General features: G+C 44.4%; 1 protein-coding gene across 1 annotated transcript; it reads left to right on the top strand.

The window, feature by feature from the left end:
• Positions 1-24,820: 24,820 nt before the first annotated feature.
• LOC138487300 (NXPE family member 1-like) lies at positions 24,821-104,411 on the top strand. The gene is made up of 5 exons (XM_069613910.1): positions 24,821-24,928; positions 60,611-61,311; positions 92,837-92,898; positions 99,625-99,843; positions 103,545-104,411. Exons 1-5 carry the CDS (start codon positions 24,821-24,823, stop codon positions 104,075-104,077), a joined length of 1,623 nt encoding a protein of 540 aa, XP_069470011.1. The 3' UTR covers positions 104,078-104,411.
• Positions 104,412-144,179: the final 39,768 nt, after the last annotated feature.

Below are 144,179 nucleotides of genomic sequence, written 5' to 3'. Positions count from 1 at the left end.
TGACACCGCCTATTTTGTAGGCAGCTAAATCTGTGGGGGCAGTTACAACAGCTCACAGTTTTTTGTTTGTCAATTGTTGAAGGAACTTGCAGATGATTTTGATTAAGAATGTTTTGCCTGAACCAGCTTCACCACTGACGCATAGCAGTATAGGTTTGTAATTTTGGCAGGTACATTCTTTATTTTCATGTTGTACACCATGTGCAGTTTCTTTTGATACTTCTTCAAAAATGGTGCGCTGGTCTTTGTTAAGTTTTGATTAATAGATTAGTAGTAGATTAGTAGTAGTTTGATTTTGATTAGTAGTACAGTTAAGTGTTCTCTGTATCTTCTTCATAGTGACACATGGTGTTTTATACTTCTGTCTTAGCTAATTCTGCCTCATTTGCTCTTAGTGGCTGTCCCAGTGGTTCTTGGCATCCTGTTACAGAAGGTTGTCTACTGTCGGAAGCGTCCTTATCTAGTTGGGCCTGGAGTTCTTCTTCCTGTTGCTGTTCATTGTGCAACATTGTTTTGTACTGTGTAAAGTTCACATCAGTGATAGTGCTTTCATTTGCTTTGAAAGCGTCTTTATAGCAGTCATAGGTATCTAGTATCTCTTCTTCTGTTCTCCATGTTTAAAAAGTTGTAGCAGGGACACGTAATATAGTTCTTTCTGTTGAGGAGTTTTTAATGACAATTTGACATGATTAATTAAGCTTCGTTTGGTAAGTTTCACTAAGCTGCCTTCACAATCTGTCACTCTATATCTACCTTTGTTTTCATCAGGTTTTATATTATTTTTGTATGCAAAGTTTTGGGCTATGTGGTATAGACACATGGTTTCCAAAGTGGTACTCCTGTTCGGGTAGTATGTGTCTAGTAAATTGTTTTTCAAAATGTCTTGGCTGTTGGGATCATTTTTGGCTATTGTTTCTATGTCCTTATATGATTTGAGAACTCTTTTTCTATATTTAGTAGGACCAAGACTTAGCCATACTATATTTTCAGATTTTCCATACAAAGCAGTACCGGTTAAATGATTTGCAGCTTCATAGGCGCCACATTCTCTATGAGAGAGCATTTTTATGCCTAAGCTGTACAATTTCTGAGATAGTGTTTTGTCTGATTATAGGTTATTCCAGAGGTCTTGAAGCTCTGTTTTTTCTGCTTTTGTTAAGTAGGCTGTAATATATCGTGCAACTGCAGTGGAATTGTCTGCAATGTACTGCACATCTATGTTTGCATTCCATAAGAGGACAATGATTGCATTGTAATCATTGATATATTTTGATTCTTCTGTTCTTTTTATGTAATACGTGCTCTTAGGTGATTTACATTTAACACTATGTCTAACTGAAGACATGAAGTTGTTCACTTCACCTGTTTCTGTAACTGGTCTAGGGAAACCAAAGCGGCATTTGGTGTAGTATTTCCCTTTGTTTTTGTATTTGCGATGCCAATATTTGCCACATTTGTGTCTTTGAAATTGTACAAATTGTGCATGAAGGTCACTATGGGCCTCATCATGAGTTGGGCGGTAATGCCAGCACTATTACGACCGACGCTATTAGCCCTACCGCCAAACACCCCAGCGCTATTAGCGCCGGATCACAGGTTTGGCAGAACGGTTAGTGCCCATTCCCCATTGGGCCCATTCGGGAATTCCTCATTCCCCACTGGGCCCAATGCGGAAAATTTGCGCTATTACAGCCGGCGGATTTCCCGCCGGCGGTAATAGCACAGAAAATTGGCAAATTTGCCACAGATTTCCCCCCAGCTCTCAGCTGGGGGGAAATCCGCCAAGGCCATGATCTGGCGGACCCTTACATTTGGTGGTAATAGCGCTGCTGCCGCATTTAAGGGTTACCGCCAAACTCGTGATGATGCCCTATGTCTCGTTTGTGAAGGGATTTCACAAGTGACATATTTATGGATGAACTGCAAAACAGTGGCATCACTGTCCTGACCAAATGTAGGAGCACCTTTAATACATAAAAGCATGTGGATATGTGGTGGTCCTCTGGCTTTGTATTCTTGTCTCCAAAAGAAGTGTTGCACTTCTCTGAGGGGAGGAACAGTTTTATTACAAATAAAGTGCAGCATAGCAATGAAACAATGGTGGAAATATCTTGAAACATTAACAGGATCTAGAGAGCAAAGTTCTCCAGCTGTTAGTATATCTATGTTGGTTTTGGTTTTGTTTGATATGCGTAGGAAATCATGTACATCTTCCCATGCATATTCTGCACAACTTAATGTAACAAACCAAGTGGGTGGTCCAAGGTTTCTGATCATACAACGTACATCTCCGTGACGTCGGAACCAGTATTCTTTCGTACCACGCATGTTTGCAAACAGATTGGTTATGCTTGATTGTAAAACTTCATCTTTTTCTTGCACTTTTTGTGTTAATTGCATAGCTGACATATTTTGAAAGTGGGTTCCCGATTTCAATATGTGTGCAACTTCGTAACGTAGGGTTGCTAGTTCACTTTCAAAGAGTAGGTGGAATATGTACTCCACATTTTGTCTCAATCTGTGATCTTCAGAATACATTGGTAATAAGCGGTATTCTGATGCTGTTATCTGAGTGGGTCTATCATTGTATCTTCCTCCTTTGCCAGTAGGAAATTTTAGAGGAAAAGCATGTGCTTCTATATTGTTTTCTTATATGCTCATTGGTGAACCTTTGGTTTGTCACATTTGGTAAGTTTCTAGTGCATCATCTATGCTGTCATTAGAGTGCAATGGATGAATTGCATAATGGTCCAACATATTGGATACTGCAGCAGGATCCAGAAGTTCAAATTGACCAGTTTCTGGTGACTCTTGAATTATTTCAGTTGTTTCCCTTAAGCTTTCTTCAATATTTATTTCTTTGTAGTATTCATTATTGTCTTTCAGATATTGCAAGGCTTGTCTAACTTTATGTAAGTCCACGAGTTGTTGCCAAATTGTTTTGTCTTTTGTTGTTACACCATTTACTAAGACAATTAAAGATTGCTCTTTTGGACGTTGCACTCCTAGAGTGTGCACATATTCTGTTAGATCTAATGGTAAATAAACCACTTTGCCACAAAGGCCTTTCACCAATTCAGAGGGAGGTAATTTTGCTGTTTTTGGTTGAAGGCGTATTATTGCATGAAATGGGTGTACTGTTTGAATTATGATGCTCGCATACAAATTGAGCTGTTGCAGGGGTTTTGGTAGTGGGAATAATTCCATGCTATTTGTGATAGCACATGAAGGAGTTTCGTTGTCAAGTTTTGTAGTGCAGTAACTGCAGACTATTAAGGGTTCACTTATTTCTTATTTGTTTTCTGCTAAAAGGTAGAGAGCTAATTCAAACCATTTGGAATCTTCATTGTCTTCTATTTTGTATGTTACTTCTATAGTTTTTGTGTTACTTTTGTAAAAAGTTCTGCGGCAACACACACACACATGGTTTGGTACTTCAGCGGATGTACTTTTAAATGTTAGCATTTCTTTTTTGTATATGTGCAATAGGAGGTTGCCATGTACAGAATTGTTGCTAGTCTGTTCTAAAGCTATTGCATTTTGTAAGTGGCTTTCACTTCCAAAATATTTTCTCTGGATACGGTCGATTTCTTCTTTTAGGTATTTGGGTGTACCATGCTGAAGAGTGTTATTTAAATTGGCTAGTTCTAAAGCAGGGCTTTTAGCATAGTACAGTTTATACACTAGATTTCTTACATTTGAATGATGTGTTGATATCATTTTGATATCATGGAAGGTGCTTTTGCAAATAGGTCCTGAAATGCATGCTAATGAATGTCCTTTTAGTCCTGTGTATTTGCACACTGGACAGGTATCCATATTTTGCAGCACTTTCATTTTGATTTTGTCTTTACCTTTCACATACTGATTGAGGAACTGGCGTAAAGATTTTAAAGATTTGTTGGGAATGTTACACATTGACGTGCATGGCCATTTGTATACTGGACGTTCTGGTTCAGTCGAATGGAGAGGTAATTCTGGGTTTCTGGGGAAATTTTTGTAAGCAGTGTTTCTTGTTCCATGATGGTACTATTAATTTTTTCATACCCTCGCCCACTGCTATGGATGGCAATTGTGTTTGTTTGGTTTTGTTTGTATGCTTCTTCATTAAAATATGGTTCTGTGGTCGTGGTGTGACTCCATTCACCTCCACAGATATTTAAGAAGTTATATTTGTTGACATTTTGTTTATTTTTGTAGTTTAGTACTTAGCACTTAGTTTTGTTAGTGGTTTTCATCCTGTTTAAAACTAAAATAAATAACTTCCTTTTGAGAAGGATTGCACTGTCTACGAGAGCTTCTAGGATTAATTTTCTACGGTAGGTTTTAAGGACTCTGTGGCAGAACATTTTTGCTAAAATACTTTGTTTAGTATGGTTAGTTGCAAGTATATGAGGATTTATAGGAACAGTGTTAGCAGTAGTGCAACCAAATTCTTGTTAAGCATTTTCTGTTTCGTTTCACATTTTGATAGAGGAGGCACATTTTCTGTAGTAGAAGCTCCTTTTGTTTTGCTAAATGACTGTATTAGCTGTTTTGTTTGAACTTTTTGTACAAACTCTGGTAGAAATGGATGCTTATTTTGGACACTTATTTTCATTTGCTCTATTTCTGCGTTGCTTTCTACGAACTTGCTTTTTGGTAGGCATTCTTTGGGGTCTGTTGAAAAAAAAGAAGGTATGGGTTGGTCTGTTTTACAATGTATATGTGCTGTGTGCATGCGTGTATGAGTTCGATGGGGAAGATGTGTGTGGTGGTGTGTGAATGTGCATTGAGCAATTACAATGAGTTGGGAAGGCTATTTTTCTGTTTGTATGTTACTACACTGTGGTTCAGATGAGAGTAGAAAGTGAGCAAGTGGTGAGGAGAAGCATTAATAGTAAACGTTATGGTATAAAATTAAAACAGTTCTTTGCTTTGGAGTACTAAAATTCTAAGGCTTGAGTATGTTATTTGTGTTCCAAAAAACAGGGATTTGTGTGCCATTCTGCTTGCTAATCTCTGTTTAATAAATGGGGATTTGTGGGCAGAATGGTTCAGAAATCGATGTTTTTTTTTGATGCACAAATTAAATGAATGAAGCACACAGTCTCTTTGAGGAACAGTAAGAATATAAAGGTAGTATTGTACTTACTTTTTTTGTGGAATGAGGAGGTTTCTTCGGATATGTTGTTTGTAGTTTAGATGCTGCTGATTTTCGGGAGAGTGGTCTTCACTGCAATTGTAAAAGGAAGAAGTTAGTAATTTTGTGTGTTTATAGCACTGATGTTAAAGTGCACATTAATTTTTATGTTTTCGTGGTAGTATTCTTGTTTGATATCTGAACATAGTGTATGCATGCATTTCATTTGACTATGTGCAGCCTTAATATGTTATTTGCAGTATGTTAGTTCATCCTGCTTCGGGAATGAGTAGAATTTTAAGTTCATGAAATTCACTTGTTTTTTTGAAGCTGTGTTGTAGATAGCAGAGAGGTTTGGAAGTGATAGTTTGTTATAGTAGATGGGAAAAATTTGAATCATTTCATATTATAACTAGACATGCAAACAATCGGGAGCACCTTGGAGGGAGATTTCACCACAGCAATCGGGAAAATTTATTTTTCTCATACGATTGCATTGGGATTAACATTAATTTAGGCTGGAGACAGTAAAAAAATGTGAAATTTTTTAATGAAAAATAGAGTTTCACGCGTAAATCGGGAGGGTTGGCAAGTATGTATAGGTTATGCGGGAGACAGTAAAAAGTAGAGTGATTTTTCAATGAAAAATCGGGAGTCAGGCGCTTAAATCGGGAGCGCTGGCATGTATGTATTGGCTATGCAGATGTAGTGGCATTACTTTGTTTATATGGAATCATAAGAGTTTTACATGTACTCTGAATAAAATATGCATACCTGTACTTTGTAATCATGCATGTGGGTATGTATGGAGCGGTAAGTAGAAATCTTCGAGACTTGCACAGTAGGTTTTGTAGTAGGTGCTTTCCAATGATATGAGACTTGCATTCAGAGTGATCAACAGTACATTTGAAGGGCAGAACTCTGATGATGGAGTTAGATGTAGAGGTCTTGGATGTGATTGTTGGATGGTTGTGTGGCTGCTTAGCTGTGTCCAATGAGGGAATGGAATCGCGAGTGATGTGGAAAAGGTAGAAGGGCTGGCTAAGAGTTACGTGCTGCACGGACACCGTGGGTGTCCGCGGGTAGGGCGTGCCACATACAGGGTTTTCCAGCAAATCCAGCATGGAAAGGGGACTGTCGGGATCAGCCAATCAGATGTTGACGTTGTTGATTTGTGTAGAAAGAGAGTGTGTGTAGTGAAGATGGCAGAGGTGGAGACAGTCAGGGTGTTGGTGCTCGGAGATATGTTTGTCCATAGTTTACAGCAGTATTCTCAATGCAGGCATGTGGCAAACATTTCGATGTTAGAGGAGCGGAGGTGGTGTGGAAAGCTGCAACTGACTGCAATGTAGAGGCAATTCTCCAAGTTTGCAGAGATATGCGTAGGATGAACAGTCCCCATGTGGTAGTTTTGCACTATGGTGCTTTCCATTTGGGGTACGTGAGTTCCCCTACTTTGTTGGGAGATTTGGAACAGTTGGTTCAAGCAGTAATCAACATCATTCCAAATGCAAAAGTAATTTTTTCAGGATTACTTCCTAGAGCAAAATGGGACAACAGTTCTGTTTTTTGTCCTGATCAAAGCATTGCTAGGTGTGCAATTAATCAAGGCATGCGTGCTTTCATGCTAAGAGCTGGTATGTTTTTCTGTAGCAACGAGAACATTGTTTCGAGTAATGCGGCTTATTTTGAAGCAGATGGTGTTTCTTTATCTTTTTTGGGAAATGCCATGTTAGTCTGCGGACAGTGCGTATTACACACAGGCATTCTGGGGTGGAGAGGCATGCAAATGAGGATGAGTGGAGCTAGGGATTGGTCAGTAAAGTTTAGTGGGTGTGTTGTGTAAGGAGAGATTTAGTAAGAGATTTAGTAAGGATGTCTTTTTCTTGAGAGAAGAACAGATAGCTATGGCTGTGTGTTTCCGAAAACAGATTATCTGGATTTTGGGAGACTCATGGATACATTGGTTGGAGGTGCATGTAGAGCGTTGTGGTGTATCTGCAGATCTTGGATTCCCTCATGTGGAAGTGCACTGGCATGGAGTGCGTGTAATGAAGTGGCTGGACTTGTTACCTCTCTGTGCTACTTTACGGACAGAGCATCATCCTGAGATAATTATAATTAATTGTGGAGGGAACAGTTTAGGGCATGAGTCTGGAATTTTGTTGCAATTTGCAATGAGAGAAGGTCATGGACATGTTTCTCATATTGCGGAAAGACAAATGTGGCTGTGTTCTTATTCATTTGGTCAACAAATGTAGAAAGCGAGGCGCAATGTCAATAAGGCTGTTTGTGCCTTTCTAAGAGATGTTGGCATGTCCTCTTTTCACAATGAAAATATTATGTTTCTTAGCACATTCATTTTTCGCAGAGATGGAGTCCATTTTAAAAATGCTGGCAATTAGATTTTCCTTAGAAATGTACAAAATGTATTGCAACCTTTTTTGGAATTATAGTCATCTATTTTGAATTAGAAGTTTGACGAATTCAAGTTTTTCAAACACACAAAACACCACCAAAAGGCTCTTTTCAGAGCCACCACTTACTCCCAGAGAAAAGTGCATTGGTTTTGCTAGGGGAGCACCCCAACATTTTATCTGGCCTAGGCGTGTCCGCAGACTTTTAAAAAATGTGCAGGGCCCTTCACTGCTTATTTGACACTTCTATTTTTAAACTGTGAAAGGCAACTCTGAAAAGAGCCTTTTTTTTGGATTCTTGTTGTTTTATATATTTTTTTCCTTTTTTATAAGCGACACACTAGGAGAGGAGGGTAAAGGGGGGTAAGGAAGTGACACCAAACACGGGGATAAGAAAGGGCAGGTGGAGAGAGGAAGGTGTAGGGTGGGCCTTATTTAGGTAAGTAGCAGGTCTTCTGGTGGTCCGTGACAGTAGTCTCGAAAGCACTTCGAAGACTCTCCCCCCTGCAGAGTACTGCATCACAGTACATACACAATATTGTGACCCTCGAAAGGTAAGAGTCAACAGCATCATGAATGGCATGTGAAGCAGCTGGAGGGGGGCGCTCTCCCACAGGAGTGTCTCTTGTGGTGAGAGGAGCGGAAACAGAGGATGCTGTGGAGGAACTCAACCTACTACGTTTATCACAAGGTACAACCTTGCGAACGTCTGCACTGTGGAACAAAGTTAGGTGTCGCTTCATGGATATCATACCGAAGTTGTATGCACCACATCTCCCATGACTTAGCACTAAATTGCACTGGTTACAGGTGACCTTGTCCGCACGTGCTTTTGGTACGTTACCATGAACGGTAAATAACCGCCACACCCAAGACTCCCGGCGAGTGCTGGTAGTAGGGAGTTCCTCGACCTCATCCTCTTCATCCTCTTCATCCTCATTCTCTACATCGTCACGTGTGTTCCCCTCTGCAGGCCCTTGGGGAGCTGGTGGTGGTGGAGGGTTTGGGGTGGTGCTGAGGCTGATGTAGCAACAGCAGCCATGGATGCCATTCGAGATGATGCAGTAATCTGAGCTAGAGCACTAAAGGCAGCAAAAGTCAATCTGAAATAGCCAGAAGTACAATGAAGATCAGCTCTGGGGAGTGGCCTTTTATAGGTGTGGAGGGGTGCGCCTCGCGAACATATCAAACACACAAAAAGGTTCAGAAAGTTACAAAAAGTATGTGGAAATCCAGGGCCATTGTCTGGGACATGTTAAATGGTGATTTTCTACTGTAAAATAATTTGAATTGTCTAAATAAGTTCTTTTAAAATGTTGGGCATCTGGACAGAGTCCGCAAATTACAACACACGCTCAGCGTGGGTGCGGTCACATGATGATGTCGGGAACACGTCAGCGAAGGGAACGGATGTCCGCAGAACAGCAAATGCGCAGCAGCGGTCGTGCGCATGCGCACGGTTGTTCTACGAACAGTGTTCTGGTCCTGAAACTAATTAAAAGTGTGACACAAGTGAGACGGACAGTTACGGACAGGAGGGATGTTTGCAGGAATTATGGGTATGGTGCGCATGTGAGTAGATGTTCTACAGACTGTACGGCCAGGTATAGTGTCCTTAGGACACCTCCATTTTGTTTGACTACGGACATCCCGGACACCGCGCCTGTTCTATGGACAGTTCCATCTTGGTTGCGAACGGTATGGATAGGTATAGTGTCCTTAGGACACTTCCATTTTGTTCATTTACGGACAACCCGGACACCTGGTGTGTTCTAAGAACAGTTTGATCTTGGTTGCGAACGGTGCAGAGAAGTATAGTGTCCTTAGGACACCCCCATTTTGTTCATTTATGGAGATCCCGGACAGCTGGTGTGTTCTAAGAACAGTTCCATCTTGGTTGCGAATGGTACGGACAGGTGTAATGTCCTTAGGACATCCACATTTTGGATGGTTACGGACAGGCCGGACAGGGGCGCTGTCCGCTGACATTGCACCTGCTTTTTAAAAAAAAAAAATACAAAGAATTTCCTTACAAGAAACATTACATTTTTTTATTTATATATATACACCAATTATGAAAGAGAGGGGGAAGCAGAAACTAATACAAAAATAGTGGAATTAGGGTTTTGGAGAGGATGGATGGGAGGGGTTAAAGGGATGAAGGGATGGAAATTGCATCAAAATGTTTATTTTGTTGTTCACGGTTTGGGGATAGTTCACTGGGACATGGAGAGGGGGCACAGTTACAGGTGGGCCAATGGTACTTCATTTTTTCTTTGATGTGGTCCTCCACTAACTGTTTCAAACTATCGAAATTTTTCTTAAGAATGTCTACTTTTTGTTCAATGCGTTCGAGAGTCTTTTCCATTGTGTCTTTTGGGGTCACATTTTCAATCTTTCTGTGGTCTGTAAGAAATAAACATATATATGTTAAATAAACAGGTAATGATTATTAATTTCCTTGTATAGACAAGTGTCTACCATTATTATCATTATTATCACTCTCATCAAACATTTCCTCATGTGGAAAATTTTCTTCGAGCCACTCGAAAGTACTGCACATTTCTGTGTGAAAAACATAAATATATATATATATTATGGCAGTTACTAGTAAATCACAATGTTTTTTGACACATAACTAGATTTTTGCCAACAGTTGACATGAAAACAAAAAGGGATTGCAAATGGGAATTGCCATATGTCTGCTCCAGACCCCTAAACCAATCCTTAGAGAGAGACTGGACTTGAAGGATAGAGAGAAGGGTAACTGCCCAATCCTGGTTGTGAGAATTCTTGCAGGGAATTGTCCAACATTGGAATCTTGATGGTGTCATCACTGGTACATAAAGTGGATGCGCTATGAGGAAGGGACAGAGCTGCTGAAATTTACCATGTGATAGCCGCAAGGAAACACCACAAGGAGATGTTGCTGAAATTGCGTCTGGTTGGGGTGATCTATTGATGGGAAAGCCTAAAAGGTGACTGGGTCGTACAGTGAAGGGCTGGGGACCATCCTTGAGAATGGAGTGACCAGACCCCTGCTCTGTCCTCCAAGAGGGTCCTGAAATGCAGCTGGCTTTCCTGAACTTTAAACAGAGGTTTCAAATGTAAGTAGAATTGCGCCATTTGAAACCAAAGGGTGGGGAAGTCTGCTTGCCTTTAATCCTTTCCCTTTATAGGGGGACGGGGCAAAACGGTGTAGATCCTTAGCCTATTTAACTAAAACTATCAATTTAATTAATTCCCCATTTGGCAGAACACCACAGGATGATTTTTGTCAAAATTCGAAAATTACCATTGCTCATTCCCAGTGTGCACTGAAACTACAGCCTGTCATTTAATTGGGCAATGTTTCTGTTCAACTTCCCCTAACACAGGCCTTTAAGTGTAGGGAGGGTTTGAAATCCAAAATTCTCCAATTATAGAATTTTTTCTGTCCAGCTTCCGTTAAGTGGAGGGGAGTCTGAAAACAAACCGGTAACTCACCCTGTTTTTATTTCAAACCAAAAGTGTGGGTGAAATCATAATGCCATATGAATTTGCACGAATCTATAACCCAAACTGCTAGACTTTTAAGTGTGCAGGGAAATCTAAATGGCACAGCACTATAGATGTAAATGGCTTGTTTTCACTTACCAGTGTGATTATTTCTTGAAGTGAAATCTGTATAAAGTAAAGTATTGTGATTTGTGTTTTCCCCCAACCAACTTGTGTGATTTATTTGTGTAACAAGAACTTTGATTGTGAACCACAAAGAAGGTGGTGTGTGTCGTTTTGGTCTGATCTCTTTTACCTATCTTCCAAATAAATACAAATGTATTTCCTTTATCATGGCCTGGTTCTTGTCTCGCTATGAGCACAGGGGGGGTGGGGATTTGTGTGAGTCTTTAGTAAGGACATTGCTAAAAGAACTTCTCCTTGATTGGGGTGGGAAGGAACTCTCCAGGTAAAGGGTGTTCTCAATATAATGCGACAATGGGGGCTTGTTCGGGATCTGGTCTGTTATTGTTGACTCATGACAAGTGCATTGGTGACATGATATTAATTTTGGTGTAACTGCCTTGAGGTTGTTGTGCATTGCCAGCTGGGCACTACAACGCTTGACCCCTGAGTTATAGGGAGGTGTATAGGTGTAGAAAAATAAGGCTGTGTAGAGTGCTAAGGCAAAAAGAATATTGACTAAGAATTGTTTTTTGATTTGGCATTTTGTGTAGAAATCAAGCAGGAGCAGCATGATTTTTGCCCCTGTGGAAAGAAAGTCTCCAAAAGTTGCAAAAAGCCTTTTTAAGATGACTACCATAGAAGTGCGTGTACTGCCTGGCTGAGCTATTCATTCAAGGAGAATGGGATGAGAGCAAAGGCGGGAGATGGCAAACTAGAATGGTGCAACAGATCACCTCAGTGGGCACTGACATTTGGTGTGAAGGTGGAAAATTGCACACAGCATTAGAGGCATTTTATATGACCCAAAACGCTTGTGAAGAACTGAGTCAAATGGCTCAGCTCACATCTTATTTATGCTTCCTCTTGCAGTTAGTGGAAGAGTGAGTGCAAAAGAGTGAGGCTGATATGATGCAGCAGACGAAGGCCTGGAAACAGGCTCAGAAAGAACTCACACAGTGTGGAGATAGAGTGCAACAAAGCAAAAGTTTTGAGTTACAACAAAAAGGCTCATTGAACAACTACAGGATGAGCTGAAACCCCAACAGCAAGCCAGTGCATAGAGAGACATAGAATTTGCTGCATTCCCAATTGAATGACCAGACTGGTCATAACAAAGGGTTGTCAGGTGATATTTTGGCCCTCAAACAACGAATTTGGGATTTGGAAAGGGAAAGTAGTCAATTCATCATCAAAGAGATGAACTCACAAAAGGAGTTTGATGAAATGGAGCAGAATGTAATATTCTGAAACAACATAATTTACAACTGGTCAAAGACCAAGATGTATCCAGGTTGAAACTGGATGCAGAGAAGGAACCGTCAGGTCCTCAGGAACTGACCAGAATTAGAGAAGAAATGAATGAGCTAGGAGAGCATGTCAGACAAATAGAATAACTATTAGAGGTAGTGAATTGTAGGGATGAGCAAGGAAAAGAGATCATTCTACTGCAGGAAAAGCGCCTTGAATATGCATGCATCATTCATTGCTCACAGAGGGAGAATGAATCACTTCAGTATGAGGTGCATTAATCAAAAGATCGGTTGATAGCTTAGGTGGGGGCGCTTGACACTAATCAGGCCTTGGTGTCAGAACTTAAAATAAAAACAAAGTGTGTACCACTTGAGACACTCCCGCCCCATGCATACCAATCTAACTGAATATACAGTCAAAAGTTTATCAAAGTCATGAACCCCTTCTTCAGGAGTGGACAAATTAGAAAAAAACATGTATAAAGGATCCAATTAAGATCCACAGTCTTATGTACATTGAAGGAATATTCCACATTATATTCTCATGCATAACAGAGATACCATCACCCTATTAGTAGATCAGGTCCCAGTCAAGTCCTTTCAACAGAGCTGCTATCAAATGTAAGTAATATTCACCATCATGTTGTTCTATACCCATGGGATTGGCAATCCATACCCATGTGTTGGATATTGTGAATATCAGATGTATTAGTGAGTAAACACTGATGTCAGAATACTTAAGATTACTGCCACCTCTGACTCAGTTGTAGATGTGTCATCAAAAGTGACATACCTTAGAATCGTGTGCATACAGAGCTCCACACCTACATGTGTACACAGGCAGACTTGAGAATGCTGTAGAAGCACTGCTGTGCCAATCCGTGTGTCAAGGAAAACCCACAATTTCGTCCCTAGAATGGTTCTCCAGCAAATATCCACCCAATCCAAACTCCAGGTGTCCTACAGATAAGGCCAATATTTAGTCTCGTGGCATAAAAAAAACACCTCTACAGTTGCACTCGGACACCTAACGGCTATCTCAAGTGATCAACTATATCGATATGCTCTTAGACACATGTAACGCCTGTGCTCACAGATGCTCCCATACAGTATTTACCTTTTTCGGAGTACCCCAAAGTATGACGTATGGTGCAATATTCCTGATGCAACCTCTCTCTGTGTACAACCCGGAACTCTCACGGTCTAGCAGTGTGTCAAATGAACCATCACGTGACTGCATTAAAAAGGAAGTCATATCTCTGATCAATGTTGGAGCACTAGTGCAGTACCGTTGAGACGGGACCGTGCGTAAAAGTCAAATGTGTCTGTATATCAGTCTAAATGTTGTGAACTAGCTCACCAACGCACACTCCCACCATAATTCACAAAGGTGCTGTGACTACAAGGTAGTCCATGAGGGAGAAGCAGGAAATACATGTAACTCCCCCATGTATTACTAGAGTAAAATGCTTTATTCAATTGTGCCCACCATGTTGACTATTGGCCATATACAATATTCGTCAGTTTACTGGGGCAATAATCCATCTCGATAGAACTTTCTCATTCCTCAAAAGTTGCAGTACAGTGTCCTAGATCTATTAATAGTACGACTGGTCAACATTCTATAGTTATACATTCACCAATGGAGGCATGATGGTTACTCATCCGTCCACTATTCCTCCCTGTACTGTGTCAGATTTGTAGGAGAAATTTGGAGGAGAAAAAACATAGATTTTAACCACCGGTCAGGGTGCAGGGTCAGTGTGAATTATTAGCTCTGGTGGATACTGGACCCAAGTAACCCTCCTGTTCAAAAAGACCAACCAAACTCAGGACGTGGAAGGGTCACCAAATTCCCCTAACACCACTTCCTGGACAACTCCAAAATGTCGATAGGAATGACATTCCTGTTGAAGAGACTGCAGATCTGGAAATCAAAATTGGGCATCACGATTAAAACATCTGGTGATAGTCAGGACTCCAGAGGGCACACCTGGTTTACTGGGAACAATCTCCTTAGGATGTTATCACCTCTGATCGACTGTGTAAACAAGGTGCTCTGGACCCAGACTAACCACCCTATCAAATTCAAAATGAGTTCCAATTCTGTAAGTTAAATGGTACCTGTCATTTAATTGAACGACTTTCTGAGAAAGTAGAATTCCATTTCAAGAATAACCAAGTCCCAGACATCACTGTCATCTCTGTTGGAGAACAAACTGGTGATGAGAACCCTTATACATTCTTGAAAATCAACCTTCCTCCCAGTTTTAAGTGGCAATCAACACTGGAAGGGAACACCCTAAAATGTTACACCAGTCCAAAATCAGAAGAAACTTTGAGTCCCGTGAAACCTGACAAGGAAGAACCCGCTCAAAGTCTGACAGACATTCCGAAAAAAGGGTGAGCAGCTGTTTTTCCCCTTTCAGTTAAATGAGGGGGAGGAGCCGGTGCTCACCAGAGTATGTCTGAATAATGGAAGGAGTTTCATCAGGACACTGCAAAAGATCAGACCATTCTCACATTTAAATTGATTGACAAATGGGAAGTAGGTCTGTAAACTACACACTCCAAACATCTCCTGCCTAGCAGGTGTATACTAAAAATGTCCATTGGCAACAAAAGTATAGAGTATAATTGGTTTACAGCAACCCTCAAACTATCACTTTGGGCACAGACACCTTTATTGGAATGGCGGTTGATGCCAAACATTATTCTATTTATATAGGTAATGAAATCATGGGACCAATCCCAAATGACTGTTTTGACATCAGCAACGGTATTCCTCCATAAAATATTTTTTACTAGGCATGGGGGGAATTTCAGGGTGTACTCTTCCTGTCGTTATGGGGTGGAAGAGGTGACCTGTGACATCAGGAGGGGGGGGGTGGTGTTCAGAGTCAAGGACCACCTTCTTGAATCTCTGGAAACTACTGGCCAGGTCAACACCATCAAAAGAGATCTCTCCACCCAACAGCAGGATACTGCTGAAAGTGCCAAGGCTAAGGTCATTCCAAGTTTCTGGCAGATAGTCGAGGAAATGATCAATCTTGCTGAAGCCTGTGAGACAGAGGAGCAATGAAAAAAGCTGAACCAGGTATTGCTGGAATTCTAAGATATCTTTTCAGTGGACTGATACGACTTTGGACACACATCCATTTATTCAACCACCATACCCACAGACCCTGAGATGGCTCCTGTATTTTTGAAACAATACTGTTTACCTCTCCAGTCCATGGAATAACTCACAGAGATTATTAAGAATTTAACATTCCAGGGCATAATTTGTCCGATCCACAGAACCTTCAATTTACAGAATTGACCACTTTTTTTACCACAAAATGCAGGGGGAGATCCTCTGTACCCACTCATATACCCCCCTTCTATGTACCTTACCCCAATTTACCATCTGCATTTTGCAGAATTAAAGTGGTAAAGGATTTGTCAAAAAGCAATTGGTAAAAGTGTAGGCCGGCCAAAGTGGGTAATACCAAATGCAGATGTGAAATTAACTATTTTACTCGGCCTGATGACATTTCAGATAGTGCAAGAGCTAAGACATAGATAAGGAAGGGAGGGGAGAGTGGGAAGGAAATGGAAACAGACAGGCAACTACCGTGCTAGGCCTGATGACATTTCTGGTGGAGCCGGAGAAAACAAAAGCTGAGGGAGGGGGGTGCCGAAAGGGAGGGAAGGAACAAAACAAGCGACTATCGTACTAGGCCTGACGACATTTCAGATAGTGCTGGAGGGGTGGGGAGACAAGTAAGGGGCGGCGGGAGGAGACAGACGAGGTTGCTAAGATACTAGGTCCAGGGACACATCTGATAGAGTAAGTGCATAGAAGAAAGTAATGGGAGGAGGAGGAGGGGAGGAGATAGGAAAAGGAGAGAACAGTGAGTAAGCAGTCAAAAAGAGTGGAAAAGCAAGAGGGGAGAGAAAATACAATTGCAGAAGTCAGTAGAAACACATAATTTTGCAGGCCTGGATACAAAATGAAGATGGGAACAGCATGATGTAGGGCCACCATGCGAAAGGGTGATGCACTGTGAATCAATGAAGTCCATAAAAATCAAATCCAGCATTTACCACAAGACTGTGATGGTGAAACCCAAATGTATCAGGACAGACTCCTGCAGAAGTAGGCTGGAAAGGGGCAGAGCAGAGTAAAAGAATCAAGCAAAACAGGCAACACCTGTGTGCGAGAAGGGCAGGGCTCAAGAAAACATCACAGGGGGACCAGACAGGTGGGGATGACCTGTGGGGACAGAGGGAGTAAACACATGTTGGTGCATGCTTACCTGCTGTCTGAGCAGGGGTTCGGGCTCTGGATGCTCCTGGTCCAAACAGGTCTAAACAGGAATTTCCCTTTTCTTTGTCTGCACTTCACTTCATACGCCCGGGTGGGAGACGCCCTTGATCTAAGAATTAAGAGCACGAAAGGAAGAGGCAGGGCTAAGAAGGTGGGTGGTGCATAGGCCAGGTGACCAAGGTCCATCTAGTAGAATTATTGGTAAAGATAATAGGGGATTGGTAGAGATAAGGATGCAAGCAGAAAGAGGTAGAGATGGAGGTGAGGGGAAGAGAAATGCAGGAATGGTGGTATAGGGAGAGGAGAGAAAGTGGCGGAAGTGAGAGAATAATAGATGATTATTAGACAATCAGAGTAGAGGTGGAAAGGAAACTGGAAAAGATGATGGTGAGAGTCAGAGGAGGTAAAGCTTGAGGTTAGAGAATGGAAAATGTAGAGACAGAGGTCAGTTGAAAGTAGACCTGACCTGACAGCTTGTGAAATGGTGCATCACAAATGCACAATGAAACTGTGCTGTGGTGTCACTTTTGCATGGTGCAGCTTTTCATGTCCACTAGGCTTAGTCTGCCTCCTGGTCCCAACATTTCACATTACATGAACACAGCTTTATAAGTACCTATTTCCAGCCCCTCTAAATTCAGAGGCATGCACTACTCCTGTTGATGGTAGGACCACAACCTATAAGCTTATACATGGCATAAGGTTGGCACTACCTAGTCATTTGATGCTGCTGTCAACGCACTGGTATGGAGGAGGGTATGTCTGACATACAATGGACGCACCTGGGCATATGAGTCTTCACAAAGCACATGATGGAAGTACTTGTGCAGATGAGGCTGCAGTAGGCATATGTTGGCTTTTCATTAACATTGGTGGATGTGCCTGGGCACACAGGAATGTCCCTTGAAAAGTAGGTTTGACCTTGGGTGTTTCATGATCTCTTTGGGTCTGGGAGACTAGGGCAACATAGGCCCTCATTACGAGCATGGTGGCAGCCATGGAGCAATTAGCTCCATGGCTGCCTCCCATACCGTGACCGTGTCCGGTTTGGTGGAATGGGGACTTACCGGTCTAGTCCGACCCTGGCGGGACCGGTAAGTCCCCATTGCACCAACCATTCCCCATTCCCATTTGAGCCCCCATTGGGCTCAGTGGGAATGGGGAGGGCGCAAATAACGGGCTCACGAATGGCAAGCCCGTTATTTGCGCCCTGATTACCAGCACCGGTCTCCTTACCGGTGCCCGGTATCCCCTACCACCAGACTCGGAATGAGGGCCATAGAAAGCTAACTCTTTTCTCCCAATACGCCTCGAACAACAATCTGAGTGTGAATGGACAGAAATCGAAGGTAAGGATCTTCACTACTAGTAGAAGTCCAAAAACATATAACTGGACGGTTGGTGCTCAGCCCCTAAAAAGAGTTAATTCTATGAGGTATCCGGGCTACAATTTGATGAACTCAAACTCACTTGTAGTAAGGAAAACCTTTTTGAAGGGGAAATGTACCCCTTTACTTACTAAGATGCAAAGAGTCTATTCACAGCTGTGCAGATAATCCCTCCTGCCTTTGGTGAAATGTTACTTACTCAAGGTTACACCTATCGTTCCACATGGGTTGGATATCACGCTTGCTGATTTGGGCCCCTACTTGAGCTCCTTGCAGGCTATGCTTTGGAAGAAAACTTTGCGTTGTCAAACTATGTTCCAAATGCCGTAATCGGGCATGAGTTTGGGTTAATTGAAATGGCAAGAAGGGCTGTGTGGAGGAAGTTGTCTGAGTTTGCAACAGGTGTATCTCCTCCAGACAACTCCCTCTACCAGGCGCTTTGCAAAAACACAATTCTGGCTGCGGCCGTATCCGTGAATGAATGCAGGGTGTACATGTGTAGAAACCTTCAGTTGTTTGGTGCCTCTTGCGAAGAATTGAGAAATTACACCTAATGCTGTGAAAAAGCAAATGTTCATTAATGACTGGGCGGAAACAGTAGATGTGTTGGCAACATACGGACTGTACGGCGAATATGCCAAATTCCTGATGAAGAGAACTGAACTACTAAAGTATGTGCTTATTTTTCCTTGTCCTGAAGTACATGGTTCCGCTTAAATCAGTTTCTAACTCTGGAACGAAAAAGTAAATGGGGCTAAGCATGTCAAGATTCGTACTGTAGGTTTTGTGATGGGAACCATTGAAGCATCTGCTCTTGGAGTGTTCTGGTCTAAGGACTGTAGAGCTCGGAATTTGGGTTCGGAACTGTTGAGTGATGTACTGTGGGTTAAATTGACGTGGGGAAGCAACATGTTTAATTTTAGCATTACATGCATTTTTAAAAATTGTATTATTTAATTTGGGAACTAGTTGAACTCTTTTAGTAAATGAAATGTTGAATTATAGTGCAAGATGAAATGTGATGGAACTTGTTTTTTTTAACTTTGTGAAAGGTTAATAAACTTTTTATAAGCTGAAACACAATAAAAAAAAAGCATAGGAGACTTGTCTTGGCACATAATTGGTCTACCAGCACGCACAAGGTTCTAGCCAGCAGACAAGACATAGGAGACTGCACATGGGCAAAAGTAACTCCAGTGGGACGAGAGACCATACCCAGCCACAGGAGGGCTCCACTGTGCACTTCACTAGTAATTGGGCACACAAGGCTGTGCTATTGAACGCATCACTTGCCACTTAATAGACATTTGATAACTTTGAAAGCCTTTCACCTGCCAAAGTGTTTTCTCAATGAGTTCATTGTATTTAAGTTCTTGGCACTTTTTTCCTTTACTTCAGCAAAGTCACTCCCTGTGCTGTGATCAGGGTCAAAGGTCAAGTGACATCACATGCTCTGGTGTTAGCTGGGGGTCAAAGGCCGGTGATTTCTCTTTCGCTACCCTCTGGCATTTTGCTCAATTGACAGAATTTCATGAACTCTATGGCAAAGGAAATGCCTTTCTATTTCACTATGCAAACGTTGTGCTGTCATGAGGTATATCTCTGACAATAATTTGTTATTTATGTAGCACCCTCAAAAAAGCACTGTACATTCAAGAGTTTTATAAACAGCAATTTTTACAAAGTCAAAGTTGATGCTTCTTTAACAAGCTTGAAAGACTGAGATTACCTTGCTGGGATTTGAACCTGCGACCTGCACATTACACACACATCTTACCCGCGGAGATATCCTATCAACAATTCCAACACGGACTCCCAAGTGCACCTTTTTGACAAGCTCTCCAGACAATCGCATGGACTGCACCACAGAAGAAAATAAGCCGATGCAAACTGGGGGGAGGGCAAGAGAACCAATAGCCATTTTCAGGGCAGAGGAATCCGTGTGCAACATGTAGATCACAATTCGAACAAAGGTCAACTCAAGCTCTGATTTTTGTAAGATTCACTAAATGAATACCTTTAGGTCAAACAACAGTAACAGCTTTTACTCCAGAGTTTCATCGCTTTTTACAAACTCACAATTGTGTTACTACATCTTACTCAGGATAACCTTCCTTCTAATTAACTCAAATTTCCAGACACGTGCATCAGGATATTTAACCTGCTTCCTTCCTGAACTCTCAGATGCAGAAAAAAAGTCTCCTAATGTTAAATATTGCAAATGAGGGCTTTTTGCGGTTAATATAACCTTATAGATTGAGGGAGGGAGTATTATTGTGGGATAATGACCTGCCACCAAGTCTTGGCCCAAGGTGAAGGCAAGGGAAATAGGTTGGGGAAGGGTCATTATCCCGAGCAATAATGACCCCTCCCCAAGTCTAAAAGGCTATTAGCCGTGGTGGTGGTGGCAAATCCTGTTTTGCTGGTAAAGTAAAACACGTTAGTTTTGTAATTAGAACGTGAATCGACAAATCAACAACAAGTTTGTCTTCATAAGTTAAGCATTTCAATGGTAAACTTGGTTAAACTGGAGAGGGTTTGACATGAGCTTGCATTAGGGGCTGTGCAAAAGTAAACAGTTTCCCCATAAAAAAAGTGAAAGCATTTCCCCAAGTTTTAGCTTTTTCTGCTGTGTGTTAAATACGATGTTGCAGTGAAAAGAAAAACAGGCCCTCCACTCTTGTTGAAAGACATTTTGCCTGGAAATTACACTATTGTTTCTCTGTCTCCTTTTGAAGACAGGGGGCCTGATTTACAAAAGCATTTGACAATGGCAAAATCCCATTGAAAAAGGCTTTCTAAATCAGGCCCAGAATGTTCAGCATGCAGTCAATACAAGAAGTTATGGACTGCACTCTGAACATTGTGATTGGCTGAGAGGAAGTCCATAATAATAAAGAGTATCCGTTTCGAATTCCCAACTTTAATGCAACGGGAAGAATGAATATTTCAAGGCTAAAAGATGAAGGAAAATTCATGTCAATCTGCCTGTTAAGGGCCTGAAAATCAGGACTGGGATTTCTAGAGGATGCCTTCGTGGCAATGTGCACAAATCCTTTACATGGAGCGCTCTGGGCACTTTCCTGACACTGCTTGCTGCTATAATGAAAAGCATTGGTAAATCAATGGATTGTGAGTTGCCATGGCATAGTCATTGACCATGCACTGACATAATAATACTATTGGCCCATAAAATATGGTGTTAGTACCTGGTCATTTTTATGGCAGTACTTAGCTAATGCATATACAAGAACCAAAACGGTTGGCTTTGCCAGATCTTTTTTAACAGACTACGGTGAGATTTTTTAAGGCATGCAAAGCTGATTTAAGCTACAGTGAACCATTAACTTTCAGAAGATTACTAAGAAATAAAAAACACCCCCCTTAACAGCACAGGGCAAACTAAAAGAGGTCCCAGAGGTGGTGGGGCAGTTGGACTGTTAGGATCAGGAGGTGAGTGGGAAAGGTCATGGGGCTGTCACGGCCATAGGTGTCAATGGGCCCAGTTCATGGAATATTTGCCTGGTTCAAAGGGACTTTGCCTGCCAACACAAACCCCGATTCATGGAACTCATTTTTGCAGTACAAAATGAACTTTGCACTGACTTCGCCCTGCAAAAATACACTTTCCACAGTTCCATGAATCAGGGTTTGTGTCTGCAGTGCAACGTTACTCTTTAGCAGTGCAAATTCACTTCGAACCGTGCAAAAAAATCCATGAATCGGGCCCAATGTGTAGGCAAAGAGTGAAATAACACATCTCAGGCTGTGAGTCCGTACTGACATATCATCTGTCTCCGGTCTTCACGTCCCGTGACACTAGTGTGGTTTATAAACATCGATTGCACCAGTTAATAGCCCAGTCTGGCAATCAACGCAAGCCCCCCCCCCCCTTAACTAGAAACCTAAACATAAACCCCTACACCAGAAATTGATCCAGACAACTATTGGCCTGCCTCCTCTCCATAACCGCGCTGGCACGCTCCACTTAAGCATAAACAGCTAATCACATTTATATCACTGCATATGGCCCACTAACCAGCAAGCTACAAACAGAAACACAGGAAGACTGGAAGAAAGGAGCTTCACCGAGATGTCTACGCAGCAGCCTTCAAAGGAATAATCTGTAAGGTATTAACGAGTCCTCCCTTGCCAATATATGTAACAACTGCCTTGTTATCCTAGTGCCACGCTTAGAGGTTAGACTCCGGCACGAAGCTCGAAATAGGAACATAATTTAATTGAATGTTCTCATTTTAATAGATGAATAATACATAATTTGGCATTTATACAGCGCTAGGAACCCTCAGGCATCTGAGCACTGCTTATTATTACCCAAGGTGTGTGGTGCTCATTTATTGACCTCGCAGGAACCTGCATCAGCAGGCTCTGCACGAATGTCAAAGCGAGCGCTCTACTCGCTGTGCTATCGGACCACCATTCATTAACTCCATCACTAATACGGTGAATAACTCCCTTATTAATGCATCTATGCCCTGCCTTATTATTACATATGATGACCCTCTTTGTGTTTCTCTGCCCTGTTGGAAATAGATTTCAAATGATGGATGAGGTGAGAGCAAAATAAGCACTTCAAAGGTAAAAGGGTGCAGCTTCCACTCCCTCACTCCCTCCGAGAGGATAGCTCAGGAAGCAAAACAATGGAGAGCAACACAGGTTTCAGCCCAGGTCCTGCGCTTAGAGACCGGCCTCCAGAGTTAAGGATGTTGGCGTGTTAGAAACGATTACTTAATTATTCATGGCCCACTCTGCATTCTCTGCACTCTGCATTCTCTCTGCAGGGCACCTCCACTCAGAGATGTACGTGCTTCTTTGTCGTGATTGGCTAAATGATGTATTCCCATAAAAGGCTTAGTGAAGGTGCAAGCAGCTCTTGTGGATGCTGATTGATCACCAATTGGGAATAACATTTGTGATGTTACCTTATACTAAATGTCCTTTGTAAAGCACTCATAGGCAAGGGAACAGCCTTGCCGCTCTGTGGGGAACCTGGTTAGGCAGTGGGCACGGTTCTGGGCTTCCAGAATACTGTAGACCGTGAACGAAAGAGGGTGGTAGTCTAGTCTATTCTGCACAGAGGTGGCAACCCCCTCATCTGCCCATTCCCCTCAATTCCATTCCTTTCACCCAGCACTGAGCCGATGAAAGGAAGGAGGCAGACACTGAAAGAATTCTCTGCAGCAGGAAATTCACCGACCACACTATCCTTTGCTCATTTCTCCGCTTGCATATAGGGCCATGTGTTCCATGTCTGTGTTTTATACCAGTGGTATTTTCCCTTAACCCATGAAATTTCCCCCGGGCGCTTCCACACTTAAGAGGTGGCGCTAACTGAGTGAGTTGTTGATCTACGCCGCTATGTCAAAACTCTATGTCGATGATTCGCAGAGAAGCTGCTATAAGTAGCTCCGTCTTATTCCTGCCCACCGTACGACTGATGGTGTTTAGTTACTCACAGTGACTCTATGTGCCTCCTTTTACTTTGGTTGTGCGTTTGTATGGTTCATCTTTTCGTGGTTTGCTGGATATACTAATTTGTAGCCTTTTTTGTTGCATTCTTTTCTTATTGCGTTACTTTCTTAGACCTTGATGTATCTTTTGTTCTTGTTTTTTTGTACCTTTCTGCCTTCCACTGGCCTAGTTCATGTTTGGATGCTGTATCTTTCTTTATTTGTTTCTTGTTGTGTGTTTTATGTCTTGTTGTTTGTGCTATGTCTGCACTACTATGATGCAGGCCTGTGATTATGCACTGTATAAATAAATATAAATAAAATGTGTTATAGTGCCTGTTTGCCTCCGGGCCCAATCGCTTTACAAGTATTTAAACTAAACTAATAGCCCTCTTGGGCTATTATTATTATTATTATTATTATTATTAATAGAGTATTTATTGAGAGCGGACCTACCTTCGGAAAGCAACAGAGCACTTCACGATCATAGAGGGAAGAATAAGGTTAGTGAGCATATTTATTTATTTATTCTTTATACAGCACAAAATAGCAAGCCCGGAGGAATCAGGGCATTCACAAAGAAACAAGGGAGAGGGAATCTAGCTAAAGGGGACAGAGGATCAGCTATGGATCTACAAGTCACCAGGCAAGGAAACAGTGGGCATCAGATCACCCAGTCTAAGGAAAGGTGGGGAGTGGGCATTTTATGGGCCTAGGTGTTAGAGAGGAACGATTCCTTGAAGGCAGGGTCTTGAGATACTTCTTGAACTGTAGTAGCGAGGGGGCGAGTTGGATGTTGATGGGGAGGAGGTTCCAGAGTCTTGAGGTGTGGACAGAGAAAGTCTGTCTTCTGGTTCTGGATTTAAGTCAAGGGTGAGTCATAGTAACTTCTTTGCCAATCGCCCTCTATTGTGGTTGTTGAAATTACATACACAGTGCTAATGTTAGTGATTCAGTAGTACACATCTAACTTTGTTTTACTGCCAGACTTTAATTATACATTTTCGTTGTCGAGAGGTTTGGTATTTCCCCAAGAGTGTCACAAGAAGATTTTAAAAAGTTAATAAGACAATGTAGAACAATTAGTGCAATAATTACCTTCTGCTTTGTCCCTGCAGCATGAGAAACTGGTGTGGCAGAATGAAGTGAGAGCCAGGCCACTGTTTGCTGGTGAGATCATCAATATATTGCAACAATATGCTTCTGGTAGCCGTAAAGGGGAAGAAGCCAATAGTGGCTCTGGTCATCATCACCTGCATCCTTCTAACGTATTACAGTCTACAAACATATCCCTTCTTTTCAAAGGTATTTATGTGTTCATCTTGTTTCATTTGATCTGAGCGTATATGGATTCAATGCATATCTGCACAATGTATTAGTTATATCTAACCTCTCACAGTCATCTTTACTATTGTTGTAAATGCTCCAAGCAGTGCTGGAAATGGGATAACAATTCTCTCTGATCCATTGATTGTGATGGTGGGTGTGAAGTCTGGTAGAAGGTGTAAAAACACAGGAGTAAAATAAGAGAGATGACTTCAAATGTACAGAAATCACAGAATAAACCAACCTGACAATACAATTGAGCAAGAAGATTATGATTCCTGCTCTATATAGCACATCCTGAATGAAACCTTTCAATTACCAGCATGCAGATTAATGTAAACCTAAACAAACTGCCTCAAATAGCCTCTTGACCACGAATTAATATCAACAAAATCCCCTGGTTATAAATGTATCTCTGAGTCATCTACCACTACGACAGAAGAAACCTATTGTGCGGGTGTGAGCTGAGGCCATCTGTCGTCGTGTGAATTTATCTTTAAGTTATGTGACAATCTGAACTCTGAAGGTCTGTCTCTTGTTTTACCATCTTTGCAGTTGTCAGAACTTTTCATCTCTTCAGAAATCTCGTGTTTCTGAAATCTAAATGCCCACCACTGGGAAGAGACTACAGGCCTAGAGGCAAACTAGAGGGCAGGAGATTTGAGTAAGGTCAGTCATACACCCTGATGCTCTCCAGCCTTGCCAGCCTTAGAGAGGCACCAGACTGTCGTTATATTTCACAATATCCCCACATGTCAGCACTCAAACGATTAGACCCGGGAGCTCCTAAATGCCTCCATCTTGCCCTGGCCTTCCATATGCCCCCATCCAGTCCTGACCTCCAGGTTGATAAAGTCACCCGCATTCTCATCCAAGCTTAGATGTACTTTCAGGCCATACCTGTTTTCCATCTGTTAGTGCAAATTAAATAATTAAATATGGCATGAAGGCATCTATTTAGGGGCAGCCTCACCTGCAGGATGGAAAGTGCTGTTGTCTCTGCGGTGCAGCAGAGCAGGAAGGAACAATGGCCTGCCACGGCAAGCTCTTTAAATCTGCTGGGCTTCTTGAGTATCAAGCGGCCAATCAGGGGAGGCAGAAATAGGGCAGCAAGGGGAAGGAGGAAGAAGGGCACACAGATAGGGGCAGGGACAGAGGAACATTTTATTTAATATGACAGATAATGGTAGCATGAATGCCCCTCTGATGAGCCAAATGTATGTAGACTCAGTAAGTACCGCTATAGTGCTTCAATGGATTAAAAATAATGGTTGTGACCTATATGAGAAAACACATACAATGGTGGAACTAAAACGCTACCTATATGGATTGACAGGGTGGTACTAAAGCACCATATATGCAACAAAGACTTCTTCTGCCTTCACAATGGTTATTATTGCCTCGCTCTGTGCTCCTAAAGTGCCACAGATGAGTCAAAACTACCAAATTAATAACAGATAAAAGCCATGTCTTAAAAGTCTTAACAGACTTGACCATGACTTTTATTTGTTCTTAATTTGCTAGTTATGACTCATCGGTGGCACTTTTGCATCACCAAGGGAAACAATAATAGCCATGAAAATCTCTGCCACTCCTTACCGTATTGTGCAAGGGGCCCCAACATTTGGTGTTACGCCATTCATTCGACTGATTTGAATTTACACAATTGCGTTGAATGGAACTCATATCTGCAGAAAGCACACACCCGTGGGAATAGTTGTAGTGAAGGCTAAGCAGCCTCCTTTGCATAACAATAACACATATTGCTCGCATTTCTCCTGGTGCTGCAGCGAAGCAGCGATTCTTTTCCCCTTACATTTAATTCTAGGAAATGTTTCTGGTTAGAGAAGAGAACATGCACCCCACATACGCTGGCTTTGCAGTATATAACACAGGCTTTTTCTGAAAAGGAATGAGAAACAAAAAGGACCCAGTGGGAGTTAAGTAGCTTGACATGTTGCTTTTATTTATTTTCCCAAACTCGTAATGAGGCCCCTTGTCGTTTACTTACCATAATGGAAATGACCAGAGCCACATTGTTCACCGGCCACACTGGGCAGAAGCCGGAGAATATGGCCAGAATTAGGTAATCCATGGGTCTACCTTGCTCCTGGGCATTGCTGGTGGCTGTGGAGGATGCCCTGGTCAGAATGACCATGGAGGGCGAGAGCAAAGCTGACTCGAGCTGCCCGACAGACACTGACTTGTAGGCATGCCGTGGCCGTTCTGGTCCATGTCCATAGACATCTTGCTGGACGTGGTAACCGAGAAGGATTTCTTCAGACCATTCTCATCTGGTTAGCAGTTTCTCTGTCTATCTGTTTGGCCACCAAACCAGTGTAGTAGAAACTCGGCCTGAGCTACATCATAATATAATTCGAAATCAGGCAGTGCCAAGCCACCCTCATCTATGGGTGCTACAGGTTTATCTCAAGAGATCCTGGCTTGTTCCCCAGCCCATATTAGCTGTAGTACCACGCCCTTACCTCCCGGAAGTACTCCTAGTCAGACTTTGAAAAACACATAAAAGAACCGAGGTAATAACACCATTTTGATCAATGAAATTCTCCCTTAAAAATTAAGGTAACAATCTTTCCACCTGTCTACCTCCTTCCCAGAGCTCTCTGTTAGTTGTGAATATATAAATCTTGCAGGGTTCTAGCAATGTGTAATACCAAATAGCGAGTGTAATCCTCCTGCCATAAGAACCCCCATCCATCTGGATATCGGGCAACACAGCTCGTCAGTGGGAAGAGGACCAATTTGGTTGGATTGATGCGAAGACCAGAGAAATCTCCAAATGCCATCACCTCCCCATGATCAGGTCTAAATTATTTTTGGGGTCAGCAACAAAGAGTACCATGTTGTCTGCATAATGGGGGAGGGGCACCACCCTGTGTGTGAACATCTGCACTCCCTGATCATCTCAGCCATTGGTTCTATTGCTAGTGCAAGCAGCAGCTTTGACAATGGTCCCTGTCGTGTGCCCCTTTCTAGTCCTATTTTGGATGTAAATTGACCCTTCATGTGAACCTTGGCACACGACTGAGTGTACAGTAGTGTGTCCATCGCAATGAACTGCTCCCGCCACCCTTTCCTGCGCAACACGGTCATCAGGAAGGGCCACTCCACTTAGTCAAATGCCTTCGTAGCATCCAGGAGCGCAGCCACTACATGGCGATCCTGTTGTATTGCAGCAATCAGCCCAAACATCCTTCAGAGGCCAAAAGAGGTGGAATGTCCTGGTATAAACCTAGACTGGTCTGCCATCACCAATTTATGCATTAGGGGTGCCAATCTGGAAGCCAATATTTTTGCCAAATTGTTGTTGTCTAAATTAATGAGGTACATTGGCCGATAATAGCGCAGTCATCTGCCTGTTTCCCTGACTTAAGCAGCACCACCATCACAGCCTCCCTTAGAGAATCCAGTAGGTGGCCCTCCCTCAGGCTATGATGATACATTTGCAATAGGTAAGTTGCTAGTTTCTGGGCATACGATTTATAGAACTCGACAGTGTAACCACCCGGCCCAGGGGCTTTCCAAGTTGGGAGCAATGTTATTGCCGAGAGCAATTCCCCCAATGACACTGCGTGACCCAACCAATCCCTTTTCTCTTCCGAGCACAAATATAAGGCCACTTGGTTTAAGTAGTTATTTATTTCTTGTGGGGAGACCGGACAGTCGAGAAGAGTAAAGCTGGTTGTAGATCTACAGAATTCCTGGACTATGAGTCTGCACATTTTTCCTCCCCCTATGTATCTCTTATCGACATTACTCAATTTTTAGAATAATCTGGTTTGGCGATCTGTGCCAATAGACTGCCCGAGCATTGTCCCTCCCCGTACTGCCTTACTGCCCCTTTTCTCTGGATACATTTTACCTCCCCGTGTGCCAGCTCATTAAAGGTATGCAGTTGTTTTTTATCTCGGCAAGATCTGCATGTGTGGGGTCCCCAGTCCCCGACTGTAATGTACGTATGCAAGACTCTGTGTCTGAGAGGTCATTACAAATCTGTTTCAGCACCGCTGCTTCTCTTGAAATGCACTCCCCTCTTGGCACACATTTGAAACACTCCCACAGTGTTGCAGCAGACTCTTCCGACCCTTCGTTGATCCGGAAGAAAGCATCTATGGCTTTTGGCAAAGCATCCCGGAACACCCCATCTGATAACCTTTCAATCTTGAATACCCACAAGGCCCTTCTCCTGCTCCGTCCTGGCAGTACTGTAGTCAACAATACCAGAGTATGATCTAAAATGTATGCGCCAGGATTGAGACCTCCGTGAGTCCTCCCCACCAGTGTGCAGAAAACCAAAAAGAAATCCAGCCTTGATGCTGAATTATGAACTGAGGAGTAAAACGTGTAACCTCTGTACCCTGAATTCCTAATCCACCAGATGTCACTGACTTCCCAGGCCCAGCACATGTCCCGTAGTTTACTTGTGATCTTCGAAATGGGGTGGCGAATTCCCCTTGTACAATCCATGTTGGGATCCATGACTGCGTTGAAATCCCCAGCCCAATAATTTCCCCGGGTGGTAACCCTGCCCATTGTTGCCCAATCCACTCTAATGTCTCAGTAGATTCCACATTCAGGCCATAGTAGTTGACTAGGGTGTACCACTGACCCTGGATGGTACCTTGCACCACTAGACCCCTTCCCTGCTGATCCTTAACCATTTTGCACATTCAAAACCCTACCGAGTTATGCAAGAGAATGCACACTCTCCTGGAGTATGACGAGTAAGAGGAAAAATAGCAGTAGAACCCCCCAACTCCACCCAAACCTTTATTCCCCACCCAATGTCAGATGTGTTTCTTGCAGGAATGCCACTCCCACCTGGTGCCTTTGCATATACATTAATTCTTTCTGACACTTAAGCGGGCAGTTCAGGCCCCTCACAATCCAGGGGATACACCTAAGCAACCCCATCATCCAACCTCCATTTGGTGGTTTATCTCAGGAGAAAGGGTTTTGAGTGTTGTCTGCATACCATAAATCCATGCCACGCCTTGGGAACAGTGCAACCACCAATGCTTTTGTGCTGACATGCCACTTCCTGCTAGTTCAGCACCACACCCACCCCCCTCTGTAACCCCAACTTGTCCATCCCAGTGTCCACCCTTTTTGGCCTCAACTTGGAAACATCCACCCCATCACCCCCACCCGCAACCCCAATTCGCTAGTTTTCTTCTATGCCCCAATTCCAAACATAACTCTACAGCTCTTGCTTGGGGGCACCCCAGGGCCCAATCTCCAGGCAATACTTCAACAAAGATTGTGACCTGAACGCCATGGGTCCGTTCATTCGACTCGCTGTAGATCGGTTCCACTACTGAGTGCAGCACATCGATGTATTATTAGTCATTGCTGTTCCCATGCCATCGTGCTCTGGGCAAAGACTCTAGAAACGTGTTTGCTTCTTTGGGGTGTTGAAGAACAAGGTCCGCCCGTCGTGTTCCATTCTGAGCCTGGTGGGGAAAAGCATGACATACCTCATGTCTCGCACTTCAAGCCTCCTCTTTACATCGATGAATGTCTTCCTTGAGGATTGTACCTTGTCTGAGAAGTCCGGGAATAGTCGAATGTGTGCACCTTTGTACACCAGAGAGCCTTTCTCTCTAGCTATTCACAGGGCCAGGTCCCTGTTTCAGTAATTAAATAAGCGGGCGATCAGTGGGTGCGCTGGTGCTCCCAGGACAGGTTTCCTTCCACTCGGTATCCTGTGAGCTCTTTCCACTATAAACACTGCCGAAAAGGCATCACCACCCAGGACGTCCCTAAGGAGTTCCTCCACCATTGTCTCCATATTCTGCTGATCTGCTCCCTCGGGCACACCCACTATCCATAGGTTATTGCGTCTAGAGCACGACTCCAGGTCATATTGTTTGTCCATCAGCTCTTTTAATGCCCGCTTGATTGTCGCTAGGTCTCTGTTGGCAGTATTAGATCCATCTTCCAGAGCAGATGTTCGACCCTCGACCTCGTCCAATTGTTACGCATGTCTGTCCAAACGCACCTGCATATGGTAGACTTTACACGTCAAGGTGACCATCTTGCTGTCAAGTGACTGGATGCTTGCCTGAACCTACCCCAATATGGACTTGATATCACCCAGAGCTCCGTTGGGATCCAGCAGCAAGGGTTGCTGGGACTCCACCATTGAACGTGTCTCTGTTGTTGCAGTCCTGACTGGGATCTCAAAGTGCAACTTTGCTTACTGCTGTTTCCCAGATTTTTGTGATTTGGACATCTCGGCAGGAAGTTTTGACCACCCCGTCAGGGAGTCCCTGGCGTGTATCAAGCTCACACCCTCTGGGAGAAATGTTTGTAGGGAGTGTGGACCCCCTGATAGTGTCCTTACTTGTATGTCCCGAGTGAACACAGTGAAAGCATCGCCACTGTCGCCTATTGCAGTTATTGTCTTTGCCAAGTTTCTGTGCCTTGACCGGGGTGCACTCCAGGTAGACCCAGGCCTTTTTCATTCAGTGTTTCCAGCAGGTCCCTCCCAAAGCAAGGCACGATGCACTTGATGTAAGACATCCAAAGGAAAGGGCCCCTGCAGTATTTGTATGCCTGCCAGGGTGATTACAACCTGTCAATGTATATTAGTTCAGCCCCCAGTCCTGCAGAGCAGTAGATAGACCTGTAAGCCTCCAGGGTCCCTTCAGTTCGCTCCCACCGCAAACCGCGGCCCTGGGAGTAATTCTCTGGTTCACACCCTCGTCAGCACTAGCATGTGTCCGGATGATATGCGCCAGTGGGGAGGCTTCCCGCTGCCCGCCTCTGCAGTCTTCTCACCTGGTTCCAGGCTTGCCGGCTACTCCCAAGTGGATCGGGTCACCGGAGCCTTCCTCCGCGGCCCCCACATTGACCAAGACAGGCATCCACGTTGTCCCTCTGGGAGTTGTGTAGGAGGGACATCTCCTGGCTGGCTGGTGCTATGCACCTCTCTGGTCCACTGATGCCAGTGGTTTCCACCCTGCAGATGGCTCCTCCTGCTTAAGCCGACATCGGCTCATTTAGGAGCACTCGGCTCAGGCCTCTGTTCTGTTGCCTGCTGTTTTGCCACACCGCAGCAAATCTGCGTCCTCATTCAATCCAGCCACAGGGCATTCCCACACTCGTTTTTTGGACCGGGGTGGTCCAGACAGTGTCACCCGCAGTATTTCTCGCAGTAGAGCGAGGTGGCAGGTCAGGATGAAAGATAACATTCCGGATCTCTATAGGTTTGCCTGGAAGCTCACGGTCTCGCAGCCATTCTGATCAGGTTCTCTAGCACCCCCCTCCTCAATACATTGTTGTTGATGGACACGCCGCTTTCAAAGCCACAACAAACAGATCTTTGTGAGGGAAAACCACAGGACAAACAGCATGGTGAGGGGAATAGTAATGCATGGAGGAGAAAGGACTGTCAACAAGTAAAGCAATGCGGTGAGTCTGGAGAGAAAGCCGAAAGACGGAGAGGCGCATACGGGGTAGCCGAGTGCAAGAAACCTCAGGGGTAAGTGGAACGAGATTCACCACTAGGGCAAGCAGCACGATAATCTGGGAGCGGAAAAGACAAAAATGGTGAAACAGGTCAGTGAGTTTGGGGTACTTGACTCTAGAGGCAAACCGAGCAGACAGGACCACCCTGTAAAATGTGTGTCACCGGAAAGTATTTTGGGCAAGTATGGATTTGACTGTCAATGTGGATGCAGAACAGAGAAAAAATAGACAAGCCAACTCAACAGGAAATATTTGGTGAGTGCAGTGATAAATTGACTTTAATACAGAGATTCGACCTAGGTGGGAGGGACCTAATATATATAGTTTCCCACTAGCTCCCCACATCTGGCCACTAAATGTATTCCCAGACTGCGCTCCTTCAGTTTATGATGGAGCTCCCAGCAGTGTCTCGTGTTTTGGATCATGGTTCCGGTCAGCCTTCTTCGATCTGGGCCTTTGCTATTGGTAGTCTGAAAGGATGACCAAGCATCATTTATTTTCTCTCAGCACGTACTGTGAAGGAGAAACTCTGCACCGATGCAGAACTATTTTGTATGGTCTTTGCACCACTGCAAATGTTTTTTATTTCTTTATTTTATTGTTAATTTATAACGCGCGGGATTGGGATTCGAACCTGTGCTGCAGCGCTTGCCCCTGCGCTATCCTTCCACATTTTCTCTGGGGTCATTTTTGCCCTGGTCCAAATGCGGTGTAAGATTGCAGTTGCACTGTTTCTGCAAAGATCTCCGGATCTCTAAATCACCATGTATCCCCTCCTGATTTTCTGAACCCCAGAGTGGAAGCACCGGCCCTTATGATCCATGCAACTTCAACCCTCGCGGGCACTTATTGCTGCAAGCCAGGTTCTGGAGCCTACCCACTGTAATGTAACCGCAAAATAAACGTCTGAAAATTCAAACGGACTGCATGGAAAAGTTCCCGAATGCATAGATCTGTTACTATCTGTCATTTGAAAGGGTTTGTTGCTATGGCTCACCTCGTCATTAGACATTTATCGATATTTACTGCTGTGTAATACCTACTCCCCATAGGGTCGATGCGCAGTGAGAGTAACCTTTTAAAATTGCAAAAGTGGAGACAGTACATTAAGTTCAATGCCAATATTTAAGAAAATGTACTGATATCAGAAAAGGCTAAAAAGAAATCAGCAATGAAATACTATTTCATATTAACTTGGTAAACATACAATGAAATTCATACTTGCAGCAAAAATTCACATTCATAGCCAAAAGTTCCGTAAACCCACTTCAAATGGTCTATAAATTCGCTCCAAAGTGCCCGATAAGTTGCTTTCAACTGAGTGCATTTATGATTTTCTCAGAAAGTTCTTTAAAAAAAATCTGATGATTCAAGATTCTTGCTCTTTGTCCACCTACAAGTGAGAGACGAAGGGGGAATAATCTTTACTCTGAATATAAATGGTAAAATGTGTGCATTGTCCCCTTCTGCATCTTGAAAACTGCCGTAGGTTATGGTATATAAAGTTCTAATTTATATATTTGGAATGAGTGAAATGCTGTCTAATGAAGCTGTCTAACATTGTCCCAGCTCTGGTCAGATGAAGACCATATATACCAACTCAAATCAGAACACATGTCCCCACTCCTTGTCCAGCAGCGCAGTTGCTCAGGGTACCATGGACTAAACCTCTGCATCAGAGAGATAAGTTATAATACTGAAGTCGATGCTCTATTGCGATTGCTGTTCTTGCAGACAACTTCAAGTTGTCTCTCATATTTAACTCAACGTCAACCTCAGGGAAGAACAGGGTCTAGTTTATGATCAATGATTCTACAGAAAAAGCCATAATGTAAAGAAATCAACCCTCTACCAATAATGCTCTTCAAATCATGAAAATACTCCAGTGGCTTCAAGCAAAATGTGTCCACGAATAAAATCCCCCAATACGAGTATTGATCCACGCCCTACAAATTGTTATTTTTTTAAGGAATTCAAGAGAATGCCTTTCTCAGCTTTCTAAAAGATTTAATCTAACTTTTTGCATTATTGACTAAGAGGCAATTTTCTTTATTAAGTGTATTCTCTGCCACCAGCAAATAATGAAGCCTGATGGGTGTTAGATAAAGCAAATGCTGCTGTCAGCATTGATAAGGAAATCCCCCAGGCAGGTGGAGGCACTACAGCAATGAAGAGTCAGGACACAGCTGAGAGGTAAACCAAGTTATTATTAGAGAAAGACATACAGCAGAATACAGTAATAAAGTAATACAGAATGAAAAGTGACAGGGGGCATCAGTTGTCAGACAGAGAGCTCACTCTGCTGGTGTTAGGTCAGAGCATGTCTTATATAGCCTGGCAAATTTCCATGATGTTTGTAGACATTTGGTAATACTAGGAAGCAGACATTTGTGACAAAACTTTGTTGTTACATTGTGTAGCAAGACCAGTACGCAATTTTGAGGTACACAACTGAATACTCCTTATAGGGTGGTATTTGTACACAGCTTTGGAAAGGTACTGAGAGCTGGTGTCTGTTGGGTCCCTAAGGCAGCATTAGGTCATGGCCTACTGAGTCTGGGTGGGGTGTGCGCATGACAGGAGAGCTGGGTGTAGCAAGATGCCTCAGGCTAAGCCATGGTGAAAGATCTGCGGGCTTTGCAGGGGAGGGTGATTGTTAGGAGGTATAGTATCAGGACCAGGTTCTCAATCGGGACAGTCCCCATTTTAAGAGGAGGGGTTGTGCTTCATGAGAGACACATAAGGGAGTAGACCATATAAAGATTACACAATACTTGTGACAGCACATTCATTCTTGTTTCAGACAGCCCCTGTCAGCTCCCTCCCTGAGGAATCCCCTTGTTTCTTTTTAGCTTATGATGTCTTTATGTAGGGCAGTCAATACATGGAGAGAACAAGGAGAACAGACTTCCCCTCCCTTTTCACACCTTTAGTAAGCTTGCACTATGACACATTGTGCTAGAATTTGATGATTCATCTGCACATTCACCAGAAATCGTTTTAAAACATTGTAATGATGAACTATGTTTCTATAAAACAGTTCACAAAACAAAAACATCAAGGGTACCAAGTGGACGCCCAAACATGTAATGAGTCATAATAAACACAACCAATAAAACCATAAGAATGTGTGGTTAGTGCACTAAAATTTCAAAACGGTATTATTTAATATGTACATAATAAGTTATATTCCGTTCAAACAGAAACCACATGTTCCATTTCTCATGTACTGGTAGGAGCACTTAAATTCTCTATTTTGTCTGGGTTTTTTTTGTCTCTTTCTGAATGTCACTTTGGTGAAGGACCTCACATATTTCTCCATTTCTAGTGCAATAAAAGCACAGTTCACTCTCATTACCCCATGATATACTATGGCCTTTCTCTACAAAATTGGGGCTGTGAACGTAATATATTAGTTTATGATGTCTGCCCATCTAAACCAGGACCTGCAGTACACTTTCACATACTCGCACCCGTATACGTATACTTACATATTTACAAGTGTCTTCAAGCTCACTGATTGCAAATGCGCGAACAGAGTGACAGTGTCAGCACAATTGAGGACTGTAATATACTCTTGCATGTGTTCACCCTTGGAGGAGTGGCCCTAGTCTCTCAACAAATCTGGATGCCATTTTGAACAAGACGGACCATTTTATTACGTTATACAATTTCATTGCGTGCCAATGTTTATCGGTTCTATCAAGTTTCATGGGCCGTAAAACTGACACTTTTTCTTCATATGTATTTAAGAATGGATTCCACTACTCGCCCATAGCATAATTAATAAATACTAGTCCCTAATAGGGCACTTCTGATGTTGTTCCAGTTCCTCCATGGAAGATCAATAGCCACAAGTATATTTAGCTGTCTCAATCAGCGGTGACCTAAGGTTATGAACCAATACATGATAAGAGCCAACCTTTGTATACCATAGTGAAACAAAGCATGAATAGCCCCCATTCAATGGTTGTATTCAGGCCTTTGTTCACAGAATCTAATCTGTAAATCCATTTTTATTCTGCTTTTCTAAGTAACAAATTGAGATCTTCTCTTCTCAGAGGTTTTTTTATTGTTTAAATAATGATCCAGATCATAACTGAGGGTTTGTGCTTCTTTTCCCTATAGTGTGCTACTATGGGCTTCTCAGCAACTTTGTTCTTAAGACAGGAGCAGCATTCGCAAATCCTCTGTCTGATTTCGCACTTTGTCTTCCAATATATAGCAATCCACACTGGCATTTTATGCCATAAATGGCTCATTTTGCTGTACAGTTAGTAAAGGATGGTAATTTCCAATTGAGGCCGTACAAATCAATATGTTTTAGATCTCTTGTTAAAATACATACTGAACATCGACCACATCTAAAATGGTCGATGACTGGTGGTAGTGCCCAAAGTGTGGATTGGGTAGGGATTTGTAGCCTAGGCTCTTCATATGCATGTACTAGAAGATTTTTAAAGTTACTTTGTTGTTTGAATGCAAATCTTGGCTTCTCTGATTGAAAGTCAGGAGATTTAACAATGTTCCAATTGTGGAGTATGGTTCACCTAAGATCGTTGCTGATCGGGTTGAAAGTTATAACACATGTGATTGTATCATAAATTATTCTTTCCTGTTTTGTAAGGCAATTTACTCTGTTGATGTTGTGTGCTCTTTTTCTGGCATTACGAATCACCTGACTAGGATACCCGCTGTGTTTTAATCTCATAGGGAGTGCTCTGCTCTGGCGTTAAAAGTCTGGCATGGTGGAAAAATTCCTGCAAATCCTTAAGAACTGCCTGTAGTTTAAGTTCTCCTTCAGACTTGATGGATGGAAACTCCCATAGGATAGCACATTCTTTTTTATCTGTGGGTTTTCTGAGTAGTGTAGTTTCCAGAGTGCCTTGAGTCGACTTCAAGATTGTCAAATCCAAAAAAGCCTTCAATGTGCGATCATATGGCACAGTGAAATTACTGTACTGATCTTGTGTGTTCAGCCATGTGATCAATTATATCAATAGTGTTTCAGAGCCTTTCCAAACCATGAATACATCATCCATATAACCATGCCAACAACCAATATGATTGGTGAATGGGTTGTGATCACAGTTTATTGAGGTCTGTGCAAGACGGTCCATATGGAGGTTATCAAAGTCCAGTGCAAATGTTGCACCCATACTTGTGCCATGTTTTTGATTATAAAACACACCTTCAAATAGGAAATAATTCTCTGTAAGTGCGATTCTAATACATTCAAGTATGAATTCTGTTGGGACTAAATGTACTGTGGTTTTCCGTTTGTTTAGATAAACTTGTAAAACCTCTATACTCACCATCTGTGAAATACTCGTGTAGCAGGCCTCTACATCTAGGGTCACTAGAAGGTCCTCTGGATCAATGTTTATGCTTGACAAAATGTGCATCCTGGCTGTGGTGTCTTGTGCAAACAATCTCATGGTTTGCACAAAAGGCAGCAAATAAAAGGTCTACCTGGTAGTGTGGTGTCGTTCTTATACACCTTAGGTAGTATATAGAATGCACGTATAATAGAATACGATTTTGTGAGAAAAAAAAATCGGCAGAAAATGGCCATTTTAGAAAATCATGTATGATTTCTATAAACATAGGCATCTGAGTCAAACTAAATCCATAATTCTCTTTCTCTCTTATTAGTTGTCTTTCTGATTGTTACTCCATCCAATGTAAAAATCCCGTTCTCTTTCAAATACTAAATCAAATCTTCATAAGTGTGACTGCATTACTGACCCCCCCAACTACTATTTGCATACAAAGCAGATCCTTAATTTTCATTTAGCGTTTCAGTAAAGTAGCCATGGACATTATATTTTTTGTAAGATCTCTTTATTGTAGTTTGCCAAAGCAAGTCGCTCATCTTTCAATCATTTGCCTTCACCAAGGTTCCCACCTCAAATTGAAAATACAGAGAATCTTCATATTCAAGACATCTATTTTTTGGGAGGTGTGATAGAAAAACATGAAAATGTAATCAATAAATGAGCATGTCTCTGTTGTGCAGGGTTTAGGCTGGGTAGGTTTATCCTCACTAACTTGATGACGGATCATTCTTAAGCCTAAACTAAGGTGTATTTCTTTCCCTTAAATTTGGAAATCACCCATGGAAAGAAACGGTTGATTCTGTATTAGTCCAGTGTCATAATCACAGTAAATGCAGGTTTCTATACCTTTTATTGGGCCAAGTGCACAGAGTGGTGGCATTAGACAGAGGAAAAGGGATCCAGCATGTTTTAATATTGATTTCTGAATGGTAATACGATAGTTAGGAAAACCATGACATATGGTGCTTTTGGTTTAGTGTTTAGTGTTGCTATGCTGTTATTCCCAATGTAGGACTACATAATTAGGTTCTATGAAACAACACAGGGAAGTGAAAAGTACATAAGTATTGACAGGTGGAATACTAGTTTCAATGCCATATAGGAAAACCACCGGTGATCAGCGGCAGGTTTTTGATTACCGAACTGGGTAATGACCTACCTCCAGCATTCCACTATTCCACTGGTATATGGCAATTGCTTAATAGGATGGGGCTGTAACGTGTATGGCATTTTAAGTTTTCATCATTCCAATCCCTATTGTAGTCCTATGGCATGCAGCATGACATGGTGAGCCATCAAGCTTTAGAATTAGGTACACTTAAAATCAAACTCAATTCAGGTGGACGTGGTATGACTTTTGGCAAGGTTGAACGTTTTTAAAAGCATAGGAAGATGCCTCAGTTCTGTGTTGGTGGAGGGTGCATTGCATACTATATGCACACATTATGGTTTTCTGCCTTCACCGATCCACTTCCGTTCCAGAGGTCACATCCTTGCATTGTGCGAACGTATGCACCCCTACTTCAGTGAGACCTTTGCAACTTTAGTATAAACCACCTGACATTATGCCATCACAAGCCACTCATAACCTTTCCCCTCACCAGCATAGATACCAGGCAATATGCTCACTCTCTCAGATCACTCTATTTTTGTCATGCAAAGCCAGTGGCTGCCACAGAAGCTGTCTTGTAGATGAGTTGACCGTATGCTGGCAGACACATTCAGCAGTTTCTGATCAGAAGCTGGGCTTTGATTCGTCTGCAACATGCATATTTATCTATATGTGTTTTTTGTAATTTTTAGTTTGGTCTGTTAGGTTTCATTTGTGACACCTATAAGTCGAAACATTTGCATTCCAGTACAGATAGGGAGGAGTGGCATATAAGGAGAGACAAAAAGCCTGTAGGTGTTGTTTTCTTATTGGCCCAAACATTGACTGCCCACGGCCATACTAATTCATATGGTCATTACCAACCAGTTCTTGCCCTTCCCCACCCAAAACACCTCCTCCTGGGAACTCTTTGAGCTTGCTTTAAACAATCATTACCATCAAACCTTTCAGTCAAAGTGCCTGTCAGTGTTTTTTTCAAAGCAGTCTTCTGACAGTAAATTACTTAATTGGAGCTGTAAACATGCTACTGGTGGAATAAAAATGTCTTAACCCGATCTGCCTTCAGCCACTCGATTTATAAGCACTATGCGTGTCCTTCACTGAAGTCCTGTTAAAACAAGCATTAACAAAGCCAGCAGCTTTGCCTTGTGTATAAGTATTAGACATTTGCCAGGCTCTGCTATTAGATGTCCAGATACTTGAACCATTTTGCACCTGCTGCAATCAATGGCCATTTAATACCACCACAGAATGTGCCTGGCAAGTACCTTTCCCATGCCTACAGAAATGCCCACATTGTTTGCATTGCTAATGCATGTTTTTAACATAGGGTTTGACCTAATTAGATAGAATAAACATCGCTCTTTTCATAAGGGGTGGCCTTTGCTGCCTCTGGTGCTGTTTCTCAATATGACGTGCACATTAGTTGTGACAAACTGTGTTGCTGATATCAATGGTGAGTCTTCTGTTGTGGTGCTTGTATGGTATCTGTTAATCTGTGGGATGATCTTCTGTAAAATGTCCATTGGGGGAGAGCTAATACAACCAACCGAGTTGTTGCTGCAGCTGGTGTTGGCATTTCTCTGGTCCTCTCTTTCCCACTTCCCCCATAGCTGCTGTTTAAGTCCTCGGTGTGCCTGGTCTTTTGATAATGCTTGCCAAGACTGTCCATGGAAGTTGTGTGTATTATAATGTGTACACATTTCATGTCTGGGTTTGTCTGCTGATATCTGGAAATGTTCATTGAAATGATGTAGGTGTTTTGTCTTCATGTGAGGAATATACCACCCGCATAGTGAGTGTGCGCTCGCCAGGGCTTTTTTGAAATGTTTAAATGAAATTGAATAATGGTAGATCAAGCTCTGGAAAATGTGTGGGGCTAATCTGCAAACATGTTCCTATGCTCACTGCCAGAAATACGCATAGACCCGCCTACTCTGGGGGAATCCAGTGTACAGGTGCAGACCCCCTATCATATTTACTTGGGATATGACGGAGGAGTACACAATGCATCTGCAGAAAGGGCAGGACAAAACCCTTCCCCCTGCCATGGCCATCCTGATTAACTAACAAAGGCTCCATGCATCCGCGCTGTCCTTTTGTTGGGCTGGTGGCAGTGATTCACATACCATTCAGTGGGTAATTCAAACAGACCCACATAGGGCCTGGCTCCAGAGGCTAACAAAGGAGACAGGAAACCCCAACAGCCTTTCATATCCAACTGTGTCAACCTGAAGCCAGCTCCCTCCCTCAGTATCGACTGACAGTGAACTGTCAAATCTGGGATTGTGTTTACAGTAGTCCTCCCCACCGGGGAACTCATTTCATAAGGTACGAGAATGTGGTTTGCATGAGCCAGAGAGTCAGGTCTTGCTGCAGCTTCAAGGGAGACATGCCACTTTAATCAGGAACCACAGAGCAAAACTTTGATCCACAACAGACAGGAAGATGGTTACATGTTTTCACCTCTTTACTTTTTCTGTTGCAAAGCACTCTGGTTATTATTTCAAGCCTACAGCAGATTGTTGGTGGGAACCCAGGATTGGTTCATTAAGGTAGGCTTAGCCCACACCAACCCTGTGGTTCATTTGGCTGTAAAAGAGAGCGTAGCCCCTCTTTGGCAGATCATCTGAAGGCTTCACCATAAGCAGAAACGAGAACTCATCATTGGACCCTGGGTGATTCATTGACCATTTACACATCATCCTTCATGTGTATGCAACTTGGCCTGAAGAATAACTTTTTTGGGACCCATATCTTGATGACTCCCTTCAGGCATCCTGCTGCCTTCACATGCTCATCCTTATTCCATGTCATAAGCTGGCACTGTCCACTCGGACTGCAGTAGATCCATCTTCCCACATATTTGTATGAATCTTCAGATATAGGAACTTTGTCTCCTCAGGTGCATGAATATTAGCCTTCACAAAGTCATTGATCTCTTCATCTTTCAGATCTTTGGATTTCCATCCTGGTTCGACATCAATCATAATCTTCATCCTTATGGCTTTCTTTGCTGTCTTCTTGCATTGTGAGATTAGTATCTTGATTACACAAAATCCAAGCAATATCATCACTATCAGGGCTCCAAGGAACTTGAAGATGTCTGCCATCCATTGTGGGATCCATGAGAAAAGTGATCCAAACCAACTATCATCAGCAATGTCTTCTACTTCCTCTATCATCTGGCCAGGGAGCTTGTCAGCATTTCTATGTCTTCTGTCAGTGTTCCATTCTCGTCATCATGAGAAGGTATAAATGTGCAACATGATTCTCCAATTTTTGCACAAACACCTCCATCCATCGCTGTGATCATGTCCAAGACATATCTATTCGGAAGAGTCATCAATCTTATCGCTCTAAGCTCTTCTCTTATTGCATTGAATCCCTTTATTGTAGTGTTAATTGTTTTCAGCAATTCCCACCTGGTTATCTGTAACCACTTGTTGTTTGCTCCAACCTGAACAGCAGGAATGAAGATTTGTGAAAACACAGATAAGGTCTGGCTGAACAGTCTGTGCTCATATGACATGGCATCAAATGCTTCTATTGACTTAGCTGAGAAGTAGTTCTCTCTCTTCATTCTCTTGATTAGCTCCATAGACCTTTTCTTCCTCAGGTGAGCATCTGCTTTTGGGAAACTGTCAATGTGCAAATCACCTTTTGGGATCACTAATGCTGGAACATGGACATTCACCAGTGTGCATATTCCTCAGCAGTCTGCAGGCAACTTGATAAAGGCTCTGGCTGCACAAGCCCTATAATGATTCATGATCACTGCTGTACCATGTACCATTCCTGGATCATCAAAGATTCGACCACAGTTTGTAATTCTCTCCAACTTTTCTTGTGCCATTATTTCTGAAGCGCAGCTTTGAATTTTCCAAGGGTACAATCTGCAGAGGTTCTCCTCTGTCTTCAACCCAAGTCAGTAATTTGGCAAGTCTTGGCCACAATGGCTTACAGCCATTCTGCACAATGTCGATGACTACGTTTTAGCATCCAATGATCACCCAATGATCACCCAAGCTCTGCAATAACCACTCCTTCTTCCCAACCATCAGGTGATAACACAGATCCCCAAATCTGCATTTGACCTCTATTCTTCCATCTTTGAGCGTCTTCTGCTGACTTTCCTGAAACCTCCAATTTCTGGTTTACTTCCCATCTAATTCCAGCTCCTTCTACTCCAGGCTTCTCATATCTGATCACATGATTCTTGGTATGAGCCCTGTTTCTTGTTTTAGTATCTTGAAAGTAATCATCTTCTTCTGGATCTGTCCATTGAGTTGCCCATTTGAGGTAGGCATCTCGACCCATAAACTGGCCTCTGGTTCTGCAAAGTGCTATGTACGAAAGACAATAAGCTGTCTGGACATCTATTTCGATAGCTATGAAGATTTTGGACTTCCCCATACTATATGGCATGAGTGCACGCACAAAGCACTCCTCTGTTGAGGTACTTCTTCCTACTTCTTTCATCTGTGGGTACCAAATGTTATTTCCTGAATGTGCTGTACTATCCAAGTAATCATTTAGCTCAAAGTCATCTTTGGGAGTGTTTCTTTTTGTTCTCATTCTCCTCATATGACCTTCCAGAGTTATGTCATGAAGTATATCAACATAACTCCTTCTTTCTGGATAAATCATAGGCACATCTATCAGTGGACAATGTACATCCGTTGCTGTTCCTTTGGTGGCAGAGAGTGCAGCAGGTTTACTTTTCCCAGCTGCCCATTTAGGCCTAAAAAAGTCATGCATAAACTCCATATACATCTGTCTTTTTGGAGTTATTTTTGGGTTCTTTACCATAGGATCAGATTTATTGGCATTTATTACTTGTTCAGGCACTTTGTTTGGCAACCTTTCATCTTGCCCAATTTGCCAGACTTGCTTCTTGTGTACAACCTTTCTTGTATTAGAATGAGTGCTAATAATGCTTATCTCAGACTTAGATATCGGGTCATCTTTCGCTGGAACAGGAATAATTAAATAGGGCCGTGGGTGTTTTATAGTTGCCAGAATTGCTACTTCCTTTCGCTCAGGAAGATTCACTGGAGTCTAGGCCCCATGTATCTCAAGGTAGTAGGATGTGCGGACTGTGAGTGAGAGAAGTACGATTATAAACAGAACACATCAATATATATGTCAAAGGTACATGGATGTACAACATCTCTTTCGTTTACAATGTGAATATCTTTCTGCATCCGGGATCACAAAGCTGCTACTAGAACTGCCAATTTTTATTGCCTAAGGAAGGAAAAAGTAATTTCTTTAATACATTGGCATTACACACTCCTTCTGGAAGTAGCTGTCTTGCCTTGGCAACTTCGTTCTGGATCCATCAGTCTGTTGGCTGAATAACAGAAATAAACTCTTGATTTTTTATTTTCCTGGAATCATTTCTTAACCATGCGAAAATAGAAATCTCTCCAGCAAGAAGAAAATTGATCTTAATACGTTTAGATCAGTTCCACGATATAGACCGATTCCCAGTCCACTCCTCGAATTTGCTTCAAGCAGGACCACATGATGAACTTTTTTCAGCATGAAACAAAATGTCTGTCTTTGTCAGCAACCTTCTCGATCTGTCCCTCGAAGGAAAGTTTCACACCACCATCCTGTGAGTTCTCTCAGAATATAGGCTGACCTGTATTATGATATCCTCCAAGATCACAGTTAGAGTTTGAGTATTTCTGGGGTCCCTTAGGAACGTGAGTACATCTGTGTCTCTGCCAACAAATTGTGGATACTCCTCAATCAGATGGAAAAACACCACATTAACAAGTCTGTGTGCAGCCTCAGGTGACAGGGCCATTTGTGCTATCCCAACTACACTCAGGTAACTGCAACACTTGTTTGATGATTGCTGCAAGTAGCCTCCTCACTATTGGACCCTTCTTAGGATCCTGCAGCAATGTACGAAGATTAGACATTCTCCCCACGATCTCTGGATAAGAGCGTAGCACATAGGGAAAAACTTCAAATATGATCCTTTAGACGTTGTCATTGGCTAACACCATGGGTGATCCGAACAAAAACTCAGTGTAGAATGAATCAGGCTCCTGCACTCTCTTCCTGTTATCAAAGCCACGATCAGAGTCTGGCATCGCTCTTCTTATCAAGGCTTTATCATGCCTCAGTCCAAATTCAATAATCTCCTCTGTGGCTTAAAACAAATATTTTTCTCTTACTCTGATATATCAGCACAGAGTGTTTTGCATCAGCTTGAAAGAGTATCTGAGCCAAACCACAGTCCAACAAAAATACTTTCTTTATTTATCAGCTTCTGCGTCCTTCTTCCTCGTCATAGACCTCGTCTGCACGTGCTGTGGTTCTTCCCTGATGCTTGTACTTGCTTCTTGGTGGGGTACGGAGGGCAGAGTGGTTGTTCCAGAATAGATCTTTACATCACCAAGAAAAATCCAAGCATGTTTGCCCTGCACTTTGACAGCAGACGGCGTGATGTCCTCAACCACCAATGATCCGTTGTACCTAGGGCTGTCCCACCTTTTTCTCCTGTGGTTCAAAATTAGGACCTAATTTCTAGTGAATACTTGGGGAAGAAGTGATTCTTTAAATTGCTCTGCTAAAGCATCTCCTACTGTGTTCTGTACTGCCCTGCACCCTTGCCGTTGCAAGTGCCCTGAAATGATAGAAATAATGGAAGTCATACAGTTCAAATAATCATGCATTTCTTTTTCAAAGAGATCTGCAGTTGACTGAGAATCACTTCTAACTTGGGATGGAGGCATAAGGGGTGTTCTCATCCGCCTTCCAGTCACGATTTTGTGAGGCGTGAGATGGTGGTCAGAACCTGGTTGATTCCTCAAAGCATATAATGTCAGTGGTAGGCAATGCAACCACCCTTTCTTCAGAGTAAGCTTCAACTTGGCTATCCTTTCTTTAAGCAAGCCATTGATCCTCTCACCAATCCCATTTCCTTATAGATGATAAACCGAGGAAAACTTGTGCTTTAAACCAAGCAACAAACTGATTTGATCAAATGTTTGGTTCACAAAGTGTGGACCATTGTCAGACCTTATAACCTTACATACTCCCCATATAGGAAACACTTCTCGCACCAAAAGTTTAGCTTCACAGGTGGAGTCCGGATGTGTATAGGGACCTGCCTCAATCCACCTTGAAAAGGGCCAGACCACAACGTTCATGTATCTGTACCCATTACATACTTGTATCATATCAACATAGTCAATATGCAAATGTTGGAAGGGACCAATGGGTCTTGGAATGACCCCCCCTAACTGTGCGCAGTGTATGCCCAGCTGTGAATTTCTGACAAATTATACAATTCGTCATAAAAAAGGCAACGTGCTCTAACAGATTTGGTACAAATCAATCTTCAGCAATCGTTGCCGCAAGCTTCTCCCTAGTTGTGTGCGCAGGGTAGTGTAGCTGCTCCAGCACCACCCTCAATAAGGCTACAGGCATTACCGGTTTAGCAGTGCTGTCTTCTTGCCACAATGCTCCATAGGGGTTAAAAGAATACCCTCTCTGTATCCACAAATCTTTTTAATCTTGCGTTGCTTCCCCCTGAACCTCCATAAACAGTGCTTTCGATAAATCACCATACTTTTCAACCACATTCATTAACACAACAATTTTGTCTTTTACATCGGGTGCTTCAAAGGACATTATATTCTCTGAGCATGCAGCGATGTTCGCTTCATCGTCTGCTACCTGGTTTCCGAGTGAGATAAAGTCTATCTTTTTAGTATGAGCTGTGCATTTAATGACCACGATGGCCACTGGAAGTTGTAGTGCCTTAATAAACCTGTCCAATAAGACGGCATGCTGTACTGGCGTGCCATCCGCTCGGAGATATCCCCTCCTTTTATAACATGCTAACCCTGAGTGCACTGTTGACGTTACATAGGCAGAGTCGCTGTGCACTGTTAATTCCTGGTCTGCATGGTTCTCGAGCGTGACAATCAGCGCCACTAATTCTGCAGCTTGTGCTGAATAGTGAGACGGGAGTTGTGCACTTACTAGTGTCTGAAACTCTCCATTGGCTGTGTGTTTTTCCACAGCGGCACCTGTCTATCTTTATCCATCATTTTGATTGATTCTTGAAGAACTGTCAATAAAAATGATTTCTCCACCTGGCAAGGCATTTTCTTTTACTCTTGGGATTTAACCATAGAACTCTTCATAGTTTCCACAGTCATGCGCATGCTCACCCTCTGCCAATGGTTCAGCTCCAAACATGGCAGGATTCACTACTCTGCATCGAACTATTTCGATCGCTGGATTTGATATAACTACCTCATAGGTAGAAGCCTGTTGAGAAGTCAATGTGCCCATAGGTTTCTCTAGGATAGCAAATGGTGCATGCTCTACAAATAGTTTTATGGGACATCCCATCACTATGCTCGCAGCTTTCTCTATTGCGAACGCGCCAGCAGCCAAAGACTGTTCGCACGGGAAGTGACCTCTCATAACTGGGTCTAAAATTCCACTGTAATGTGCAAAGGCTTTGTATCCCAACATGGTTCTCTGTGTGAGGACTGCTGTCATAACAGTACCATCTCTGTGTGAGAATAGAAAACATTCCTCAGCATAATTGGGAATCCCTAAACCTAGAGCTGTACACATTGCTTTTTTCAGCTCATCAAATGCTTCCTCCATTTTCTCAGTCCACACAATGTTTTCCTGTGTTGCCTGTGCCCTCTTTAAAGCCTGTAGTAAAGGCCTAATTTATGAGCTCCTGAAAAGCCTTGCGTATTCATGGCGGTGCTAGACATTCAAAACTTTCCCTCACGTATACATGAAGTCAACCCTTGGTTCCTCATGAGGATTTGGCAGCATGGCTAGGACTGAACACATCAAGTCTCCCAGTGAGCTGTCCTATTGTGGGTACAGACTCATCCTGTTGCCTGAAAACAGATTCCCTCCACCAAATGTGACACTCCCTATCCTAGGTATAGTTAGCTGTCCCGTACTTGTACTCTGCTGAATTTGCATGGGCACGTGCTGCGACTGCCCTTTTGGTGGTGCCACTGCTACCTGTTGTGTCTGTACGCCTTGCTCTCGGCGCTTGCTGCTGTTGTACTGTTTCATTCTGAGCAAACCCATCATTATACTGCTGTGAATATGCAGGTGGGTTTGGCATCCCCCCACTTGAGAATTGGCAGTTCTGCACGAACCCTTGACTTCTACACATGCGAGCAAAATGCCCTGTCATCCCGCATGTCCAGCACAGGGGTGGCCTCCCAACCTGTCCATCCTGCATATTCAGACTGTCATTCTGCATGTATTGAAACCCTCCTTGGTTGTTCTGAAAACCTCCTCGATTATTCTGCCAATTTCCTTTATTATTCTGAAAACCTCTTCCTCGAAATACACCCCTTCCACGTGGTGTAAAACCCTTATTACTTTGATCAAACTGCCTCTGGTTATTCACATGTGGCGTGTTTGCATTGTGCTGTCGATTCGGTCCATCTACACTTGTCAGCATTGTCACTTCAATGGCATATTTAGATTGCTTCTTCTGCACTAACTTTGCCTCCTCGCCTTTCCGGATATCATATTTTTTACCATTCTTCTCCTGCAGGAGCCTATAATAGTGCACAAGATTCATGCATTTCCAAAGCCCAAGATTCCTGAAAGTTTTGAATGTAAAGCAACAGATCATCTCCATCCTTCAACTTTTTCGTCATTATAGCTCCCATATCGGACGTGTCAGGATATAGTACTCGTAGTGCTTTCTAAACTGCCACCCTACAGTTATTGATTGGTGTTTCATCATGAGCAGTGTTAACTTTAATTACAACAGGGTACCCCGCCCTTGTCCATACATCATCAGCTCTCTCACCAAGTATGGCGATAAGGAGACCTTTAATGTCCCCATGGCTAACGTGTTTCCTCCCGTCATTTTCTCTAGTTCAGGTATCCATTTCCCAGCACCCAAAGTTAACATGGGGAGTTTAAATCTTAAGTTATCTTTGTCCATCTGGGGCCACGGTATATATTGTGGTCAGACCCCTCCTTTTTCCAATAAGGGAAACTGTGATGCCCCAAACACATTCTCATTTCTCATCATTTGTCTGTGCTATACAGGAACGTTACCACATCGCCTTCTACCTGGTAGCAATCTTAATTTGCTCACATAAGGTGGCGATTCGCTCCTTTCACTGTGGAATTGCCCCTTGGGTTGGTCAGACTGCGTCAGTGGCTCTGGCGCCCTGATTACAGGTGTGTTTACATCTGACCATCTGACTTCTTTTTCTATTGGAAAATATCCCTCAGGGCCACATACCTCCCTTCTTCCTTCCCATTGGGAGGTGTCTCTGTCTTCCTCTGACATTTCTTGTGCCCAACTCGTGTGACGTTTCTCGTCGTCCTCTCTGCTCAGAGTCAGTCTATCTAGAGACAACTCCTTTGGCCTCGCATTACATGAGGCTTCCTCTGTATCATATAACAGAGTGCTCTCGAGTCGATCGTTTTTTCCTTCCCCTTTAACTCTTTCTGGGTCCTCATTTCATGATATACTTTATCAATCGTTTCTCCAATGCTCCTTGAGTAAATCTCGTCTTCTAGATTTACTCTAGACGAGCCTGGTAATGACTCATATTCTGGCAAAGAAATCCTCTATATCGTCCCATGCTACTTCTGGCTCGGGATCTCTCATCGCCTTCTCTAGGCGCTCGAGATCGCATGCGCTTTGCCTTCTCTTTCGTTCCAAATCTCCATCAAATTGTCTTCATTTCCTTGCTTCTTCTCTTACTCTGTCTTCCGCTCTTTTCTTCATATACCTTCACTCATTTGCCCCCATATTTCTTCATCTTTTTGCCTGTGCATTCTTTTATCTCTTAATTTCTGTTACCTGCTTCTATTCTTTTTTGTTCTAGCTTGTCCTGCTCATCAATCGCTCTCTGCCCATTACAGCATTTTCTTTGCTCATCTGCCCTCTCCTGTTTTATCGATTGTTTTTCTTGATATAACTGCTCTCGTCTCTGCCTATCCTTTCTTTTCGCCCCTTCATCTCTCAATTGTTCTTCTCTTTGATTATCTCTTTTGTCTTGTTTGTCTTGATCTTCCTGTTGTCTTAGATCCTCAATGCTTTTACCATCGAGTTTTAATAAAATCTGGCCACCCATCCACTCATTCTGTAAAAGCGCTATCTCATCAGCCTTGTCTCTTTCTCCTTTCCATCATTTTATTTCTCTTCCTATATCTAGAGATGTACTTGCTCGATCACTTCTTTCCTTATCGCGTCTCTCCTTGTGCCTTGGGACTTTAGAGATTACATCTTTCTGAGTAACCTTCTCTGCGCCTTCGGTTGCCCAGGTGACTCATATGCCAGGTTCTCCTGTTGTCACTTTAAGCTCTCTCAATGGATGCAACCCATCGTCTTTCTTACTTTCATCTCCTGTTTCAGCCGGGGCGGGAGGAGCAGATGGCTCCTAACCCCCCTCTTTGCATATATTGAGTATGCAATCTATAGGGGTTTCTTCCTCCCTCTCCTGTTGGTAGAGCTTCCAAATTTCTGAACTAGCTAATCGATTTTCTAGCTTCTTTCCTGTGTATGCTGCATGCAGAAATGTCATCATATGCTGCAGGACTGTTTTTGATAGCGAACCTCCTTGTGGTCATGGCATAAACATTTTATTTGCGGTTCCTTTGACCCATTCCGCACTGTACTGTTTAAGCTTAGGTGTATGTTTTGGTAGCTGTTTACAAATATGCATAAGCAGAGTAATATCTTCCATCTTAACTCGTTTACCCTTCATTTTTGTGTGACACTTTGTTTTGCTTTCTAATCTCAAGTTTTTAAACACGCTTCAGAAAAATAACATAATATGAGCGAGCACCAATCGTCGCAAGCTCCAATCTCACTAATCACAATTCTTTACTTTAATCTTGCTAAAACTAACCATCAGGTTAAATTCTAGTCAACAATATTTTCTGCTTATGTCGTAATTGCTTCATAAAACCACACAAAACAAACAGACAGACTCTACCGTTTACATAGATTTCTTCTAATCCTCCTCTTAATACTTATTAACCCTCCACAAACACTCCAATTTGGAGTTTAAGTTACCCCCTTGGTCCCGTCTTAAACCGGGACTGCATCCTATGATTCCACTATGGAATTTTGGGTTCAAACTTCTTCTGTTATGTCATAAAGTTGAAGGCCAGGGAGTATTCTCTTATCGTGGCCACTCTCATGATTTTATCTTATTGCTTGGCCACACTTGAGTCAATATCTCCTTCCCCACATATATTATACACTTACTCTTACATTATATTTTGTCTCACCTCCCTCCGTTACTCTCTTTTTTCTTCACTCTTCACCCATACTTTTGTCAACTCGCTCAGTTTTTTACTCACCGATACCATCTTTTCTTCTTCTGAACCTCAGGATCGTCAGCCTTTTTTACAGCCTTTTCAACTTTCCAATCGATCAGCTTCGCGTAGACGTGGGAGGGGATTCTATCTGAAAATAGGGGACACCTGGGTTTGCAAGACACTTGTTTGGTTATTGTTAGGCAAAGTTTGTATGCAGTACCCTTTGGGACCACTACACCCAACTACGACTACAGGTGTAAGCAAAACCAACCTTTGGTATAAGTCTGTACCACACAGTTTTTGGTAGCGAGCTGAGCAGCCAGGCTTATCTCAAGAGGGAATGTGAGCTTGTAATGTGGTTACACAGAGGTCTACAATCACAAGTATTCAAATAGACTCTTATACTAAAGGTTTCTTCGTAAAACACTCCTTAATTTATCACACAGTCAGTTAGAATACATTCACTAGAAAGAGGCAATCAATATCACACAAAAAAACACTACAATACTTCACACTAACCGTTCTGAGACATTTAAACTACTTTGAAGTAGGAGCAAAATGGCATTCAGAGCATTTGAAGTAGGAGCAAAAAGGCATAAGTTAACAAAACGAATAGTAGAGTTACTCTTAAACAGTGCAAATAGTTTGAGTTCACCAGAGGGGTTGATCGAGTGCAATAGGAAGGCCAAAGTCAATGGGCTAGAGTCTTGTATAGGTAAACATGGTTCTGGTAGTTAAACGGGAAAAGTCTTTGCCACAGTTCTCAGAAGTAGTTCATAGAAGAAAGATTCATATGTCGGGTCACAAGCTGACTAGGCCTGCAAGTTGCCAAAGATTCATATACTTTCGCAGTGAGAGGTTAGTTCTCTCGGTTGGATTTTCACAGTACCTTATATTGAAGAAAAAGATACAGCTAAAGACTTCTGTTCCTGGCAGTTCTTGCAGATCCCCCTGTTCCTGAGCCTCAGTAGTGGGGACAAGAGGGAGGATGTCGGGGGACTCCTGCACTGCACAGGAACTGGTCACAAAGCTGGCAAACTGGCAACTCTTCAATTCCGGCAGCTGTAGTCAAGCACACAAACTGGTGTCCTTCTCCCTGGTTATTCGGTTTCCTGCAGCACTCTGAGGAAAATAAAACCAGCTCTGAGAATGGTGTCCAGGTGGCTTACGAGTTGATTGGTCCCACCAACTCAAAGGGACAAGTCATCCTTGCAGGGCTTCTCTGTCGAGATGAACTTGGCGATTCAGACCTGTAGCAGGGCTTCACTGGCCAAGCCAATGGTCCAGGAGTTGCAGCAGCCGTCTTTTTCCAGCTCGTCTTTGGTTCTTTCATTCCAGTGGTCGACTCTGCCTTCCAAGCCAAGAGACTTGCCTTTTATTTAGTTTTCTCCCTTTCATTCCAGCCTAGCTACCACTCACCCAGCAGGGTGGCTGTCCTTGCCGGACAGTCAGCCAGCCAATCACACCAGAATGCATTTGGGTCTCCTAGGAGACTGAGCACAAGGAGTTTCGGGCACCTCCCTCACTTCCTGCCCACCCCAGACACTCAGGTGCCAGAGGCGGTCTTCAGTCCTGAAGCCCGCCAAAGGCGCCGAAACTAAGGGACCAAATCTAGTTTTGCGCACAGAGACAAACTCTAGAACAACCTTTGCAAAAAGAAATGGCGAAAAAAGAAGACCGGGACCCGTTTAAACAAAGGAGGCTCAGACACCATCTTGAAAAACATGGCTCCTGCGATTTAACGCTACTTATGTTCGCGGTCGAGAAAAATCATGGTAGTTTGTTGTAAAACCACTGCCACCTACCATTTCCAGAGGAAAAGGTAGCATTTGACGGCTACATGAGTTTCTAGACAGAGGGGATACTAGGTAACCACTCCAGCACCCTATTGGAAGATAGGGTGTGCTGAGTCTAGGAATTTAAAAAGACTAGTAAAGTCAATTTTACTTTACTTTCTCTGGAAAACAGTAGTTTATCCTGGAGTGGGAATTTGAAACCTTGGGACAGCTTAAAAGGCTTCCCTGTGTCACTGCACAAGAACACAAGAGTAAAACACACATAAAAATAAATGAGAGAGTGGGAAAAAAGGCTCACACTCTCTCCAGGTAAAAAAATCAAGTTCTCAAATTCTAGCAAAGTTGCTGGGGGTCTCTAAGGTGAGGGGAATTAGCACATTTATTAGAATTCTCCCTAACAGTTATTCTAGCCACTATCTACGGGGAGCTTCACGTTCTTTAAGCCGAATGGCAAAGGTCGTTCGATATTGCCAGGACTTTAAAGTTTACTCAGGTCCGATGGCTGTTAAACATCCTCTCTTTGCTACCAAGTGAACTGGACTTTCCAGCTCCTTTGATGAGCAGCACTTACATTTGAGATGGATGGGGATGCAGATCTTACTCACACACCAAATAATAGAGCCGACACAAGAAGTTGACAAAAGGTAAACTGTTTTAATATCAATTATCTAAAACAGGGAGCATAACAAACATCATTGCGAACGCTTGATGTTCAACTCTCAACATATTAAGAAAAAACTGTATTTTTATAAACAAAATGTGTCATCACTGACGTATAACTTAAGTGTTAGCAAGGTTATCCTACGTGGCAAATTACAGAAACCTAACGGAGGAGGTGATTGGGTCTGCGTGAACATCTAAGTATATGATCCATACTAGTATAAAAACATGTATCTATGTGATTGGGTATTTAACATCATGTGGGCAACTAAGCCCTCCTCTAAAAATAACCACTATGAATGTCACTTAATGCACAAAGTTCTATTGGTTTCACACTATAGGACCCTTACATATGCAGGTCCTCTGCAACTGGTTGGCACTCTGTCTATCTTCAGTATTTTTCCACCTACGTTAGCAGCTTGCAGGCTGGCCATCCAGATGCTGGTGAGGTTGCCTTAATTTTAGCTTCCCACTAATTAGCATATCAATCCATCATCACCTCAGTCGTCTACTGTCAATTAGGCCTTTAAACTTCGTCCTTGAGAGTGTCTTAGCTTTGAGAAAATTAGGGAGTGAGCAGCACAGTCTGCCTCCATGCGTAGGTGCGATCATCCTGTTCGTCTACTTCATGCTTCCATGTGGCTAGAGACCATAAAATTAAGCCGTTCCATGTATTTAATATTTTATTCCAATAGTCCTCTGACATCTTCCTTGTTATGTTCACTCTTCTGATCAAGAGGTTTTGTCTTTCACATGATGTGTATCCAAAGTCAGTTTACTGCAGTTTGATAGACCTTGGCTTCCTGGGGCTCATCCAACCTCGCCTTTCTGAGTTCTGCTTCTGTAATTCAAATCTGCTTTTAAAACTGAGACACACTGAACCGAGGCCTTTTGCTAATGTCCAGCCTGCTTTAATACATTTAGTGGAAACATCCATACTCTTCTTGTTCCTATGTATGTATACATTGGCACTTGCTGCAATCTACTTTACTATAAGCTTAGAGCTTATAGCTTAAAGCTAGCTTCACGATTACTTTGCTTCATGCATTTCTTCTGCATCTGTACACATGTAAAATGATTTAATATCTTCATCCGTTTCTGTGACATAAGTTTCTAAACCTTGACCCAAGATGTCACTTATCCCTATTGCTTTCTTGATGCCTTATAGAATATCTGCATTCTCTGATCACTGCATCTTGTTATGTACTTCATCTTCAGCTTCATATAACATATTTTTGGGCAGTGGCTGGTACCCCTCCCATTCATCCTTGCCATTTTATTGGTTCTGTTTCTTCAGGGATTTCGTTCAAATGACCATCATATTTCTTTGTATGTTATATGGTTTCCTCAATGGGTACCTTGGCTCCCAGATTGTCTTAGGTATTGATCCTTTCAATGGGACTGGACTTATTCTGCTCTTTGTCGATTCAGCTGCTCTGTATATGTTTCCTACTTTAGTTTCCAGCATACAGGTAAAAGGGACGGGTCGATTGAGGTGGGGGTACTTGGCTCCTTTTGTACATTCTGGCTGTTAATGATGCAGCTGCTAGAAAGCTCCTGTTGGAGGAGAGGAGAATTGCGCTCGAGGAACAAAAACAGTGGGACAAGGTCACCATACAGCTGAGCAAGCTGGCGCGCAAAGAGAAGATGCATATCCACCTCTCGAGAAAGCAGTGGTATTGACTCCAACTAGGGTGCCCGGGATAGGCCCCGGCGCCACATCCCCAAAGAATCAGTGCTTGCTTATTAAGTGGGGAAGGATATTCTTGACTGGTTTGAAGCGCTTTTTAGCTACAGGAGGTGGACGAGGTACAGTGGGGCATAGTCCTGTTGGGTCGCTTACAGACACCAGGCAGGGACTGATACAATTCTTCAGTTAACGCCCAAGAAAAAGGCCCGTTTATGAGAGCATGAAGGCTGCACTCCTCAGAAGTTCTGTAAATCCTCTCAACAGTATATCACAAGAGCTTCAGAGAGCTCGGAAAGAAAAGTGGGCAGACATTTGAAGCATTCACACAATTGTCGTTGGAATATCTGAGCGGGTGCATGTGAGCATGTATTGAACAATTGTGAGGTTGACCTACACCATCATCTTGTGGACAAGACTATTACAGAACCTAGGGAGCTGAGGAAAGGCTGCCGACAGGTTTGTAGGTACTCGAGTCTAGAACAAGGTTCAGGCGAGCACAACTAAACCGGAAGAGAAATCTTCAGACATAAAAGTTAACAAATTGGGAAGAACAAAGGAACAACCCACTCCTCTTTGAAGTCAATTCCCAAAACAAATGAAGGGAAATCCAAAAACTTTAGTTCAGCCATACACACTGAAAAGAAGAGCACAGGCAACCCTAACACTGGGACACCAGCATTCTCAACACCCAAAGGTTGTTTCATGTATACGGAGCTGGCCCATAGGAAAGGGGATCCTGCTTGCAAGGGCTTACCCAAGCAATACATAGTGAAGGCTGGACTCATAGACAAGGCCATCATTAGTGTGGGCCTCCCAGTGGAGGACTTCCCACTAGGCCGAATGTAGATTGGTTACACTGAGTGGGAACAGTACCAGGTACTCAGAACAGATCCTAGTTCCCAATAATACTCAACTCTATTTAGAACATGTGTTTGTCAGTGGACACAAAACTCCTGCAGTCCAAGACACTGCAGCTAGCCTCACTGCTGTCACCCAGCAGTGGGTACAGCCAGGCCCGTATATTGATGGGCCTGATTGTAGCGTCAATGTGTTTGACAGAAAGAGCAAGTGCCCCTTGACGATAATAGAGTTCAGCTGGCGAGGTTAACCAACCCAGCACCGGGTAGCAGTGAAAGACTCCATCCCTGTCCCACGTCTGTTGGGTAATGAGCTTCCTGACCCTAAGATAGTCGCAGTGGCTACTCGATTGAGGATCAAAGTCACTAGATTGAACACTATCAGAGCTTTACAGCCCAGAGTACTTCCAGCGGGCTTTTTGGGGGGACCGATATGGCCGGTAGCCCCTGATCCGGTTCCACAGACTGTTGAGTCACCCACTCCTGCAGGAGAGTGGCCAATAGCCACTGAGGACCCTACTTTGGTAGCAGGAGACTCAGTGACTTTAGAGTTGGTGGCGCAGCAAACTGAGGTGGAGGACCAGGTGAGTGCCGATCTGAAGGGTCTTTCCAAGCTGATGAGTTTGCATCAATTGGAGGCCCAGATCAGATTCACTTCTTTAAAGCCCAGAAAGAGTGTCCCACTCTGGCGGGCCTGCAGAAGCAGGCAGAGGAGCAGGCTAAAGGCAAAGCCCCTGGACTGTTCAAAGTGTACTGGAAGGAGAGGCTCCTGTACAGTGAGCCAAAAGACTCTGAGGGCGAGGGCACCAGAAAGTTTGTGATTCCCCAATGCCACAGAAAGTTCCCTTTGGATTTGGCTCACCAAATTCCTTAGACTAAGACATCAGACCGGTTGTCTGCAAACTTTTACGGGCTGCAGTTTGGCGTAAAACATATGGAATTCATCCAGTCCTGCCTGAATTGTCAATCTTCTGGCAAGACAGATGGTGCAACAAAGGCACCCTTAATTCCACTAACTGTTGTCTGGCAGCCTTTTGAGAGAATAGGCATGGATATTGTGGGTCCTTTGGATCCTCAAACCAGCTCATGGAACACTTACCTCTTGGTGGTGGTAGACCACACCACAAGGTACCCTGAGGCTGTGCCTCTGAGGAGCATCATATCATATCATCAAAGCCCCCATGGTTGCAAAGGCTCTTATTGGGATATTCTCCCATGTTGGGTTCCCCAAGGAAGTCATTTCTGACAGGGGATCAAACTTCATATCAGCGTGTATGAAGGTTATGGGGGAATAGTGTGGAGAAACCTACCGGTTATCTACACCTTTCTATCCAGAAACACACAGAATTGTTGAGTGGTTTAACAAGGCCCTGAAAGGCATGATCGGTGGCTTGGAAGAGCACCTTAAGAGAAAATTGGATATTCTTCTGCCATGCCTACTGTTTTCCTACAGGGAGGTGCTACAGAACGGAGTAGTGTTGAGCCCCTTTGAGCTTCTGTTTGGACACCATGTACGAGGGCTCCTCACTCTAGTGAAAGAGGGAAGGGAGGGCAGCCCCTCATTCCTTAAGCAAGATGTTGTGGACTATGTACTTGGCCTTCGGTCCAGAATAGCAAAGCACATGGAACAGCCAACAAAAAACCTAATGGCCAGTCAGGAGCTGATGTAGCACTGGTACAATGAGAAGGCCACAGTGACAGTCTGTTCTCCAGGTCATTGGTGTGGATTATGGAGCGTGACAAACCCAGTGCCCTTCAGGACCAGTGGACTGGGCCTTACTGTGTGCTGGAAAAAGCCAGTGAGATATTTTATCTGATTGACGTGAGAGGACCAAAACAAATGTGCAGGGTCTTTCACGTCAACCAGCTAAATCCCCATTATAGCCAGGATGTCTTGGTCATGGTGTCAGTGACAGATGGAGAGACTTAGGGGAGACCGTTGCCCTCCCAGACCTCCTGCATACTGAAGCCACAGATGGATCAGTTAAAGGTGTCAAACTTGCAATTGACCTGTCAGAACAGCAAGAGTGCTGCCGTTTACTGGGAAAGTTTGTTTGGTTGTTTTCCTAGATTCCAGGTCACATAGATTGGTGCACCCATGATGTGGACACTGGGGACAGTAAGCCTGTGAAGACCAGGATTCACCGGATGTCTGATAAAGTCGGGAACAACATCAAGGAGGACGTTTCCAAGATGTGGTCCTTAGTAGTAATAGAGCCATCCCACAACCCCTGGGCTAGCCCAGTGGTACTGGTCCCTAAAAATACCAGTGGTGGGAAGACTGATGTTTTTGTGGACTATAGGGGCTCAATTCTCTCCTGAAGACCGATACTCACCCCATTCCTCGGGCAGATGAGCTTGTCTTGCCGCTGCCAATACATGAGTACCTTTGACGTCACGGAAGGCTACTGGCAGGTCGGCTTCACAGATGGAGCGAGAGCGAGGTCAGCATTCACAACCCCAGAGGAACATTATCAGTTTACTGTGATGCCCTTCATATTGAAGAATGTTCCTGTCACTTTACAGAGGATGGTTAACCAGGTTTTATCTGGACTGGAAAACTTGAGTGTCGCCTATTTAGACGACATTGTTGTGTTCAACCACACCTGGGAAGATAAGTATCCCACCTGAAACAAGTACTTCAAGTGCTGCAGAACACAGGTCTGACTATAAAGGTCACAAAGTTCCAGATAGCGCAGGGTACATTCACTTACCTAGCCCACCTGGTTGTGGCGGTAAGAAACAACCTCTCGAAGTGAAGGTACAGGCATTGAGGGATTGGGATATCCCCACCACATAGACACAGATGACAGCCTTTCTAGGTCTCGCTGGGTACTACTGGTCGTTCATCAGAGGGTATGGGACCATTGCCATCCCCCTGAATGATGTAACTGCCAAACCTCCTTTCAGGATTTAAAGGATGGATTGTGCAGGGCCCCAGTTCTGAAAGTGCCAGACTATGCTTGGGGTGGTCCGTCACACCAGCCCAGAAATCTGCTATCCAGCATCTACTCAACGCCCTACCCAGGGTTCTTCTACATATATTCTGAAGGGAGCCCCCACCCCAACTTCAATGCCTTGAGAAAGACTTCGGTTGAAACGCGCGTCGGCGGTTTTTTCTATTGTTACGGTTCACTAACCTGGTACACTGTACCCCAGGTGTTATGCTGCACTTGAAATAATAAATATGCCTGCACACACAAAAACATCTTCGAAGTGATTTGTGTAATAACCAAGGGGCACCAACCACCTTGCCAGTGCCACCAACAAACTAGGTTTTGTCAACCCACCCTCAATCTTCAAACTTCCTGGGAACCATGGAGCCTGGTTCCCTGACAAAACCATGTACCGGGCTGCAGGCTAACTTTGAATAAAGACGACAAATTGCGCAGGGGACCTGGCTGTCCCGAAACCAAGCTCCTCACCCCTTGCAAACATGTTCTGATTATTAACCATACTGACTTCCCTCCTGTCAGTATCCAGAGTGCATCCCTTTTCCTTCTTTGTCCCTTTTATCATTGGGTAATAATAGTATTTTCACTGTGTTGCATCTAACCAACGATCCACGACCTTGCAGAGATAAGCCTGCTGTTACGTCCACGTTCCCAAAATTGGACAAGGGGGTTTATAATTTGCTTGTTATTCCAATCTGTTTGGATACTTTCCGGTATACTAGAGGTTTGGAGCTGATTGATGGTTTAGAAACCAATATCCACCCCATGACCACTGAGTCCCCGTAAGTTCATTGGTCACACTTTACCCATGTAGCTTTTTGATTCGAGACTGTGGAGAAGGTCTGCCAGTTATCAAAGCAAGTGTTTCCCCTTATCAGGGTTGGTTCCATGTATTGATGTGTTCCTCCTGTATGGCATGGATAGGTGGTTTGGTGGCCAAACATTGCAAAGTTAGTGATTGATGTTCTGACATGACAGATGACGTATCTGCTCAATTCAGTAGCGATTGCAAGTGGTCCCCCGCTTTCCGCAATGTGTATCAGTCTCTTTCATTTGTCAGAAATATCTTTTCAGTCATAACAGCCATAATAACATGTGTGTGCCAAATGATGATTATCAGGCTCCTGAAGTTGGATCGATTGCTGCCTTCTGCAGAGATTTCATCTTTGGTCCACACACGCCCATATATTTTTCATTATGGAGTGGTAGTTATTATTTTATCTTATGTACATTTAGTGGTGTGTTTGTCCCTTTGCTTACCTTAGGTTTCGCAAAGTTTAAAATGGTGGCATTGCTAAACGCAGTCATTCGTAATTGAAAAACAAGCGAATAGTTTGAAATTCACCGATGAAGAACGCAAGATAAATGCGCTGGCAATGAAATTGCTTTAAATGTAGTATTCGACATTTACATGGGTGCATAATAGTATCTTTCTTTTTCCACTGCAGGTTAAACATTTCAGCGATTTTTACAGAGATAGCGCAGTTGACCAGCACAAGGCAAAAATCCCTGCAACTGAAACTGACTTGGAAATCATTGAGATCTTTAACGAAATTGATAAGACAATTCACAATGCCCCTATTAACGACTTGAACCACACGACAAGTGCTGAAAAGAGCCAGGCGACGATATTGAACCCCAAAGACAAGTATTGCACTGGTGATAACCTAACCGTTCAGATTGATGTCTATGATTTCTCTGGCAACAGAAAGGAACACGGAGGAGACTTTATAAGAGCCAGAATTTACTCCCCAGATGTCAAAGCGGGAGCATCCGGCATCATTTTAGACTTGAAGAATGGCTCATACTATGTTACTTTTACTTTATTTTGGGAGGGTAAAGTTCGAGTGTCCCTGCTGCTAATACATCCCAGTGAAGGGGTGTCAGCTCTCTGGAGGGCAAGGAACAAAGGCTATAAGAATGTGTATTGGACGGGCCAGTTCGTTAACGGAACACATGGCATTTACACCGAATGCGGATTAAAATTCAACACCACGCAAGAGTTGTGTGAATACCCAAACCACTGTGATGGCGAAAGATTTTACTGCATCAAACCTGAGCGTGTACCGTGTTATGAACTGAAAGCAATGTCATCCTCCATCCGGGCACATTCCTACCTGACCGACTTGGAAAAAAGTATCTTTCACATGTAAGGAGGTTGGTCAATGCGGGTGGCATTTGTGAACAGCACTGTGGGTACTTGGAGGCTGGAGTATTTTAATGTTACACACATACTTCATGACATTTCAATGCTCATATAAGCCTTATTCTTGCTGTCAATGAAAGATATGATTTTGATTTTGTTGTGGGGTATTTTTGTTAGAAATCTAAGTGTTGTGCTGTTGAAAATTTTAAGATAATGCAATTGTGGTTGGGGGGTAATTGAATTTTGAAAACTGACTGCAGCAGTAGTCACAGCTCAATCACCAAACTTTAGAGTTGCAAACAACACCAGCAGAACTATGTGGCGCACCATGAAGTGGATTTGCGAGTTGGTCAATTCCGCCCAAGGCTATAAGATTTTGAAGTGACAGTATTTTACTCCCTATTTTTTAAATCTGGGAGTAAAAAGATTTGTTTAGAGAGTGAAAAAAGAAGTCCCACTCCCAAAGAGTTTTTAATAAGCGAGTAAAAAAAGTACCTGTAAAACAGATATGTTTTGTAATTAGTTTTCATGTACATTAAAAGATACAATTTCACCTCTTTGAATTAGGTAGAGATAATAACAGAGTTTCTTCCTGTGGCAGTATATGTACTATTGGTCCAATAATATCCATAGAGCTGTGTGGATGAAAGCAGGGAGACTGGCTTCTATGTGCTTCTTCCTATTTTTTGTTGGGGGCATTTGTACTCCCTATTTTTATTTTTTTGGGAGTATTTGCCTAATATTATGGTGTAAACGTGGTTGATACACTCCATATCCTTAGGGCTGGGTAAATGACCTGGTGAACCCCCAAGAAGTGACTAGAGAATCTTCAAGCACCACTGATCCAAACGTGTGTTGACTCATGCATATTTCTGGGATATATTTGGGTGATAAACAAGCCACTCCATATTACCCAGAGTAACAATGCACTCATGTCCCCCAACTTAGCCACACAGTCCCTTCTCCCGACAACACGGAGTGATTGTTAAAAACTTTTTTTATTTTCAGTGCAAGATTGCCGGAAATAGAAATACAGTTCCAGCCTGGCCTGCACGGACCTGCCAGGCCCCCCAATAGAGCACTCAGGCATGTCTAGCACCTTGCGGGTGATGGCAGCAGGGTAACCCTAGAACGTTTCCTGGCAAATGGCTAGAAAACTAAATCATTGGGGTGGCATTTGAGTGTGCTTTCACTATGGACTGCCAAGCCAAAAGCATTATAGGATCAGTGTTGTATTCCCTAATGGTCTTTCATCAGCTTTGTCATCCACGGATCGAGTCACACTGCGCCTCCGTAGCCTCTGGCACAGTTGGGGTTATTGACTGTCTGCAGGTACTAAAGAATACAGCCCTGAGAATTATATATAATTCGCCGAGATGTGCACATATATCCCCACTGTTTAGGAGAGTCCACTGTTTCCCAGTCAGGATGCAGATTATCTTTAAAGTATTCATCTAAATGATACGAGCTTGTTTGGCTCCCCACAAGGCTACTTCAAAGATGGCTTCATGTGCCTTTTGGCCATAAGACCGCCCCAGCATGTGCATGGACAACAGTGATAACTCCGGTCTAAGTGTTCTAGGGATCCAGGCAGATCCTTCACTGCGCCTGCCATAGGTTTCTGGAATGTTAGTGCCTCCACCCATCCCCATTCCCCCTGTCACTGTGTTTGTGCCCCCACCCATCCCCATGCCTCTTGTGCCTATTTTGTGCCCCCATCAACCCCCATAACCCCCATTCTCCCTTGTTGTGGTGCTGCACCCCTCTTTCTCCCCCTCTCCACTTTTGCTATGTTCATACTTGTCTAATGTATCACATGTATGATGGTTGCATGTCTATGTCCCACCCCCTCCTTTTGTTCTTCTCCTTCCCCTCTCCCCTAGCAAGGCCTGATAGGTGGTCTGACCTAGTACATTGTCTCTTGTCTTGCCCTTCCCACTCTTCACCTCCTTTTCCCTCCTCCCCTACTCTATTCCCTCCTCCCCTCCTGCCCACCTCTTCCCTCCTCCTGTTAATTACCGGCACTACCTCAGTTGCCGTCAGGTATAGTAATCATAGCCGCCTGTCCCTCCCAGCCACCTGACCTTCCCCCCATTCAATTGTTTTTCTTCTTAAAGTCTGGCACTACCTCGATTGCTGTCAGGCATAGTAATCGTAGCCGCCTGTCTTTCTCATCCACCTGCCCTCTCCTCCTCCGTTCCCCTCCTCCCCTACTCTTTTCCCTCCTCCCCACCTCTTCCCTACTCCTGTTAATTACTGGCACTACCTCAGTTGCCACCAGGCATAGTATTAATAGCTGCCTGTCCTTCGCAGCCACCTGACCTCTCCCCCCATCCATTTTTCTTGTTAAAGTCTGGCACTACCTCAATTGCCATCAGGCATCCTAATTGTAGCCACCTATCTTTCTCATCCACCTGCCCTTTCCTCCTCCTTTCCCTCCCTCCCCCTGTCTTGTTAAAGTTCTGGCACTACCTCAGTTGCCGTCAGGCATAGTAATCGTAGCCCCCTGTCTGTCGCAGCCACCTTACCCTCTCTTCCTCCCCCACCTTTTTGATGTCCATTAGCACTTACTCTTATCATTTGTCCCGGGACCTTTGATAGGAGTGTGTCTGTCTTCTCCTCCCACTCCCCCCAGCACTATTCTGAATCGTCGTCTGACCTATTATGATAGTCGCTTGTTTTTGGTCCTCTCCTACTCCCTGACTTCCACATCTCCCCCCTTCTCTCCCTCCTCTTGTATATTCATGCACTACATCAATTGTCGTCAGGCATAGTAATGTTACTGCTGGTTTTGTTTCATTTTTCCCTTCTCTGCTTCTCCTTAATTGTTCCTTGCACTTGTACTATCTGAAATGTCGCCAGGCTGATTATGATAGTTATTTATCACATTCTGAATTGTTTCAAGGACTTGTAAGAATGTAATTGTATTCTCCCATGTTCCCTCCCTCCTTGAATTGAGTTGAAACACATTGTGTATAGCCACTATACTAATAAACAATCAATCTATCAATGTCCTCCATCCTGTTGAGAAACCTTTACTTTTCCAGAAAACAAATTCAAACGTCTTTGTTTTGACTTCAAGCCTCTCCTCTTCTGGTACTTTCATTTCTCTTTTCATATGAATGGTGTTGGTTAGTGCTTTACGACCCCTGGGTGGTTAGTGCTCAACAAAAACAATTATGATTACAAAATGTTGGACAGCTTGCAGGACCTCAAACAGCATGACATTCATCCTCTGCGAGTTATTACCAAACTGGTTTGCCCAATACTACTCAAAACTAGGAATTAAACATTGGAGGAATTTCACTATAATTTTAATTCCAACAAAACGGGTGTGGTAAAATAAGGTTTTTGCACACAGCATAATAAAATTCTTTTCAATCGTTATTATGATTACAGCGTGGTGGTGGAATTTCAGCCACTTTTACTACACTGCTGGTTTCCGAATTTAACCTTGAAATTATGGATTACCTAAATCCTCGATTTGAGGGACAAAACTCAGTGGATTTACCATGCAGAATTACCTCTCATGTTAAATCTGGCAAAATGCCAATGTACACATCTGCACTCCAATGGGACAGAGTGGTGGTAACAGTAAATGAGTTTGGTGGAAATTCGGCAGATTTACAGCAGAATTTCTGCCAAACTCGTAATGAGGCCCCTGGTCCCTTAACTCAAGAGATGCTCTAGAGAATCCCTTTCCCTTTTGGGAAAGAAAGATTCAGGGGGGGAGGAGCTTAGTGGGTAGAAATACCAACATCTATAGTGCTCCTAGGGCCTATTTCACAGAACGTTTTCCAAAAGGGTTTGCCTTTATAAAACACTTCTCTGAATTAGGCCCTCTAGCCTTACCACTTGTGTACATGAAAAGAAATAGGGATGCTCTGCTTTTGGAAACTTCTCTGACCAAAATCGTGTCTTCTCAGTGGGCGAGTCTTCGAAGATGCAAATTATACTGATGCATGCTGAGCCCCACAATATGTTTAATCTCCTGTACTTCATGCCAACTGTTGAACCAATACAATAAAGGAGTGCTCATATGCTGCCTTTTCTATTGCACCCCAAAGTGATAGCATAACAGCAGGTATTATGTACTATGTCATTATGAAATTGGCCTTCAAAAGATGAGAGGCTGTGTAGATCAATCATTATTCAATGGTTGTGTTGATCATTATGTAACACACACAATGCTGCGCTGTGTTAGGCAAAGTTTGCATGCAGTACCCTCTGGGACCACTACTCACAACTCTGACTACAGGTATAGGCAACCCAACCTTTGGTATAAGCTTGTACTATACCGTTTTTGTAGCGTGTTGAGAAGCCAGGCTTATCTCAAGAGGGGAAAATGTGGACTGTAGTGGAGTTACACAAAGATTCACAGTTACATGTATTCAAATAAACTCTTACACTTAAGGTTTCTTGCATAAACAATTATTAATGTATTTATCAGTCAATTATAAAGCCTTCTTCAGAAGGAAGCAATAGAATAGTAACACACAAATACACTTCAATACTGTACACTCTGAGTTTCTGAATCAGTAAAGACCCTTTTGGGATGGCCCACAGACACAACCTACACCCACAGGTGACTTTATTAACTAGGGTGCTGGGGACATTGATATCTTACTCTTGGCATTTAGAATACTCTTAAAAGTTTGTAAAAGGCAAAGGTTATTAGAACAACAAGAGACCACAAATATTCTTAAGCAGGCAAGTACTTTTAGATTTTCCTAACAGAGTCATTCAGTTCAATCGGCTAAGCCAAAGTCAATGGGCATACGTCTTGTATAGGATGAAACACTTCTCGTAAGCAAATGGAAAAGTCTTTGCACAAGTTCTTAGGAGTCTTTGATGAAAAGAAGAATAAAATGTAGGGCCACAAGCTGATTAGACTTGTGAGTTGCAGAAGTGACACTCTACAGTAAGAGGTAAGTTCTCTCAGACTTTTTGCAGTACCTTTAAAGATGAAGAAAAGATGCAGCTGATGACTTCTGTTCCTGTGCAGCTCTGAAGGTCTCACTGTTCCTGGGCCTCAGTCGTGGGGACAAGAGGGAGGACATCGGCAAACTTCACTTTCAGTGGCTGTTCACTATATCAGCTCCTTGCATCTACCGCAAATAGCAACACCGTGGTTCCTGGCTGTCGAGATGGACTTTCCTTGCTTCTTGGGTACCCCACTCTGTTGAGGGGGCTCAGGCTTGGACAGTCCTGCTTCTTGGTAGTGCGGAGCATCTTCCAAAAAGCTCCAGGCCAGCTTAAAAGCAGCGCACACAATCTGGTGTACCTGTCCCTGGCTATACGGTTTCCAGCAGCGAATCTGTGGAAATTCAACCAGCTCCGAGATGGATGTCCAGGTGGCTTACTTTGGAGTTCATTGGATCCACCAACTCGAGGGTAGAAGTCGTCCTTGCAGGGGCTTCTCTGTCGATGCAAACTTGGTGTTTCAGCACTGCAGCAGGGTTTCACCGGGCAAACCAACGGTCCAGGAGTTGCAGCAGGCGTCCACTTCAAGTTCTTCTTCGGTTCCTTCGTCCAGTGGTCGACTCTGCCTTCCAAGCCAAAGGACTCGCCTTTTATACAGTTCTCTCCCATTCATTCCAGCCTAGCTGTCAATCACCCACAGTGCATTTGGGTCTCCTAGGAAACTAAGCACAGGGGAGTTTCAGGCACCTCCCTCCCTTCGTGCCTACCCCAGACACCCTGGAGCCAGAAGTGGGTTTTACTCCTGAACCCTGCCAAAGGCGAGATGAAACCTGGTTTGGCGCGCAGAGCAAATCTCAAGAGGGACCTTTCCACAAAGAAATGGCAAAAAAAGAAGACCGGGTGCCATTTTGACAAAGATGGCTCCTGTGTGCGCTTTACTATAGCTACGAACGCAGCCTGCGGTAAAGGCACACTATGGTAGTTCAAACGAAACCACTGCCACCAGCCATTCAGTGGGTAAGATAAAAATGTTTACATGAGAAACTAGACAAAGAGGATACTGTCATGATGCCTACCTCCAAGGAGCCAGGTCCGACCCAGCAACCCCAGAGGCAGGCATCATTCCCCCCAGGGAAGTGCCAGCGGGCCCAAGCTGGGGCCCTTTGGACAGAGCCCTGGCGCCTTAGGCGCCAGGCTCATGTTGGACCCCTGTCCTGGCGCCTTAGGCGCCAGGCTCATAAAGCTAGACATGTGTTCAAGTGTTTTAATGTGCGCTTACCTGATGCAGACCATGCTGCTACATCCAGGCCCTCTTGAGGCCTGAATGGAACTACTTTACCTGTGGGACTACTTTCCACCTGGGTGTGGTCGGGGAAGGATACATACCTGATCGGTGGAAGGATACATGCCTGGAACTTCTTCCAAAGCTATTTAAACCACGCCCGATCAGCAACTCACGCGTCGCGTTGTTCTGCTCCTCGCAGCTGGACGCTCACCGTGTCAGCTCCTGCATCTGGACTTCAGCCACGCCTGTCAGCATCCTGGGTCACCTGCAAAGGGAGATAAGAGAGAATTGGAGAGAAAGAAGACCTTACCTGCTAAAGCTGCATCACGGAGACATCACACCGACGATCCTGAAAGGGAAGACATCATTTTAAAAGCATTTTGCTTCGATCGCTGCAGCGCTGCATTTCACTCACCTTTCCTGGGCCCCTCCGTCTTCAGCAGCGATCATCCGGATCCGCACCCACTTCCCAGAGCCTAGAGAGAAAAGACAAGAAAACAAGGTGAGAGAAGGAAGGGAAATAGGAAAAGCTCAGTTTCCTTCTAAGACTTACCTGTTGGGTCATTCCCATTTAATTTCGGGTCCTGCCGCGTCCTGGCATTCCGGACCCCGGCCCCAATGGGGAAAAAAAGACAAAGACATTGAATGAGCGAATGCAAAGACATTACCTGAACGCTCATCCGAAACTTACACTTCGGGTCGGCGCCATATCTCCGGCATTCCGAACCCCTGCCCCTAAGGGGAAAAAGACATAAGCATTAGCGCTTGCTGCAATAAGACAATGAACATTATTATTAAGCTTGAACTTTTGAACTTGCAACAGAACTCTTACAGCGCCTCACCTGAATAGTCAAGCTTATTTTGAACTCCCATCAAACCTCAATCCAGTGAAGTAACTGGGTTTCAATGCGCCTCTGCATCAGAAGCACAATGGAGAACTCATCCTTCCAGACCCTAAGGTGAGACTTCGCGGGGAATCGTGGAAGGGTATCGAGGAGGGTTGGAAGGGAGTGGGAGGCTTGAGCATTATTCCGTCAGTAGGTAATACTCCCTTTTCACGCACAGGGGAATATTCCTGCGAGCCAGAAAAGCCAGAGTAGAGGGGCCCTTCCTGTCCATCATCAGAGTCCTTCGCTTCACCATTGAAGAAGCATCAGCACTCGAAGCCAGACCTGCGCCTCCGTGGGAATCAGGTGAGCGTGACAGAACGCGAAGCCTACCCACAATTTCCCACCCGGGCGCTATGGAGACTTCCGAGACAGATCAGCTGGCCCAGCTTTTGGGGGAATTACGGGCAGAAGTGCACTCAGCCCGCCAGGAGACTAACGCTCTCAAAAGAGAACTGATCCTATCCAAGAAAAGAACTGATGACCTGGCCAAAAGGTTATTGCAGGCCCAGGCAGGGCACACTCCTTTACCTAATTCCGGAGGTACTTCCACATCAATGGGTTTGAATAACCCGGTACAAATCAATCTACCTGGACACATGCCTTTGGCCCCGGCTGAACGTTTTGCGGGGGATCCCAAGAAATATGCTGTCTTTATGAACCAATGTCATTTACACTTTCTCTGCAGACCCGGGGCCTTCCCTAACGACCAGACCAAGGTAGCCTTTATACTATCTTACCTCAGTGGCAGTGCTGCCGATTGGTCTATTCCATTGGTAAATCAGGATGATCCCATTCTCCAGGATTTTCAGGGCTTCCAGGCCAGCATGGAAAGATTGTTTGCTCGACACTCTCAAGGACAGGCCCTTGATAACGAACTGCTATCCTTACGACAAGGTAATCAGGATCTCCTGTCCTACGTTGCCACCTTTAATAGACTGGTTGTGGAAACTGGATGGCCAGAAAACAAAAGGATCACATTGTTTCATCGAGGCCTGCGCGGAGAGCTTAAGGATGTTCTAGCTCAGATAGTGGATCCACCCCAGGTCTGCGCAGACTACATAGACTTGGTGGTTCAACTTGATCACAGACTTCAAAATAGAAAAGCAGATAGGTTCAAGTACGAAACCCGAGTACCGATCAAAACCCACGCTAACTCCAAGAGTACCGACGTATCTGAACCTATGCAAATCGGTGGTGTTAAAGGACCATTAACGCAGAAGGAACGAGAGAGAAGGTGGCAAATGCAACTTTGTCTGTATTGCGGGACTTCCGGTCACTTTCTTCGAAATTGTCCGGTTAAACCACCTAAGAAGGTGGTTGGAGCCACTGATAACGATTTATTGACACCTGATTCGGGAAACGATCTAGCCCGACAAGCGTAGGGGTCCGCTTGCCGAGCTTGAAAACAAACTCTTTGACCTCGCATTTTGTCATGCCAATGGTGCTCGTGGACCCAAAACAGCCTCAGCAGTTGCATGCTGTAAAAGCATACATCGACAGTGGAGCTATTGGAAACTACATAGACTGTGAATTGGCTTCCAGGATTAAGCTCCCTCTCCGCCCGAAAGTAACCCAAGATGTCATTACTACAGTAGATGGAACCGAAATAGCCTCAAGGCCTGTAACGCATTCCACTGTTGAAATGACACTGGTGGGTCAGGATGGACATCGGGAAGCAATCGTGTTTGATGTGATCAAGGCCCCACAATTTCAAGTAATTCTTGGAATTCCTTGGTTAGAAACACATAATCCCAGAATCGACTGGCGAGCAAAGAAGATACGTTTTCCTGATTGTGAACCAACTTGTTATCCAAGAAATCCAGTTATGGGTCTAGCCTCAGCAACTTCCACCCCTGTACAGCTACCGTCAGAATACCAAGAATTCCAAGACGTTTTTCAGAAGGAACAGGCTAACACGTTACCTCCCCATCGGTCTTATGATTGCCAAATGGATCTGGTACCCAATGCTCAACTACCTTGTAGTAGGATTTATGCTCTTACGGAACCTGAGAACCAGCATTTGAGTCAGTATTTAGATCAGTACCTAGCCAATGGTTTTATTCGCCCGTCCAAGTCTCCTGTCTCCTCAGCTCTGTTCTTCGTGCCGAAAAAAGAGGGCGACCTTAGAACATGTATAGACTATCGCGCCCTAAATCAAATAACGATTAAGAATCGTTATCCTCTGCCCCTGATCCCTGAGCTTATCGACCAGGTGAAAGACGCTTGTGTGTACACCAAGTTAGATCTCCGAGGAGCTTATCACCTGGTGCGTATAAAAGAAGGCGACGAATGGAAGACTGCATTCCGCACCAAATTTGGGCTCTTCGAATATCAGGTGATGCCCTTCGGTTTGTGCAATGCACCTGCCGCCTTTCAGTACTTTATGAATGATGTTCTTCGGGAACTTATCGATGTTTGTGTCATTGTTTATATTGACGACATCCAGGTGTACTCTTCTTCAGAATCCGATCACAGAAAACATGTTAGGGCAGTTCTTGAGAAATTGCGCCAGCACAGACTATTTGCAAAGCTCGAAAAATGCATTTTTCATACCACAGAAGTTGAGTTTCTCGGATTCATCCTGACACCTCAAGGAGTCCGAATGGACTCGCGAAAAGTGGACACCATCCTCAAATGGTCATCTCCTAGCTCGGTGAAGAGAGTTCAGAGCATGCTCGGCTTCGCCAATTTCTATCGAAGATTCATTCCGGAATTTTCCCGAACAGTCCAACCCATCACAGCTCTCCTAAAGAAAAACAAACACTTTGAATGGACTCTTGAGGCTGAACAAGCCTTTCAGGACCTGAAAACCAAATTCACCTCTGCACCTGTATTAAAGAACCCGCACCCAGATCTCCCTTACATTGTGGAAACCGACGCATCCAGTTCGGCCATGGGAGCTGTCCTGTCGCAAAGAGACCCAGAAACTAACCAACTACACCCTGTGGCCTTTTGGTCCAGGAAATGTTCTCCTCCTGAAATCAACTATGCAATTACCGACAAGGAGTTACTGGCTATTAAATCTGCTTTCAAGGCTTGGCGTCACTACCTTCTCGGGGCAAGACACACCATCACCGTAATTACGGACCACAGAAATTTACAATATTTAAAGACGGCCAAAGCTCAATCTTCACGACAACTCCGATGGGTTCTGTTCTTTGCGGAATTTGATTTCGTAATTACCTATTGCCCTGGCTGCAAGAATGGTAAAGCGGACGCCTTATCCCGGATTGGCATGGAAGAGCCCAATTCGAGTTTAGAACCTGTGCCAATCATACCTGAACAAAGAATCTTAGGCCTAACTTCATTGCAAACTATTGAGGACATCCAAACGCAAGTAAAACAACTTCAGCCTTACTGGAATGGAGTCAAAAGGGTCCTCATTACACCGTTAAGGATGATTTACCCTACTTCCAGGAGCAGTTGTTTCTGCCAAGTAAAGAATTGCAAGAACTTGTTATTGCCCATCATCATGAATCATTAATGGAAGGACACCCTGGTATCGCTAAAACGGAGGAAAAAATCAAACGCCACTTCTGGTGGCCTTCTTGGAGAAAAGACATAAAGTCTTTCGTATTGTCTTGCGAATTTGCGCCCAAAACAAGGGTCAAAAGAAAAGGCCAGCCGGCCTACTTCAACCCTTGGATATTCCACCGGCACCATGGTACACCTTGTCAATGGACTTTATAACTGACCTGCCTCCTTGTGCTGGTTACAACACTATCCTTGTAATTGTGGATCTATTCTCCAAAATGGCCCACTTTATCCCTTTAAAAGGTTTGCCTTCAGCTTCCACCTTGGCCAAGGAATTTCTGGAGAATATAGTTTGCATACATGGTTTTCCTTCCATATTAGTCTCGGATCGTGGAAGTCAATTTATCTCCCATTTTTGGAAGAAATGTTGCCAACTAGCACAAATAGATGTGCGGTTATCCACCAGCCACCACCCCCAGACCGACGGACAAACCGAGAGAACCAATCAGACTCTCGAGCAATATCTTCGGTGCATGTTACACCAATCCGAGTTAAATTGGAAAGACATCCTTTGGATCGCAGAATATGCATACAACAATTCAGTGCATTCTGGAACCGGACAAACTCCTTTTTATACTTTGTATGGTCACCATCCTCGGACCTCTAACCTAGATCCACCTCTGACCCTGGAAATGCCCGCAGTAAATCATCTGCATTCCACAATATCCCGAGCCGTCAAAGAAGCTGCAACTCATTTACAGCAAGCCAAGAAAATGTATAAAGAAAATGCTGATTTGCACCGAAGTAAAACTCCTCCTTACTAAGTAGGAGACCAGGTATGGCTAGCAACGAAACATTTACCCCTCAAAGGCCCGCGAACCTTCAATCCCAGATTCATAGGACCTTATCCCATCAAGGCTATAATCAATCCCGTGGCCTTTAAACTGGATTTACCGTCTAACATGCGTATTCATCCAGTTTTTCATGCATCACTTTTGAAGCCAGTACAACCAGGGACCCGACTGTCCAAGCCTCCAGACCCAGTTCAAGTTGAAGGGGAATTAGAATTCGAAGTTAAAGACATTTTAGACTCCAAGGTGTTAAAGTCAAAACTCTTCTATCTTGTTGACTGGAAGGGATATGGACCTCAGGAGAGATCGTGGGAGCCTAGTAACCATGTTCACGCACCTCGATTAATACAAAGGTTCCACCGGAGATTTCCGAACAAGCCAAAACCCCCGGAGGGAACAACCTTGGGAGGGGCCTTGAGGGGGGGTACTGTCATGATGCCTACCTCCAAGGAGCCAGGTCCGACCCAGCAACCCCAGAGGCAGGCATCATTCCCCCAGGGAAGTGCCAGCGGGCCCAAGCTGGGGCCCTTTGGACACAGTCCTGGCGCCTTAGGCGCCAGGCTCATGTTGGACCCCTGTCCTGGCGCCTTAGGCACCAGGCTCATAAAGCTAGACATGTGTTCAAGTGTTTTAATGTGCGCTTACCTGATGCAGACCATGCTGCTACATCCAGGCCCTCTTTAGGCCTGAATGGAACTACTTTACCTGTGGGACTACTTTCCACCTGGATGTGGTCGGGGAAGGATACATACCTGTTCGGTGGAAGGATATATGCCTGGAACTTCTTCCAAAGCTATTTAAACCACACCCGATCAGCAACTCACGCTTCACGTTGTTCTGCTCCTCGCAGCTGGACGCTCACCGTGTCAGCTCCTGCATCTGGACTTCAGCCACGCCTGTCAGCCTCCTGGGTCACCTGCAAAGGGAGATAAGAGAGAATTGGAGAGAAAGAAGACCTTACCTGCTAAAGCTGCATCACAGAGACATCACACCGACGATCCTGAAAGGGAAGACATCATTTTAAAAGCATTTCGCTTCGATCACTGCAGCGCTGCATTTCACTCACCTTTCCTGGGCGCCTCCATCTTCAGCAGCGATCATCCGGATCCGCACCCACTTCCCAGAGCCTAGAGAGAAAAGACAAGAAAACAAGGTGAGAGAAGGAAGGGAAATAGGAAAAGCTCAGTTTCCTTCTAAGACTTACCTGTTGGGTCATTCCCATTTCATTTCGGGTCCTGCCGCTTCCTGTCATTCCGGACCCTGGCCCCAATGGGGAAAAAAAGACAAAGACATTGAATGAGCGAATGCAAAGACATTACCTGAACGCTCATCCGGAACTTACACTTCGGGTCGGCGCCATATCTCCGGCATTCCGAACCCCGGCCCCTAAGGGGAAAAAGACATAAGCATTAGCGCTTAATGCAATAAGACAATGAACATTATTATTAAGCTTGAACTTTTGAACTTGCAACAGAACTCTTACAGCGCCTCACCTGAATAGTCAAGCTTATTTTGAACTCCCATCAAACCTCAATCCAGTGAAGTAACTGGGTTTCAACGCTCCCCTGCATCAGAAGCAGGATGGAGAACTCATCCTTCCAGACCCTAAGGTGAGACTTCGCGGGGAATCATGGAAGGGTATTGAGGTGGGTTGGAAGGGAGTGGGAGGCTTGAGCATTATTCCGTCAGTAGGTAATACTCCCTTTTCACGCACAGGGGAATATTCCTGCGAGCCAGAAAAGCCAGAGTAGAGGGGCCCTTCCTGTCCATCATCAGAGTCCTGCGCTTCACCATTGAAGAAGCATCAGCACTCGAAGCCAGACCTGCGCCTCCGTGGGAATCAGGTGAGCGTGACAGATACTATGTAACCCCTCCAGAACTCTATTGTAAGATAGGGTGTGCTGGGTCTAGAAAGGTACAATGGTAAGTAAAGTCAATTTCACTTTACTGCTCTTGGAAACAGTAGTTTATCCAAGATAAGGTATTTAAACCTTTGAGAAATCTGAAAGACTTCTCTGTGTCACTGCTCTGAAGGTGTTGTGTGACACAATGTAAAAGATGATGCCTATGGAGTTTGTCAGACTCCACAACCAAAAGAAACACAGTGTTCAAAATCACAATAAAATACATGAGAGAGTGGGGAAAAGAGTCACACTCTCTCCAGGTTAAAAAAATCAAGTCCTCAAAATCTAGCACAGTTGCTGGGTCTCTAAAGTGGAGGGAATTAGCACATTTCTGAGAATTCTCCCTAACCCGGTGTATCCATAATCCTCTGAAATATCACACCGGCTGTCCACTACACTTCATTAAGGCCCTGATTCATGGAGTGATTTGCGTGTCAAACTGAGATATATGGCCAGAATGGCACACAAATCCCTATTTTACACGCAAATAATAGCATGAATCAGGGGCTAAGACTGCTCCGCTAAGTTAAATTTACTGCACCACAAAGAGTCTGCCTCCCCAAATTATGTGCCATGAAATGCATCTGCCCTGGACGGGTAGGGCTGAAATGTGGATGATAAACATGATCTGAGTTGTGGCGGTGGCTATGTGAATGCAGGACATTTGCTTGGTAGCTCAAGAGCAGTTCAGGTACCTGTCAGATGTGCCCTCGGAATTTAAAGATTATCTGTCCTATCACTAAAGTTGCCCTTGCAGCCATTTTTTTATTTCTGGATTGTTCTGAATCAAAGGAGAAAAAGGAAGAGGTGGAGTGTGTGGAATAGATGAAAATAGTACAAAAAGAGATAGTCTTCATTCAAAGATGGCTATCAGAGGTGACACTAGAATGATATTTAGGTCAAGAAGGACTTTGCAGCCTACATCTCCTGTTTTCAACAATTGAAAAAGGACTCATTGCACACAAGAGGTGACAGGTACAGCCTTTTATCATGGATTAAGGGAAGAATTAAAGGGTGCATCGACCTTAGTAGCAGATTTGCCCCATCGTCCTCAGCATTAATCAATTTGATCCTACTGATTAATCAACAGAAGATGACTCGTCAGGAAGGAAAACAAGTAGTAAACAGAAAGGAGTGGTAAGCCAAGAAAATGCACTCCCACTCTTGTAATCTCATTACAAAACACAGAAGAACCAAATAGGGACTATTAAGGGGACATTAAAGGGAACATACAAGGAAGTTGATCATTTGTATATATTGTGATCAACCTGGACATTTGGTGATACAATGGCCAAAGTTGACAGGAAAAGTCTGTGGCCGGTCAAATTGCGCCTAAAAAAAAGAAAAATCACATTTTTGTACCTGGGCTAATCGCTGTATATTATTAACGAAGAGGTTAACATGAGCTTACATTTTGCATCACTCACACTAGGAACTTCAATTTGTAGTGGAGACAGATGTGTTGGCAGTAGCTATGTTAATGTTAATGTTAAAGGACATTTGTACTGCGCACTATCACCACTGTAGTGGTCCTTTGGCGCTCTGGCGGCTCTGAAAAAGGGGAGGAGAAGGGGTGGGTTAGTGGGAATAAGCTGGAAAAGTGCAAGAGAGCAGTGATGTGCTGTTGGAAGCCTCAGCCCGGTGGGTCCGTTGGCTGGGTTTGGGGTGTTTTACGGTCCGTCGTCGTCGTGTGCTGTTGTGCAAGTCTATGTGTGGTATGTTTTGTTGTTGCATTGTTGTGAAGTTTGTGCGGATTGCTGCGTTTTAGGCTTGTGGTTGTGTTTGGTTAGAGTTTGAGAGGTGTATGCAGAGCGATGGAATTGTTAGTTGGTTGGTTAGTTGGCATTGCTGTCCATTGCAATTATGGGATTCCATCTAGGTGTGGTACATGCTGACATTCACATTTCTATCTAGATGCGACGCACGCTAAAATTCAGAACCCTGAGTGTGGTGTATGTTAAGAATCACATTTCTATCTAGATGTGACGCGAGCAAAAGTTCAGAATCCTGAGTGTGGTGCATGTTAAGAATCACATTTCTATCTAGATGCGACGCAAGCTAAAGTTAAGAATCCTGAGTGTGGCACATGATAACAGTCACAATTCTATCTAGATGCGACGCGAGCTAAAGTTTTGTTCCCTGCATATGTAGCGCCATCTTGTCTCAAAGGGACATGGTCACTAATGAATTGAATCCAGTAGCATTCTTTTCTAAAACTTTCTGGAGGCAGAAGTCCATTTTATTCCATTTATGACAGAAAATGTCCTGCCATCTAAGAATCATTCACACAGTGGAGACATTATTTGGAAGGAACAGAAACCCTGGCTACAGTGTGGATCCTGGATGGATGATAAATATCTAGGATTCCTACACAGTGTGAAATGCACTAATCACAGGCATGCAGCAATCCTGCTATTCTTTTCCGGATTTGATTTTCAACTCTAATGCATGCCTGGAAGTAGACATGGCAAGGCCGAAACATGGTGCCAGAACGTCCGTAATGGTAAAGGTGGAGGAAACACTTATATCGAAGAGCACCATTTCACTCTTACTTTAAGAAACACCATGCAGTCTAATGTCCATAATTACAACAAGGCACGGATTCAAGAAGAAACAAAAAAGCAGACATGATCTGCACAGCAGGAACTATTATTCCACAAGATCTTCATACCAGATACTATATCGAGTGTAATGGCATTAGATATTAGTCATGATACATCATTAAGAACAAATCCTGTAGTTAGCAAGCCGTGGGGTTTATTAAAAAGACAATTTTAGTTCACGGATGTGAGAAAACTGATGGTACCACTACATCTGTTGAATGATCTGAAGAAATCCTCGATGAACATCTCTATTGATTTCATTGTGAAACTACCTAAATCACAAGGCTACATCACAATTCCTGCCGTTGTAGATTCGTTGACGGAATTAGCACACTAAATTTGTTAACAAATGTTAATCAGCAGTGAATGCAATGCATTGGTGGAAGGTGTGATAAAAGAAGTAATACGACTGCATGGGTTACCAGAGGTCATAGTCTCTGATTGAGGATCACAGTTCACATTAACATTTTGGAATACGTGATGGAATATGAACGACACGCATGTCAGTCTTGAATTTTTGTCCTTCTCCCTAGCAAACTTTGTTCCCCAATCTCAGAGTGAGCACTGCTGACTCTCTTTGCTTGCTGTTTGCATCTGATCTCCTGCCTTTTGATATCTAGGACCTTGGTAGGCAATGATCTTCTCTCCCTTGTGGCTAGCTGACATCCCTAATTTCCCCAGTCTGAGAATAGCCACTACCTATTTGTTGAAATCTCTGAGTGTCCACTTGCCCCTCCTGACACCTCAGCCTGGATGATCAGGTCCCTTCTATGCTTTCCCCCATTGGCTTCATTTCTTTCTTTGAACCAGCTCTCTGCTGTAAGATCTACCATGTGTGTGCCTGTGTGCTCAATCTGTGCTTTTCACGTGGTGTATGTTTTTGTGGATTTACAGATGCCATCCCAGTGGGGTCCTTGCTCTTTCCCCTCCAGATTGAAGAAGTTTGTTCTGTAGTTCCTGCTCCTGTGAGAAGCCTAAAAGCAACTAGAGGGTGATGGCCTCTAATGCTGGTTAGCAGTGTTCTCGAAAAAAAAACTCTGTCTTGACAAACCCTCACTAAAGGGTACTAATAGATAGGGCTGGAAGATATGAAAGAAAAGTCATATGTCAATATTTTTGGGCTGAATGGCGATATACTATATATATATCGATGTTGTTTATGTGGGTTAAATGCTCAGTTGTAAGTCACCAAATACATGTGAGATGTTATAAACTCCTTTATTTATAAGCCATTGATCAAAATAAAGTGGAAATACAGGGTTCCTCTTCCTGTTTGAGAATACACACAGCTGTGTAAATATAAAAATGTAAATAAAATATTGTAGCATATGTAATAATGTATAAACAGGCATATATATCAATGTTAATGAAATTGTCTCATATTATTTGGATTTTGAAAATATATCAATATATCTCCAAAACCTGATACATCGCTCAGCTTAGTAATAGATTGTGTGTTCGTTCACCATTGGGGTTAAGTCCTGGTCTCTCCCCTGCCATGTGTTTTTCCGCTTCCCCTGGAGAAATTGTTGGCATTTTGTAGACGGAAGAGCTGCCAATTACTCTTGTGGTTTTGTGCAGCTGCCATTTAAACATTATCCTTAAAGTGATGAAACTCTTACTTTGCCAAACCCGATCAAGATTTCCCACCCATTTTCCAAGATCACTTAATTTTATATTTTTAATATTATGTTGCAATTATCATTTTGTTGTAAAAACGAATTGCAATCTCTGTCATTCCACATGACAGAAAGTGCAGAGAGTTTGTTGCCTCAGGTACTCTGGCATTTGGGATTTCATAAGGGAATGTTGGGATGAGTGATGTTTGGTCTGAGGAATTGTTTGGTTTGCTGCATTATTGGATCTGCCGTGCACCCCAAAAAACAATAAGTTACAAACTAAATTGACCTTGTCTTCTTGTCACCATGAACTCAGGAAATGACTCACTTTCAGTGACTATACAGTACTGAGGCCATACATATCCCTGCAACTTCCTGTGGTCAGTATCAAGACAACAACAATGCTCCTATTGTGGATTGAGCTTCTGGCACTAACATTAAGACGTAGGAAGCCAGAGTAAGTAGAAATAGGAGTGAGACATGACCGCATGCCGACTCTGACCGACAAGGAGAGATTGAGTAAAGTTCAGTATGAGATCAAGGTGCTTTCCTTAAAACTTGGAATGTGATCAGAGTATGAACTCTGGTTGATGTAGGTCCACTCAAGACCTATTCAATATAGAACCCTAATTGGTGTTTTCGAGGTTCTATACTCACCACTGAAACTCCATGTGGGACTGAGCATTGGGGAAACCCAATTACACTTTGCGATGGATTCAGGAGGAGGCAGGAGCAAGCCAGCATCTTGACCCATATGCATACCCTAAAACACACATTTTCAATAGATTAGAAGTTGAGAATAAAGGTGGATGCCAAGGCTGGGAGAAGATAGCCTGGACGCCTGTCCCAAACTCTTCCAGCCATGTGTTAATCTTCAGGGTAAAGCTGTGTCTGGAACCCAGCATGTTTATCTTGGAGATTTGTAGCAAAGCAGAAAGTGTCTCAATCCAAAAGCAAATGGTACTGAACTTTACTGAATGCAGAATATATGTTTTGTTACTAGCATAACACTGAAGTCCGACTCTGCCAAGATTACAAACTTATATGTGGGTGGATGCTAACCATAGAGCACAGTTTGACAAGTATGGTTGTGTGTAGAGGGGTACATTGGGTGTAGTGGTCATTAGCTCAGGAGATCCAAAAACCTGGGATTGATGTTGCAGTTGCTCCAGTCTCCAATACATTTACATACTTTGCAAAGCACCATCATACACACTGCATGCATATCATTCCCCTAGTGTCATTCCACCCAAGCCACCCACAACTATGGTCCATGTAAAAGAGCAAGGGCCACGGAGCTGATTGGTGTGATCAGCCACTGGCTGTGTGCAGCACCGTGTGCCAGACCTAACCAAAAGACTGAGAGGATGGTGGGAACTGCCCTCTTCCCGAGCACAATAAGGATACAGGATGGGATATCAGGGTAGAGGATGCTCATCATCACCCATGTCCCTGATGGTGCATGTGCATGCTAGTTCCATCAGTCTTGTTTGGAATCCTTTCATCACTGCACCTTATTTCTATAAAGTACTGTCATAATCTCCATGTACCTATAGTTAAAGTATGCAATTGAGGCTGCCACTGTATTGGCATAGCGTGTGTTCCTTAGAATTGCAAGTATTTTGTGTAAGTAATCCACCAGTAAATGCATCCTCTTTGCTATGGGTTCATTCTCTTCTACAGAAGAGTCATCGCTTGTCAGCTGTTACAGCTACAGGACCAGCCTCGTGCCTACCTAGGACTGTGTTGATTGCTATTACCTGAAGAGATCTCTGTTCTCATGGAGCATGACCTCCCAATATCCTTTTATTTGCTTACTTCACTCGAGGAAACGGTTCTCCCCTGACCTTCCACTACCCATCTCTGAAACTGAGTGCCTTTCATAGATCGTCAAAACAGCAGGGTAGGCACCTGGGAGTCAGTAAGATGGGAGGTCAACTGTAAAGTGATCTTCAGTCGACCTTAATAATTTGTGGGCATCAACTGGCATTCCACCTGACTGATGTGGAGGTGCATGTGTGTGTGTGTGCACACGCGTGTGTGAGCATTTGTGTGTGTGTGTGTATACACTGGGTGCACTCTTAAATGTGTCTCCCTACCTTGCCTTGTCTTTTTTTTCTTTAAGGGTGTGCTGTGGGTGTGTCCCCCGCAACACCCCGCTCACTATACCACACAGTATAGTGAGTGGGTCTTTTTTTTTCTTCTTCTTTTTTACTTACCTGCAATGCTACCACGAAAGGTTCGAACCTTTGGTGTTCGAACCTTTGGTGGTAGCATTTTTTGGTTGTATTGTTTGGTCGGACCTTTTTTTTTGGTCTGATCGTACAATACCCCTAGGCAGACCCCAATGTGAACTTGTCCTTCTCCTTAGAGAATCCTTTTGGGACCTGCATTGGTCGAAGAAGATCTGCACAATTATACTGATCCTGCCCTCTTTTGACAGCTCTATGGTTGCTCCTTCCACAGAAGGGGATACATTACAAGGGGCCTCATTACGACCCAGGCGGTAAGGGGTTTACGGCAGCGAAAACAGCGCCGACCCTTACCGCCTGAGTACGAGGTCCCTTAGCGCCATGGAGGTTTTAACACCTGCTTTTAGCAGGTGTTAAAATCCATGGCGCTAAGGGACCATGGAGTTAATTACGCCACCGTAATTTACGGTGGCGTAATTAACGCCTTCCCCACTCCCATTATGCCCTATGGGGCGAAAATGGGAATGGGGAAGGGTAAATGGGGATTGGGGACTTACCGCCCCGCCAAGGTCGGAATGGGGCGGTTAAGTCCGCCAACCACCATGGCGTAAACGTAGTTTACGCCATGGTGGTAAAGTCACGGCCCAGACGGTAACTTACCGCCTGGGTCGTAATGAGGCCCAAGGAGGCCCCAGATGAACTGGTCAAGACGAAAGCAAAGAGGGCAAGTCTCAGTCGACAGGAAGGTGCTTGAAAGACTAGAGCCTAGTTCAAGTAAAAAGCGAGCAGTGAGTTGGACGACCCAGTTCAGGCTTTTTGGCTATTGATGCACTTTTCATGCTTGAAATGTGTTCGCTATTTTCAGTTAATATCATTTAATGGGCTTTAATCTGTTTAATGCAACTCATTAGTAACTCCCCCACCACCCCGTGTTACAGAGGTTTGACTCAGTGTTACCTTTCAAGCTTTAACCTTGACTTCCTACCTTATGATCCCTCACTGTTCAAATGCATTTAGCCAGTTTGGCGATTTAAGCCTGTTTTGATTCAAGTGCATGGCATCTGTTAGCTGTGGCCCATCACAGCAAAGACCCTGGGAAACGTGCTTTGCTGTTAAAAGTCCACACACACCATGAAGAAATCCAACCCACGACTACACACTGAACCCGAGAGGATGGAATAATGGGGCTCAAGCCTTGGTATCCAATAATCACTGCTGATGAATAAAACATGTCAGCAAGAAGATGAACGAAGCTGTGTGCTTCTCCTTGAAAATATGCATACTTTTGCTACCACACCTTCCTTTGCCCCCAGTCTGATTGTTTAAAGGTTGATCTATGTGTGTGAGGGACAGGGAGCCTCATTGTGTTTGCTTTTTCTTTACAGTGTCTTGGCAGGGAGCAATACTCATAACACCTCAGGACAATGTGCTGAATGGCTCCTTTAATGTGACAGATGTAAGCTGACAAGGAAAGCTAACCTTGTCTCAGCAGGATAGCTCAGGGGCAACGTGCTCGCCTTGGAAGCAAGATGACACAGAGCATCACAGGTTCGATCCCCAGGGCCGCGCTTAAGGTTATTATAAATAACCTATCATATCATGACCTTAATTGCTACCTTAAGGACTACTCCAGCCAATAATGCACAAGCGCCTCCCTTCATACTAAGTCAAACTTTGTTCTAAATGCACTCCCTTCCTCTAAAAGCCAACCCTGAAAATCTTCTCAAATTCGACATTTGCTTTATTCTAATGATAACTGCTTCCTAATTGCTACCATCAAAGCATTTACCTCCAGGCTGGCCTATATGTGTGGACAATGCTAACCCCTCCTATACATTCTGAATAACAGTTACCAATAGCGAATGACCACACTAAACTGAAAGCAATCCCAGAACATAGCATATCATTCTTACCTGCTCTACCCACTTGAGGCAATTTACAAGGCAGACCCAACACATCAGCAGCCTATTTCTTTTTACATGTTGGGTTTTTAATCCCTAAATGCCTAATTTCCACATACAAGTGCAGCCTAAGAAATGTGCAATAAAAGAAGCGCATTTCCACGAGACTGCTCCGTTGGGCAATCCCTGCCACCCACACCAAAAACAAACTTGTCACTGACACCCTTGGGGACACCACACTCTGTCAGACAACATCAAGTGAAAGAATCCAGACTACTCTGGCCCCACCAAAGAATACCTTGTCAGAGTCTCAGCCAACTGTCCTGCCCAACTACTGTGATGAACCAATGCACCTATCACACAACTTCAACGGATCACTTGAAAACCCTCATGCCCATGACGCAGAAACTAGCCTCCAAATCCTGGCTGATCAATACCAAGACCCTTCCATCCCACTCTTCGCTCAACACCTAGCTGCACTGATGATTTCAAGGTACATCTCTATTGTGTGATCACCTATTTAATTTGCGAATGTTCTCAAAGGATGGGTTGAACACAGTGCTTAATTTGTGGGAGAGCTGCCAGGGCACAGCTCCAGCACTTATTTCTGAGCCCCAGCACTTATTTGTAAGCCCAGCTTGATTATGTTGTGGTGTTTTGTACAACTTTATTATTTTAACCGTCAGTGATAGTAACATGACAATCAACAACCGTGTGCACTGGCCAGGGCCTCTGGATCCTGAGCTGGCTCATTGTTATTCACAAACCTGGTGACCTATGTGGGCAGGGCAGCACTATTTATCAATTTTGATGATAAACAATGAGATGTAGGGTAACAATCCTGGGCACTGATGCTGGCCATGTCCACACACTGCTCCACTCAGCCTGCATGACAATGCAGCACATTCTCTAGAGTAAAAACCAGCAGGCAGGGTTGACAACAGGACAGTCACCAGCCAACAAACCCCAACACAGGGGCAAAGTCAGTGAAAAGACCCATATCGGACAGGAGAGGCAGTCATTTGTGCCAACCCATGGAAGACGATCTTGCTGCAGTGTGTCACATGCACTCATCAGTTCAGTAATGATTTTGCCTATATTCGTCCATCAATGTGGTTAAATGGTTAACATGCTCCACTTGACACTGATACGTAAATATTAACGATGATGTGTTTTAAAGAAAGAGACAAGAAAAGGGGGTTTTTCCAGTCTTGCTGCGCCGACACAAAATAATACTACAAACTGCTACAGTTGCAGGTTTATTGTGGTTTGAAAACAGCCTGACACGTGTTTCGAGCGATTCTTGCTCTTCATCTGAGGCTTAGAGTTGTTTAGACGAAGCCTTGGCTTGCAAGTGTTATTTCTTATTAATTCTATAGCTTCGCTGTTGCGGAAATCTCTTCAGTAAAGAGTTTGGACCTGGTGGTCTAGTCTGATGGAACGGAACAGCCCGTTCAGCCACACAAACCAGGACAAGGAGAGGAGAGGACTGGTTCCCGGCACATCACGCTATACCATCACATTCATTGCTGGTCTAGGAACCAAAAGAGTCTGTGGAAATAATTGCCCCATATTACACATTTTCTCTAAGCCCCAGCCTTTTCCTATGAGAACATTTGAAAATGAAATAGGCTACCACACAACAGAGGCCCAGGGTGCGGAGGCCTGCCCGGAAATCTCCACAGTTCCCTGTAGCCAGTCCATCCCTGATTGTACTGCACAGCGAATCAAGGCTGCATGAAGCCAGCAAACTTAACCTGCAATAAATGCATATACTTCAGCCCATGTCCCGTTCAGAAGTTTACCTCATGGATGCAGGCCATTAACAGGCAACTTCTTCAAAAAACGTGGCATGTACAAACATATGTGTCTGTTAATGGGTGGGGTCCACTCAGAGCGTGTGGCTGCAGTCGCAATTCTGAATAATGGCATATAGTGATGCATCGCGGAGCCTTAGTGGTACAGAGTGTCTTGCGTGCTGGGGCCTCACACTGATCTTACTTCCCTCGGCCTACGACGGAGGAGATCTTTGCTGCTCTGCTACTCTGGGCTCGTTGCATAGAGTCTGCTTGAGTTCTCTGGGAGTGATCCATTGAGTCTGTCCAGCCTGCTGCCCCCGGCGTGGACCTGCTGGGACATTTAAACCACCTGTCAGTGCGTCAGCACGGTGTCATGGAAACTGAGTGGGACAGAGTGTCTTCTGTCTCTTGACAAGTGCCGAGATGAGCATGCGAAGTACTGTACTGCTTGCCTGAAGGGCCAACAAGGTAAGTGTATTAACAGCAAATTACTTACTGACTGACATGCCCCAGGTTCCCTGCGGAAACGTGGGGCCTCATTACGACCCTGGCGCTAATGGGTTAACAGCGCCGTAAAAGGCTGCGGTGCCGTTAACCCATTAGCGCCTGATTACGAGGTCCCTTTGCGGGACCCGACCTTAACGGCTGGTCTACACCAGCCATTAAATTAGGGACCCGCAAAGGGACCTTGGTGCTAAGTACGGTACCGCAATTTGCGGTACCATACTTAGCGCCTTCCCCATTCCCATTGAGCCCAATGGGGCAAAAATAGGAATGGGGAAGGGCCATGGAGGAAGCGGGAATTACCGCCCCACCAACCTTGTAATGGGGTGGTAATTCCCCCTTTCTCCAAGGCGGAGTCGGTAAGTTACTGGCATGGACCATGGTGCTATTAGCACCATGGTTTTCCGCCTGGGTCGTAATGAGGCCCATGGTCTCCGCATTGAGACAGCAAGAACTAGAAAAAGGCAGGGAAGCCTTGAAACCTGCACATAATGCCAAAAAAGACAAATTCATTGCAAAATCGGCTCTGCAACCAGAAATCACATTTCTTTTACACCCTTGCAGTGAAAGCTCCTGTCAATGAACAGCAGGATTGTACAACTGAAAACCCTGACTTGGCACTATCACCACCGATTGGCAACAATCACTCTCTTTTAAATATGGTCATAGGCCTCTAAAGCGCTTCCCTGGGTAGGGAACACACCCTACGCGATGGCGATTGTAGGGGAAACGTAATTGGAACTGCCTTGTCTATAACCACTGATGTGAACAGGTTTCTGACATCTTCGGAATCCTCCGCTGATTTGGATTAATCAGAATTGAAGGAAGATGATAATAACAGCGTGGCGAGTGGGCCTGTTCAGGAAATCTCGCTATTGCCCAGAACAGACTGCATGGCGTTGGACGCATTCAATTTACTGATATCAAAAATAGATGCACTTGCCATAGTAATTGGTCCAATACAAACTGACCAGTTGAGTTTGAAACAAATCCTGTTTAGTGAAATTGATAAAAAAATATGGCCCATGTGTTTGTTTGTTTCTTAATGATTTGTTCAGTCACAACCGAGCTGTGTAGCTGCGATTTAGAGAGATGTAGGCTGTCAAGATGTCTTGCTGCATCCAACAACACCTCCTCTACGATTCTGTTGATGGCTTGTGTGACTCTCTTTTTTCCAATTACTTGCATCAGAGCATTAGTGGTGACATATGGCAACACCAATTTGCAATAAAGTAAGGTTTGCTGCACATACTACAAGGAAAGGAGCGATACAAGGCTGTACTCTAATCTCAAACCATCCCACATGTTTCAAGGCAATGACTTCCAGGCCATATAAAAAGCTGGGAATTATGCACACTTGATAGATCTCAAGAGCCACGTCCGCGTTGTAACCACATTGCCTGTTAATATAGTGTTTCACCGCCAACCATTTTCTAAATATTTTTGGCATGAGTGTTGCCATAATATTCGGCAGGCGGTTGGCCTTTTATTGGGAAACCCAGGTACTGATACGCTTTGACAATATCTAAGTTACGGTCGTTAGAGCTTCCATCGAAATGCTGGTTTCATTTGTATTTTCCTAGCCAAACACATGATCTTTGTTTTCGATTAATTTATTATCATGAAATGATCTTCTGCATACTGGGACAATGTATCCAGGGATCTCTGGAGACCAATTGGCGTGGTATCAAATATGAGTGTGTCATCCGCGTTTGTCATGCTTAGTATTACCTCCCTATTCATTTTTTGGGGGAAATTACGTACTAGGCCAAGTGTCTTGTCCAAATCTGCTTCAACCAGATTGTACTGAAGGGGACCAGGATGCACCCCTGTTTTAATCCCCGATTAGTTCGGATATTTTTGCTGTGATTCTCCTTGATGTTCAAGCGAACGGTCACTGTGGTTTCAGCGTGAATGGCGCGGCACCTTTAATGCGACAGACCTAAGCTCCTAAAGAAAGCTAACCTGAACTACTGCCTTAAGGGACACGCCTGACAATAATACTGTTAATGGTAGCACTGGCAACGTCTGTATAGTAGTTATCAGCTGAGGAGAAAGTAGCAGAGCTATTCTGTTGCTAAAGCTGCAGAGATATAAAGTAGAATGCACGCTTGTCCCCTTATGATGTTTGCAAGTTGATCGTGCTTGCAGGAAATTGACCGACTCATACATTCCTTAATGTCTGTAGAACATCACATTTCTGTCACACCTCAACATGGATATTTCTGAGACCTTGACACCACCCATTAGTGCAATTAATTTGTCAGTATCAAAGCCTTTGCTTCACACCCCTTGGCGCCCTTCCAGGCTCTGCAGCCTGATCTTGCAGAGCATGTATATTGAGCCGGGAAGTTGGAGGCTAATCTATGTGAGTGAGAAACAGGGACTTCTTCAGCCTAGCCCTACCAGTCCAGTCTGACTGTACATTCTGTAGTACTGCTGTCCCCCAGTTCTTAAGTAACCAACGGCAACACAAAGCTAGCGCTTTGAATTGGAGCAAGAGATAATGGGATGTATGGTTGTGCATCTCAGGTCCCCGCCACCGCCTGCGTTTGTGTTTTCTGTGAGTATGCATGAATACCTACATACATGTTTGTGTATGCAAGTGTGTGCGCATCTGTGTGTGTATGCACACTCACTGAGTATGCCTGGGTGTCTGTGTTTATGGAGATCGTTGTCATGTGTGTGTACATAGGTGGGTTAGTGTGTAATTAGGTATGTGGATGTTTAACTGGCGGGAGAGCGCGTGCATTGCTGCCTGTCTCTATGTCTGTGCACGTGGTGTCTACATGTGTGCCTTCATTGTTTGGGCATGAGTGCCTATTTAGGTTTGTTTTCTTGCTTGGGAGCCTGAATGTGAGTGGGTGTGCATGAGAAGGTGTGTCAGTGCACACGGGTGGCCGAATGTCTGTGCATGCGTTTGGATGTGCAAGATGGATACAATATTGTATTAAACTCCAGGTGAGCCCACTTCTCTCTACCAAACATGGGCCTCAGATGTTGCTCTGCATCACAGGGTTCCAAACAAAAATATTAGCAATACAACATTGCAGTTCTGGGTTCTACAACATTAAACAAAATGAATAGATTTGGACAGTCAAACAGCATATGCTTGAATGATCCAGGATTTGATTTGCAGTGCCACAAGGGACCTAGTGTAGATTACCCTTTTTGGTCTGCTTAGAAAGCAGTGCTGTAAGCAGCAAGTCATGATGCAATTCACTCAAGAGGAGCAGAATCAGACTGCAATTGCACAAAAGGTTTTAACTCGCCCATTCCCCAACATCATCTAATCATCAATGAGGAAAATTCCACACTGAATCCAGGGATCACAATGGATCATATGGCCACCAAATTAAATCACAGGGTTATCCCAAAGAAACATATCATGGGGTATTCTGATTTGGTTCTGACTGGTAGAGTTCAATTCCCAAAGGGGCTCACAAGTAATTTTAATTGCAGAGTTAATGAGCATATTGATTGGTTAATAACAAACAATGCTTGTAACAGTCACCCCACCAACCAGTCCTCTCTCCATTGATAAGCTTTTGGATCTGTGTCATTAGGAATGCCATTGAACTAAAGAGCACATTTTCTGAATAAAAATGAGAGATGGCATAATTGAAAATGTCGGCAACTAGACTCCATCAGCCCATTTTGAATAGAAGACTTAAGTTTCCGGGGAGACATTCATGCTCTTTCTTTTAACTCAAAGGAACCTCGCAATAATAAAGTCAGTCATTTAAAAAAAATCTATGAAATACATTTTTTTGATGATGACGCTTTGCAAAACACGAGGGGCTGCATTTTTGTTCACGGTCAGAGGTTTTTCGCACTAAGTTAAGAAAAGAGAAGGCCAAATGACAATGACATTTTTAAGGGTTTGGATAATGTTAGTAGTTATTAGGTTAATGGTATTCTGTATTATATTTGCTACCGGAACACTGGCATTTAATACTATTTGAGGCCTACAATATGTCAGCATTCTCCACATTGTCTTCAGAAAATGCACAGAACAGGCTGTTCATGCATCTAAAACCATCACTCTCAATGTGACTCAGTAGCCTGGCTTTGTGACCATGAACACTTGGCAAATGCATCTGGTATTTTGCAAAGAGAGACATCCCTTGAGAAACCCAGACTTATCATGGTGAATGAAATATTGTATAAATTGGGTTAATAGATAAGCAAAGATATAAGCATAAAACGTAATGACCAAGAATTTTGAATGAAACTTCACAATATTGCTATGATCTTTCCCTCACTTAGGTATCAGCGCCAGAAATGAGCATTCTTGAAAAATCTCTTCACCTCCCCATGTTAGCAACAATTTGAAATTGAGTCAATAAATGAGGTGAAAATACATTTACAAAATTCAACAGTGATATCAGGTACATTACCAGATAGGATTGACTTAATTCCTGCAGATAATTAAGATACATTTAACGGTTATTCAAAGGCTTCCATGTGATTAGTGGAAACTTTGGTGTAAAGCTTTTGTCCAAAATTGTTTATTTATTTGGTTATCAGAAGAGCTAAGTGACTCAACATAGAGATTCTCAGAGAACCTGCCAACCTTATTGACCATAATGTTCCTGTCGACCAACCCCATCATCACCTGATTGAATAGGAATGTCCTGATCTTATGTCTTTGGACACAGAGGTAATTGACTTGCAGTCTATCGGATATCCTATCTTCTATAGTTTCCATCAGCATTATCATTGGATAAAGCATACCACAGCCAGATGGATCAGCAAGGTTTTTACTCAGATCTTAAATGTTGAAGTTCATCTCTGTACTGAGTTTTAATGGAAGAGATTGATAATCTTTCAAACCTCTCGGGTTACGATGTGGGAAAATCAATGGGAAGTTAGAGGTAAGGCATCGCCGACTGCATAAATGAGGGGTCTGCAACAAAGGCAATCCTTCTGTTTGTGCTGCTTGACAAAATGGTCACTTTCTGGGTCTCAATAACAATCCTGGTAGGAAAGTAACTTGTGTTAAAATCTCTGGCATTGCTAAAGTTATGAAAGCACTCCATATCAAGAAAAATCTTTTTTTGTTTTTTTGTGTTTTAAATGATGCAAAAAACATTGCATCACTTCTGTATGTTAAATGTGTGTTTTGAATGGGAGGGGCGAACGCCCAGTTGGGCCCTTCAAAATAATTCATGGTCATGGTCCATTGGGCCTCAGCCCCTAGGTGTGGCAGCTGCCATGCAAGTATTCAGGCTGGCCAAGCTTTCCTCTTTTAACGCAGCGAGAGGGAGATCCTGGCAATGGGTGAAGAGAGAATGTCCCCCCATTTTAAACACATTTGCAGCAAGCGGGCTAGGGAATGCAGAGAAATTGGCTAATATAAGAGCTGGTCGACCACTGTTACCCCAAACGTCACTGTCCTAACTCCCAACACCCTTTTAAACTAATTTTGAAGCTTCAATTCTTACCATCAGAAAGCAGTGTATCCCTGCAATCTTTAATATGTGCTAGTATTTGTTAATGTTTAATATTGATTTTAAAGATATAGCAGACAGAGTGTTGTAGTGGTGACTTTGTTCTTATGATTTTAACTATGTAAAACACATAGTATTTAGGCACTGGCATAGGGTTCCCCAGGGTACAGTGAATGTCCGAGACATGGGCAGGCCTCAGTATTCGCTCTGATTTGCGGTAGAAAGGAATGTGCTATGGGCTGTTTCTGTTGGGGCTTAGAAACTTGTTTTTTAGCCCCCAGACCCTTAGAGTTATTTCAAGAGATCTATCAAGTTTTGGCGTTACGCACTCTACAATCCCGAGAAATATCTAGAATTTGGCTTTCATCATAAAGCAAACCATCCACTCCAGTCCACTATTTATAGAGAATCTCTTTGTAGCCAACGAGAACCTACCAGTAAGTTCCAAGGAAGGGGTATTCAAATATTTGCCATTGTCATGCAAATGATATATTTTTTTTACAAGTGTTTTGGTTCAGAAAGATCCCTATTTGTTTTGTTGACCCAGGCCATCTGTCATGTTGGTATGCGCTGTGTCTTCTTTACCTTACAGAGTACAGTGCGTGACTTTTCAAGACTTTACTTGAAAACCCAATTCCTAGATTTTCCAAGCTCCCATCATGCAGTCTGAGTGGTCAGTAGACCAATCCCTCCCCAGTGCCCTCTGAATTTCTAAAATTAATTCAATGTTTTATCCATTACCTGATAGCATCCATTCACGTGACCAACTTTGTGTTGAAACAGTAAACTTGTATGAAGCTTAGCCTACAAAACCAATTTTCGAAAAAATTGCCACTTAAAACTACAGAACTGATCACGTGCACAAAATCTGAATTGAGTTAAAATTACCATTGTTGTGAAAATCATTGTACTCAGTAAGGGCACACAGTGTTTTTAAGAAATGCACCGTGACTTATGCTGGGCAAACTAATTGCATGGAAACTCAAATAAACACATTTTAGATTTGTTGGGAATATTGTAAACTTGTGATCGTTTCCGCGAGCATGCATTTTTCCCCATGTGGGCCAACCAGGGACATCAGTCTGATGCTGCAGTCCCCGAACAATGGCCATATCACAAGCCTCAGTTCAATACTTGGTGCTGATAGGTCCGCAGGGAGCAGTGGAGCATGTTACATTATTTTTCAAGCTCCAGTGACTCACCATGATTGTATTGACTCGTGCTGAAAATAAAAAAATTAGATATCTTCGACTTGAGTTTGAGGGTCACACCACATTTCCTCCAGACAATACATTCAATTAATTGGGGTGGGAGGGCTTAAAGGGCACCATAGGGTTTATGTCAGGGGGTCAGAGGGGGGAAAGGATACATCGCAGTGCTCTGGGTGAGAGAAGAGCCATAGGGCCTCATTACGAGTTTGGAGGTAGCCATGCCCTTAATAAGGACATGGCTGCCTCCAAACTCAGGTCCTGGTTCCCTAAATGGGGAAATGCCGGGCCATTCCGACCTTGGAGGGCCCGGTATTTCCCCTTTCAAGGAACCCGGACCTTCCCCATTCCCATTCGAGCCCCCATAGGGCTCAATGGGAATGGGGAGGGAGCTAATAATGGGCCCGTTAATAACAGGCCCGTAACGGGCCCGTTGTTAGCTCGCTGGCCCCCTCGCGGGACCCGCTATGGATGTCTCGTAAAACCAGACATCCAGAGCGGGTCCCGCAAGGGAACCTTGTAATGAGTTTAACGGCGCTGGCACCTTTACCAGCGCCGTTAAACCCATTCCGCCCGCCTCGTAATGATTCCCATAGTGTAGCTTTGGCAACGTTAGCCCTCTTACCCCAGATGAATATTCACAGATAACGGAATGATGTTCAAATCGGTGACCCACAAGTCTTTGCGGGTCACTTCTTGGTGGGTTTGTTCGGACTTATGCGCCAGCATTTGTTGCACCTCCCTTTATTGTCATCCAGAACGGCAGTGCATGGGGTGTGGATGCGTGAATGGAGTGAGGCATGGTGGGAAGACGCAGGCTTGGGTACGAGGATTCTCTCAGTATCGTGCTTCTGTTGGTGGGTTCAGTACATTATCGTAACAGTTTGTTCCTTTTTGTTTCCCCTTGTATCTAAATCTGAAGGTCTAATAATGGAGTAGAAATTAAAAAGAAGTTTGAACCCATCGATGTTATGAACTGCAACAGTAAGTACCTATCTTTGGTCTTGCCATTTATGTGTCCTGCGCAAACCTGCATCCACACTCCAGTTGTCATTTTGAGTAAACCATGCAGTATAATTATTATAATTTTTTAAAATGTGTATTGATGTGATATGGTTAAACAAGTAACCTTCCACATCCAAATTACAATAAACAATATCAGAATAATAATATAAAAATAAAATTAAAAAAAGTCCATCATACATTAATTGATAACGACTATACCAAAAAGGCTAGTTATCCCCCAGTCCCGATAGTTCCAAAATGAGCGTAGCCCGGGATCTTTTCCAGACCTATCAACATCCCTACAACAAACTTTGCCTAATTATTGCTAACATTGTAAAAGACATCATCAGTAATCTTTAAAAACAGGTGACATCAATGCAATTCCTTTCCAAGCACAATAAACGTTATTAGAGATAACAATAGATCGACCTAAAACTATGTATGGCCAGAATTCATCAAATGCGATTAAGTTAATATCATGTGGATATTTGCTAGATAACCGGATATATACCATTGACAAGACAGAGCCCTCTATAAGTAGATGTTGCATACTCTCCATGGAATTATGGCATATTCTACATACCTAGGCTTGTCGTGGTATATCATGTTGCGATCCAGTTACCAGTTATCGTAAAATTATTAGCATCTCAACTTTCTACCTGTACCTGTATATATTAAATAATGCACTTGTGGTAAATTCATGAGAAATGTGACATTCCTGTGAAAATGTGAAAGACATTTTGAAGTGTGCTGTGGGAACAATGTTCATCAAAATGTATTGGGGGAGGGGCAATTACCTTCAGTGTGAATGTATGTAGACAAATAAAGGAGATTTTGTGCACATTTAAAATGTGTGAGGGCCTGGGAAAATATGTTTATTCTATGGCATTATCATCGGTAACACCCAAGTAGGTCGAAAAAAACCCAGACCATATGGCCATTTTGATCTAATTGGGTGTTACCGTTTTGTTTGAATACAAATATACTGAAACCCAACTCCCAATGTTCGGTATTTCAGGGTTTCAGGGGTGCGGCTTCCTTGCCATTGGCAGGGGGTCCAAAAAAAATTAACATACAATACGGGTGCCCAAATAGTTACACTGTGGGCAGTCCATCCGCGAACAAACGTTTGCGGGCAGACAACCCAGATCCTTTTCATCGTCTCACAACTATCAATAATGTATTTTGGAGTGGGTGTGCAAGATCAGGTGAATGGTGAGGGAGGAACTTCAAGAGGAGTGAAGAGAAGAGCATGGAGGAGGTTGAATGACATACCCTAGGAGAAAAGGAGGTGAAATGTCAAGAAGGAGGTTGGTGATGATGCTGAGAGAAAGAAGGAGTTGGAAACTGGAGGTAAAATCTAAAGGGTACACCTTAAAGTCCTAGGGGTGTGAGTGGAGGAGGGCTAGAGGTATGAGTGTGTAGCGAGTTCTGAATGAAGAGGAGAAGAGAGAGAAAGCAGAGGCGAGAAGATTAGAAATGGTCCATTAGGTATGATATAGTTGCAACTCATTGAGGAGGTAGATGAGGATGAAGGTGTTGGGAAACAGAGCCTTTACCTCCAGTTACCAAGGTGCAGAAGGTACCCTGACACAACTTGTAGAGATGCTCAGATAGCCCACCTGTTGGTGGAAGCTTTGGTGATCATTTTCACTTTACTGGCCCCAGATTTTGCCAGCCACGCTTAGCCCCAAGACCCACAGCAGGAGGTCCCCTCAGAGTCGAGGACAAGAAGAGGCAGACCTGAATCTACATACCAAAGAGCCAGAGAAGTGTGGGGATAGTTTGACCCCCAGGGAATGTGGGGGGCTGAGAAAGGAGAATCTCTGAGGGAGGGATCCAAAGACTTAAGATTGTGAAAAACAGAGACCTGTTGTGTGAACTTCAAGGTGAGTGTGAGGTGTCAGAAATTAATGTTGGACACAAAGTTGCCAAGTTTCTGGTTAAAGACTTTTACTAACATGAAAAGGGGTTGGGTAAAAACCTCTTTGACCCTGCTCTTGAGGAATCTCCCTACCTAAAACCATCAACTAAGGATCTCTCTGTGACAAGATGTCAAAATAAAAACTGTCCTTGTGTCCAAATGTTCTTATCCTGACCCTCACATGCAAACCAAATTATACGATGTAAAGGGAAAATGTCTTTAACCTGGTGATTGTAAAAAGAGTTAAAAAAATGAAAAAGTAGAACAGATCCAACATTAATGTTCTTTAAGGTAACAGAACTTTGGTTCCAGAAGATGATTCCCATCCTTTGGGTTTTTTCTCTTTTTCAACTATTTCTCTAACACAAAAGTATTCCAAGGTCAAACAAGGATCTTAGTTCCAAGGGGGGGGGGGCATCTCATGGATTCGTTTTCATTGGAATTAATCATTCAACACACTATTCTCCAAGAGTAACACATCTTGGTTCCACAGCTTTATTCCCTTCCCTTGGATTCCTCCTTAACTCCAAAGATTCTTGGTCTCACAATTCATTGTCTCTCTCTTGGCTTACAATAATACTATTTATCACAACTGTGCTTAGTCATGTAGTTCCTTCTTTAAAAAGGCTTTTCTCTGGAGATTCTCTGTAGATTTGCTTCTGCCTGGTATACTCCACTGACAGGAATTCTTATGCACTTATGATTGCCTGGTATACTCCCCTGCCATTACCTCTTATTCACAGTAACAGTTCCTCTTTTACTTCCACAATTGCTTACTTCTGTTTTGGTATTACACATTTAGCTGCCTGGTTTACTCGCCTGCCAGGACTTCTTATATTCCAGGTAACAGTTTCTCTTTTACTTCCAAATCTACATATTTCTTCTTTGGCTTTGTATTTCTGATTGTTTCAACATTCGCTCTGGGTGCCCCTCATATATGCAAACAATCTCCTTAATGTCACGGTTTCTCTGTCTTTAAAGTTTACAAATGTTGTTTGGCGCTGTTTCTGAAACACCTTGGGGTCCCCATTTTGCTTGGATTGACTGTCTGTGGCATGTTCGGTTCCATTTGTGCTTATGAGACAAAGCTTTGCCGCACGCTTTCCACTCTGGACTGCTTCACATCGTTTCGGGTTCTCTCGCAGCTCTGCTCCCGTATGCCTGACTTCCTTCAGGTCCTGGTAGATGCAACGTTGCTTTCTCCAGTTGCCGAATGCCCAGGAATCTTACCATGGTTCCTGGTGTCTCTGTGGCATGTCCTGCTCACGCAATGTTCCTCTGACTCCTTGGTGGCAAGCCCCTTGCCTCCGGCCACACCGGTTCATGCTTACAGCTTCCACATGCCTCACAGAGAGTTGTAATGGCTTCACCCAAACAGCAGCCTCCTGGAGGTTTCTTTCAATCTTTAAATGTCCCGCGCACAGATGCAGTCTGAAAACAAGTAGCATGATTATTGAACTTGAGGTTCCCTCAGCTCTGCATCATTCCCCTCATCCTCCTCGTCCCAGTACCTGGGTGTTTGTGAGAAATGGAGTCCATTGATGTTAACTGATGCAAATTAAATGGGAAATCACTTTCTTTTAATAGTTCTATATGATGAGTCGGTTCCATATGTAGGGGAATTAGAACTGGAAAAGCTATTCTCTGAGTTTTTACTTTTTAGACCAAGGATGGATGTTTGTCTGAAAAGGTTCTGAGGAAAAGGTTTCTCAATGTTCCCAAAATGGCGATATAGATGTATGGCAGTAGGCCATTAGGATATTGGGTGCCTAGGGGTTTTCCTCATGGGCAAACGGGATACCATGCCTCATCCAATGAATCCATGACATCTCCCTGGAGGCTGTCTCCTCCCAGGTGATCCTCCCTCACATAGCTTCCCCCAGGGTCAGGATCAGGTAGCGGCCGCTGTCCCCTGGCCACGTGGGAGGAGGTTACCGCCGGGGAATACGTTGATGACTCGATTGGAATCATCACAGGATTGTAGATGGGCTTCTTTTTCTTTTTTTTGCTCCTTTGTGTTATGATCCCTATTAACCTTCGGTGTCCACCTCATTTGGAGCCCGCTCGGCTTTGTTGTAGTTTGCAAGTCTTGCCCTTTGTTGGTGTTGTAAGAAGCCAATAGAAATGAGCAAAGTTGTTCAGTGAATCAGTTGTCAGTTATTTTTCTCATGGTAACTCAAAGTTTCACCTAGAAAAGGTTTTTGCGAATCATTGTGGGCATGTCTAAATTGTAGTGTATCACCTTCTAAAATTAGTATGAAATATTATTTTGTCTATTCAGCAGGGACCTTCTTCACCCTCACATTGGGACAGATTCACAAATCTGTGACCAGGACAAATTCTGAGTGACCCCTGTAGAGAGAGAGAGAGACCCACAATTAAAATACCAGTAGTAACTATGGTTTACTCTTGGCTTACTTTTCTCTTTCCGGTAGAATGTCAGCATAAAGACAGATTTACTCCTGATAACATCTTGGTGAATGTATTTGTCTCTCAATATAGCAAATACAGAGTAATTTAGAGTTACTACCAGCAATTTCTTTATATAGATTTTATGGGGCTGATTCACAAAGATGCTATTGTATTAACTCTGATTTACTCTTGGTTTACTCCCCGCGAGAGGCTATTGGATTCACAAATATATTACCAGAGGTAACTAACTTATTCCTGACTGCTTCTTCATTTAATTTGATTGTATTTCTTTAACACTTATGGGCTGAGCAGAGATAAGTACCACTGTATATAATTAAGAGAAAGTACAGTTTTTGCAAATAGCAGGGAATGTTAAGGGGGTGAAAAGAAAGAAGATGTGATTTCAAAACAGAGTAGAAAGAAGGGAGAGTAGAAGCAGACTGGGCAGAAAGATAAGTGCATTCTTGTATTTGGAGGTAAAAAGTGAGAACGATTGGAACCAAGGTTGACATAAGAACAGTCTGGTTGAAGCGTGATCTAATAGTTTAAAGTTCCGAATCAACAGTGATGAGTGGGGAGGAATGGAGGTGACGGAAAAGGAATGCACTGAAAAACTGCAAGGAAAACAAAAATGTTGGCAAGTAGAAAAAAGGAGTCAGTGAACTGAGTTGACTGAGGGAGAGATGTGGTCAAGAAGGGGAATCTGAAAGAGAAGATAAAGAGAAACGTCTTGTGTGGGTGAGAAAATAGGCGAGCAGACCAAAGAGAAAATTGAATATTTATGGTATGAAAGTTAAGAAAACAATTGATTTTACTTATATTGAAAAGTCTGAAAGGACAACTGCGTCACAGAATCTATATGACAGGAAAAATTGTGAGAAGAATCAAAGATAACCCAATAATTTGCAGCAGATACTGAAAGGGTGAGAGAAGAAGTGGGTCATTTAATAGAGGTGGGGGGCAAAGATGGCAGAGGAGGGATACAAAAACAGGACTTTTGGTTTTGAGGAGTTACGATGAAGGGAGTGGGTTAGCATTTAGGGTTGCGTTGCTAGAAGAAAATACAAGGTTGTGAAGAGAAGGTGATCAGTGAAGCAGGGAGAGGAAATGAAAACATGTGAGTTCTTGGAATAGGAGGGGAAGACAGACCCCTCCTATTCCAATAGATGCTATAATACGTGAAAGGGGAACCAATTATAATGAGAACAGTAAAGGAACATGGACAGAGCTTTGAGAACAAAAGAAAAGAATTAGAAGAGGACAACAAGACTTACATGTCAAAGATACTGAGTATTTGAATAAAGATAGGAAGATAGCCAGGACAGAGCAGTGTGAGACATCCAAAGAGAAGATAAAGAGGAACAGTGTAAAGAACACCCAACAATGTCAAATGCAGAAGGTAGGTCAAGTCAAATAAGAAGGGAAGAACGTTTGCAATAACAGGCAGTAGAGAGAAGGTAAGGAGCAAGATGGACTCGCAGGGATGACAGCCAGGTTGAAGAGGCGGGAAAAGGGCATTTGAGTAAAGACTTGAGAGAAATCAGTATTGAGTACACATTCCAAGAGTTTGGAAAGGAAGCAGAAAATAGAACAAATGTTGGTGAGGAAAGGAGAAAGGGAAAATATGGCTCAGCAGCTCATCTTAAGGCTACAAAGATGCCATAATGAAGCTCATTTTGAGCTAACTGTAATGTAAACACCATTGCACATTTTTATTCATCTGTATGGTGGAGAGGAGGGGAGGAACGCAACTTGTGTTTCCGCCCCTCCCTTCCTCTCCCCCATACAAATACACCAGCATTTGCGGCAGCATTTTCTTTAATGCCGGTGCAAATGCGGGGGATCCCTATGGAGTCCGCTGCTTTTTGCACCACCATAGGGATCCATTGTGAACATCGCCTGCCATGCGCACATGGCAGGTGGCGTTTACTCAATTTGCACTGAGGAGTGCAGAGGGGAGAGCAAAAGGTTGGCATACCCGCTTGTACACAGACTTTTGCCCTCGCCTTAAACCCTCACCACCCTGCGCAAGTGACGAAAATCTGGCGGTGGTGACCTGGCTACGCTGGAGAGAAAACGTACTAGGTGCCTGCTGCTAAATTATGCAGAGCATGAAAATGAGCTCCAATGTGTATGTCATCATGGTGAATGGGTCATCCATGAGAAATGGGAAATAGTCTCCTTGAACAGTTGATGTTGGAAACAATTGTTGTCAAAAGTGGGTTGCTTCAAAATACATATAAATCCAACTGATTACGTGGCGGAAACCTGGCGGCCATTTAAGGGTTGTGCTGGTGCCCGATAATTATTACATAGAGGTAATTGACAGATAATTTACACCCCAAATATATTTGTTATTTTTTAAACAGGCACTTTAACATTTGGGCAAGAAAAGTGCAAGACCGGCATGAGCTCCCGATTTCCCAGTGGGTACTTCTATGAGAATTTGTGGCGGTCGCTATTCTGCAATGTGTCTTACTATGAAAATGAGGAGCTGCTGAACCCGTGCATCCAGGGGAAGCTCATTTACCTCATGGGAGACTCAACTCTGCTCCAGTGGATCCACCACTTCCCAAAATTTGCAAAGGGTAAGGACAAGCAATGGCTGTGCAGCCTGTGGTGCTAATGGTTCACGAGTAAAGATTGAGGGCCCAATTCATGGAATTATTTGCACAGAGAATAGGGTAATTGCACACCAAACAGCACGCAAATCCCAGATCGTCGATACATAGAATCGAATGCATGGTGCTTTTCCTGGACTTACATGGAGTTTGCGCTGCTTCGGCACATCTTTGCGAGCCATTGAACGCCTTGCACGAGACACTGCACAGATCGTGGGTGAGGCTTGCTGTTAAGAGGGATTTCTGAACTCTGACCTGGAGGGGCAGAGGTTCAGAAGGGCCAACCTAGTTTCTTGGAAGAGGGTAAACTCTGGACAAGCCAGACCAATCAGGGTAGCTATGGCAGGCGGTCATGACTAAGTCTCAAGAGGGGTGAGGGTGTCTGAAAGACCTCAATGAGCACACAGACCAATGACACTTTCAAATTACTCCAGACAGGTGTTATATTAAAAATATAGACACATTTATTACAAGGCCTCTGTAACATAGACCATAGTAAAGAATCAAAGTAATGCTAAAGTAAACCAATACATGACAATCAACACAATATATATACAAGACCATAGGGCTCTAAGGGATTAAAAGCACAAAATATGTAGACCACCTAGATGGGGAGGAAAACAGGCAGTGCAGGTAATCTTTAGGCCCAGTTCTACATCATGAATACACCTAACTAAGAGGCAGTCCAAGCCCTACGAAGAGAGGAGCCTTGTGCTCAATAGTACATGCACGTGCTTGTGCCAATGGACAAAATAGGGTCTCTTCAAGGGTCTCTAGCAGCTCAGATCGGTGGATGAGGCGATGAAGAACAAGTTCCCACTATTCAAGCAGGGCTTCCACTTGAGGGCAGAGGCATATTGAGAGCGCTTGATTGAGTCGCTATTTCGCAATAGAGGTGGAAAGGAAAGGGGCCCACAGGTGCCACTTTGTGCGTATAAATGTTCTAGGGGCCACCGGTTGGGGTAAGGATTACTCACCAGTCCCCTACGCAGGCAGACCCAAACTTTGTCAGTACAGTCCACTTCGCTGGCAGGTTCGAACACGATAATCAGGACGTCTCGACACTGTGTAGACTCAGAGATACAGCGAGGATTCCCAAACGGGAAAGTGGCGATTTCTCCGCTCCGGGAGGAGGAATCGGCCCAACTTCACTGCAGCAGGCTTCAGGGGGAAGAGGGTCACAAAGGCAGCAAACTTGCAAAGGTCGTTGCCACGGCAGGGCAACACGGCAACTGCGTTTACTCCGGTCCGGGCGCACGTGTCTCACTTCAGACCTGGGAATGCCAAGTGTATGAAATTGGGTGTGCGGGTGCCGTGGACAGAAAGCAAGCAGTATACCAAGTTTTGAGGGCCTCCTCAAAACGGCGGCGGTATCAGAGCAAACGTCCCGTGTAAGCTGGTCAGCCCACTAGTTGGCCCAGGGACACTTCCAAAGAGGCTTACTTGCAGGGTTTGTTGAAGGTGCCGAGAATAGTTGATCCCACTATTCCAATGGGTTGAAGCATCTTCGCAGACCTTCTAGGATGATCAGAGGCAGAGGGGTCCCACGGGACGACAGCGGGCTTAGGTTGCCAAAACCTTCCAGCAGGTCACCAGCGGTTCCTCGACTCGTCTTCTTGTTGCAGGATACGTGGCTCCTTATCCTTTGTTCGTGTGAACTCAGGAGATCGACATGGTAGTGGTGTTTCCAGCCTCCTCTTATCCAAAGTTCCCTTTGCGCCAAAACAGAGGACCCAATGGGAGATCTGCTCACAAACACTCACTCCATACGTGGACCAATCACGGACCATGGTGGTCCCAGGCATTCAGGACACTCCAGACTCTCTAGCACCCAGGATGTGTATTGGGAACAGACATCCCAGCCCACATCCTGGAGGCACACACACAAGGCATGCAGAAGCCTGCGAAAGCATTGGGTTTCACGGGAAAGTGCATGACTAAATAAGGACTAACCCGGGTCGGCCCGACCTGGGGAAGGTGAAGGGGCAAGATGGCCAAAGGACAGGACAAAGAACCTCGTGGCATGGCCATTTTGGAGCCAGGCCACCTATTCGTACCAAGCGCGGTAAGCGCGGTTAACATGGCAAGAAAGGGTTAAAAATACATGAAAACAATAGCTGCCACCAGTCCTGCCTATGACACATCTGCACAGTTCATAAAAAGTCCAGCGAGAGTTTCTAGGGCCTTAGGAATGACTAGAGACCCAAGGGTGCTGTAAAGTAAGTTACATTGCACTCTTGTTACATGTTGCACAAAAGCTGCAACATGAGGAAAGGACTAAGGGAAACAAAGTCTCCCATTGCCGACTGTCTTAAGGGCATGTCAGTTTCCCCATATAAGTGAGCGAAAGCCCAGAGGAGTGCAGCTGAGGGCTGTGCTTCTCTGGCAAGGTCTAGATCAGGGTGTAAAACAGCAGCAAAACGTTTGGGGGTTGACACATGGAGGGAAAATTACATACGAATTATGAAATCTTTCCTAACACTTGCGCAGAGGGTGGAGTATGGGGTGGAACATGGAAAATGGGGAAGAACTTGAGAAAAAAGTGGGCATTACGAGGCATGGGCCGCAGACAGTCCCTTGCATGTCCACAATTATGTGGCACGAGAGATATTCATGGAATTGAGTGTGTAACTTATCGGATGGTAATTGGCCATGCAAGTCCTTCATACTATCCGCCACCTGAAAGCAGGCAAAAGTACACTTATGCATAGGATTCGCAGCACAGATGTGGGCTTGTATTTCGGATTTAGGGGTGCATGTATGCAACCAGGGTCCTGATCTTACTTAGAGGTGCGCATAAGCAGTGTAGTGGGGTACAGGAACGGCTTACAGGGGTTCGCACGGAGATTATCCGGGTTTAGACCGAGTTATGATTTTTCATACTTGTGTTTTCGGGGTCCCGGCAACAGTTATGGGGGACCCTGCGTAGGGTCCCTGAGATGAAGGCCTGCTTGTGGTGGACCCCATGCACTGTATGAAGGGTGCGTGTATTCATGGCCAGGGGAGCGTGCAAAAGTAGCTGTTCTGGGTGTTTATGCATTGTGTGTGGGCGTGTCAGGGGCGTTCCGGGTGTGACATGTGAAGGCGGTTACTTAGCGCAGTGAATTCCATGAATACGCAGGGCGTGAATTTTTTCTTCTGTGCGCAGGCCTGAGCAGTGTCCTTCTTGGCACGTGGCCCTTGCAGGATTTCAGCGCACATTTCCATGAATCGGGCCCTACATCTTTAACAAGGCATGTTATTGGCCTCATTCAGTTTAGATTGTAATGGTGAGAATTCCATTCTTTCCGAAAACACAAAAATGAAGCTTTCCTTTGTTTTTCAGCAGGCATCTGTAAAGCATTGGATATACAAACAAGCGCCAGTGAGGGATTACTGAGTTACAGTGCTTTGAAAAAAGCTTTAAACAATGTGGCAGGATTAAAAGGGAAAAGGAACATTTATGTATAGATCTTCGTTTCAAACACACCTAATAAGGGCTTAATTAGCAGCATGTGCATAGTCTTCAGTGCTGCTGCATATGGTATTGTAGGAAGGGATCCATGATTTTTTAATTCTCTTTCAGGGTAAAACAGCTTTAATGCAAATGACAGGAAATGCATCCCTTATTGACATCAAAAGTCTAATAATGCAGTTTCTTTTAATGTATGCTTCTTCTGTTTTTTTAGGTCTGAGGTATTTTGACCTGCATCCAAATGACTGGCATGGAAACCGGGTGGCTCTAGACATGGACAGGAATTTTCGTATCCAGTGGACAAAGCATGGACTTCCCTTTCTCGCCACGAATTTCCCCATGTCCGACTATGCATGTATCACTAATCAGATCAATCACCTGGCGGGCGACTCTTACACGGCAGTCGTCATAACTCTCGGCCAGCACTTAAGGCCCATTCCCCTTGAGGTCTTCATCAGGCGAGTCATCAATATCCGCCAGGCAGTGGAGCGCTTACTGCGGCGGGCTCCGCAGACCAAGGTTATAATAAAGATGGGAAACACCAGAGAGCTACACCCGGATGTGGAGCATTTCAGTGACTTCCATGGCTACGTGCAGTACCTTGCCACGACCCGTATCTTACAAGGCCTCAATGTGGGAGTAGTCGATGCCTGGGACATGACCATTGCCTCTGCTTCACAACTTTGCCATCCACCGGAATATGTGGTCCATAACCAGATTAATATGTTCTTATCTTACATTTGTTAATCGCTAGCCATGGGATGAAGTAAATTAGCATTAAAGCTTGCTCCAAAGGTCTTACTTGCTGCTTCCGAAGTCTTAAGGGATTGACTTCAATTGGTGGCAACCTCTTCTCCACATCGTATAGAGGCTCAAATCAAGAATTTTAGACTTTCTGGCAATGGAAACAGTGTGTACTTGGACTTCCTGTCTATGGGGTTAAGTGATACCAGTGTGCACAAAAATGTGGCTTCCTGCTTACATACACATTTTAGCAAGCAGAAGCACTTCTCACCATCATTGGTTGCCATTTACTGGCGGTCTGTACAACAATATGAGTTTGCTCAAATCCTTGTGTACAGTAAATGGTCTGATTCTTAAAATACACTCCAACCACAGCTTGCCCTTTTGTGTTCAGGTTATTAGGCTGTCAACTTAGTTTTCATGGCTTGAATGAGTGTCAGCCATATTTGCCTTTCAGTATGGCACACTAGACTGTTAATTTCCAAGTAGCCAATGCCACATCTAGTCCCACTGTTTGTCTAACCAGATTTCGGTGCCAACATGTCACTCTAGTAGGAATCGCTGCACTTTATAACTGATATTACATAAGACAACTTAATATGATATAACACATGGTTTGTTGTCAAAGCTAAACTGACAGTGGCAATGTTGTTTTGAAATAGTGCGCTCACTCTGAAGATCGATCTAATGCCTATTTCATAAACTGTGATGAATCTTGCCAAGTCATCTACTGAAAGGAAATATTTGGAAAAGCAATCAAATAACAGCTGGTAGATGCTTACAAAAATAAAAAAAAGTCACCATTCGTTTGAGTACATTAACGATGTACAACCTCATTGAATTGGAAAACAAGATGTTCTTTTCCAAATATTTTGCAGTTCTCTACATTACAGGTTGGGATTATGACACGTACACAAGGTCTAATAATACTGCATGCATTCATGATCTTGGATTCAGAGGGGTTCCGAGTCGGACGAATTGTGTGGTGTGGACTCTGTCATGCTGAATCAGCTTAAACCAGACACAAGCAAAAAGCTTACAATTGGCATTGGGAGGACTAACACCGGTGTAAAACACTGTGCTAGGGTTTAAACCAGGGCTAGGAACACTTGAACGGGCAGTACATTTCTATGCAATAAGAGCCAATCTGTTTTTTTTTCGGCATGAAGTGACCTTTTTAGCATTCATGGATCTGTCGACCGCCTTCAACAAAGTTAATAGGTCCAAGTTGTGGACAAAGCTAATACAAGATAATTGCTCCAGGAACCTTCTGGCTGTACTTGAGGCCATCCATAAGGGAAATTGAGGCCTGCGTAAAAACTGGTGGGGCGAGACACTGCGTTTCATATTTCCCTATTGCCACTGCGGTAAGACAGTGATGCGTGTTGGAACCCCTCCTTTTTTCCTTATACGTGAATGATCTCCTGAGGACTTTAACAGACCTTGTACAGATGTCCCCAAAATCGGAGGCTTGAAGATATCGGCTTTCGTCTATGCTGTTGATTGCACAAACTACCAAGCCACACCAGAGACTTGCTATTAAATTCACTAACTTTATGAGCAATTTAGAAGTAGCGGTCAATGCAACTATGTCAGCTGTACTTGTCAGTCACCGACCATAAATTAAGTGCAATACCACTACCATACCTGTGGTCCAAGAGTTTGATTATTTGGATATACATTTTATTAGAACTTTGTCAAGTGCCAGTCACTTGAAAACAATAAACATTAAACACTACAACGAAACAGGCAATTGGTGTGGTGTTTCACTTTACTGGAAGGTGCAGGTTACAGCTTCTGAACATGATGCTTGACATATATAAAGAAAACAAATTCTGGCGACAGCAAGCTATGGGGCAGAAATATGGGGGCTTGAGAACTTGTCCCAATTACAAATAACTGAAAATGCATTTTTGTAAAAAAAATCTAGCTCTTCCATAATCTGTGTCAAATTATGTGATGCATCATGAGTTTGGAGTTATTCGAGGATGACCTAGGGATGCAACCAGTCTTGCACTGGTTTGGTTAAGAATTTGTAGTAATCCACAAGCGGCACAGACTCAGTATTTGATCACTGCATGGTTAGAGAATGGATCTGTATTGGAAATACCCTGGTTTAAGCATGTTAATAAAGGTTTTAAGGGGGCAATGCTAGGCGCTGAAGATGATGGCTGACTAATCCTACTGCTCCATCTCACCCGATTTAGCAACAGCATTTTCTGCCACTTACCGATACCCTTTTCTTCTGCTTCTTCCTTTCTTTGCTGCCGCGTGTTGAGGACTGCTTCCTGCTGGAGGGTCACCGCTCTGGTGTGGGTCTTCCCGCACCGTTACCTCGACCACATCTGCCAAGCGCCTGCTGCACCCGCCTTACATGAGGTAATTTCCGGCATTGTTCGGGAATCGGCGGGCTGGCTCGGGCCATATCGGCCTTTCCTGATCTTGTCAGCGCCACCATCTGTAACTTTTGGAATATTACGCCGCCATTTCTTCCGACGCGTTATGTTCAGCTAAATTATCCTTCCATATGACTCTTTATGGATTTGCCAGCTTGCTTCTTCTTTTTTATTCTTTATGAAGGTTCAACACTTTTTGATATGCTCCTTCTCTGAGATGTATTACGTCCATTATAAGTTACAATCCTCTTTTCTCTTCAGATTTTTCGTCATTTTTCACTACTTTTATTTTTCCTTGAAAAGTGCTATCTGACATTGCTCATTCATTAGTACTGCCCTGTGTGTTGGTGGCTGTACTTCTGTTGATAAGGATTCAACATTGATGTTGGCATTAACCTGAACTATTCTTTTTAAGCTACCTTAGCCTGCTACGTGGTGGCTATTCTTATGACAGCTCTCATTTGATTTTGGTACTGTACGCTGCTCTGTACATTGGTGGCGCTCTTCTCTCACCTACTGGTTACTCTACCTTACAATATTTGATACCATGGCTACCGGCAAGAGTGATAAAAAAACTGCAACAACTATTAAGGATTCTTCTCTTTCCTCTGCCAATCTCAAAATGCCAAAAACTGACTCACATTCACTGCTCTCCATTGCTGACCCTGCTATTTATGCCATTTTGCAGGAGATCACAGCATTGAAGCCATTCATTGAAACCACTAATCAAAAGTTACAACAACTGGATGGCAGATGGAAAGTGTTTGAAGATAGAATGGATGAAATGGAGAGAAGGGTTGGCTTTGTCGAAAATGTTTCTCCAAGGGTTGTGCTGCTTGAAAAGACTGTCAAAGATCTCCTGAAACATAATGAGGAGTTGCAGAATAGGAGAAGACGCAATAACTTGTGCATGTCCGGCTTGCCAGAGGGATGTGAGGGGTCTGACCCCATTGCGTTCCTGCTAAAGATGCTGCCTTCCCTACTCCACCTACCACTGTATTCAACAGTTAACATTCAGTGTATCCATCACATTGGTCCTGTAAGAAATTCCACTTCCTTTCACCAACCCCCCGTACACTTATATCGTACTTATTGGAGTATACTCTGCTTCAACTTATTATCGCTAAAGTAAAGGAGAAGAATTCTCTGATTTGGCATGGAAGTAAACTTCAGATCTTACAAGATGTTGCTAAGGCCACTGCTCAACGTAGGAAAGAATTCTTATCTTTCCATCCGGTCCTTAAACAGCTAATGTGTGCTATGCATTGTATCACCCTTCCTCCTTCAAGGTTACGCATGAGAAGAAAACCGCCATTTTTGATGACCCTACAGACCTGAAATCTTTTATGTGGTCTATCAAAACTGAAGGCATGGATACATCGCTTCCTTTGAATTCTCCTTCCACTTTTGGAACTTGATACTGTTTTGCTTTTTGATTATTCCATTTAATGTTGTTCTCAATATTTGTGCTTTAACATGGGTGGGATGGTCGTAGTTATGGCATCCCTCCCCTTTTGTGGGTCGTCCTTATTTTTTCTTTTTGGGGATGACTCGGTAGGTGCCTCCTGCAATTTTGTTTCCCTCTGTCTTTCCCCACATTCCAGTCTGATAGAATAACATGTCTTTCCTGCTTTCTGCCACCAGTTTAATTTTTTTTCCCTCATAATGTGGCACTAAGACTCGAGACAGCGGGACAGTACCGCACAAGGTAATGCTCCCTGGGCCCAAAGATACAGGCCAGAGCACAGTGAGGGCCTTAACAAAGGCCCCAGGGGCATTACCGGGGGCGGATTTGGCCCGCCGTGGAGGGGCTTATTGCTATCAGTATTCTGGGGTCTGCAGGCTCGGGAAACTAGTTTTCCCGAGTTTGCAGCCCTGGAACACTGATGGCTGATAAAATCTTTTCAAGCACCATTTCTTTTGCTGTTTGAAAAGGTTTCATTGCAGTACGTGTTAGTTCTAGGAACACTAGAACGCGCATTCTGCTTCATTAGTACGGAGCAACAGGGTGCCATTTTCGGCCAAGTTGCTCCGTACTAATGAATGGGAGGACACTGGCCACCGCGGAAAAGGGAGAAGGGACTACATGTGGTCCCTTCTCCCTTTCCATGGTTACCTGAAAAAAAAGAAAAAAGAGTGTTCCCGGCATGCGATGCATGGAAGTGCGTCCACAGGATTACACTGTGGTATGGCTCGAAACGAGTCAATCCACATTAAGTGTATCCCATAGAATATCACCGCTGGGTACTAATTTGGCTTAAAGAATGCACTCCTTGGTTTGACTCACCCTCCCTTTCCCTCTACACTTCTGTGTTTTCCTTACATGTTTTGCCTCTGAGTTTTCTTGATTGCACTTCATTGATTCAGGTCGCTAAAGCAATGCATATTTTACTTTGCTTTACCTATCTTTATTTGAATTGCTTATTGGTACATGTGATCTGCCTATCTCCTTGTAATGTGTCATTGTGATTTTTAAATGTGTCTCATGGAAGATCAAGGGATGTAATAATCCTATCAAAAGATATAAGATAATTTCTCCCCTCAACAAACGCAAACCTTCAGTGGTTTGCATACAGGAGACTCATCTTTCAATGGTGGAAGCCATGAAACTCCAATCCTTGTGGATCAAAGATGTCATTGCAAGTCCCGCAGCGGGCAAGAAAAATGGTGTTGCTATTCCCCTTAGCAAAAAATTGTCATGTAAAATCCTAGGTCAAGGTGCGGTCTCTAATTGACAATGGGCATGGGTCAAGCTTCTGAAAGGTTCTGACTATATTTCCATAATGAAAATCTATGGTCCTACCTGATCCGGAATTTTGAGTCTCTTTGAAACAAATTATTCTTAACTCTGACCTCACTAATCTTATCCTATGTGGCAATGTCAATCAGGTACTAGATCCTGCCTTAAATAGGATATCTAGTTGTATGTTCAATAGCTCCAAGACCCACACATCCTTTGTGGGTTCTATCACTGAAACTGGCCTGGTTGATACTTGGCGGCTCTCTCACATGACTCAATTAAAATATACTTTTCACTCACATCCCCATAATAGCCTCTCTCGCCTTGATAATATCTTCTCTTTTTCTGATCAGATGAATAACATTTAACATAATATTAATTTCACGATTGAAGATCTACAGTTGGGCTTACCGAAAGTGAAGCGCAACCTATATGATCAGGACTGGGCTAATACGTTGGACAGCAACAAAACTTATAAACTATATGTTGATTATGTTCTGATTATGAGAAAGAGAGAGCTTCGTGCACCTTATTTAATTCTATGGCCTTCGAATAAAATAAGAGCAATTTATGTGCGATTTAAACTAAATCAGTTTAAAACTTTGGAACGCATTTATAGTTGGCAACATGGTGCTGGGTTTTCTAGTAGTAGGAAATGTAGTTTTTGCAAAAACATTACACAACAGGAAACATTGAAACACTTTTTGTTCTATTGTCCGAGCCTTGAGAACAAAAGATTAAACCTACTTGGAATTTTTTATCCACAGGCTTCTGAAATAGCTAGAGCTTGTTTTTGGGAAAGGTGTTTAGCTGGGTATACTGTATCTTTTATTGTGGCTTTATCTCGCTTTCTATCCTGTATTGAACAAAAATTAACACAGAAAAATTCTAATGAACATCAAAGGATTTAAATATGTGTCTAAAGGGTAGAAAAGTATAATTCTTCATTGGATATTGTCTTTGTAGAATTATGAGACCAAGTTCATTGAAATATGATAAAAATATGATGAGGTTATATGAAAAAGTGATAGGGAAGGTGGTGAGATCATGATGCACCTATAAAACCTTGTTTCCCTTGGAATACATTACAAGTCTTGCTAATAGTCAAATGAGGATTACTGTGGCAATAAGTCCCGAGGCGGTGGGCCAATACCGCCCCAGGTAATGCCCCTGGGGCCGTAGTTACAGGCCCGAGTGCAGCGAGGGCCTTAACGAAGCCCCGCGGGCATTAACTTGGGCGGTATTGGCCCGCCGCCGATGGTCTTATTGCCATTAGCACCCCGGCCTGTTAGACCGGGGTGCTAATGGCATTTTTTTTTTAAACAGAAAAAAAAGAAAAAAATGGTCGCCGGGAAAGGGAAAAACGTAGATCCCAGCACGTTTACTCCCAAGACCAGAAGAAAAAAGAAGGTAAGTGGGGTTGGGAGGGCGGAAGGAAGGGGGAAGAGGAAGGAAAGAAAAAAAAAGTTTTAAAAAAAGTACCGCAGTCTCCGGTGGGGGATGATGGAAGCCTCCAGCCGTGTGGAGGCTTGGAGCGGGGATGGCCCCGCTCCGAGTCTCCACACGGCTGCAGGTTTCCATTGTCCCCCACTGGAGATCGCAGGATAGAAGGTAAGTTGGGTGGGGTGGGAGGTGGGAGGAAAAAAAAAAAATTCTTACCTGAGTCCCCGGCGGGGGACGAAGGAAGACTCCAGCCATGGGGAGGCTCTGAGCGGGGATTGCCTCGTTTCGAGCGTCCTCATTGGCCGAGGGGCTGCCACGCCCCTTGCCTGGAACAGAGTAGCCAGCGCGCATGGCGTAAAAGGGAATAACGTGTGGTATGGCTCGCAAATGAGCCAATCACAACGCAGTATTCCCGTTGCGCCGCGCGTGCCGGGTGCTAATGTATGATACTATGGCTGTTTATGGGCTCTAAAGAAATTTTGTTAAATTTATGATGGTATTTTGTAAATATGTCTATTTCAAACTACAAACCAAATGAACAGAACATTTTTTATATGTGTGGTTTTTTTAAAAAAATTGTGCCAAACGGTAAAAATGTGATATCTATGTTGTAAAAGTTTGACCATTTTTTTTGTTGATATTTTGTATAAACTAAAAACAACTTTTAATTAAAAAAATATATATACATCTTCTCTTTTAAAACTCTCACTGGCCCCATTATTGACTCTATTATCTCTGATATTATTATCTCTGATCATGCCCCTCCTTCCACTTCCTTTAAGTAAGTAAACTTCCTTTACTTCGAGGACATGAAAAAGCCATCTTCCAGATGGAGAATTAACAATTGCCTGCTGCAGGATCAGCAGTTTATTCAGTCATGTCTGGCTTTCCAACAACAGTTATTTGATGAAAATTTAGATTGTGAACTATCAGTGGTTAATAATTGCAATGCCTTTAAAGCTGCACTCAGGGGGCATATTATTCCCTACTCCATCAGGAAAAAGAAATTGCATAAAAAACATCTTGACAATGTATTCCTTCAATTATCAAATGCTGAAAAACAGTTCTATTTCGTCTCCTCTGAAACTAATCTCTGCTCAGTTCTGGCCTTATGTTTTCAGATTAACGAAGAACTCACTTAGATGGCTTCCGCGACTCTTCTCAAATATAAAACTAAGATCTACCAGACCTCGAATAAAGTTGGCAAATTGCTTGCCTCTTATGTTAAGACCAAAAAAGAAAAAACATATATCTCTCACATCAAAGAAAGATTTGGCACCACCCATACTCATTTGGGTGATATTTTAAACTGCTTCAAGCAATTCTATTCCAATCTATCTACTCCTGACACCATAATATCTGCGGTTGACATTGACATCTTCCTCAGTAAGATTAATAGACAATCTTATCCCCAGATTGACCTTACTCATTTGAATGGTGATATCACTTCATGAAATCACTTGCGCTTTTAAAGGGCTAGGTAAATGGAAGGCCCCTCGCCCGGATGGATTTTCCATGGAATTTTTTGATAAATGTGCCTGTACCCTCGCCACTAGACTTCAAGTGCTATACTCTTACTTTGCCTCCCAGAAATCCTCCTCTGGCTCCTTCTCCGAGGCCCTACTCATTCTGTTCCCCAAACCTGATAAGGATCCTGCTCTGCCCAAAAATTATAGACCAATTTCCCTCATTAATGCTGAAAGTAAAATTGTTGCTAAGGTTTTGGCCAATAGAATTGAATCTTCTCTACCTGCCCTAGTGAAACACAATCAAGTTGGCTATGTCAACGGCAGGAACATATCTTCTAATGTTAGACTACTCTTAGATGCTCTGCATGTAGTCTCAAAAGATAAAAAAGACAAATTGGGCTATGCTGCAATCGCGTTAGATGCAGAGAAAGCCTTTGATCCGGTTAACTGTGATTTCATATTCCAATGACTCCAATGGCATGGATGTGGTGAACATTTTATATCCCTTATCAAACTTCTTTATTCATGCCCCATATCGTCAATTTGCATTAATGGCCAATCTTCGTCCTTCTTTCCCCTACATTGAGGAAACAGACAAGGTTGCCCCTTATCTCCCATTCTCTACATTCTTTCTGTAGAACCTCTATTAGAACTTATAAGATCTGACAGGAATATTCCTGGGATCTCTTGTGGAAAATCCAATTTTAAAATTGCTGCATATGCTGATGATATTCTTGTAAAGAATGATAAGATTAGATATTTTATTTGTATTGCGCTCGTACACACGTGTTTCAGAGTGTGATTAGGCAAGGGAGGGGAACAGAGGGGAACACAACACAACAACGAACTTACTAGGCCCAGTGACATAACACGCAAGTGCATGGGAAAGGGAAACAGGGAAAACGTGCATGGAAGGGGGAGAGTGGAAAGTGTGGAGCAGAGGAGAGCAGAATAAATAATAATAAATACAAATAAATAGAACATTGAGGCAATAAACAGTGGTAATGCAGCCAGCAAGTGGCAAGTGCTGTGGGGGGGCTGTATGGGTACAGAAACAGTCCCCAGTGCAATGGGTGACCGGGAGGCAGGGCAGGAGGGTGGCAGGGTGAACAGGTACCTGGGCCCAGGGGACAGAGGGTGGCCAGGTGCACAATGCCAAGAGAGAACAGATCAGCAGGGGAGAGGGGGAGCGAACGCAGAAGCAAAGAGGAAGGTCTTGAGGTGCTTCCGGAACCGGAGATGGTTCTCCTCAGGTTTTAGAGTGGCAGCGAGGCTGTTCCAGAGGGAGGCCCCAGCCGAAGATAGAGATCTACCCCCAGTACATTTCTTTGAAAAACGATTGACCCGGAGGGAGTTAGAGGTAGAGTAGGGAACAGTTCGAGAGGGGAGGTATTTGCAGAGGGATAGCTGAAGTTATTTTGGACCCAAGCCCCAGAAAGCCTTGTGGACAATGCAGAGGGTTTTGAATGTAATCCTTGCATCCACTGGGAGCCAATGGAGTGATTTCAGAGCTGGAGAGATACAATCCCAGGGCTTGGGGCCCAGGACAAGTATTGCAGTCCTGTTCTGGATAAGTTTCAGAGGGCAGAGAGTAGGGGCAGGTAGATTTAGAAAGAGGCTGTTACAATAGTCCAAAGGTTGAATTGGCATAGATACACTTTATTTATTTCAGCGTTCTCCATTAACATACAAATCAACATCAACAGTTCCCAAAATTATGTTTCAAAAACCTTACAATTTGTGTTATTTAACATTAAAAAGATCTACCTTTGTAACAAATTCAGGCAGATTGTATATAAAAAACACCTTCTTCACAATGCAATATATATATATCGATTTGCAGCACTACCACCTTCTTTGAAGTTCTATAAAACATGGACAGATTAACAAAACACAGATCAAATCTTCTTTGCAACCCATATAACATCTGCTCCTATTGGCATACATGTCTGACTTGTCAGCTGCAATGACAAGGCTTCAACCTGAGTTGCAAAAAAAATGCTAAGGGTGGATTAAATGCAAAGTATACAGACTATTTAAAAGAGAGTCTCTGTATTTGCCTATGGCACTTACTGTCCTGCTGCCACTGGGTGACTGGCAGTTAAGCAGAACAGACTTGCATGAAGGGGAGCGATGTAACTTCCAAAGGATTGGAATGTACTTAAAAAATACCTTTTGGTCCTTTGGTTTTGCAGCACAACTAAAATGTTACATTCTCATTTGCTAGCACCATATGCAACACTCAGCAAGTTAAATCACAAAAAAGTGGCAATTCCAAGAAGTAGTCTTTTAAGATATCAGTTGGGTGTACAAAAATGTTCAATTTCAAGAGTTCCTGTCCTTTCACAGTGATGGTGTGTGGCCTGTGGTCTGATCACAGGGAATTACGTGTACTTATAGGGCAGAATGCATTTTCACCTACCAGTTTAGCATTCAAATCTGAAATGCATTTGTTGGGCATTAGACATTGGATTTGGCCAAATGTATGATTTGTGGGCTGCAACCCCAAAGAACCAGGCTTCAACCCGAGTAGCTGCAGTGAATGTAAAAATGGAATCCAGTGCTTGCTCTTCCAATGATATCTCAACAAGGAACAATGAGAATAATGGTTGAATGATATGTTTATTTTATTCAAATAAGATGATACTTTTACACCAATGTGTAAAGAACCAGGGGACCCTGGGAGACAGAGAGGCAATGCAAAGGGCAATAGAGTAGAAGGACGGGGAGGTAGACGGGTAACAAGAAAACAAACAATTATTATTAAAGAGGGAGGAGAAATGACTCATTGATTGGGAAGAGGAACAATATTTGTTGTATACTTTATTTTTTATCTACTTTATTGTTCATTTGGTTATTGTACAAACCTTAAGCACAGTTTACAGTTTCATATTACTTTTAAAAAAAACATAAAATCCAATCATAAGAATCTCAAACAATTAAAATCACAACCGTGCAATATTCATATAAAAATTCACATAAACACAATTTAGAATTCATATGATTGAATTTCATTAAACTCATTAAATACATGTGTGCTGTTAAAGCAGCCGAACAGTAAAAATAATGTAATAATTTGTTTAAGATTTTTGTTGCACTTCCTTCCAGATAAAATAAGCAGCCACAGTAATCACAATTGATTCAGAATTGATTTGATTCAATGCGTTGAATAGACACAGGTGTCCCAGATTCTCTGACATATAGAGATTTTAAGCTAGAGCATTTTGTCACAATATGACTCTACTTATAAAGGATATTCTTCTTCTAAGCTCCACGATATTCTCACGTAGACATCAGACTGAAATGCAAATATAAAATAAATATTTTCAAAGCCACTCAGCAGAGCTTAGTCAGGTAGATACAAGGAGCCTGTATCTTTTCTTAGTGGCTAATACAGCAAGTTATTAATTCTGTCCTATTCTCTTGACTTCTTTTTTAAGCTCTGTTCTATGTTTTGTTTATCAAATGCAAATGGGAGAGATATACCCAGGCGCATCAAAAGCGTGTTTACTGACTGTTCCAATAAAAAAATGAAGAGATTATCTTTTCTATTTGCGTCTCAATTTTCCATTTGTCTTAAAAGCTCATTTGCATTACTCAGGGGGAAAACAATTTCAAGTACAAAAGAGTACGTTGAACAAGCTAGGAGGTATGATATGATATGATATGGCATTTGTAACGTGCCTATACACAAGTGTTTCAAGGCGTGACGAGACGGGGGGAACAAGGGGAGACAGACAACGATCCTACTAGGCTAGGTGTCATTCAGATCGCGCAAGTGCAAGGGTAGAGGGGAAGGGAAAAGTGCAAGGGGAAAGGGAGAGGGGAAAGTGCAGTACATGGTTGTAGAATACAAGATAAATAATAAGGGCCAGCTGGTGGCAAGTGCAAGGTAAGTTCCGGGAGGAGGGGCTGTTGGGATACAGAGACAGTCCCGCAGTGCAGGGGTTGCCAGGGAGGCAGTGCAGGGAAAAGTGGCTGGGCAAAGGACAGAGATCGGTGAGTGGCCCAGTTGCAGATTCAGTGCAGGTTCAGTGATTTTAGCAGGGGAGAGGGGGAGAGAAAGCGGAGGCAAAGAGGAAGGTTTTGAGGTGCTTCCGGAACCGGAGATGGTTCTCCTCAAGTTTCAGGGAGGCAGGAAGGCTGTTCCATAGGGAAGCCCTTACTGCGGAGAGAGATCTACCCCCAACTCGTTGCTTGGAGAAGCGGCTGACCCTGAGGGAGTTGGAGGCGGATGAGCGAAGAGCTCGAGAAGGAAGATATTTAAGAAGAGAGAGTTGAAGGTATTTTGGCCCAAGGCCCCAGAAGGCCTTGTGGACAATGCAGAGGGTTTTGAACTTAATCCTCGCAGCCACTGGGAGCCAGTCTAGTGATTTCAGTCCTGGAGAGATACGGTCCCTGGGCTTGAGGCCAAGGACAAGTCTTGCAGTCCTGTTCTGGATGAGTTGCAAAGGGTGGAGAGTAGAGGCAGGCAGATTTAGATAGAGGCTGTTACAGTAGTCCAGCTTCGAGAGACCCAGGGCTCTAGAGACAGTGAGCTTCTGGGGGAAGGACAGGAAAGGAAGGATACCTCTGAGGAGGTGTAGCTGGTAGTGTGACTTCTTAGAGACGTCAGAGATGTGAGGAGAGAAGGAGAGTGTGGAGTCAAAGATGACCCTGAGGTTTTTTGCCTTGCAGGTAGGAGCAGGAAAAGGCGAAGTAAAGAACAGAGAGCTTAGGCTTCCCCACTTGTCTATCACTGGCCTGGTTGTGGACCCAGCACACTTCTTACAGATCACTGCAGATTGTCTGTAAATACGAGAGGCACCCAGTGGTTTTTTTTTGTTACAAATACACTTTTTTTATTTACGTGGTATAAAATAGCATCACATCGCTATTAACAAAGAAGAGAAAAACAACACAAACGTTTTGCTTTCCCGTGATCACCGGGGTTGTTAGGTATTGAAGGCATATTAGTTAACCTCATACGTTAATTCTTTACAATCACTGATTTCTGGTGCGGGTTAGTAAAGAATAGTGACTTAGAATGTGGTCCGGTTGACCTCACATCTGTCTAGTCGACACTACAATGGTGTTTCTGGCACACAGTGGCTAGTGGGATACTGGTGCCGTCTTCAGGACGAATATAATGGACTTGAGACTGTCACTTGATGTACCGCTGTATGGGGCATCTAAAGGCAATTAAAAGACAATATAAAATCAAAGGCTGGGTGTGTCTCTACAGGGGAAAGATCCTGTGATTAGAGTGCTGGATAATGTCCTACCTGAGCCGTAGCTATTCTGTGTGACAGTTAAGCGCGGAATCTGGTAAGGGTTCCTTGCTTACAGCGCCTTCCGTGCGCTCGGTATGGTAGATGTCGTAATCAGCTTGGTGGCTGTAAAACAAAATATAGAATATTCAGTTTAAGAGGCACGTAGTGGCGCTTCTCTGTCATATACATCTAAAGCCTATGGGGCCGTGATGGTGACTAATGGAAGAAAACTTGCCATTTCTTGTTGCATGCTTGTGATTGGTGTTTACACTAAGTGCGTAGCACCAAGGTGAAGGGTGAGTCCCTCAGTTTATCTCTCACCGTGGTGGATCTGTGTCGGGCTGGGACAGGTGCTCCTTGTGGCTAAGACTGGATCATGCTTAGTGTGAGCGCGAACCGCTTCGTGGAAGCATTTTTCCTTACCTGCGTCTGTCGTGGCCACAGCTCGCTGAACAAGTCGGCGGTGTCTGTAGTCACGGGCATGCACAAGATCTATTTGAACTCACGTCACTCGTACATGCACGCCCGGCAGTCAGGCGCGCATGCGCCAGTGATTAGTGTGTTGACTGTAGAGTGCCCAGCTATTTTGAATGCTGTATGTGAGTGCGTGCCTGCTCTGGGTGCTATAGGAATATACATGAGTTTCAACGTTTGTTGCTGTATGGCAGTTGACGTGTTTTTAAACATTTGTTACACACATGTTTTCAAATATCTACAAGAAAACGTGACACATGCTGCTCCCATCATAATTACAGTTCTGGTCATTCTGTGACGCCAGGTGCGTCTTGTCTTTTTGCTTCCACTGTACATCATTAGGAAATGTTCTATCGATAATATTTTACATTTGTTGCACACATGTTTTTGAATATCTGCAGCATTCTTGGTCAAAAGCTGCTGTAGTTCTGATCTATCTTTGATGCCAGGTAGATCTGCCATTTTTTCCCTTGGGTTGTCCATCGTTATGCAACTGTGTATGGGAACCTCATAAGGTGACATCACATATTTCAACAGGTTGTGAGCATACATACACAGTGATTTAAACCACAAATTAGTGCACAAATATTTTGGAAGAAGAGTTTTAGAAGAAAAGGTTAGACTCTATGGACACATTTAACCCATTTTTTACCGTATCTAGACGGCGTATCCATTTCTGCACGAGTTTTCTTAGCTCTAGATCTCTGTCACCCTCTCTTGCTTTTGCCTCTACTGTTTGGATTACGCACCATCTTAGATCTGTGTGTTTGTGTTGGTGTTTCACAAAATGGGCCATCATGGGTTTATCGTCTGTTTTGTTTTTCATGCAGGACCTGTGCTCACAAATTCTTTGTCGTATTTCGCACTTGCTTTTACCTATGTAATATAGGTTGCACGGGCATATGATTAAATACATGCTCCATTTGGTCAGGCAGTTGGAGAAAGTTTTGTGTTTCCAGATGGTGCCATTGAGGGTTATCTCTTTCTGGTCTTTTGTGAGGTGACATACCGAGCATTTGCCGTAGCGGTAGTGTCCAGCTACAGGTGGAAGCTGCCAGAGAGTGGTTTGGGCTCTGGGTGTGGCTTTTTCTATGGGGTATGTGTGTACCAGGTGGTCTTTGATGTTTTCGCTTCTTTTGAAGGCAAAGCGTGGCGTTATCGGTGTGAAACTGTCTGTTTGTAGCAGATGCCAGTTGGTGAGGATGGTATTTCTTAGTGCATTGCTCACTGGTGAGAAAGTTGTTACACATGTCATCTTGTCCTTGTTTTCTGTTCTTGTCTGTTTGGTCAAGCACTCTGTCCTGTTTCTGTTTCTTGCCGTTTTCCATGCTTTCCTGATGATGGCCGCTGGGTATCCTCTTGTTTTTAATCGTTTTTCTAGATCCTTTCAATGGAGGTCGTACTCGGGGAGTGAGAAATAGTTCCTTCTTATCCTCAGGAACTGTCCAAACGGGATATTTTCTTTGAGGGCCTGTGGATGGTAACTTTCAAAATTGAGTAATGTGTTCTTGTCCGTAGGTTTACGGTACAGTGTTGTTGTAATCGTTCCGTCCATTGCTCTCATGATGTCTAAGTCTAGGAATGCCAGGTGGTCGGTGCCATGGTGCATTGTGAACTTAATGCAGGGGTCTACATTGTTCAGCCATGTGTAGAACTCTAGTAATTCCAAAATACTGCCTTTACAAATGGTGAAGATATCATCTATGTATCTTACCAAACCCACTAGTTTGTTGTTGTGTGGGTTGTTGTCATTGTATATGAATAGATTCTCTAAATTGTCCATGTACAGATTAGCAATGTCCGGTGCAAAAATGGATCCCATGCTCGTGCCTCTGATTTGTTGGTAATACTGTCCTTGATGTAAGAAAAGGTTTTCTGTGAGGGCAAGGCGTATACATTCATGGATAAAGGAGGTAGGTGTGGAGACATCAGTGCGTTTATCTAGATATTCTTTGAGGACGTTTATGCATTCTGTTTGCGGTATGCTGGTATATAAAGCTTCTACATCAAATGTGACCAGTATGTCTTGTGATGAGGATGGGATGTTGCTCAGATGATGAATCATGGCTGTGGTATCTTGCATAAAAGATCTCATTTTTCTGACACTAGGTCTGAGGAATATGTCCGTATAAATGGACAACGGCTCCAAAATTGATCCTATTGCTGAAACTGTGGGTCTCCCTGGTGGTTTGGTGGTATTTTTATGTATTTTAGGGATGCAGTAGAAAGCCGGTGTAACAGGGTGTTCTTTTGTGAGAAATGCTCTCTCATCTTCATCGATCCATCCTTGGGTATTGGCGTACAGCATGAGACTTTTACTTTCCTCCGCTAGACGTGATGTGGGGTTATTGTCCAGTTTTTTGTAGAAACGTGTGTCACTGAGTCGTCTGGTGGTTTCTTCCTGGTATAGTTCTTTTCCCCAAAGGACTATGCCGCCTCCCTTGTCTGCGGGTTTTACTAGGAAAAGGTTGTTTGTTTCGAGGTTTCTCAAAGCTTGTCTTTCTGTCTTTTTCAGGTTATCTCTGTAGTGGTTTTTGGTTTTAAAGATATTGTCCATTTCTCTGAGGATCCTATTTCCAAAGGCTAATATCTCTGGGCATATCATTGCTGTGAGAGGCGTGAAAGAAGATTTGGGTTTTAACCCTGTTGTGGTGGGGTCCTTGTCTTGTTCCCTAGTTGATTCTCTGAAGAAATATCGAAGTCGGATCAGCCGAAAGAATATTCGTATTTCCACTTCTGTAGTGAAACGGTCCTCTTTATTCTTTGGTACGAAACTGAGTCCTTTACTTAGAACTTCTGTATCTTCTGGAGTTAAGCAGTATGTGCTTAAAGTAAAGATTGGGATCACCAGTTTTGTTGGGGTTAGGGGGTCCACTGTTGTGTCCGCATCCCGTGGTAACCTTGTTGTCTTGGTCGGCCCTGTTTGCCTCACCCTTGAAAAAATGTGTTGTCCTCTTGGTTTGGGTGTTGTTGGGCCTCTCAGCCACCGAGCTGATTACGACATCCTAAATAATCAGGATTCTACCATACCGAGCGCATTGAAGGCGCTCCAAGCAAGGAACCCTTACCAGATTCCGCGCTTACCTGTCACACGGAATAGCTACGGTTCAGGTAGGACATTATCCAGCACTCTAATCACAGGATTTTTCCCCAGTAGAGACACACCCAGCCTTTGATTTTATATTGTCTTTTACTTGCCTTTAGTTGCCCCATACAGCGGTACATCAAGTGACAGTCTCAAGTCCATTATACTCGTCCTGAAGATGGCACCAGTATCCCACTAGCCACTGAGTGCCAGAAAGACCATTGTAGTGTCGACTAGACAGATGTGAGGTCAACCGGACCACATTCTAAGTCACTATTGTTTACTAACCCTCACCAGAAATCAGTCATTGTAAAGAATTAACATATGAGATTAACTAATATGCCTTCAATACCTAACAACCCCGGTCATCACAGGCAAGCAAAACGTTTGTGTTGTTTTTCTCTTCTTTGTTAATAGTGATGTGATGCTATTTTTTACCACGTAAATAAAAAAAGTGTATTTGTAATTAAAAAAAAACACTGGGTGCCTCTCGTATGTACAGACAATCTGCAGTGATCTGTAAGAAGTGTGCTGGGTCCACAACCAGGCCAGTGATAGACAGGTGGGGAAGCCTAAGCTCTCTGTTCTTTACTTCGCCACAACCCCTCTTGACTTAGGCCCCCCTTATCAAAAAGAGGGACACATTCCCCCCAGATATCATAAAGGAGCAGGAAGAGGGCCAAGAGAGGCAGGCCAGAGAGCTGCAGGGAATCAGGGAGTGGGTGAACCGATGAGTAGAATCTCAGTCTTACTGGCATTAAGGCAGAGTTTGTTGGCGGCACACCATTCATGGATAGCAGAAAGACAGTCAGAGATGAGGGAAGGGGAAGAGGAGGCCGAGGGTAGCCTGAAAATGAGCTGGGTATCATCCGCATAGCACTGAAAGTTGGGACTTAGAGCGGCGATGCAGTGGGCAAGAAGTGCCAGATACTGGTTGAACAGCCAGGGAGAGAGGTTAGATCCCTGGGGGACACCACAGGTAGAGAAAAAGATGTCAGAGAGGAAGGACCCTAGTTGGACCTGGGAGGGTCGATTGGAGAGGAAAGAGGTCAGCCATGCCAGAGTCTGACCAGTGATACCCAGGTTATCACAGAGACGGTTGAGGAGGATGGTGTGGTTGACAGTATCAAAGGCAGAAGAGAGATCGAGCAAAATGAGAACACTTGGGGTGTTAGAGTCAAGGTTCGAGAGCAGGTCCTCACGGATGTTCAGGAGAGCAGTTTCCGTGCTTCTGGCAGCTCTGAAGCCAGACTGATGGTCATGAAGACTACCAACATATTCAGCATGGAGATTAAGCTGGGAGATGGCCAGTTTCTCCAGGAGCTTGCCCAGGAGTTGATAAGGGAATAAAAGCCAAAACAAATCATTGCCATCGAGAAAGCTTCTCCATCCACGATTGGTGCTCCTAACCTTATAGATTTCGCAAGATTGATTTGTTTCCACGTTTTGATCTACAGACATATCTAATTGCATGTCATGAACATTGAAATCTCCCGCTATCAAAAGCTTGTCTGTGGGGTATTTACTATAACACACTAAGATAATGCTTGCTATTGGATGTTGTATTTTAGATGTGGGCATGCCATTGGGGGTGGCATATACATGTATTATGAGTATTGTTTCTTTGGATACCCGAACAAAATAAGGAAGTTGTAAGAACACATGGAAGTGATAATCCTACTCAAATAGGTTCTAAGGTGAATTTAGCACGAGCACCAATAGCCAAACCTCCACTCTGGCAACCTCTATATGAGCATTTAGCAGGATTGCAAAGTATGTTATAACCATCAATAGTTGACAGTAAACCAAGTTTCCTGCAATAAAAAAATGTCAGAGGAAGTTAATCGAAGTAGGCTTTGAGGTTGGCCCAGGAAGGAATGATGGCCTCTGGTGTTCGATTCCTCAACTTGATTTTTTTCCTATATCGTTTGTATCCTCACTAATAGTGGAAGCTAATAGAGATTCTCTTTCAGAGCAATGACTTCCTAAATAGGGAATGGACTTTTCCAAAGTAGGCTGTGAAGTTTTTAATGGCTTTGTTATCCACTGCCTCCTGCATATTATTACTCTAAAACCAAATCATTCCAGTTCAGGAGCGCCCGATTTTAATAATGCCACCATCAGAGAGACAAACTCGATGACTGCCCAATTCAAGGCACTATCGAACTTTGGAAGAACTATACGAGTAATACCAGCAGAGTTTATCATTGTTAGCTGGTCAATCTGAGAAAACATTTCCATGATGATTTTCTGATTTAGGAAAGGGCTACAGTCTGTGGGATATAGTTCCTCCAATTTAGCCCATTTACCGAATGAGCTTATCTCATCATCTATAGTAACATTTTCTTATTTACTGAAGGGGATGAGGCTTTGCCCACCGTCAGAGGTAGAGTGTTAAAAAGTAGCCTCTGAGTCTCTGTCCATGTAAAATGGTCTCTGTTTTGTGAATGCCCAAAAGGAGGTGCCTGCTCTGGGATTGTGTCCTGGATGCTAATCTGCTTTTTTGTGGCAGAAACCACACTGTTTCCACTAGTCAGAGAAGTGACAGGAACCATCTCCCCTGGTACCTGTAGCCAACGGTCAATAGGACCTTGTAATTGGACATGTCTGACTGCTATCAATTTAAAGTGTGTGATACTATGGTCTTGGGTTTTGCTAGCAGGTTTCCACTTTTGAACACACAAGCGGTAGGAAGTGTCCCCACTTGAGCCACAAGCTTGGGCCTTTTTGCTGTTTTCCTGTTTTTGTTTGCTCTATGTTTAAGATTCCTTCCAGGCGGTATCGAGTCCGACAGTAGATTTTCATATGGGGTCAGATCATTTGAGGTTGGAGGTAGCATGACTTCTTCATAGTCCCAGTTATCCTTTCCTGATGATTGAAAAGCAATATCATTGGCTTCCTGTAATACTGCTTGATATTAATCGTTTGCATTTAGGACATTTATGTTGTTGAGTGATGGCCTTTTTCCCCCCAATAGTTTCAGAAGTTCCAGCTTGTGTCAGAATGGAGGAATTTTTCAAAATGTTGTCAACTATCTTGGCGATAACGTGTTTAGATTCATTCTGCTCTAGTGCAACACAGAATCATCAGCGCTTTCACACTGGAGACAATTGCATCTAGTTTGTACATTATATGTGTGTCTTCCTTTACCTTCAGACGACTGGAAGGACCTGCGTGGTAATTCACTGTGTTTTCTTTTCATTCAATGAATGAAAGGAAAACACAATGGAAAACCACTCAGGTCCTTCTAGTTGTCTGCGACACCTAAACCAGACTCACTCTTGTCACATTTTGAACCACCCCATTGTGCAAAAGGGGCGGGACCTGGCGACAGCACCAAATAACTAACAAATTCATCATTTAACACTACAAAAAAAGAAGGTAAAAAGCTGTGTCCACCAACCCCCATTTGGATATTATTTCCTTTACCTTTAGGCCAGTGAAAGCTGTGGAGCGTTCAAACTCGCTTTCGCCTTCACTCTCACTAATAGTGGTTTCCAGCGAATCGGGAAAAAGCAAGTCTTGCAAGATCAGGCAAAGCAGAGACGTTGGTACCAATAAGGTTTTCAGGTCCATCGGAAAGTGGGGTGGGCAACACTTAGAGGCCGATTCATGGAACAAACGTGCGCCGAAAAAAGTGGCGCAGGCTGGCGCAAGCAGGCGTAAGCGTGAAAAAGGAAGCGCACGCGTGCGATTCATAGAAGTCCCTGCGCGTGTTTTTCTCAGGATGTGCACCAAACCCGTGCGTGGCGCACACGGGCGCACACGTCATTGCAACATCCTGAACGCTGTGCAAGATGCGCACAGGGAAAGCACACAACGTCCGTGCACACACGAAAAAGGGGGCGGGACACAGGGCGTAACACGCGGAATGGGGAACAACGCGTGAAAAAGAAGGCGTAACTGGGGAAGTACTGCAGGGAAATACACGGAATGCCCACACGCATGCGAACAACCCGTATTCGAATACGGAAAGCCACGCACGGCGAAAGACATGCATAGGTGTCAACGCGTCTGCCACACGAAGGCAGGCGGAAGCGTCCCCGCGCACAGTATAAAAGTGCGTGCAAACAACAAACACGTATATACAGCTACGATGAATGCCCCATTTGTCGCAGCCCTGATCGTGGGAAACCGCAGGAGGAGGAGAATAGCCAGGGCCCGCATTTTTTTTCCCCGGACCAGCCTTTTTGGGATGCCTGACGACCACGTCTATGGGAGGTATAGGTTTCCACCTCGTATCATCCTAGACCTCATCAGGGAGTGGGAAGATGACTTTACATCTCCCACCCTGTGCTCCCAAGCATTGAGCCCCTTGGAGAAGGTGCTCAATGTCCTGCATTTTTTGGAAACTGGGTCATTTCAGAAGACTACTGCCATAGTGGGTGGGGTTTCACAAGCCACGCAGTCACCTGCCTACACCAGGTGTTGGCAATCATCACTGCATGCCCCTTAGTCCGCAGGCACATATACATGCCCAGAACACCTGCAGAAAGGCAGGCCGTGGTCCAGGACTTTTACAGGGTGGCACATTTCCCCAAAGTGATCGGTGCCATAGATTGCACCCATGTGGCCCTACGTCCACCTAGGGCTACTGAGCACATCTATCAAAACTGCAAGCACTGGCATTCCATCAACTTGCAGGTTGCATGCGATGCTAAAGGAATCATCACCTTGGTCTATGCAAACTACCCTGGCTCCACCCATGACAGTTTCATATACAGAATGTCCGCCCTGAGCCGGGCCCTGGAAGCTGGGCAGCATGGCGACACATGGCTCCTAGGTGAGTACAAATGCCTGTGCACATGCATGCAAGTCACACACAGACAAATACCCAAACCCCAATAATCTCAACTATTATCACCTCCCCAGGGGACAGTGCCTACCCTCTGAGCAACCACATGATGACACCAATCCGGAACCCCACCACACCATCCCAGGTAAGATACATCGATGCCCATATTGCAACCAGGGGCATAGTGGAGCGCACATTCGGAGTGCTCAAGTCACGCTTCCGCTCCCTTGACCGCTCTGGTGGGGAGCTACTATATGCACGCCCAGTAGTGTGCAGGATCATTGTGGCAGCATGTGTCCTGCACAATGCTGCAACACGGCGGGAGGTACCGGTGGACATGGTGGTGCCACCACATCCACAACCACAGGCACAGGTGCTGCCCATGGGAGGGACAGGACAAGTGGCGAGGCAGCCCGGACCCAGCTTGTGGCCACATTCTTCACCTAAACTCTCACCCCTGCGGAGTGCACATAGTCCGGGCACATACCAGGTGACAATCGATGATGACAAAGAGACAGTCAACTGTCACAACCTTACCACCCTGAGAATGTTGCCACGGAAGTGCTACATTGTGTGCATCCCTAGCTACTTAAACATAACCAATCCTGTGTGACCAAAAGGAACACATGCAAGGTGTGTATCACACACCCCTGCAAAACAGTCCATCACAATCCCTGGTATGTCACCCAAACCCTCCCAAACCACATCACCCTTGTTTGCTACACCATGACATGTCATACATGAGAAATGGCTTGAGACAATGATGTCGGACATGGAATCAGATGAAATGACTGACCAACAACCTCCTGCACATACAAAGTCAGGCACACATGCTTTCCAACAGTCGTAGCATGAACACAACACTGAATGCCCGTTCACATGCACATTGGGCATGGCAAAATCCCGACTCCCGAAGCTGTGTGCTGTGTGTGTCTCCTGTAACACACTGCTCAGCAGACATCACTTTGATCAGCCATAGTGTTGCAGATACACCTTGAGCATCACATGAAAAAGACCAATGAAATCTACCACCAAATGACACATGCACAGGGTACCCAAGTGGAAATAGATCATGTGCTGCATGGACACCGCAGGCCTGAGAATGCAATCTGTGTGCACCTGTGGCCATGGACGGGTGGATGTACGTGTGGTGGATCATCGTGCAACTGTGTGTGTCATTAGGGACATGCACTCAATATATGCATGTGAAATCAAGTGACCCTCAGTGCCCTGTACACATCACATGTGAACATTGCCCATGTGACCACCCCAGCATGTCAAACCACACCAATCCCCTGACACCTGAAAAGTAAAGACAACACAGGAACAGGCATTGAGCAGCACAACACATCATGTACACAGTACCCCACAATTACAATGTCAGAGTGCCCAAAACACTGCAGGCCAAGCCAACTGTCCAACAACAAAAGGCCCTCCCTTACACATCACTGTGACCTTCTGAACAACTGTCTCGGGGGGAATGTAGCCTTCTTTCATCAAGTGTACCTGGCTACAGGATCACGCTACCCCTTGGTCTCCATGTTCCAGCTTGTGTGTAAATAGGGTCCAGCCCCCTCAGAGCCCACCTTGACTGGTAAAAATACCAAATCGCAGAGAACTCCAAGTAGGCAAACCCACAAAGAAGGGAAAAAGGCTGTAAGCACCAAAACACCATGTAAGAGTCTCCAGTAGATGACTTGATGTAGCAGGAAATGTCAAAGCACATGTACAAGCACAATGATAGAACAACCAAGGTAGCACAGTTGAACAATGGTCCAACAGGATGGGTACCATTTACGGTACATTACATACAATGATGATGCAACAACTGATGGGTAGTGTCACAGCTCCGGTGTCCAGGCGCAGGAGTAGCACGAACCAACCACCCCCTCCATGGTCTGGGTGCCTGCAAGATCAAACTAACACAGGCCTCTGAGACCCCGGCGGGGAAGGAGGGTCAGGGATATGTTGCATGGACAGGCATTGGTATTCAGGATAACCAGAAAGAGGGGCAGGAGAGTGGATGTGGATTTGCAAGGGAAAGTAGGCAAAATACAACTATTCAGTAAAACACATACTCAATTACAGCAAACATGACCATCATGCACATTGTACCAAATCAGTCAAATGCAAGCCAAAGAGACACTTATTTCTGGGGTGAGTGTTGGCGTCCTGCCTGCGCACTCTCAGGTCTGGTAACAGGAGCACTTCAATGCTGAGAGAGTGAGTTACTAATCTGAATGTGTGTTTACAACACACACACACAACCCCATCCATGCCCCAAAGTAAGTGACTTCTCCACAAACAAACACCCCTGTCTGCTGCCATGTACCCATAGTTAGCTTTGCCCACCGATGGCACATACACTGTCAATGCAGTAAGGCCGGCGCATGTGGCCGCGCAGGAAATGGAAGACCAATGGGTAAATAATCAAACATGATACAATGGTCCCTGGGTGAGATGCTAGATGCGTATAGCAAGGTGCAACTTCAGTACGAGTTGTGTTCTGGCTGCCGCTGATTCAAATAGGTAGTGCAGGTGGCAATTTGCACATGCAAATGACATGCACTCACCACGAGACTGAGCCTTGCTGGTCATCCCTGTGCACTCTATCAGTTCCTGGCTAGGAACGCTACTACCCTAATTACTCTGCTTTAATGGAGCAGGGGGTACTTGAGGATATGTTTGATGGCCACTGCGTGTGCCCCTGACAACTTGCAAAGGCACTTGCCATGTGGCCCTCAACGCATGTCAGCTGTACTGTGTGCTTCTCCAACAATGCCTGGCAAAGCTCCCCAGCACAGGTGCTACTTAGCATCCATGTGCAAGTGACCTGGTGGAAGGTAGTCTGCGGTGTGGGCCCTTGTGTTGCTCACCTTGCCAGAAGCTCCTGGAAACACGTCTGCTTCTGTCAGACGTCTGATCACAAGCCCTGTGCATCTGCTTGCACACACATCCACACGTCTGCACCAACGAACGTGGCCAGTTTCCTGGATTACTGGTCCCTGTGCCTGCTGGCAAAGGTAGTCTGGAGGCTCATCTTCCTGCAGAAAGGGCATTAAACAAGGCAATAAGGCTGGAAACTTCCCTGTGTGTGTGTCTACATGCTGGTTGTCACAGGGCCAGGTTACAGAGCTACATCCAAACTCCTCCCACCATCAGTGTCACTTTGACAGGCCAAAGGTGCAGGCCACTGTCTACAGCATGAAGTGCTTCAAGCACATATACAGGCAAGAACATGACATACATCAAAATCCACATCAATTCATGGATAAAACAATCACATACTCACCCAAATTCATTACAGGCATCGGGTGGATGAAATGCAACCAATCCCCACTAGGGGTGTTAACACAAGTAGTACAGCAGAAGACAGGCCACAGTTATGAGGCAAATCCAAAGCCCTTGTATAATAATTTGTTACACCGAACCATCCTAGTGAGCCCATGGATAAGGGAAGCAGGAGTGGCCTATGTGAGTCAGGACCCCAAGCTGCAAACAAATACACAAGACAAGCTTGAAGGGCCCAGCTGGAACAGACAGTGGATGCTTTCAAAAGCCACATAGCACCACACCATCACATGAAAGCACAATAGACAAACAATATTAAACTATATTAACTAATTAAACTAACAATGAACAACCTACATAACCTAATTACAATTACTATCAAATAGTTGATATTAACTAACTAAACTAAAATCAAAAATCAAAAATGGCCACATACGACCCAGGGAGGGAAGCACCCAGGAGGGGGGAGGTACAGGGTGCACCTCAACACCCACATGCGATGATGTTGAGGCAAAAAATAAAAACCTCCATGGGCTCAACGCCTGCACAGCGTGACCTGTGTGGGAAGTATTTCGTCACCCGAGTCTGCCTCATCCAGAATAGGAGGATGTGGGCCAGGAGCCCGACCACACCTAGGCGCAGCTTGCCCCTCGTCGGCAGCAAGTCTGCCAGACAGGTGAGCCTGGTTCTGTGCGGCAATGACACACAGGTCTGCATGTAGAACCTCTCGTGATACACGTGCTTCCTCTTTCAAGGTAACACGTGTAACACAGAGTTCTTCCTGCGTGGTTTGGCTGGACAACTGATGCACCTCCCGGCAAGCACGTAGCTCAGTCGAGATGGTACGCTCAAGCTGCTCAAACCTCTCCTCCGACCGCACCCTCTGGGACGTCAAGAGGGCACCCAGAGTTGATCTGAGGGACTGATACTCAGCCCTCAGGGCCTCCATGTGTGCTTCTGCGTGAGCAATAATTGCTTGATGCAGAGACAACATTTCAGCCTGGCGTGCCCTGTCAGAGGCCGCCATGCCCAGCCTGAGCGAGCAGGCCGTGAACTGCGCCGCCTGCCGCTGGAGAAGCACCTTCCTAGCAGGGAGAACACGGATTGGTCAGATGGGTGAAGTAGAGATGCACACCTGATAAAGTTATCAAGTTTCAACTTATAAATTAATTCACAGTATAATTAATCTATTTGTAACACAACTTTAGGTGCTGCCAGAGAGTAAAGTGCTACCTTTACTAGGAAATAATGTGGCTGGGAAGATTCACTGCAATTACACGGTGAACGAACTGGGGCACTACAATAAAGCAAATCTATTGCACTGATTTGATTAAATGTCAAGGAATAAAGTGTATTAGTACTTCGATGATTAAAGTAATTCAAACAATATAGTATGGACTTTCACTTTCACAGTTTATATAAAAAACATTTATATGTATTTTCCAACATACATGAATTCAATTCATTCCGCAGATTGTGTCAATAATGAACAATACAAGTTCTTCTTTCACAAAACTTAATATACATTTAGACTGTGTCTTTCAACAATTCATTGCAAATTTCAAAAAATGAGTCCCAATATTAGAGTTGACATAAATTGTTCGGTGTTAGTGTGACCGTTGACCCCTCTTCTCAACTACGCGTTTCGGGAGTTAAACGCCCTTCTTCAGGTTATAAATATTGGGTAACTGTTCTTTCTATCTCTCCTGAACACTGATTGGGCAACACGTTCCATGCTCACAGCGATGTTATCAAGTGCTGCCCCCTGACGTTCTGAATTGGCAGTCATGTCTTGCTCCCACTCAGTATACCTCGGTGGCACGCGGCCACCGCGTTGCTGGGCTTGACACTTGCAGGACCCAAGGACCGGGCGTCCTCGCTGGGTTGTCACCTCCCACGGCTACATAACTACATGCTCCCGTCTACGAGATGCCCCAGGCACATCAGCGACTGGTGTGGAGGTTGACCCTGCGTCCCGATCCACCACAGGCAGAGGTCCCACCACTGTCTGGCCCCTCAGTGCAGGTGTCGTAGTAAGAGGAGTGTCCACATCAGAATCACTCACCTCTGACGTATGGACCTGATGCACATCCAACTTGACATGGTTGTCAGAGTCGTCATCTGGGCTGGACTCATTGCCAGCCAAAGACAGGATGGACTGTAGCACACGTGGGTGCTTGTGGTCTACCACCCCACGACCCCCACTTGTGCCGGGTTGCGGTTGTGATAACAACCCTGTGCCTGGCATGACAACACCATCCTCTGCCTCCATTGCGTCATCATCTGAAGAGTAGAGAGAAAATAAACATTAGTACACATGTTAGAAACACATAACACAGTCACAAATGGACATCACACAGACAGCCAACACATGAAGCAGACATGTCACACACAAAAGAGAACCTGCCATGCATGCCTGGTCAATTTGACATTGCATCAGTGAGTACGCATGTAGAATGGTGTTACATGGCTCAGAAGTGGGTTTATGCAGTGCAGAACATGTGTACGTTACTCACTAGCTACATGAACAAGTACTTCATGATGTTTATCAAAACAGGTGAAGGCAGTGCATGGGCAAGTTCAGGCATCACGTGCAATGTGCATGCAATGGGTTGCATGGCTGCAAGCAATCCCCCTCGTCCCCCCCTGAGTGAAAATCCAGGGATGCCTTGCATGGTAGCAAAAGGGTGATCAGAGACCTCTGTATTGGCAGCCAGTATTGACTAGCATCAATGGCATCATCTGAGTCAACTGACAACACAGCAGATGATGATGGGACAGTAAGCAGGACACATCCATGTGTGCAAAACCCACTACACAAGTTGAATAGAGTCAGTGGGCCTGAAACTGGGGGAGGACTGTGCCCCACACAGACTGTGACACCCTAAACATGTGTGTGATACAGGACTGGGCCAAAGTGGCCATGGGATGGATGGTGGAATGTCATGAAATGTGGGTCACCCTGGACATGTACTACAATGATCATCCAGTCAAGGACACATAGGGGGACGCATGGAATGCACATGGAGCATGAATGGGCAATCAGGTCCCTGCGGAGCATCTGCCATCTGCACAGTACAAGTGAGACACCCTGCATGAAGGACAGAGGATGTACCCCACTGCATGTGTCTGGCAGGTTGGCTGGTAGAAGTTAGCATGTACACAGGAGGCTTGAACAGGCCATTGCAGTACCGCAAAATGATGCACAACAGTGCAATTGTGAAATTGGGGTACAGGGGTGGTGGAGGGGCAAGGAAGCATGCCTACGTGGAGTACCCGCATGCAGGCAGGGGACACATGTACGTCACTCATGTAATGACATAGTCCCAGTGCTGAGAGGAAGGACAACAAAGGCTACATGCAGAAGGGCCAGTGAGCTGGAACATGGACCAGAGGGGCATCCAGGTAACTAGCATGTGAGTATGGTGCAAGTGTGGTGATGAGGACAGTCCCTGTCTGCTCAACATGTCCACCACCCTGCACAGCAGGCACGCATCAGTGAAGCATTGCATGACTTGCACATGAAAATGGTTCTAGGGCAAATGTTCGAATGCAAAGGATCGAAGGACCAAAGGGTCGATTTTTTTGGCCCAATAGTTTGTGGTTCCCCCCACAAACCCTGTTACTGTAGCAAAAAACACTTCTATTTTTAACTATACGAAAAGCCTTAACCATATATATATGATGTATGACAAATTTGACCCTTTTGTCTTAGGTCCAATTACCCCGATCCTTGCATCATTCAATCCTTTTGGCGTTGAATCTTCCACAGGACACCCATGAGAACCATGTACACATGACATGTAGTGGCAATCATGTCCAACACATGACACGAGTAAAACAACCATGGCCTCGACAAACACACAGCAACACTCCCTGGACTGGGCATCAAAGTCCTGCATATCTCCCACTCCTTTGACCAATTGGGGTGGTATGAACTCTGCTACGAGTGACTCGTGCAGAGTGAGGTCTACCTCCTCAGGTGCCGGCCCACTGCCAGTCACCAGAGTCATGCTGTAATTTGAGGCACGCTTCGCCTTAGCGCTGCGTTTGAGGTCATTCCAATGCTTTTTGCACTCTTGGGCTGTGCGCACCTCATGGCCGAATGCACTCACATCTTCCGCAACTTGCTTCCAGTGGGTATCACGATGGGCAGCATAGTCTGACAATTCGGCCCCACTAGCATGTCACAGTTGTGGTCCCACACGTAGTCCACAAGGCAGTCCAGTTCCTGATTGCAGAAAGGCTTCTTCCTCGACGTGCAGGAGGCCGTAGCTGTGTCTGGGGTCCCAGCCTGTACTACAGGTGCAACATTCCTCCTCTTGGACGCTCGTGCGGACCCTGGCTGCAAATGCCGCCCTGAGCAGTATGGACAGTGGCACTGGTGGAATGAGCCGAGGGAGTGGCAGGTGGAACATGGAGTGAGGCCCTGACTTGCATCAGTGGCTGCTGGGTGCCCTGGAATGGACCCTGCCCAGCATCATCCGCTGGGCCAGGGTCATTGACCGGGACTGTCCTGGTTGGCAGACTCACCACCGGGGTCGTGTCGGCTGCATCTGCCCCTGCAGTTGCCGACACCCGGCTGGTCGGGCCAGCAGATGGAATTACTGCCACAGGGACATGTGCCTCGTCTGGGCAGCCCTGTGTGCACCTACAGTGTGCCTCCTGAACACCTGGAAATCTTCCATGGACTCCTCAAGTGCCAACACAGCCTGTGCTGGCAGACCCAGAGCCTGGGTGGTGGTGTCCACAGCTGCACCTGCAGCCACCACTACGCTTGGGCCTGTGGCAGTCGATGAAACGGACTGCCGGGTCACACGGGCGCCAGTCTTGTGGAGCCGCAGGGTGTGGTGGCATGACTGCACCAACATGTGGCACAACATTGTCCCGAGCTAGCGCACCCCTGCCTCTTCCCCGTCTGCAGCCACCCTGGACACCCTGGAATCCCCCTACTCCCTGGTCACCCTGGCCACGTCCCTGACCACGCCCACCACGAGGAGTACACCCAGCTGAGGCGCCCCTCACCTTTGGTGGCCTCCCAACCATGGCACAGATGGAGTAGTGCCGGCACAGATGGAGAAGTGCCAATGGGAGGTGTGCACAGCAATTGTTCTGGGCAATTGGGGTGAAGGGGGTGGGATGCAAGATGTTAACAGCACCCCTGCACCTGCAAGGCTGTATGTGACCCCGGTGATGAAGTGACGGGTCACGCAACGCTCAGGCACCCCAAAACTGCTGTAAAACCATGCACGCAACCCCTGCACCCTACATGCGTGGAATTAAACTCCCGCAGTACGCGGTGGCACCCAGGAACATGAAAAACTCGTATGCGTGGGACACGTGAGCTACTATGACCTCGAAAACGTGTACACGATACACAGGGGCACCAACAGTGGGAAAAATAGCATGCGCGGCTCACCGTCAGACTAGCGTGATAATGAAAAACACGCTTAGCCAATACCCCCGCCAAAAGAAGAGATACGTCCTTGACCCGCTGTGAAGTAGTGATGGTGCGCGATACAACACGAAGTAGCAATACACACGTCGGTCTCCACCAAAGGCACGTACAATGAACTGCTGGCCCCGCTCACCTTTAACCCGTGCTGAGGGAAACGCCCGCGTGCATCACATCACTTACGCGCTTTGGCCATTTCCTCGAATTACACACAACCCCACACGGTCGTGTGTTTTTTTCACGTGCTGATTCACTATGCACCCATGTTGAGGGAAACGCCCGTGCACGATAAGCCACAGATGTGCTTACGCGCTAAGGGCCTTTCCTCAAATTACGCACTGATGTGCACTTTTTTCACGTGCCAAATCACTCCGTATCAAGCTGGCCAAGCGAAAACACATGGAAGACCACGCTTCTGCCCAAAAGCCATTTTCCTGCCCCCAAGAGCCCTGAGCATGCTCCCACCTGCCATCTGCTGCTGCCTGCCTGCTGCCCACATGCCCTGCTATTTGGTGCCTGCACGTCAGCCATCTGCAGGGGTCCAGTTGCTGTGTCCACCCCTTCTGGAACAGAAGACTCCCGACTGGAGTACCATCGCTCCACAGCCCAGCCCCAGGACCCAGTTGCCCACCCACACCTGCCTCGGGGGTCGCCATGTTGGGGCAAACACCATCCGAGACCACTGGCGACCCCCAGCAAGAGAGGCAGAGGGCCACCAGCTTCAGTGAGAAGGAAGTTGGTGTCCTGGTGGAGCATGTCCTGGGGCATTATGATGCCCTCTTCACACCATCGCGCGCCAACAAGGAAGGCCGGGAGAGGATCTGGGAGGACGTCGTGGTTGCCATCAACGCGGAGGGGGTGGCAACCCACAACATCAAGCATGTCCGGAAGCGCTGTAAGGACTTCGGGTCCAGGACCCTCAAGAAGGCCCGGCACCTCGTGGAGGCAGAGGATGCAGAGGGGTGCTGGGTCGATCTGAGCAACATCCAGATGAGGGTCCTGGAATGCATAAGCCCAGCGCTCCACGGCCAGATCCGTCGGAGGAAGACCAGTCTGGAGTCGAGCAGTAAGTGGCCATGCATTGCTGTATGAAACAGGGCATGTTGCAGTGTGCTGGTAGTCAGCTACTTGCCTGTATGTGTAACATAGGCCATGTATGGATGTGTGTGTGCCGGGACATCATGGTAATTCATGTGAGACCAATAATGTGTGAACCACATGGATGGTGCATGTGTTCCAATGAGACATGGCAAGTTGCATGCGGAATGCACACATGAATGCATGCCAGTCCCTGTTCTTGGACACGGATGGTGGGTGAGGGATGGGTGCTGCTCTCATGTACATGTATGGTGTGCATGTCTGTGTGTCTGAGAAGCGTGGGTGTGACTTTGAAATGCCATGGATGCATGACACATGTCCGTGATGATGTGTAGATTCACTCATGCAGTGTGGTCACCATTGTATCCACTGTGTCTGTGGTGTACGAGCTATGATGCATGACCATCCGGTGATGTGTGTGCATGGATCAGTATGAGCCATGAGGCATGTGAGTTTTAAGGCAGCATTTTTGTCAATAGAGGCCCTTGTACATGGATGCTGATGTTGATTGCATGTGCCATGCCTGTTTCTGCATGTGTGTTGCCTGCATTGACCCATGTGTTGTGGAGGGACAGGATGTAAGTGACGTTTGACAGTGCCACTCATGTGTTATTGCTTCCTGTCTAGGGGACTATTGTACAGTACCCTGATGCTTGTGTTCTATGTCTCCCTCTACACAGCGTCGAGTGAAGAAGAGGGCGGAGACGGCGCTGTGGAGCCAAGCGGTGGGGATGCATCCACCGGGTGGTGCCCAGCCACCCTCCCAGGAATTGCCATCATCCGGGAGCGAGGGGACTGGTGCCGCATCTGCAACTACGGCTGTAGCAGAAGGGCCAGGTGAGCCCCCACACGGGCTTGCAATGGCGGAAGACGGTGCAGAGAGATGCAGGTTTGTGGTCTCCACAGATCAGGAGTAGCCCGCTACTGAGCCGCACATTGTACCTGGTGGAGGTAGTACCACTGGTGCAAGTGGTGTAGTCCAGGGCCAGGGTCAGGAAGCAGCACAGGTCACCGCGGAGGGGCCTGTGCATGTCACTGTCCCTGACCCTGTGACTGCACCACCATGCACCAGCAGGGATGCCCCATCCCAGGTCCGTCCGCAGGTAGGGGGGAGGCCCACGTCATCTGCCTCTCGACTACCTGTGGACGAGGAGTCCCATGACCGTATGGGCTCTGTCCTGATTGGTGCCGCGTTGCGCACGCATGTCATTGGTGATGACGTGTGTGCTTCCTGGGGGGACCACACACGCCATCATGAAGAGCTGCGTGGCAAAGTGGCACAGTTGGGAGGGGCCATGGTTGGTGGGCTTATACATGTGTCGCGCACTCTGGCGGACCTCTCCTCCTCTGTGGAGACTATGCACCAGTCGTTCTCCCTGCCGTCTTCCGGCCCAGATTCCGCCAGGGCCCCCTGTGTACCTAGCCTGACCAACACAGCCAGTTGGTGGAGATCCCATCCCTGCCACAGTCGAGAGTCGGCAGTCCAGCAGAGGTGGATACCCCAACAACTGGAGACCAGCAGATGGAGGATGTGCAGGCATCATCGGACAGGGCACATGGACAGCAGCAGCAGGCTCTAGGTGGGAGCGATGATGGCTCGGGGCAATCAACATCAGAGGGGCAGGCATCGGCCAGAGGGCAGGAGGACCCTGGAATGGGAGTGTCTTCCATGTGGCTGCGGTTGGGCCAGCGGATAGGTGCGGAGCGGCGGCGGGCGGATGAGGCGCGGCTCACCATGGTCAGGGCGGAGTTCTCCATGCGTCGGGCATTGAGGCGGGCTGAGTGCCTCGAGACAACTTGCAGGGAGTTGGAACAGGCCATGAGTGCATCCCTGTGAGACCTCAGGGCCAGGGCAGAGGCCTGCCTCTGGGACATCGACATGTAGTTCGATGATGCCCTGGCCCACAACATCACAGAGTGAGCCGCAGGACTTGCCGGCCGCCATTGTATATAGTTAGATAGTTTTAGGTTTCCTTTCTTTTTTTTTTCTTTTGGGACGCTTGGACAATGCCCCACGTTTTTGTATATAGTTTTTAATTAGGTAGGGTTTTATTTAGAGGTTTCAGTTCATTTGTTGGGCTCATGGACCCTGCTTCAATCTGTGTACATAGTTGTCAGATGTCAAGTTGTCCAAAGCAAAATGTTTTGTGTCCAAAATGCTATCCTAGCCCTCTCATTTTAAAACCGAATTCTATGGTGTTAAAGGTATAGTCGGAGGCTTTGAGAGTGCACAAAGCTCAAGTTCAACAAAAGGTATAACTCCAGCAAACGTTCCAAATAGATAATGTTGACAGTTCTGGTGAATTACTCCTTTCCCCAGGTTTCTTTTCAGCAAAAATAAAAGTTCAAAAGAGATAACTCCCTCCTCTTGGCGTCACAATCCACTCAAGCGAAAATGATTCCCTTCCCCAGGCTTTTTATCACATTCAACACAGTCCAGATATTAAGGGCATGGGTCTTCCTTGGGATTCTCTTTCTAAGACAGCACTACTGGGTTGCAGGTTCCAGAGTGGCAAAGTACCAGGTACTCCCCTGCCTGGCTCTCTCATACAGTTCTTTGCACAAATTGGCTGTATGTCCCAGACTCACAAAGTACCTGGCATACTCTCCTGCCAGGTCTTTAGGTTTCAATCTCTCTTTCTCAGTCAGTACAAGAGGGTATGGGTCTTCCCCAAGCTACTTCACGGAAAGTACTGTGACTATGAAGATGACACTGATTTCAATGAGGATAACTCTCTTGCCCCACTCTCAGCCTCCAATTCACTCTTTCAAGGTCTCTTTGACTGAGGGTTCCAGAGGAATGTTAGGTAGGGGCTGTAGGTCTCCACATTCAGTTTCATGACCCTTAAGGGGGCATAATTGTATCTCCAAAGGTCAGAGTAGTGGTGGTCTGGTACATATTATTGCAAGACAGTGCCTTCGTACTGTTGGCCTTTGAGCTGCATTGAGTAATATTGGATTACTGCATTCAGGGCTACTTGTTTTCTTCATTTTCTGCCACTTTTCTGCATGTACTGAAGGCTCCCAAATGATTTGATATGTCTTGTCTATTTTAAAACTTAACTTCATCTGAGTCAGCGACTGCGGATTGCATACCTTTAAGCTGCTTTGGGACAAACATGTACTGTGGACATCGTTTATTCATTTCATTATGTTTTTTCGGGATCTGGGTTATTATTGTGTGCTTCTAATTGGTATTATATTTGGTATAGGTCCAACAATCATAATTTAGTGAGACAATATGGGGATTGATTCAGATTAAACGATAACTCTGCCCGGTCATCTGCCAAGTTAAAATTAAGAACTTCCACCATTAGACAGAAATGTTTTAATATGACAGCTGCGAATGTTGACCGAAATTGCTTTCAAGATTGTAAAATGAAAACAATTAATCTTTCAAGAGATTTACTAATCGCTGTGTCTGCTGAAGACTCCCCGGCGTCTATTGCTATTACTCAGTCCTCTTTTTGGATTCCTGTAGCACTGCCTATTCTACTCTCATCCCGAACACTGTAGCACATTCTCAGCGGGAAGAGCCGGTTTTGGCTCCTCACTCTATCGAGATATGGGGCCTCATTACGACCCAGGCGCTAATGGGTTAACAGCGTCGTAAAAGGCTGCAGCGCCGTTAACCTATTAGCGCCTAATTACGAGGTCCCTTTGCGGCACCCGACCTTAACGGCTGGTGTAGACCAGCCATTAAAGTAGGGACCCGCAAAGGGACCTTGGTGCTAATTACGGTGCCGCAATTTGTGGCACCGTACTTAGCGCCTTCCTAATTCCCATTGAGCCCTATGGGGCAAAAATGGGGAAGGGCCATTACCGCCCCGCCAACCTTGTAATGGGGTGGTAATTCCCCCTTTCTCCATGGCGGAGTCGGTAACTTACCCACATGGACCATGGTGCTAATAGAACCATGGTCTTCCGCCAGGGTCGTAATGAGGCCCGTGCTCCTCTCAAACCTTGCTTGTACTTACATGTACTGCATAATTATCCTGCATGCATGGTTGTTTTGTTTAACAGGTTGTAAACAAAACACAATAAAGTGTTTTTAAAAAACTATGTTGTAGGGAGAAATGCTGGGCTGGCTGTTCCCTGTGTACATCAACCATGTCATCACATCTTCTCTATACTGATTCTGCTTTATCATTCAGGGAAGCATTCCTTCCATTAACATCTGGAAACATTGGTAAGTTGTTATGTTCCGATGTACATCATGGCCCTCCCGCTATAAATCAAGATTTTCACCATCTCCACCCAAGCAAGGCTATCTTCCCTATTGTTATGGATGAGTCTTGTGTCAGTAGTATTCCACCAGGGCATCTGAGCTGTGCCCTTCTTAACACTTGATCCTTGTATAAACATGACAAAGATATAAGGGATGCAATCATTGACAGAGATTTGGATACGCTATTTCTTACGGAGACGTCGCTATCAGATAATTCAGGACCTGCAATTGACATTGCAGTTCCAGCAGATTATTCATCTATAATGTCAATAGAGCAAAGGGCAAAGGAGGGGTCGGGGAGGCAGTTATTTATCGCACCAATATTGCATTATTCCAAAGCCAACTGGAGGCTATAGATGATTGTGAATGTACTTTAGTAAAACACATACCACATGACAACTTTTTTTTATCAATTCTGTCCTTATCTATGGGACAACCAAAGATATGTCGTACTTTCATAATGCTAACATATAAGCCTTTTTGCCTCTATGCCAACCTAATATGGCTACTGTTATCTTGGGTGACCTGAAATATTGGTTGGGAGACGCCTCTGATAAAGATGCCGATGAGTTGGAAGAAGCACTATCAAATATGGGTTGAATGCAGATTTTGAGAGCAGCTACGCACATTGAGGGCAATGATTTAGACTGGATTGCCCCCAAGAATATCAGTAGTGTTGTCACGTCTGTAGAGGCTTGCATATGGTCTAACCATGCTGCAGTTTATTTCTATATCACGCTATCATGAAAACTTAAGAGAATTCACTCTCCTGTTGTTACTACCTTAAAGCATCATTTTAAAAATATATCAGCGTCTGAACTTTCCAATTGTATGGAGTGGTTATGGCTTATACCAAGGAAACACATATTTCAGAGGCTTTGGCTGAGGCCTACAACTTTACACTGATTACTTTTTTCGACAAGACAGCCCGAATGAAATAAAAAAAAGATTTGTCAAAACTCTAGACAACAGAAATGGTAATCTGAGGAGTTAGCTACACTTTAAAAGAAAGCTTAACGGCGGAAAGAAAGATTCTGGCAAAAAAAAAATGTCCAGATGCCAAACAAGCTTGAAAATCCATAGCAGCTGACTACAAAAATGAAGTATTAAAAATTGTGTATTTCCTTGGCAGAAAATAATACACTGGGGCTGTTTTCCATTATAAGCAAGTTAAAAAAAGCCGTATACAAATGGGAGACTCCTTCACCCAGAGATCCAGGATTACATTGGAGTGCAAGAGCACTTTAAGAATAAGATCCAAAAGGCTAGAGAAAAAATGGTTGCCTCTAAATTAGCAAACATTTCCGTTAACATTACAACTGATAGCTCAACAGTAGCATTAGTCGATCCTTCTGATCAGAACTAATTTGTGTTTAAACCCATGCTCTTAATACCTAGAAGTATGTGTCATACCACTGTTATGAATGATGTCTTTCGGGCTAAGATTGTACTCACATTTGTAGACATTTTTGCTCCTTTTTTAACTTGTTTTACCAACGCTATCTTCCTACACTGCTCAATGCCAGAGATTATCAAACATGTTCAAGTTACACCACTTATAAAAAAGAAATGGTCTTGGTTCATCAGATCAGAACAATTATCGGCTAATAAAAGAAGTTTCTTTCTTACTTAAAGTGGTGGACAAAATTGCTATAATCCAATATCAGCAATATATTGAAGAGAATGATATCCTTCACCATTGTCAGTCAAGATTTCGTCCTGGTTACGGTACAGATTCGCCATTGCTCTATCTCCATTCACAAATGTTTGACATCAGTTTTCTTTTTTTAATCAATTTATATTGTTTTTTGTGTAACGTGATAACATACAGACATGCACATCAAGGTACAACTGCACATTGCAAGAGTATGTCTGCTTGTTCCATCCTTCCCCTTCTTACCTACCTGCATCTAATAACATAAACAGTACACAACTAAATTCCCTGTATCCCACTCGTCTGGTATCTTCTTCTTCCTCACCTACCGTATTACCAACATCGTCATACCGAGTGGCAATAATATCCCTTACAATCTGTCTCCAGGCCTTCAGCCCCATATTTCCCTGCTCTGGATCATGACTAGCTGCTTCTTGCCAGGCCATATTGTCCGCGTTCATCCATTTCTGGATATCTGCCCACCACCCGTTGTCGCTGGCCCCTTGTTTGCTTTCTAGCTCATCGCTATCCTGTGCTTTGCCAGTATATATGGCAGGTGTTTTAGCTTATTCACATGTCAGGTTTTCTTGGGTCTTGCAAAGCAGCCCAGCAGGCAGGCCTTTGGGGATCCGGTGTCTAAAGTGATACCTGCTCGCGCCAACACTTGGTCTATCTCTTCCCAAAATTGTCTAATCTTCTCGCAGGCCCAAAACATACGAACTAGTTCCGCGTTAACTAATCTGTATTTTGGACAGGATTGTGCAATGCGTGGCCAAACTTTGCTATACTTCCACGGGTCAGGTAAGCCCTTTGTGCCACATACAATTGAATCTGCTGTAGTCTGGCATTCCTAGACACCTTCTTATGATAGACCATAGCTCTGCCCCACATCTCTTCAGACAGTTGGTCCTGCAATTCCGACTCCCAGCACTGTCTGACCAGCTACATCCTACCGCCCAGCCTTCCCATCAGTAGCTTGTATATTCTCGAGAGCTCATGCCCGCCCTCAGAGATGTCATAAAGCGTCCCTAGCCTTTCATCCCCTTGTAAACCTCTACTACCTTCTACTATACTCGTCTAATATGGGTTAACATGTGGTATAATGTGAGATGTTGTCCCAGGTGCAACCCTGTGTTTGCCGCCAGTTCGCTAAACGCAATGGGCTTCCTTTCCTTCAGCATATCTCCCACTGTTGCCACTCCCCTTGGTTCCCAATACTTCCTCACACTCAACCTTATCTGCTTCTCGTTCCCACACAATGTGACCAGTGGGATCTGTGGAGAATATGGTTCCACCTGCCCCAGCAACCGGTAAGCCCGTCGCCACATCGCCTTTCCCAACCTCACTAGTAGATGCGTGCTAGATCCGCAGGATGCAGTTGTCCATACCACTTCCTTCAGGAAGTACGGGGCTTCCGCCGCCTGCAGCAATTGTGACTCCTGCGTCTGTTCATCCGACAGCCAATTGGTCAGAAATTGTAGTTGGCTAGCGACAAAGTATGCCTCAAAATTGGGCACTCTAATCCCTCCCTGCTCGTACGGGCTCTGGAGCTTCTGCAATGCCACCCTGCATCTCGAATCATGCCATAGGAAGCGCCTACATTTTCCGTTCAACCTCCTGAAGAACGTGTTGAAGATATTGTACGTGACATTGGCAAAATAATGCAGTGGCCTGGGTAACACCACCATCTTCAGCAGGGCTGCTCTCCCCATCACCATCAGTGACAGCTTGGCCCAGAACCACATAGAGTTCTCTATTTTGTCTGCCACTTTCATTGTATTGTGCATGTGCTCAGTCTTTGGATCATGATATATATCTACTCCCAAGTACCTGAATGTATCAATCTCCCATCTGATCGCAGCACCGCTAAAGAGCTCTCGGGTTGTCCTACATACCCTCCCAAGGGGAACAGACTTGACTTCTGCACGTTGATTGCGATACCCAACAAGGCCGCGTAGCGTTTGAATACATCTAGGATATTCTGCAGGTTATCCTCCGGGTACTGCAAGTACAGAAGCATGTTGTGTACCACCTCCATATATTATTCTTGGTGGTAGACCGCCAATGGAGCCAACACCAGGATAAAGAGCATTGGAGACCATGGGCAACCTTGCCTTGTGCCTTTACTCAGCTGCCACTGTTCTGAGATAATCATGCCCATTTTAACTCTCTCTATTGGCTCGTTATAGAGCAACTGCACCTATTTGACATATGTGGGGCCCATACCAAACCTTTCCAAGCCTGCTGTCAGCCAGGGCCACCTGACCGAGTCAAACGCCTTGACCGCATCCAGCAAGGCCAGTGCTTAGTGATGCGTATTGCTCCGTGTGTGATCCATTATGTGGTGCAACCTTCTCACATTACTAGTGATTTGTCTATGCGGGACATATCCCGTCTGGTCCCAGAGTATTAAGTTGGCAATAGCTGGTTTGAGCCTGTTAGCCAATAACACTGTGAGGATATTAATTTCCTGGTTCAGAAGCGACAGGGGCCTATATGAGCCACAGTCCGTAGCCGGCTTACCGGCCTTCAAGAGGGGAATTATTATCGACTCTCTTAGTGACCCAGGCAGTCGGTCTACATCCAATGCCTTGTTGAGCATCGCCAGCAATGGGGCAACGACCTCTGCACTATACTCTCTGTAGAATTCACCGGGCAGACCATCTGTCGGTAGCTCGCGTATAACCTGTTCCAATACCTCAGCAGGGGTGCCTCCAATTCATCT

The sequence above is a fragment of the Ambystoma mexicanum genome, chromosome 9, assembly GCF_040938575.1.
Source record: "Ambystoma mexicanum isolate Mex_15411 chromosome 9, UKY_AmexF1_1, whole genome shotgun sequence".
NCBI classification, from domain to species: domain Eukaryota; kingdom Metazoa; phylum Chordata; class Amphibia; order Caudata; family Ambystomatidae; genus Ambystoma; species Ambystoma mexicanum.
This window is presented reverse-complemented; position numbering and strand designations above follow the sequence as displayed.

Bases quoted from the DNA above. Each gene is read 5' to 3' on its own strand.
- LOC138487300 (XM_069613910.1), top strand. From the start codon at position 24,821: ATGCTTCTGGTAGCCGTAAAGGGGAAGAAGCCAATAGTGGCTCTGGTC. The intron at 61,312-92,836 runs GTAAGGAGGTTG...CTAAATCTGAAG, and splicing joins GAAAAAAGTATCTTTCACAT to GTCTAATAATGGAGTAGAAA. The intron at 99,844-103,544 runs GTAAGGACAAGC...CTGTTTTTTTAG, and splicing joins CTTCCCAAAATTTGCAAAGG to GTCTGAGGTATTTTGACCTG.